The sequence below is a fragment of the Papio anubis genome, chromosome 13, assembly GCF_008728515.1.
Source record: "Papio anubis isolate 15944 chromosome 13, Panubis1.0, whole genome shotgun sequence".
In the NCBI taxonomy this organism is placed as follows: Eukaryota; Metazoa; Chordata; class Mammalia; order Primates; family Cercopithecidae; genus Papio; species Papio anubis.
In genome coordinates this window covers 4,170,619-4,292,514 of record NC_044988.1, presented here as the reverse complement: position 1 = coordinate 4,292,514, position 121,896 = coordinate 4,170,619, and the positions used below count along the sequence as shown (strand labels likewise).

The 121,896-nt window shown below is 49.3% G+C and overlaps 1 protein-coding gene across 1 annotated transcript; it reads left to right on the top strand.

Moving 5' to 3' along the window:
* Positions 1-19,406: 19,406 nt before the first annotated feature.
* PHF2 (PHD finger protein 2) lies at positions 19,407-61,946 on the top strand. The gene is made up of 20 exons (XM_031654035.1): positions 19,407-20,037; positions 29,125-29,285; positions 32,586-32,727; positions 36,482-36,668; positions 37,684-37,846; positions 39,148-39,235; positions 39,709-39,815; positions 41,303-41,394; positions 42,626-42,715; positions 43,301-43,669; positions 46,010-46,129; positions 46,619-46,737; positions 48,838-49,016; positions 49,142-49,212; positions 50,224-50,387; positions 55,974-56,251; positions 57,304-57,399; positions 58,056-58,165; positions 58,968-59,352; positions 59,956-61,946. The coding sequence occupies exons 2-20, from the start codon at positions 29,177-29,179 to the stop codon at positions 60,042-60,044; spliced, it is 2,958 nt and encodes a 985-aa protein (XP_031509895.1). The 5' UTR covers positions 19,407-20,037; positions 29,125-29,176; the 3' UTR covers positions 60,045-61,946.
* The last annotated feature ends 59,950 nt before the right edge of the window (positions 61,947-121,896 follow it).

Sequence of the window (121,896 nt, the reverse complement as noted above, 5' to 3'; positions counted from 1 at the left end):
ACGGGGTTTCACAGTGTTCATGAGGATGGTCTCGATCTCCTGACCTCGTAATCCGCCCACCTTGGCCTCCCAAAGTACTGGGATTACAGGTGTGAGCCACCGTGCCCGGCCTGTGTTTGAAATTTCTATTTTCTTTCTAGTTATTGGACTTTGGGCACTAAATTAGATTTAAACTTCTTTGGAGTTGACTCAGTTTGGGGAAGCTGGGGTCACAGTTGGCCCAGATGAACCCAGTAGCCAGCGTGGCCTCATCTGGTTGTGCAAGTGAGCTAATGCAGCTGTTGTACCTGTGCCACCTGAACACACAGCCCTCCACCCCTTTCTCACCACTGGGGCCCCCCAGGGGCAAGGTGAGTGCGGTGGACTGAACCACGTACACATGACACACTCATGGGCACACGCATAGACAGGCGCACAGACATGTACACACACACGCATACACATGGCAGTGTACATCTGCCTGCATACTCGTGCACACACAAACGGGCATACAGGCACACAGAGTGCACACATATACACATGCATGCGTGCACACACCTGCATGTGCATAGATGTGGACATAGAAACACACGCACATATGCACACTTACTTTGTTTTGGGTTTTCCACCAAAAAGAATTGTACCATACACATTCTTCTCAAACATGCTTTTCTTCACTTAACAATATATTTTTGATATCTTACCATGTCAGTATATAAAGATCTATTTTATTTTTAAAAATTGTAATAGTAACAGCATCCTGGTCACATAGCACTCTGTGCTTGCACACCTGTGTGTGTGTGTGTGTATGCCTGTGTTTGTGTCTGCATGTGTTTGTGTCTATATCTGTGTGTATTTCTGTGTGTGAGTGGTGTGTGTCTGCATGTGTGATGTGTATGGTGTGTGCATGTGCCTGTGTGTGGTGTTTGTGTGTCTCTGTGTTTGTGTGTCTGCACGTTTGTGTGTGCACATGTATGTTTGCATATGTGTTGTGTGTGCATGTGTGATGTGTGTGTGCCTGGATGTGTGGGGTGTGTGTGTGTGCCTGGAGGTGTGGTGTATGTGTACCTGCATGTCTGTGTAATGTGTGTTTATCTGTATGCGTGGTGTTTGTGTGTGTGTGTGTGGTGTGTGTGCACGTGTGTTGTGTGTTTGCATGTGTGGTGTATATGTCTGTGTGTCTGCATGTGTGTGTGGGTGTCTGCATGTCTGTTGTGTATTTGTGTGTGTCTGCGTGTGTGGTGTGTTTGTGTCTGTGTGTGATATGTGTGTGGTGTGTGTCTGCATGTGTATTTGTGTCTGTATGTGTGTGGTGTGTTTGCGTGTTTGGGGTATGTCTGTGTGTGATGTGTGTCTGCATGTGTGGTGTGTGTGCATGTGTGTGTCTGTGCATAGTGTGTTTGTGTATGTATGCCTGCATGTGTGTTATATCTGTGTGTGTGTGTTGTGTGTGTGTGGCATGTGTCCGCATGTGTGTTGTGTGTGTGTGGTGTGTGCATGTGGTATGTCTGCATGTGTGTGGTGTGTTTGTGTATGTGTGTCTGCATGTGTGGCGTGTGTGTTTGTATGTGTGCTAAGCCAGGTCCCAGGCCTCACTCTAGTGCTTGGTCACTTTCCTGTGGGTCTGAGTCCCCTTCCAGCTGCTCACAGGCAGCTGCCTGTCCTTCCCCACCGTGTGGTACACTGGGGATCTGCAGTCCTCGCTTGCCTGTGCAGAGGTGGGTCACCCCCAGGCCTCACTGGCTTAGGCGGGCGTTCTCCGCTTCTCCTTTGTAGCCCTGAGGCCTGGGTCTGTCCTTGGTCCTTGCCCTCACCTTACCCCTCAGCGTGCCTTTACGAGACCCCTGCCCAGCCATCTCCCAGCTCTTGGGAGGCCACAAGCTGCGACACAGTCCCTTGGGCCTGTGAGTGGGTGGAAACACCACTCTCGTTGTAGCCCCTCTCTTAGGGACCAGGCAACTTCATCCTCACTGACTGAGGAGGACTTGCTCAGAGGACCTGATCCGGCATCCTGGGCTGGCGTCCTGGGCTGGCACTTTGATCCGCTGACCTTGCCTGTACAAGACTGAGCATTCAAGTGTCCTCAGGGTGGAGTGTGGAGGCCAAGAAAGCGGTCGGGGGGGTGGTGGATGTGGGCCTTCGCTAGGCTGGTGCTCAGATGGCCCCCTCAGTGGCCCGTGCTCCACTCCTGCTGGTAGCCCCTGGTGGCCCGTGCTGCATGCCTGCTGGTGGTCCCCAGTGGCCTGTGCTCCACCGCTGCTGGTAGCCCCTGGTGGCCCGTGCTCCACGCCTGCTGGTGGCTCCCCATGCCCTGTGCTTTATGCCTGCTGTCCAGCCGTGGTGGGCCTGTTGCGGCCCCTGAAGTTTGCACTTTGGCCAACAAGCTTCTGTTGTAGCACGAAGGAGTGCAGCCCCTGGGGCATCTCAGGAGGTGCCGCTCTTAGCCAGGGTTAAAAAGGGAAAAGGGCTGGCCAACTTTGTCTTTTTGTTGATGTTCTGTTTAATACTAAGGTCCTGGGGTGACATTTGTGCCCCTGGTGGCCTCTGAGGTCTGTGTGTGGCCAGACACCGCCTCTCTCAGCTCCTGGGTTTTCTCCTGGTCTGGTCTGCCCTGAGTTATTGGAGAAGCAGAAGCCCTACCTAGCACAGCCTTAGAAGGCATCCCTGGGCTTCAGCTCCGCCAAATGCCCTGCTCTGCCTCGGATTCTGCAGTCCTGGCTCACCGGACCACAAGCGGCCTGTGGCCTACTCTTTCTGCAGATGTGGGTGGGCTCCCGGAACAGACCCGCAGGGCCCAGCCTGGGAGTGTGCGAGGCCGGGTGGCCAGCGGCCTGCAGGGGGCTCCAGCGCCTGTTCGCAGGAGGGAGAGTCCCACCTTCTGTCTTCTGAAAGGTCTGAGTCTGGGGCCTTGGTTCTGTGAGGACCGTCCTCACCCCCTCCCCCACATCTGGGTCCTCACGGAGCCTCTGTCTGTGTCCTGGGATGCATCCCCACGCTGGGGCAGGGGCAGCAGGTGAGGCACGAGGGCCTGTTTGCAGGATGCAGGTGGATGAGTGGGCCTGGCTGGGGGGTCCTTTGGGAGCTCAGCTCCTGTGAGCCAGCACTGTCCCCATGGGCGGCAACCTTTGAAGTCAACAAAATCTGGCTGGTTGCCTCTCAGGTGGCCCACGATGGGCTTCCGGCAGAGGGCAGAGTGGACACAGGCCGCAAGTACGTGTACATCTGGGAATTGCCCCTCTGCATTAGTGAGGGGATGAGGTTGGTTTTATGTTAATGAGAAAGAAGCATGTGCTTGTTTTCGTCTCTGAAATAATGAAGTCTGCTAACATGGCCTTGGGATGCCGTAACTGTTTTGGTGTTACCTAGTTTCCTTTAGATTCTCAGTGTCTTATGCTCCTTTCTTTAGTGCGAGGAAAATATTTTCCATTTTTCTGTAGTTATTCTCCTCTTATTTTTCATTTTGCCAACTTTCTGAGTAATTTCTTAGGGGGCATTTAGAGAGCTCTAATTCTGGTACAATAAAATTAATGCCCGGTGTCAGCAAACAGCCTCTCCTGTGAGGACAGGATGGCCCCCGATGGAGCTCACTATACTGGAGCTTGCACATCGGGGCCCTGGATCCTCATTAGGTGCTGTCTCCTCGGCGTATAGTGGCAGAGCCAGGCTGAAAGCCCTGAGACTTAGTTTCACCTGCCAAGTGGCCCCTGTCAGGGTTGGTGGCACAGGCGGTAGGGGTTGGAGCAGCGATGCAGATGTAGGGTCGGTGCCAGCAGGGGATCTGGCCTGGATCCCTGCGGAGGGTCCACTTCCTACAGCCTTGGTGGGGGAGGAGGGGCAGCCCAGTGGTCGCCCCACCCTGGTGGGCAGGCCTTGGATACAGCCCCTGCGTCTGGCCCAGGCACCTAGGTGGTGAGGGGGTGCTGAGGCCTTTGGTTCTCTGAGCTTCTTTTGGGCAGCAGAAGGACCCTCCCACCGTGACCACCTCTCTTTTCTCTCAGTCTCTCGGAATCTCCTGCACAAAGCAGTAAATGACTGACCAAGGCAACCGTCCTGGCCAAGGTGAGGCCTGTCCCCTGTGCCACCCAGTTCATGGGTGGGTGGGTGGCCCAGGGGTGGGTGGTGCTGGAAGGAGGAAGCCCGCAAGGGGCCTCTCCTTGTGTAAGTGAATTGGCTGTGCCAGGGAAGAGTGTCCAACAGTGGACACTGTCCCAGAGCTTGGAGCCACACAGTTAGGCACTGCATGTAGGGCGGGGCCAGGTGTGAGGACCGTATCCCCACCTGACCTTTGTGCCTCTGACTCCTGGTGCTGGCTGTACACGTTCTTGTGACCCCCAAGCCTCGGCCTCCCCACCTGTAAAGTGGGCTTGTGCTGCCTCTCCCCAGGATCCAGGATCCTGTGCCAACGTCCAGAGCCGAAGAACCTGATTCTTGGTGGGGAGGTGTATTTTAAGGACATATTGATCTCCATCCTTGTTTACTGACTGCAGCCCTAATTCCCATGTGGCCTTTGGACAGGGCAGTTCCCTCTGCACCCTTGGAGCCGAGGTCTGGAGAGCCCTTCAGCTACTTCTGCGGTGCGCCAACCCTTGGACTATTAAAAGGTTGTTGTTCACTAGGGATGTGCCCAACCATCTGGGGCATTTGGGGGCCTTTCCATGCACCAAGGTGGTCCAGGCTGTGGGTGCAGCTCCTGGCTGTGACTTGTCCTTCCTGTGCTGATTCACGGACTCACCATGGCTGTTGTCACCTTGTCCCTGCTACATCACAGGGAGGGGTGAGGCCTGGGATGCCAGAGGGATGGAGTTTGAGGAGACTGGGACTTCCTTACCCTCACAGGCACTGCTGGGGCCTCATACAGGCTTCGATTTGGGCTTCGGGTCCAGTCAGGGCCCAGCCAGTCTGTCCATATGCCAAGCCTGAGGTCACCCTGAGGTGTGTTTCTTAGCTTGGTTGGCAGAATAACAGCCCCTGCTGTCACCCATGTCCTAATCCTGCAACTTTAAGTTGCATGGCAAGAAGAGAGGAAGGGAAGCTGTGGATGGAGTTGGGACTGTGGATGGGGAGACTGTCCTGGATGACCTGGCGGCTGCAGCGTCGTCACAGTAGTCCTTAGGAGGGGAGGAGGGCGGGAGGAGGGTGGAGTCAGGGCAACATCTGTGAGAGCTCAGCTGGCCATCACTGGCTTTGAACGTGGAAGAGGCCAGGAGCCAGGGAGTGCAGGGGCCTCTAGGAACTGGAGGAGGTGGAAACAGATTCTCTCTAGAGCTTCCAGAGGGAGCTGCTCTTGCCCATGCCTTGATTTTAGCCCAGTGAGACCCATTTGGACTTCTGATCTCCAACCTGGAGAGCGAGTCCCTCAGGGGGCTCCTATCCAAAGGCCCTGTGAGGATCCTGGTATTTCCAACCTCTCACCCTAAGTCTTGTCCCCAGAACAGCCATGCTTCAGGGAGTGCTGGCCCTGCTAACTGAGCCCCGAGTCTACTCTGAGTTTGGTGGTCTGACCTCTGACCTTCTGCCTGAGGGTCAGCACAAACCCATAAAGGCCTGGCAGGCAGGTGTGTGTGATGGGCCATAAGTGTGCAAGGGCCCTGCTGGGATGGTGGCAGAACCAGGTCAGGGTGGTGTAGGCCATCCTGTGCCTTCGTCTGCTCCAGATGCTGCAGTGAGGGCACAGCCTGGAGCAGCCAAGGGCCAGGTGAGGGTGTGGACATGGGGCATGGGTGTGACTATGGATGTGTGCATGGACATGGAGCATGGATGTGGCTGTGGGTGTGGATATGGGGTCTTACGTGGATGTGGGGTCTGATACGCAGTGTGGATTCTGGGTCTAATTTCTGGGCTGCAAGAGCTCAACCAGCTCCCCTCCAGGGCAATGTATTATAACATGTGTCCTTGAAATGAGTAATGATGGTGCTGAAGGGACTGTTCTCAGCTCCCAGCTCATCTGGTCCCACAAAAGTCCTTGCATGTGGCTGAAACTCAGTGTCACTGATGAGAACCTGAGGTATACATGGCACTGTGGTCAGTGCATGTGACGTTTTCTAGCCCTGTCCTGCCCTCCTCTGTGCCGAGCTCTTCTTCACATGCCATAGTGCTGTGCCCTGGTCCCGTTCTTGGCTTTGGGCCTTTGCTTCTATTGGGCAGACACCCTTAGTATAAACTTCATGAAGGAAGAATATTAACACTTTGCCATATTTGATGTATTTTTCATAGCGTGCATTTTAAAGTTTGTTTTGGTGTTTTGGAGCATAATTTTCATCCATCAGTGTTCTTTCTGAGTTTCCTTTCCAATTTTTGTTTGTTTCTTTGTAAAGAAAGTCACTTTGCACCCTGAGAGCAGACAAATATTCCCTCACATTGTGCTTTAGATGGCTTTTCTTTTACACTTGACCCTTTGGAGTGCGTGGATTGACTTTAGCTTGTATTCTAAGAGAGTGAACTTTTTATTTTCAAAAACAATTTGCTAAGATCTTTTTCTGGGCTTCATGCTCTGTTCTCAGAACTCAGGACTGTGGTGGCTGTGGAAGAGAACACCCATCTAGGGCCCAAGACCCTGCTGGCCTTGCAGGGTTAGTCTGATACACTGGGAACTAGCAGTAACAGCTCACCCTGTCTAATGAGTATTCACTCTGGGCCAGGCCCACCCATCTCTTTACCCGGCTTCATTTGCATGTATAAATGCTCCAAGGCCAAGGGCTGTACTATCCTTAGTGAATGAATAAGGAGACTATTCTGTCTGTGGGCAGGCACTTAACCTCTCATACCTCAATTTCCCTATTGTGGTAAATAAGGCTAATAATAAGAATTCCCATTATTGCAGGGTTGTTGGAAAATAATGCTATTAGAATTCTTGACATGCTACCTGTCTCAGAGTGAGTGATCAGCCAGAGTTAGTGATAATGGGTTGGTGATGGTGGTCATGGTGATGGTGAAGGTCATGGTGATGATAATGTTGGTGAGGATGATGATGGTGATTGAGGTGATGATAATGATGGTGTGGCAATGTTGGTAATGAAGTAATCATAAAACAAATAAAAGAGTAAATGTCGTCTCACTATGCAAAGTAATAATAAGTAGTAAGTAAGTAGTCGTCGTTAAAGATAATAATATAATAAAAGAGTATAAGTAAATGCCGTCGTAATCGTAATGTAGTAAATAGTAATAATGCGTCGTTAAGAATAATAATAAAATATAGTAGCCATGTAATAAAGTAATATAGTAAATATAATGTCATCGTTAAAGAATAATAATAAAATGTAAATAAATAAATAAATTATCGTAATATAGTAAATAAGTAATGTCATCGTTAAGAATAATAATAATGTCGTGCTCGCCAATAATATTAAATGTCGCAATGCGTCGTAATGTCATCGTTAAGTAATAATAATATCGTATATAAGTAATAAATATTAAGTAAATTAAAAATATCGTAAATGTCATAAAATATGTCATGCATGTCATGTATTAATAAAATTAAAGTATGTCATTCTATAAATGTCGTAATGTCATGTCGTAAAATAAAATATAAATATGTCATCATTAAAATAATAAATATATATAAATAATAATAATTAAAAATAATAATATGTCTCTATAAATAATAAATATTAAATAAATAAAAAATGCGTAATAAATGCATGTAATAAATAATAAAAAGTAATGTCGATATATATTAAATGTCTTAATCATGTCGTAATGTCATCGTTAAAAGTAATAATATAAATGCTCATAAATATCATCAATAAATAAATAAAAATAAATAATAAATAAAATATCATCATCAGAAAATATAAAATAATAAATGTAATAAATAAATAAATAATAATAAATAATTAAAAGTAATAATATAATAAAATGCTCATAAATGTAATAAATATTAAAATAAATAAAAGTAAAACCATAATAATGAAAATAAATATAAATAATATTAAATAATATTAATATTAATAATAATAATAAATTAAAGTAATAATAATATCATCTCTATAAAAATATATACATGCATGTCGTAAAAATAATAATAAATAAATGCTTAATCTCATCATTAAAATATAATAATATAATAAATTCCTATATTAAAAATATCATGTCGTAAATGATGGAGATGGTGATGTTGTCACTCTTACGGGGCCAGGTTCGTTTTTCCTCTTTTATTGAGTTAAAATTCACATAGCATAATATTAATCATTTTAAAGTGAACAATTCAGTGGTACTTAGTAAATTCACAATGCTTTGCAACCATTGCCTCTATCTAGCTTCAAAATATTTTAATTGCCAAAGGAGACTCCGTACCCACTAAACAGTAACTCCTCATTCCTCTCTCCTCCCACCCTCTGGCACTACCAGTCAGCTTTCTGTCTCGTGGATATACCTATTATAAACATATTATCATTTCACATAAGTGGAATCATACAGCATTAGTCCTTATGTATCATGCTTCTTTCATTTAGTGTAATGCCTTCAAGATTCATCCACATTGTAGAGTGTATCAGGACCTCATTCCTTTTTAAGGCTGAATAATATTCCATTGTACATACAGATTAAATTTTGTTTATCCATTCATTGACGTTTATCCAAATGTCAGTGGACATTCGGGCAATTTCCACCTTTTGGTTGTTGTGAATAATACTGTTAGGAATATTTGTGTACAAGGATTTAGTTGAGTACCTATTCATTTCTTTTTTGTTGTTGTTTTTTTTTTTTTTGAGAGCCCAGTCTCACTGTGTCTCCAGGCTGGAGTGCAGTGGCTGGCGATCTCGGCTCACTGCAAGCTCGCCCCCGGGTTCCACGCCATTCTCCCGCCTCAGCCTCCCAGTAGCTGGGACTATAGAGCCAGCTACAGCCGGCTAGTTTTTGTATTTTAGTAGAGGCGGGGTTTCACCATGTTAGCCAGGATAGTCTCGATCTCCTGACCTTGTGATCCCACCCGCCTGAAGCCTCCCAAGTGCTGGGATTACAGGCGAGCCACGGCGCCCGGCCTTCATTTCTTTTTTGTTGTTGTTTTTTTTTTGGAGACAGAGTCACGCTTTATTGGCCAGGTTTGAGTGCAGTGGCACAAGCTTGGCTCACTGCCACCTCTACTTCCTGGGTTCAAGTGATTCTCATGCCTCAGCCTCCTGAGTAGCTAGGACCACAGGTGTGTGCCACCATGCCCAGCTAATTTTTGTATTTTTGATAGAGGCAGGGTTTCGCCATGTTGGTCAGGCTGGTCTCAAACTCCTAACTTCAAGTGATCTGCCCACCTTGGCCTCCCAAAGTGCTGGGATTACAGGCATGAGCCACAATACCTGGCCTGAGTACCTATTCTTAATTCTTTTGGGTATGTATCTGTCAGTGGAATTGCTGTGTCACATTGTAATTCTATGTTTAATTTTCTGAGGAAACATAAAATTTTTCTCCACAGTGCTTGCACCATTTACATTTACATTGATGTAGAGGTTATGATTTCTCCACATCCTCTCAACACTTTTAAAAATTGGCCAGGCACAATGACTCACGCCTGTAATCCCAGTACTTTGGTGGGCTGAGGTGGGTGGATCACCTGAGGTAAGGAGTTTGAGACCAGCCTGACCAACAAGGTGAAACCCCATCTCTACTCAAAATACAAAAATTAGCTGGGCGTGGTGGCAGGCACCTGTAGTCCCAGCTACTCAGGAGGCTGAGACAGGAGAACTGCTTGAACCTGGGAGGCAGAGGTTGCAGTGAGCTGAGATTGAGCCACTGCATTCCAACCTGGGCGACGGAGCAAGACTCCATCTCAAATAATAATAATAATAATAATAATAATAATAAAATGTAGCCATCCTACTGGGTGTGAAGTGTTATCTTACTGTAGTTTTGATTTTAATTTCCTTAATGACTGAGAATGTTGAGCTTCTTTTCATGTGCTTGTTGTCCATTTGCATATTTCTTTGAAGAAATGTCTGTTCAAGTCCTTTACCTGTTTATTAATCAGGTTGTTGAACTGTAATAGTTCTTTATATCTTGTGGATGCTGTACCCTTGTCTTATTTATGGTTTGCAAATATTTTCTCCTGTTCTGTCACTTGCCTTCTTACTCTGTTGGTAGTGTCCTTTAATGCAAAAGTTTTTTAATTTTGATGGAATCCAAATTGAATTTTTCTTTTGTTCATGCTTTTGAGGGTGTCTCACAGAATCTATTGTTGAATTCAGGGTCATGAAGATTTACTCCTATGTTTTAAGAGTTTTATAATTTTAGCTTATATTTAGGCTGTCAATCCATTTCTAGTTAATTTTTGTATGTGGTGTGAGGTAGGCATCCAACTTCATTCCATTGCATGTGGATGTCCACTTGCCTTAGCACCATATGTTGAAGAGATTATTCTTTCTCCATTGCATGGTCTAGGAACCCTTGTTAAAAATCAGTTGGGTGTTGATGTATGGGTTTATTTCTGAGGTCTTAGTTCTATTGCATTGATCTATATGTCTATCCTTACGCCAGTGCCACAGTGTTTTATCATAGCCTTGTAGTAAGTTTTAAATCAGGAAGGGTAAGTTTCCTTAGCTTTTCCATTTCTGTAAACAAAGTTGTTGGGATTTTGATAGGGATTGCATTGAATCTGTAGATTCCTTTAGGTAGTATTGCTGTCTTAACACTATTAAGTCTTACAGTTCATCAACATGGGATATATTTCCATTTATTGTATCCTTTAAAACCTCTTTCAACTGTGTACAAGTCTTGCGTTTCCTAGGTTAAATTTATTCCTATATGTTAATATTTTGTTATTTTTGATGCTATTATAATGGTAATTGCTTTCTTGATTTTATTTTCAGATTATTCATTGCTAGTGTATAGAAATCCAACTGGTTTTTGTGTGTTGTTTTTGCACCTTCAACTTCTGAATTTATTTATTAGCTATAGAAAGTTTTTCTGTCTATGGATTCCTTAGAGTTTTCTATATACAGGATTATGTCATATGCAAATAAAGATAATTTTATATCTTCCTTTCCAATTCAGACTCCTTTTATTTCAGGAATTTTTGTGTCCTAATTGCTCTGGCTAGAGCTTCCAGTACTGTGTTAAACAGAAGTGGCAACACAATGGGCATCCTATTTTGTTCCTCATCTTATGGGAAAAGCTTACAGCCTTTCACCATTGTATACAATGTTTGCTGTGGATTTTTCATCCATGGCTTTCATCATGTTGAAGAAGTTCCCGACTATTCCTAGTTTGTGGAGTGTTTTTATCATGAAAGGATTTTGTTAAGTGCTTTTTCTGTATCAATTGAGATGGTCACATAGGATTTTTCATCATTGTGTTAATATGGTATAATGTGTCTTGGGGAGGATGGGGAATTGGGGAAGGATTGGGAGAGATGGGAACATAGGAATGAGGCAGAGGGCTGTGCTGGCTCAGGAGAAGGAGCCCAGTGAGCCCTGCTTCTTCTTGTATTTTACCCACTTAATGAGATCTGTCCTCCTGGGTGAAGGAAAGAGAAGCACAACTTCTGCTGTCCCAGCCTCCAGGACAGAGCCCCAGGGTTGCATCTTTTTCTTCTTGCAGTCAGACGTGATGCTTCAGGGGTTGAAGCACCGATTTATTTTTATGTGCTGAACCATCCTTGCATTCCTGTGATAAATCCCACTTGGTCATGGTGCATTGTCCCCTTAATGTGCTCCTAGACTTTATTTGCTGGTATTCTGTTGAGGATTTTTACATCAAGAATCTGTTGAGGATTCTGTAGAGATACTGGTCTGTAGTTTTCTTTTCTTATAGTGTCTCTGTCTGGATTTGGACTCAGGGTAATGCTGACCTCATAGAATGAGTTAGGAAATGTTCCCCGCTCTTCTATTTTCTGAAAAAGTTTGAGAAGGATTGGTGTTATTCTTCTTTAAATATTTGATAGAATTCACTATTGGTGGTTCTGGGATTTTCTTTTTGGGGGAGGTTTTTTGATTCCTGATTTAATCTCTTTACTTGTTATAGGTCTGTTCAAATGTTCTGTTTCTTTTTGAGTTAGTTTTGGCAGTTTGTGTGCTTCTGAGCATTTCTCCATTTCATCCAGGTTATGTAATTTATTGACCTATAATTTTTCATAGTATTCTGTTATAATCCTTTTTTATTTCCTTAAGGTCAGCAGTGTCTTTATGTTCGTTTTTTTGTTTGTTTGTTTGCTGTGATTAAAAACAGTTTGCTTCATGCACATCTGTAGCTTCCATTCCAGGTAGCTTGCTGCCCAGACCCCCTTCTATAGTGACATTCTAGGGCTGCCTGGGGGGAATGTCCATTTTAAAAATTACTGGTCAGTTTTATCTACGTGCATTTGCTCACTAGAGGAAGATGTTGAAGTATTTTCCAGTTTGTTTGCTGCATTCTTCTTCTGGGAGTTGTCTGGATCTGTGCCCTGCCCATTATCCACTGTGTTCTTATTTAGTCTTGGAGCCTCTTTACATGCTACAGATGGCCATTCTCATGTCACCTTTTTTTTTTTTTTTTTTTGGAGACAGAGTCTCACTCTGTTGCCCAGGCTGGAGTGCAATGGTGCAATCTCAGCTCACTGCAACCTCCGCCTTCCGGGCTCAAACAATTCCCCCACCTCAGCTTCCCGAGTAGCTGGGATTACAGGTGTGTGTCACTATGCCCTGGCTAATTTTTTTTTGTATTTTTATTAGAGACGGGGTTTCACCATGTTGGCCAGGCTGATCTTGAACTCCTAACCTCAAGTGATCCACCCACCTTGGCCTCTTAAAGTGCTGGGATTACAGACATGAGCCACCACACCTGGCCTCATGTCACTTTTAACTAAAAAAAGTATCAGAATAAAACAAAGCATTTCCATTTTGCTGGGTTTGCTTCTGCAGAAGTTTATTGATATCTTAGGTTGTGTCCTTTGATACTCTTTGTCTTCATTCCTCAAATGGCTTAAAGCCTGTAGCCCTGCCATCTGCGTGGGAGGAGCGCTCTCTTGTTCTAAGTCTCCAAGCACGTTTGCAAGGGGTCTGGAGGAGCTCCAGGGAGGGAATGAGGAAAGAATAGTTCTGTGTCTGGAGTCCTGGGCATGTCCCAAGGCCAGGCTGCTAGGCCTGTGTCTGGGCCTCTTCGTGGCCCCCATGAGGATGAGCTGGATGGGTGGCTATGGTGTGGCCTGCAGGAGGGGGCTCCAAGCTGCCTCTGGTGTTTTCTGTCCTCTCAGGCTAACCCTGGTGAAGTGATGGGGACAGCCTGGCTCTGAAAACCCCTCTTCCTTCCCTGCCCCGCCGGTGATGGGGCATTGGTGGCCCTCACCCAGGCAGGCTTGCTGGATGGCCCATTCATTGGGTCCTCTTGGTGGGGCATATCTAGATGCTGTATCTAGGTCCAGGCTGCAGAGGCCTTTCCAGGAGGACATCTCTGCAGCTCTTTCCCTCCACCCTGCTTTCTCGATAGAACACTGTCCCTGCACAGCTGTGCTCCATCTGGCCCAGGTTCCCAGATGATGAGCAGGGATTCTCCCTAGAGCTTGGCAGATGGAAAGTGCTTGAGTGGGTGCTGAGTGCCTAGGTAATGGTCTGTTTCATGTCGTTTCAGCTGTGTTGGGGTGGAAGAGGAGGAGGTGCCTGACATCGACATACACCACTGCCCAAACTATGAGAAAACCCATGTGAAGTCCACCTGTAAGTACTGCAGCCCAAGCGGCCACCTCTTGCTGACGAGAGCAGCATCCACCCTGCCTGCGCTGTGTGGAGGGCGAGGTCTCCTGGCCCTGGGCCCTGGGTTGCTGGGGGCAAAACTCCCTGAGTAGTGTCTAGGCCTGGGGACCCTGCCAGCCTAGCTTACTGTCCCCTGTAGCCTCACTAGACCCACTGTAGCCCCTCCTGATCAGCTCCTGCTGGCAGAGGCAGCTGTGCCAAGACCCAAAGGGCTTTCTGAGGCCTGGGGAGAGGCCAGGCCAGCCTGAGTTAGGGGGACACGGACTTGGGGACCTGGATAAATGGTGATGCAGGGGTTTTCCAGGGGCCCCCAGCCTAGCCCTGCCCAGCCAGCCACTGCCACACGGCGGGCACAGCCTGTCTGTGTTTTCTGGGCATGTGCATTGTTGGTGGGCTCTGTCCTCCCCTCCTTTTTCAGCCCTGCCTCATGCCACCCACCTCCTCCTCTGCAGAGAATCTTGGAGGGCCTTTGCCTTTCGCACACAGCCTGCTGTTTGTGTGTCCTAAGGGCTGAGGCTCCGTTTTCTTCTTGGCCCTTTCAGGTGTGCTGGGTCCTGGGATGCAGGCTTGGCTCACACTGTTCAGGTTCATCCAGGTGAGCTGGAGGTTACATGAGCCTTGAGCTCCAAGCCTCAGCCCTGGTTGCAGACGGGGAGCTGTGTGGTGGTCTGCAAGGACTCGGGAGGGGTGTGGCCTGTAGACAGGACAGATGGTATGGATGTGGGTGTGTTTGTTTAATGTGGCGTCTTGTTTCCACGTCATTGGAGGGTCTTGGGTGCTCACAGAATCTGCAGGCTGGACATGGGCCCTGGCTGGGTCAGCTGATCACATCCCTGCTGACCTGAGCCCTGGACAAGTCTGTGGTATTTTGTTGTGGCAGCCTGAACAGAGTGTGACATACACACAGGCATGTGCACACACACATACACATGCACAAATAATGTAAGCATACACATACATGCACACGCACATGTGTACAGCCAGGCAGGGGCTGGGGGTCCCACCGCCTGCTACCTCAGCACTGTCTGCTAGTCTAGGGTGTCTCTCCCTGGGCAGTTGGCCATAGGAGACGGGAAGGGGAGCCTGCACTGATGTTTTAGTGCAATAGAGGGCAGGTTGGGACACCAGGCCTCTGCCCAAACTCCCCGCAGGCACAGGGGCAGGGTCTGGGTGAGGCAGGCACACAGGACTCCCATGGCAGGTGGGCTGTTTCTGAGGATGCCTGGGGACATTAGAGAAATCGAAACTGTGTGCTCACCAATGTGTAAAACCTGCCCAACCCCAGCACCACACCATTGCTCTACCCCAGCCCCAACTCATGCAGGAGCCCCCAAGCAAGGACCCCTTGAAACGTATGCTGACTATCAGGAGAAGGGGCTCCTGGCCCAGGGGTTTCCGACACTTTCTTTTCTACCAGTCTGAAAGCCTCTTCTCAAGTGATGCACATGTGTACAAACCACACAAGAGCAACGCCACCCCAGCACCCTCCTGAGCCCCCCACTCAGGGGACCTGAGAGGGTCCTGCCTCCCAGGAGAGCACGTCCTGGGGTGTCCTGGCTCCAACCCTGCTCTGCCCTGACACCTGCCCCCTAGGCCCCATGGGGCAGCCCCAGATTCCCACTGGAAGCTCAGCCCTGTTTGTGTCGTTCCTGTCGTAAAGACAGCCTGGCCCTGAGCTTTCCAGGTGGGCTCATTGAGGTGCCAGAAGCACGAAGATACCCCGCCGGGCTGATCCTTCCTGCTGTTTCTGACCAATAACCAGATGATAGGTTAATGAGCTTGCCATAGGCAGATGCATTCTGAGCATAAATGCAGCCAACTAGTGGGGACCAGGAGTAAGAAGGCAATTTAGGAATCCCGGAACCTCCCCGCAGGCAAACCATCGGCCTGTAAGTTCAGAAGAGCTGCTAGCTTCTCCTCATCCCCCTCTTGCATATTTGTTGAGGCTGTGCTGGGGATCGGGTCGAGACCTGAAACACATGGAGCCCCCGCCGTTGTCCAGCAATGGACAGGCTCAAAGTGTTCAGGCCTTGGGAGAGGCCAAAAAAGAGCAGCCCGGTCCTCAGAGTAGTGAGAGCCCCACCTGCCCCAGCCCCAGCATCACCAGCTGCGAGGCCAGGCCTCCAAGGCTCCCTCGACCCGGCCTCAGCTCACAGAACAGGGGTGCTGGGGCCCCTTCCACCTATTACCTGCATCCTCCCTCTGCCCCTGCTGATTCCACAGGACTCATCCCACAGGGCTCTGGGGGTCTGGTGCTTCAGCTTGCAACTGGGCCCCAGTTACTTAACTGGGCTTAAGTAATAGAAAATTGATTTCTTACAGTTCTGGAGGCTGGAAGTCCAAGATCAAGGTGCTGGCTGATTCAGTGTGTGGTGAGGGCCTGCTTCTGGTTCGTAGACAGTGACCTCTTGCCGTGTCCTCACATGGTGGAAGGAAGGAGGCAGCTCTCTGGGGTCTCTTTTATAAGGACACTAATCCCATTCAGGAGAACTTCGTCCTCATGACCTCATCACCTCCCAAAGGCCCCGCCTCCTAAAATCGTCACCTTAGGGGTCAAGATTTCAACAAATACATTTTGGTGGGACGGATGTTCAGTCCACGGCTGTGTGCATGTGTATATGTGTGTGCATGCACGTGTGTCTGCATGCACGTGTCTATGTGCTGAATGTGCTGTATAAATTCTGTGAAGCAGATTTTCAGTCATTATTGAGGGACGTGTGCTCCATCAGGGACAAAGGTACACGGTTCTAGCACCTTCCACCAGTGTGTATGCTCAGATTTGAAGTGAGTGTGCACTGTGCCCAGAGTCTGTCTATGATGCCTCAGTTGGTCTTTGCATTGACTCCAGGCACGCCTTGCACACCAAGGCACTTTAGGGACAAGAGGGCCCCTCTGTGTCCCTGGAGAAGCTCTAAGCCAGTGCTGGGAACCTCTGGAGGCCTTGAGCCTGCCTCCACCTGTCCTGCTCCTGCCACCCTGGCTTGCGAGTGGGGATGGGGGCTGCTGTGGGTTCCTGAGCGAGCTGTGCCTGAGGCCTGGTCCTCACAGTTTGCCCCCTCTTTTTGAAAGCCACAGTGGTGGGGATTGCAGGATCCCTCCCTGTTCTAGTATGTCCCTTGAGCTGATTTTGGCCATGGCCTGTGGGCAGGGACCATAGGCCCACAGGTTTACCTGACTGACGGATTGGGTACAGGGTGTCCCAGGGTGCCTGACCAGGAACTCGGGAAGGCATCCCTATCTGATGAGGAATGGTTAGAAGCGGGCCTGAATTGCAGCTCCTGACTTACACGCAGTCACTTATCTTATTGAACTGACTTTCCTCATCCTGTCCTGCCCCGTGGGCTTGGGGTGACTCTGCTCAGCGGCTGTCTCGGTGTGTTGTCACAGGGGCGCTGTCGTCATGCTCTGTATGTGGCTCTGGGACACAGTGCCCCATGCCAGCAGCAGGAGGGACAGTCGGCCTCCTTGCCCCTCCGTGTACCTTTACTGGTGACCTTGGCACGGCCCCACGTCTCTGGCCTCAGTTGCTTCATCCGTGACGTGTGGACCCCGCCCCACAAGAGAGGAGGTACACAGGTGTAGCCGGGGGCCCTTGGCCTCAGTGAGCGTCCTCGGACAGAAGTGTGATCGATGAAATAATGACCATGCAGACAGGTGATGGGGAGGATGCCCTCACCCTGCCGGCCGTGCTGGGCCCCTGTGGGCTTCCCTCCGTGGCACCCTGTCTCTGTGGGCTGCCTCCTCTTCCTTGATATCCTCAGCCAGCCCTGAGGCCTCTCCCAGCTGCAATGTCACTGCTGCCGCGTAACCACAGGGCTGCCTTGCACTCCTGCCTGGGCTGCCTCGCGCTCCTGCCTGAGCCGCCGCCGTCCTGGACCTTCATTGCAGCCCCTCCTTGGAGCCCTGCCCACACTCGGTACTCCTCACAGGTGGTGACCTAAGGGCAGGCAGGGAGCTCTGCTTGGTGCAGAAAGCTCAGCTCTGGAAGTTTCCTCCCTAGGTCCCACTTGGCTCCCCCATGGAGTAGATATAACTGCCTCCATTTCCACGAGGCCTTCCAAGGCAGGGAAGGCACTTGTGAACTCTGAAGCCCTTTGCTCCCTTGATACCCACACCTCCCCCGGTAGCAGCAGGCCCAGCAGGAAGGTGATGGTATTCACAGTCACCGAGGCTTAGGACTGTTGGGGGGTCAGGAGGGTCTGGGCTGACATTGGGGTGTCTTTTTTCCAACTCCTTTACGCTCTGGGCTGAACATCTCAGCACACACACTTCTAGGGCCAGCCTTGGCCCCCTTCCCATCTCAGCTCTTAAGAAGCAGGGGCTCCCAAGCATCTGACGCTTGGGTGACACCTGCTCCAGCACTCCCAGCCTTGCAGGGAGCCAAGCTACTCAGTGAGTGCTTGCAAACTGCAACAGGAGGGCAGGTTGGAGTTATCTGTGGCCCTGGCATTGCCTGACTCAGGCTGGCACCAAGAGGGCAGGAGCATGGGCTGAACTGAGCGTTCTCTGTTGATAGTTATAAAGGCAGATGCATCTACCTCTCCTTCCGAGTTGCTCTGAAGCTGAGCAGCCAGTGTGACAAGGATGGGAGACTTCATCTGCCTGCAGACACTCCCCCTGTGCCCACTGTGTGCTGGGCCCAGTACTGGTCACAGGGGGCACCCAGGGATGAGCCCAGGGTCTGTTAGGAGCACCAAGCCAGCCTGCGAGTGTGTTCTGCCCTTGGACAAGCAGCTACCACACCAGGTGGCTTTGCCCTGAGAAAACGCCCAGCGGAGTCTGGAGCAGACACTGCATGTGCCAACCTATATCCCACAGCCACCCCACAAGGCCTGTGTGAGCCTTTCTCTAGTAAAGATGAGGCACAGAGATGTCAAGTAATTTGCCCAAGGTTACACAGCTAGAAGAGGATTGGCCAAAACAGATTTGAACCCTTTTTGTTGCTCATCTGTGTCTGATGCTTCCTTCAGAAGTCCTGGCTTCTGGCCTTGACTCTGTCGGATTTTGCCAAGTTTCCATAGTGTCCATTTGAATTGTGGGCAGAGAGATTGAACACAATGCGAAGGTTCTTTGCAAATAAGAGGTCCCAGCCCCACCCAGCCCTGCTCCTTTGAGTTGGTAGCAGAGCCTGCTCAGAGGCAGGCATTGTCACTAGGTGGTTGTTAGTTCCGTTTGCCCCCACAGCCACCGAGACTCAGGAGAATGACACATGGCCTTTTAAGGCCCCCATCCCCTGCGCCCCCCACCTCACCTTTGTCTGTGAAGGAAGAGCACCGTACGGGCCCTGCCTGGCTCTGCTCTTGAATTCAGTCCCTTTCCTGCTCAAGGGTCAGCCTGTGTCAGACTCAGCCAAGCAGCCCCCAAGGAGGGCATCTCCATGCCCCGATGGGCCTCCCTTACCCCGGCTGCTCTTTTCTGCCTGGTTGAGTACAAGACTGGGAGCTAGGGACATAGCAGGGTGGAGAAGAAATTGCTTCCCTCCCTTCAGGGACTTGAAGTCCAGTAGGGGTATGTGTGCGTGCATAGGGCTTGCGGTTCGGTAGGGGTGTGTGCATGTGTATGTACGTGTGTGTGCATGCGTGTGTGTGCATGCATTGTTCCATGGGCGTGTAGTCCACTAGGGATGTGTGTACATGTGCTCACATGCACATGTAAGAAGTCCAGGGTGTGTATACCTTGTGCCCCGGGAGAAGGTGTGAACTGGGCAGTGTGAGGAAGTAGGTGGGGTGGACAGGTCCATGGTTGGCGGTGGGCAGGGGAGGGCTGGAGTGTGGCCAGCACAGAGGAGCAGGGATGTGCACCACCTGGAGAGGTGGGGAGGAGAGGGAACAAGATGGTGGGACCTGACCTGCCCCTGTCCGTGGCTGTGGCTATTGGGGTGATGGAGGTCCCAGTAGGGAGGTGACAGAGTCCAGCTGTGGAGGCCTTGGGATGGTGAGGCCGAACCGTGGCTGAGGACCTTTTCAGGAGTTGCCTCCCTGGTGGTCTCTGCAGACTCAGAGCCTGAATGAGGAGGGGTCCTGGGAGACCCCAGCTTCTGGGTCAGGGAATGGAGGACAGTGGTGCCATCCGTGGTGAGGTGTGGGATGGGAGAGGACACGAGGTCGAGGTGGGGAGTTGGCTCCTCTCTCTGTGTGTGGCAGGGTGGGGGTGTCATCAGCCTTGGGAGGTGAGCGTGAGCCCAGCAATGTTGGGAGTTGTTAGTAGGCTGGGTGCCAAAGTTCTTAGGGGAGGTTGTGGAGCCCTGCTGGGGCTGCGCTGTGTGATGGACCTTTCTTCCCGTCTCCTCTACAGTAAAGAAGAAGCGGACCTGGCACAAACACGGACCGGGGCAAGCGCCCGACGTCAAGCCTGTGCAGAACGGCAGCCAGCTCTTCATCAAGGAGCTGCGGAGCCGGACCTTTCCCAGGTGGGCTGGCCCTCCCTCTGTGCTCCACCTACAGCCAGGGGATGAGCATTCTCTCCGTCCCTCACCCTGCTATCCATCACTGGGAGCTCCCTCTGCTATGCTTGCTGGAAAGCAGGAAGCAGGGAGCCTGTCTCCTGGAGGCAGCATAGTCCGCACCAGCAACCCAGAGCTCCCTGCAAATGAGCCAAACTCTCCTCCCCTTGGTCAGCACTTCCCTGGGGGTGGGGAACAAGCATTGGCGACCCTTCTCCTGCTAGGTGGAAGGGACCTCTCTCCCAACCTGAGTATGCCCAGCACCTGCCAGGTACTCTCCTGAACCCTTGGCTCCCAGTCCTTCCTCAGCCCACACGCGTGCTCCCATGACCCAGGCAGGCGTCGTCCTCATGTCTCCTTCTCAGAGACCCCCAGTGCCCACACTCTTGTTCTGCATGAGGGCAGAGGACAGAATTCTGGCCACAGGGAGGACGCAGCTGGGAGCAGCTCCTGGTGAGAAAGGAGCTGTTTAGGGGAAGCACCTCCGAGCTGCCCTGCGGCCGTTCATGAGCTGGAGACAGTTTCTGTTTGTCACGCAGCCTTTATTTCTCCCTCACTTTTGAGGGATAATTCCGCTGGACACAGAATCCTAAGTTGGCGGGGTTTTTTTCTTTTGACATTTTAAATTCCAACTCCCTTCTTGCGTGTGTGATTTCTGGTGCAAAATCCAATGGAACTCTTGTTCTGACTCCTCTGGGCAAGGTGTTTTTCTCCTGGCTTCTTTATTTTTTCTTTTCTGACCTTTATTGAGGTAAAATACATATAATACAGTTCACCCATTTAAAATGTGCAGTTCAGCGGATTTTACCGTATTCACAGATACGTGCGCATCACTGATTTTGGGACATTTTCATCACCCCCAAAGTAAATCCCATTACCTTTATACATCATCCCTGTCTTCCCATCCCCCTTCCCAGCATGTCCTTAGCAACTACTAATCCACTTTCTTGTTTCTGTAGATTTGCTTCATATAAATGGAGCTCTACAACAAGACTGGCCTCTTTCATTTAGCAGAGTGCATTCAAGGGTCATCTGTGCCGTGGCATGTGTTAGCACCTCACTCCTTTTCTGGGGCTGAATGATATTTCATCATATAGATATTCCACATAGGTACTCTGTCTGTCCATTCATCAGGTGATGGTCATTTGCGTTGTTTCCACTTTTTGGCTACTATGAATAATTGTGCCATAAACATTTTTATATGAGTTTTTATGTGGACATATGCTTTTATTGTTTTAGGAGTGTAATTGCTGGGTCATATGGTAACTGTGTTTAACTGTTTGAAGAACTGTCAGACTGTTTTCCAAAGCAGCTTCCCCGTTTTATCTTCCCACCAGCAGGATATGAGGGTCTCCATTTCTTCACATCCTCACTAGAACTTGTTATTATCTGACTTAACTTGATTCTAGCCATGTGGGTGGGTGTGAACTGGTATCTTATTTTTTGATTTTCATTTCTCTAGTAATTAGTGATGTTGAGCATCTTTTCATGAACTTGTTGATCCTGGTATATCTTCCTTGGAAAAATGACTATTCAGGTCCTTTGCCCATTCTTATTTTTATTTTTTGCTTTTTAAAAAAATTATTGAGTTTAAAAGTTTCATATATAGTACATTGTAGATACAAGCCCATTACCTGATATATGATTTCAAAATACTGTCTCCTATTCTGTGGGTTGTCTTTTTACTTTCTTGATGGTGTCATTTGAAGTAGAAAAGTTCTTAATTTTGATAAAGTCCAATTAATCTATTTTTTGTTGTTGTGCTTTTGTTCTCATATCTGAGAATCCATTGCCAAATCCAAAGTCATGAAGATTTATTGATATATTTTCTTCTAAGAGTTTTGTAGTTTTAGCACATACAGTTTGTTCTTTGATACGTTTTGAGCTTATTTTTGTATACGGTGTGAGGTAAGGATTGAACTTCATTTTTTTTTGCATGCAGCTCTTCATTTGTTGTAGTACCATTGGTTGAAAACACTATTCTTTTGCTAGTAAACAGTCTTGGCACCCTTGTCGAACTCAATTGGCCATAGATGTGTTTGTTTCTGATATTAAATTCTATTCCACTGATCTACATATCTGCTTATGCCAGTACCACACAGTCTTAATTACTATAGTAATTTATAGTGAGTTTTGAAATCAGGAAGTACAAGTCTTCCAAGTTTGTTTTTCTTTTTCTTTTCTTTTTTTTTTTTTTTGAGATGGAATCTCACTCTGTCACCCAGGCTGGAGTACAGTGGCATGATCTAGGCTCACTGCAACCTCCACCTCCCAGGTTCAAGTGATTCATCTGCCTCAGCCACCTGAGTAGCTGGGACTACAGGCTTGCACTACCAAGCCTGGCTAATTTTTTGTGGTTTTAGTAGAGACGGGGTTTCACCATGTTGGCTGGGCTGGTCTCAAACTCCTGCCCACCTCGGCCTCCCAAAGTGCTGGGATTACAGGCGTGAGCCACCATGCCCGGCCAAGTTTGTTTTTCTTTTTCAAGTTTGTTTTGATCATTCTAGGTCCCTTTTATGTCATATGAATTTTAAGGTCAGCTTGTCAATTTTTACAAGGAAGTCAGCTGGGATTTTGAAAGCTATTGCTTTCAATCTGTAGATCACTCTGCAAGTATTTCAATCTTAACAATGTTAAAACTTCTAAGCTGTGAACATGGATACTTTTCCATTTATTTAGATCTTTTAAGTTTCTTTCAAGAATGATTTATAGTTTTCAAAGTATTTTACATTTCCTCTGTTAAATATATTCTGAAGTATTTTATTCTTTTTGGTGCTCTTGTAAATAGAATTGTTTTCTTAATTTTCAGATTGTTCATTGCTAGTGTATGGAAATACAATTGATTTTTATGTGTTGATCTTGTATCTTGCAACCTTGCTGAACTAGTTTATTAGTTCTAATAGTTTTTTTAGAGGGTTCCTTAGTATTTTCTATACACATATGATCATGTCATTTGCAAACTGAGATAGTATGACTTCTTCCTTTCCCATCTAGGTGACCTGTATTTATTTTTCTTGCCTAATTGCTGTGCCAAGAACCCCCAATATCACCTCGAATAGAAGTGGCAAGGTGAGGGTGGTCAGGGCCCCACTCAGTACTATCAGCATGCCACACCCAAGGGAGAGCTTCAGTTTCACTAGTCAGAGCTGGATGCAAGAAGGCAGCCCTCACCCCTTGGCACTACTTGCCACAGACTTAAACTCAGCAACAGTCAGCTGGGGCAGAATGAGAAGTGGAAGTCCTGCTTTTCCAAGAAGAAAGCTCTCTAGCTGGGAGCTGGTGGGGACGAAGCCTGTGTTCTTGGCTGCAGCACAGTGGAGTGTCCTCTCTGAGCTCTGAATGTGAATGGAGGGAGCAGTCTTGGTCCAAATGTCACAGACTCTTCTTACTGAGTTTTTGGAGATTTTCTTAAATAGATGTTTCTTCATTTGCTCTTTGGTCTTGGGACCATTTCCAGAGGCTCTGAATAATTGTTTTTTAAATAATTTTCACCAGTTCATTGTCATGCTGGAAGTTGACCTCGCTCATCTGACTTCTTTCAAGATATTTGCTTTGTCTTTTTTTTTTTTTTTTTTTTTTGCAGTTTGAATATGATATGCCTAGGTGCAGAATTTTTGGCATTTATCCTCCTTTATGTGGTCTAATATTTTTGGATCTTTGGTTTCATGTCTGCCATTAATTTTAGAAAATTCTCAGCCCTTATTACTTCAAATAAATATTTATTCTACTGCATTTTCTCTTCCTTTTTATATTCTCAGTATGCACATTACACTGTTTGTAATTCTTCTTCTACATTTCTTGGATATTCTACCCCTCCCCTTGACCCCCACCCACCTGCTTCTTTGTTCTGTTTGGAGTTCAGGCTGGAAGTTTTTATTGACGTAACTTCAGGCTTACTGGTTCTTTTCTTGGCAATGTCTAGTCTACTGATGAGCCCATCAAAGGCATCCTTCATTTTTGCTACTTTTATTATTATTTTTAAATTTGTAGCCTTTCCCTTTTGGCTGTGTCTTAGTTTCCATTTCTCTGTTTACATTACCCATCTGTTCTTACATGTTGTCAGCTTTTCCCATTAGTGTAGCTAACCTATTAATCCTGGTTATTTTAAATTTTCTGTCTGATAATTCAGAAATTTGTGCTATGTCTGAGTCTTGTTCTGATGCTTGCTTTGTCTCTTCAGACTATGGTTTTTCTTGCCATTTAGCAGGCTTTATAATTTCTTGTGAAAGCTGGACATGATGTATTGTGTAATAGGAATTGAGGTAATTAGGGTTTAGTGTGAAGTTTTATGTTAATCTGGGTAGGACCTGGGCTGTGTTAAATTTGCTCTAGCTCTAGGTGCCAGAGATGTCAGCTTCTTCTAGTTTCTTTGTTTTTCTCCCGGTTTCTTTGGGTTTTCCTAAGAATTTCATATTAAACAGAGTCTGTGTCTGCAGCTCTCTCAGTTATAGTCAGCTATTGTTATACTGATGTATGGTGGTAAGTTTTGGGGAGGGGAAGTGTTCTATAATTTCAGGATTAAATCTCAGTTTTATAGAGTCTGGGCTGTGATCATTAGGAGCATTTCTCAGCCTTTTTAATTTTTCTTTCCTTATCTGAGACAGGAAGGCTAGTGGGGGCTGGAGGTGACCAGTTGCCTTCCCCATGTCCAATAGAGTCTGATACAGGGGAGCAGACTTTTGTTGTGGAGAACACCACTCTGGGTGTATTTAAAAATAGTTCCTATTTCCATCCTCCTGCCGGATTAAGGAGTTTTTAACTCTTAAACTGATCTACACTTAACTTTTGGCAGTTTGTCAAAAGTTATCACTTAAGTGTTCCTACAGGTCACTGCCTCCAGCAGCTTCTGCTTCAGGTAAGGCGATCTCAGCTATGATTTTCTGTCTCCTCAGATTTTGGGTGGTTGGTTGTTTGTCCTATGAGCTCGATTCTCTGATGAATATAAGAAAAGTTGTTGATTTTCTGTTTTTTCAGCCTTTTTCTTGTGTGGAAAAGGGGAGTGACAACATCCAAGCTCTTCACATGTTGGAGTTGAAACCGGAAGTCCAGTTCCACATTATTTTAACCACCTTATATTCATTGGGTTATCTGTTGTTTTATTGTTGAATTGTAAGAATTCTTTACATAGTCTGGATACTTGTCCCTTACCGGGCACTTTGTCCCATTCTGTGTTGTCTTTGTACTTTCTTGACAGTGTCATTTGAAGCACAAAAGTTTTTAATTTTAACAAAGTCTAACTTACCTCTTTTTTCCCTTTTGTTGCTTGTGCTTTTGGTATCACTGCTAATAAATCATCGCCTAATCCAAGATCTTGAAGATTTATGCCTTTGTTTTCTTCTGTGAGTTTTATAGTTTAAGCTTTTATATTTAGGTCTTTGACTCATTTTGATTGAATTTTTGTATACTGTGTGAGGTAGAAAGAACTTTATTCTTTTGCATGTGGATATCAATTTTTCCTAGCAACATTTATTGAAAAGACTGGCCTCTCCCCATTGAACTGTCTTGGCACTCTCATTGAAAAGCAGTTGATTGTGGGTGTAAGGATTTATTTCTGGGCACTCAAGTGTATTCCATTGCTCTGTATATCTTTTCTTAGGACAGTACCACAGTCTTGACTGTAGGAGCTTCGTATTGAATTTTGAGGTTGGGAAGGGTCCTCCAACATTATTGTTCTTTTAAAAATCTGTTTTGGTCATCTGAGTGCTTTGCATTTTTATTCAGCATTCCAAGTTTAGTTTGTCAGTTTCTGCAAAGAAGTCAGTTGGGATTTTGATAGGGATTGTGTGGAATCTGTAGATTAGTTTTCCATTGTTTCTTGAATCCACACCTTTCTTCTAGGTTTGATTTCCTTCTTATAGAATTATGTCTTTTAGTTCTTTCAGCAAAGGCTTATGAAAAATATACTGTCTTGTCTGACAATGACTGTCTTTTTTCTTACTTGATTCTAATATTCTAAAATGGATCTAAAGTTCTAGAGTGAAAGCTATTTTTCTTTAATTCTTTGAAAGGTAATTTATTGTCTTTTGACATCTCTTGCTAATGAGATGTCTGTTGTTAGTCTAGTTGCTGTTTCTTTATATTGTTTGATGTACTTGGTACATGAGTGTATGGTACTGCCTCTAGATGTTCATTTGTTTTTGTTTATTCTGCTTAGAACTCAGTAAGCCCCTTTAATTTGGAGAGTCACATGTCACTTCTGAGAAATACGGTTTTCTCTTTAGTAGCATTTCTTCTGTATTCTCTATATCATTTAAAAAATTTTCTTCAAGTTTACTATTTTTTCAGCCATCTACTGTTTAGTGCATCCACTGAGTTTAAAAAATTTTGATCATCATATTTTTTATTTCTAAAATTTCTATAAATTTCCTTTTCAATGTTGCCTGGTCTTTTTTCTTTTTTAATACATCCCTGTGCCTTGCCGCATCCTCTTGTTTTCCTTCTGAATGTGTTCCAATATATTTATCTTCAAATCTCTTTTCAGTTGTTCTGTTATTCTCAGTTCTGGTGTCTCTTTGGACTGGTGCGTCTATTGACTGACCCTCTTGGTGGTTCACTTCCTTCTGTGGAGCATCACATTCCACTGGGACTAGTATGTCCTTGGCTGCTGTCCACCTACAAGATGGTTTGTGTTTGCCTTTTGCTAAGGTCTTATGGTTTTCACAGATTAGTTCCAGATCCAGTTTGGGGTTCCCAACCGATGGGTTTAGTGCGAGTTTGGAACTCTCACTGCTAGACAGGATCTTGGCATTGGGATTCATCAAGGGTCATTTTCTGCCTGTGGCCCAGGTGGATGGGAGGCCTTCCCTGTTGCTTTCAGAGCTTCGTTTGCATGGTTTGTATACCTCGAGTTTCTCACACGGTTGCCTGTACACATTCTTTCTTCTTCCTCACCGTCCAGTACCCCCTGGTTTATCTTTAACGCTATTCCCATGTGGTCAAAGCCAACGGACACTCTTCAGTTCTGATCTTAATTGCCCTCTTGACAAAATTAGGCACTGCAGCCCTCTCGATCCTTGAAGTCCTGTCCTTTGTTGGGAATGGGTTTCCTCCCACCTGCCCACTTTCTCTCCTGGTAACTGCCCTCCTTGAGGCATTTCTGGGGACTCAGCTCCACAAACTCTTTAGCTCTTCTGAGCTTGTGGCCTACCCAGCTGGCACGTCCCTGGACAATCTGACATGTGTCTTAGACCACATGTGTCCCCAGATCAGCTCTTGGACTGTCCCTGTCCCCTGCTCCTGCCCCTCTACCGTGGGCCCTCTGTAAATGGCCTCGCCTCTGCCCCTCTGCTCACAATAGTCTCCTGGCTGTCTGTATTTGCCTCTTCCTGTTCCCTCCCACTTTCTGAGCTATCACCAGACTTATTGATCTCCTGAACCCCCTTGGCCCTTTCCCTGTCCCTTAGTCTAGGCATGGTGCCCTGAGCCTCCTGATGCTCTGTGCCCCCACTTTGCCCTGCTGCAGGCCACTGTCCACACAGCAATGGACAACCCGCAGACTACACCGCTGCCCTACTTAGAATTCCAGAGGCTTGGCTGGGCACAGTGGCTAACGCCTGTAATCCCAGCACTTTGGGTGGCTGAGGTGGGTGGATCACCTGAGGTCAGGAGTTCGAGACCAACCTGACCAACATGGTGAAATCCCGTCTCTACTAAAAATACAAAATTAGCCAGGCATGGTGGCACATGCCTGTAATTCCAGCTACTCAGGAGGCTGAGGCAGGAGAATTGCTTAAAACCTAGGAGGCAGAGGTTGCGGTGAGCCAAGATCACGCCATTGCACTCCAGCCTGGGCAGCAAGAATGAAACTCCGTCTCAAAAAAAAAAAAAAAAAAAAGAATTCTGGCGACTCCCAGTGCTCTTGGTGTGCAAAGAATTCCTGCAGTTCCCAGTGCTTCTGGTGTGCAGTGGGAGCCCTCCAGCTGTGGCTCCTGTCATTCCCATACCTGCTGCTGTCTGTCCGCGTCAGAGACCTTGGGTGGTGCACTCCTCCCCTCGGCCCTGCCTTGCTGGGTGCTCTTGCCCCTGTTCCCTGCTGTCCTCCTCCCCAGCGCTGCTCACAGCTGTGCCCATCCCATAGAAGCATGTCCCCAGGGTCACCAAACAGAGGCTGTTCTAGCAGGCCCTGTGGACCACAGCTGCCCAGAGACCTCTCAGGGAGCAGGAGGCAGCCTGGGGCATGGACTGGGGCTGAGAGCTCTGGGTCCAGCTATATGACCCTGGGCAGACCATACTCCCCCTGGGCCTCATGTCCCTGGGAAGATTCCTAGGGTGTGTCAGTGCTCTGCCAAGGTCATTTGTCCTGTTTGCCTGTGGGCCCCTCTCATCTGCCTCTGGCCCTGTGGTGGTGGCCATGTCCAGTAGGGAGCAGGCCAGGACTGGATGCTCTCGTCCGGGTCCTTGGGGCTGACACTGCACATGCCGTTCATCCTTGCCAGCCAGGGGCCTCCTCCCAGCCCTGCACCTCTGCTGCTTCCCCTGGGGCAGGAATATGGGGACAGGCTAGGCAGGGCGAGAGAGAGACAGGAGACCTAGTTTTCACCCCGTGCTCTCTATATGGCTTTGTCCAAGGCCTTCCCAATATCAGAGCTGTCTTAGTGGCTCTTGTTCCTGAGCTGTGATTTGGTGGCCCTGCCGGGGAGAAGCAGGTGCTTCTGAGAAGGGGTGCATGGGAGGTGCAGTGGAGGAGCTGCCCCTATCCTCACCTATGGGTCAGCCTGGGTGCTGGTGGTGGGGGAGCGACCTTGCTTAGGCCCAGGCACCTCTTGCCTCTCTGTCTTGTTGGGAAGGACAGGCCCTTGTCACCTCTCGACTTTTCCATCTGACACGTGTGAGACCCCATGTCCCTGCTCCCCCAAACAGTGGGGTTCCGGAGTCATCTGCCCTGGCTGCCCTATGGTCCCACGTGTGACATCACGGCCAGGCCTCCTCCTGTGGCTGTGGGAGGTGGGTGGCCAGACCCAGGCTTGCCACTCCAGTGCCGAGGCCCTGTCCACACCTGTCCTGGTACAGGAGGCCTCGGGCCCGATGTGGCCTCTGACCTGTGCCTCCCTGCAGTGCTGAAGACGTGGTGGCCCGTGTGCCGGGCAGTCAGCTCACGCTGGGCTACATGGAGGAGCACGGCTTCACCGAGCCCATCCTCGTCCCTAAGAAAGATGGGCTGGGTCTGGCTGTGCCGGCCCCCACGTTCTATGTCAGCGACGTCGAGAACTACGTGGGTAAGTGCCATCCCCTTCCCAGTGCTCTGGGGCTGGAGCCGGGAGTGCTGGGGCACCCACCACTGTGCATGCTGTTTCCCCGCGCCCTGCCTGTGTCCCATGTGTGTCGTGAGCAGGGGAGCCTCAAGGCTCACCATACTCTGTTCCCGGTACTCTTAGATCAGACCCTGCGTCCCACTGAGATGACAAATGACCTGGCAGATCCCTTGCCCTCCCAGATACTCTGACTGCAAAGTGGGGGCTGGTCTGGGAGACCCTTTGATTCTGGCAGCTATGAATTGCATTACTGTGGGTGCCACTTGACACTGTCATGCCTGGGAGGCCCTGGTGGTGCGGGCCCATGTCGCCATCCTGGCTACCTGATTAGGGGCCTGGCCTTCCTCATCTGCACCATGACCTGCCCCCATAGCACCAGAATCTCCTCCTCGTCTGGATTCCATATGGGTTCTAGCCAGTGCCATTGCCATCAGCAGCGCCCACTTCATGTCCCCTCCAGAGCTACTGGGCTCAGGTGGGCACTTGTGGGTAGAGGAGGCACCTGTGGGGGTGCCGTTCAAGAGGCAGCGGCAGGGAGAGGCCAGCACACCTAGCAGTGTCCCTGACAGGTCAGCGGCCATACGGCCAAGCATGGAGGCCCACATGGTTGCAGGGCCTCAAGGTGCTCATGGGGGATGCCTGGATGGCCGGCCCGGGGAGGAACAACCCTGAACGGGCAAACATCCAGGACAGAAGATGGGCAGACAGGCACACTGGCCTCTCAGTGCCGGGGCTCCGAGACAACTGGCCCCACCGCTCTGAGCCTCACTCTCTTCCTGTGTGCACCCCTCGTGGGGTATGTGCTGGAGGTGAAATGAGGTCACCTTTACAAGTTTGTGGGCACATGGGGCACCCACCAGGAGGCCATCAAGTTCAATTTCAACAGGGGGCTAGGGCCCTGGATTTTCTTTAGAATCACATGGACACCCTGGGGCTACCGAGACTGGGCTCCCAAACTGGTGGTGAGGAGGAAGAGCGAGCACCGTGGTAGCTGTCAGACATCTCAGGAAGAAGGGCTAGAAAGTGCTCATCCTGGGACCTGGGGTGAGGATGTTGGGTGTCCATGCAGAGGGGCTGATTCTGTGGGGTTCTTACTGAGGAGGAGGGCAGGCTGGACATAGTTGGAGCCGTGGCACTAGCTCTGTGGCTGATCCTGCCCTGAGCCGGGATCCAGCGCCTGGTCTCGCCTGTGCTCGGCTTTCCCACGGGTTTACCTGAGAGCGGGCCGTGGCCATCTGGTGGGCTGTTTCTGTCTTGCTGCACAGTGCTGGTCAGGCAGCCTTGTGTACCCCCACTGTAATGTTCATGCTTGCCGGGCCAGTGCTCTTTCTCACCTTCCCAGACCCTGGCATGGTGCGTGCAGGATAACATCTAATACATAGTGAGGGCCTGCCCAGTGCCTGGCACTTTTCTAAGCTCTTCCCATGTAAGAGCTAATTTCCTCCCTTCCACAGCTCTGAGAGGTGGGTCCTGCCCTGCCACCAAGACCCTGGACTCACCTAATCATGCGGGTGGGGCCTGGTTTGTCCTCTGGCCCTGTTCCCTCCACAGCTGTCCCTGAAAAAGCAGGGAGGAGATGGTTCGTAGTTTGTATTGCTTCTATGTCTTTTTTTTTCCTCTTAATTTTTTTTTTTATGATGGAACTTTATAAACACACACAAAATTAGAGAAACAGTAAACCCTCATGCACCCAGCACCGGAAACAAAAACCACCAGCTTTCGGCTGATTTTCTGTCTCCCTACTTTTTTATTCTCTTGTAGTATTTTAAAAGGAATTCTGATCACGCATGGTAGCTCATGCCTGTAATCCCAGCACTTTAGGAGGCTGAGGTGGGTGGATTTCTTGAGGCCAGGAGTTCGAGACCAGCCTGGCCAACATGGCAAAACCCTGTCTCCACTAAAAATACAGAAATTAGCTGGGTTTGATGGTGGCACTGGTAGTCCCGGCTCCTCGGAAGGCTGAGACAGAAGAATCACTTGAATCTGGGAGGTGGAGGTTACAGTGAGCCAAGATCGTGCCACTGCACTCCAGCCTGGGAGGCAGAATGAGATTCCATCTCAAAAAAAGAAAAAAGAAAAATTCTTTTTACATACATCATTTTACCCATAAAAATTCTAGTACATAGCTCTAGCAGACAATTTAAAAAATATATAATCACCATTCCATCATCGCACTGGATTATATTAACAGTAATTCCTTGGTGCATGTAAGACCCAGTTTAATTCTTCCCAGTTGCCTCAAAAGTGCCTTTTTACATTTGGCTGTGGAATCCAAATGAGACCCTCACATTGCATTTGGTTTTTATATCCCTGAAGTCTCTTTTATTCTGACAGCCCCATTTCGTTTTATCCTGTTGGTTTGTTGGAGAAAAGGCCATGTTGGTCCTGCAGAATGTCCCACATCCAGGATTTGGTTGCCAGCGTCCCCAGTGGTATCACTAAGCAGGTCCCTCTGTCCCAGGTGTTTCCTATAAACTCGTGGCTAGAGGCTTGCTTGACTTGCCTTCAGGTTTTTGGCAGGACTCCCTCTGAGTGGGTGTGCTTCCATCCGTGGGGAGGCCTATCGTGCCTGACCACACTCTTGCAGTGATGCAGACAAGGCCAGTGGCCCCAGCACCCACCTCGTCTGTCCACACTAATCCCACGGCCTTGCAGTTTGTGGTCAGAGGAGCCATGGAGAACTATTGCAAAGGGCGACTGGCAATTCTGTCCTTCCTTCTCCCTCTATCAGTCATGAGTCTTTTGTAAAGAAAATTTCCACCTCATCTGGTTGTCCTGAACTTTTCCTTGTCAACTACAGAAAAGGCTTTTCCCTTTATTTATCAGTTTGCCAATTCTCAGAGTAATGAATAGGTGCCCTAGAAGTGCAGGGGTTTTGATAGCTTAATTTTTAAAATGTAGGTATGTCTCATGAATTACTTGGAACATACACTAAAATGTATTTGCCGTTCGTCTGAAATTCAGGCAGGCCAGGCGTCCTGTGTTTTTATTTGTTAATCTGGCCACCCTCGCTGAGGCCTGTGTCCTGGCTGCCTCACAGCATCACCAGGCCAGAGGAAGAGTGGTCAGGGTACTTTGTTGAGCCAGGGGAAAAGCAGGCAGGTGAAGCTGGACGTTGGCACCTAGAGCCTCTGCACCCAGCCCCTGGCAGCTCCTGCTGTGTGTGAGGGCAGCCAAGGGTGTGTGTCCATTCCACACATCCTGGCCTCAGGGAGGCTGTGCCACCTTCCCAGGGTGCTCAAGCTCCTCCCGCCACCTCCCCAGGGCCGGAGCGGAGTGTGGATGTGACAGACGTCACCAAGCAGAAGGACTGCAAGATGAAGCTGAAGGAGTTTGTGGACTATTATTACAGCACGAACCGCAAGCGGGTCCTCAACGTCACCAACCTCGAGTTCTCCGACACCCGGTGAGTGGTGCCACCTGGGGGTGTGGGGGCTGGGGTTGGGGCAGGGGCGCTGTGCTGTCCTTGGTGAGAAGCACAGGTCGAAGGTCTCAGAGTTGGAATACTGCACACGGCACGCACTGATTTTTCCTGTTTCTCTCTCTCTCTAAATTTTTTCATTTTTTTCCTTTTTTTTTTTTTTCTTTAAGGCTGGCCCACAGCTGTTTCTCTTTTTAAAGTATGAAGGTGACACATTGAGAACAATTCAAACAAAAAAAAGGAGCAGAAAGGCAAAGCATCCTCTGGTCTTGGCCCTGCCCGTCCCACTCCTCAGAGAGAACCGTTGGTAACGGTGTGTAGTTTTTTCCAGAATGCACACTCATGACACACTGAGACCTGTGACACACCCACTTCTGGACACACAACATTCACGCTTATTCATGGACACACCAATACTCGTGACGCCCACTCGTGGACACATTCATGACACTCACACTGACTCATGGACACTCCAATGCATGAGACATTCGTGACAGTCTGACCCTCACATTCGCTCATGGACATACTCATGACACGCTCACCCATAGATATGTCACGCACCCACAGTCACGACACCTCATCCCTACTCACAGACACCGATGCATGGTGCACTCACACTCACGGACACACTCGCCAACACTCGTGACACAGCACACCAACACTCATGGACGTACTCGTGACACATTCATAGACACGACACACTAGCGGACACATGGACACACGTGACACACACTCAGCACTCACCAACACAGGGTACACTCACACATGGACACATTCGCCAACACACTTCTGACACGTTCACAACACACCGGCATACTGCTCACATGACATGGACATGTGATACACACTCATGGACATTCACGGACACACTCCCGATACACAGACACTGACACACTCAAACACAATAAATAGACTCATGACACGCTTATGACATGCACTTCCTTGATGCACTGAGACACTGACTCACTGGCACACTCACACTCCTGACACCTGCACACACCCGTGTAGACGTCTACACTCACACATGAGATACTGCAGGGGCGGCTTCTGTGACCCGCCTCCCTGCTTTCCAGGCAAGGCGGGCCCCACACAGATGTGCCTTGGTTGGCCTGGTCCCGCTGAGTTCCTGGCGCGAGTTGTCGTCAGCCCTGCAATCACTGGCTAGGGCATCCTCTGTCAGGGCTGACCTACACCAGCCTGGCTTCCTGGTGGCAGAGCTGCTGGCCCTGCACTTTGTGGCTCTAACCTTGTTCTCCCCACGGGCTACCGGCTTGGGTGTGGTCGGTGCCTGCCCTGGATCCACCCGTCAGCCCTCTCCATCACATCGTCTCTGCTCTCCTGCTGGCCCCTGGGAATGATCCAGAACACTCAGTCACTGTAAGGCATGGGTGGCTAAGGATGGCTTCAGTCTTCATCATTTCCATCATGCCTGTTTCCTGAAAGCACATAACATGTGCAAAGGGGTAGGTAGGGAGAAACAAAAGTATTATCTAAAACCACACCAAGAACGAGAATACAAAACTATGCCAAGAGCCACAAAAAGGGAATATGGCTGTGCATGGTGGCTCATGCCTGTAATCCCAGGACTTTGGGAGGCTGAGGCAGGAGAGTCACTTGAGACCAGGAGTTTGCAACCAGCCTGGGCAACAAAGCAGGATCCTGTGTTTATTTTAAAAACTTAAAAAAAGAAAAAAAATGTAATGAGCTTTCAGTTTGGTTTGAGCTTCCTAACAGCAAAGGCAAAAAGGGAACTGGAGTGGGTTATGGTACCAGAGAAAGTGGTATGTATTGCTTTGGTACCAAACAACATAACTGATCGTGTTTCCATCAACTTAATTTACTGCCCTGCCTGGGTTGAGGGGTTCTCACAGAGAGATGTCTGGGTTATAGAGCTAGGGAGAGATGGTACTTTGGCATGTGGTTTTCTGTTGGGCCTTTCAGGGCCATCCCTTTGCCTCCTGTTTCCACATGCCCAGTCCATGAACCATTAGGGGGTTGTTTGCAACTGTTGTTGGGCACTGACCTACCAGAGCCTTCACATGGGCTTGGGTGGGGCCGTGGAGTGGGCTCTGCTTCCTCAGTAAGTCTGTCCCCAAGGATGTTGGTCAAGCAGGTAAGGTCAGGCCTGACCCCATGTGCTGTCTGGGGTAGCTCTTGGGGCCTGCTGCCTCAGGGGGGCCCACAGTGACCACTGTACCCCCAGACCAGAGAGATGCCTGCTGTGTGGCAGGTCTAGGGTGATGTGGCCACTGCTGGTCATTCAGACACACATCACATCTGGACTCTGCTCATGGTGACCTTGCGTGTCCATGGGGGCTTTGAGGACCACCCCCCGCCAACTCAGAGAAAGGTGTGGCCTGCACCTAAACAGGCCAAGCAAGGGGAAGAAGGACGTTTGAGCGTGTGGTGGGAGGCGGGGACAGCCTGGCCCCTGTGGTGTGTGGTGTTTGAAGGACATGGCTGGAGATGGGTCATGAGGGCCCTTGTGGCAGGGAACCCTCTCCTGTGGGCAGCAATGTGCCCAGACTGCTGAGGTTTCAGAGGTTGGCAGTGGGTGTGAACTCATGGGGGATGAAGAAGGGTGCTAGTTTGGAACGTGCTGGAGATTTAAAGGTGAGGTCTGTGACTGAAGCTGGTAGGATTGGGGTGGCGGGACTCTGCTTGTGATTTGTGACAGTCTTGTCCAGGGACAGCTTGTCCAGGTTGGTGTGGCCTTTGGGTAGAGACAGCAGCACTTGCAGATGGGCTGACAGAGACATGACAGGCCCTGTCTTTCTGGAGGCAAGAACTCCCAGATCTGGTTCTTAGTGGCACCTGAAATGTCACTGCACGGGTGCTGTTGAGCTTGACTTTTTTTTCTTTTTTTTGGAGACGGAGTCTCGCTCTGTTGCCTAGGCTGGAGGGCAGTGGGGTGATCTCAGCTCACCGTAACCTCCGCCTCCTGGGTTTAAACAGTTCTCCTGCCTCAGCCTCCGAAGTAGCTGGGATTACAGGCACACCAACATGCCCAGCTAGTTTTTGTATTTTTAGTAGAGACAGTGTCGTGTCTCGCCATGTTGGCCAGGCTGGTCTCGAACACCTGACTTCGTGGTCTGCCCACCTCTGCCTCCCAGAGTGCTCAGATTACAGACGTGAGCCACCGTGCCCGGCCTAATTTGACGTTTTTGATGAAACGTAACGCATTTTATCCAGGACAGTGACATTTCATTGAATCGAAGACTGCCTCTGCATCTCCCTATCTTCCCTGGATATGAGTTGGCTGGATTGGACAGTGACCTGACATGGCCAGGGTTCGTGGGCGCCCTGTCGTCAGCTCTGGAGAGCAGTGGCTGTTATCCAGGTGACGCCAGAGGCACCTGGGCTGAGTGTAAGAAATGATGTCTACGCTCCAGCCCAGTGCACCACAGCCACATGCATGTGGCCAGTCTGGAAAGACTTGCTTTCCAGTTCCCAGGAAAGGAGGTTCCCTCTTAGGGGTGGATGGTTTTGGGGCCTTCTCATCATCTTCTGAGGGTGGAGGCCAGCCTCAGACCCAGTCTCCTGCCAGGGCCACAGCCAGTGCCTGGGCTTGTTCCGCCCCCTGTGATCCTGTTTGCTCCTCTGTGAAATGGGAGCTGTGACACATGACCTGCAGGTGGTGAGAGAGTGTGGGACATGCCTCACAGAGCCTGTTTCCCTCTCCAGGGGACATCAGAAAGGGAGTCGCAGGTTCCCTCACCACCTTCTCTCCCACCCCCAGAATGTCCAGCTTCGTGGAGCCTCCTGACATTGTGAAGAAACTGTCCTGGGTAGAAAACTACTGGCCAGATGATGCATTGCTGGCCAAGCCCAAAGTGACCAAGTACTGCCTGATCTGCGTGAAGGACAGCTACACCGACTTCCACATCGACTCGGGAGGCGCCTCCGCCTGGTACCACGTGCTCAAGGTGAGCCACGCCCCTCGGGGCACCTCAGCCTTGCCATGGCCATGACCGATCTGCAAGATCGTCTGCAGTCCCCACAAGCCCTGACTGTGGCCAGGATGCCACCCCCCAGAGGGCCCTGGACCGTCCATCCCTGGGACAGGAGGCCTCTGGAGATGTGTCTGGGTGGAGGGGCAGGGGTGCATGTGGGAGCAGAGAATCGCATGAGCGTCTCCTTGTTCTAGTGGGATTCAGGCTCGTTAACAACTGGGTGAGGCCGCTGGGTGGCCGTGCACTTAGAGGAGAAAGGGGGTGTTGCCGAGACATCCTGGAGGAGGGGTCAGCCATAGCCAGGGCCCCGCACGGGAGCCAGTGGGCAGGATGGGGGCATCTGAGGGGGCAGGGAAGGCTAGGCTGAGAGAGGGAAGCCAGAAGAAAAATGAGACATAAATAGCAACAGGAACAAAGGAAACCCTAAGTTACGGGCTCCCCCAGTTGCTAACTGACCTTCTGCAGACCAGTGGAGCTGGACCTGGAGCTGGGCGGGTGCCTGTGCTCGTCCCACCTCTGGGAGGCCTTGAGCAAATCACTGGGGCATCCTCGGAACCTGCCTTGGTCCCATTGCAGTAGGACGGGGTCTCGCTGCTCCCTCCTGGGGCCTGCCGTAACACTGCCTGGGACACGGTGGCATCATTTGACCCAGCCTGGGATCCAAGTGGCTCTCAAGAGTGGAGCTACCTGGAATGCTTTTGATACCCAGTTACAGCTTTATTTGCAACCTGGGTACCCACACCATTTGTAGTGCCTCAAAACAATGTAATGTGGGATTATGGGCTTTAGCTCTTGACTGTGCTGGGGGCCCAGATACCCAGAACCTTCCTAACACCCAAACTTCTGAATTGCAAAGCACCTGTGCCCTCAGTATTGCAGGCAGGAGTCGTGGACCTGGGCAGGGTACTTTTCACTTTAGGACCTGTCACTTGCACCCCTACCCCCGCATCCTGGCATGGGCGGCTCTGCCAACAGGCTCTCTTGGCAGGGGGAGAAGACCTTCTATCTCATCAGGCCGGCCTCGGCCAACATCTCCCTGTATGAGCGCTGGCGGTCTGCCTCTAACCACAGCGAGATGTTCTTTGCCGACCAGGTCGACAAATGCTACAAGTGCATCGTCAAGCAGGGCCAGACCCTCTTCATCCCGTCAGGTGAGTGCGGGCAGCTTTGGGGACCGTGTCCTAGGGATTGCCGGGCCTCATCAAGCTTAGTGCCCTGTCCCTTGGGCCGTGTCCCCACCACGGGGTCTCTCAGCGTCCCTGGTGTGCCTGCTCCCTTGTCCGGAACTTACCGCCACCCCAGCCCAGTCCCTGCAGAGGGCCCAGCCACGGGGCTTGTTTTGTCTGGTCAGCATGAGCACTCCTCACCACCGAGGCCACCTTGGAGCTGCACAGCCAGTCAGCCGCCTTCACATCCTGGCTGGGCTCACTGTGACCGAGCCCACAACTGGAGACCCAGCTCAGAGAGCCTTGTGCGGGGACAGCAGCCACGCCATCAGAGTCAGTGAGGGAGGAGCGCACTATAGCTGCTAATTAAGGCAATAGTAGGGGACATTTTGAGCCTGTGCTGAGGGAGAAAGCCCATCATGAGCCACTGTGTGCCCCTAGATGATGGTAGAACAAATCCCAGACATCCTGCTGTTTCACTTAAATATTCCACTATTTCTGAAGGACTTCCTTTCCTTCTAGAGTAACATAGCTGCAATACTGTTCTCACACCTCGAAAAATGAATAATTAACAGCAATTCCGCAGTATCATCAAATAGCCAATTGGTGTTCAGGTTTTTAAATCGTTTTATAGATTTTTTTTTTTCATTTTAAATAAGTATCAAACTGAAGCCCTCATATTTTAATGATTTATAAGCCTCAGAATCTTCTGTAATCTCTGGGTCCCTCCTCCCTCCGTTGGCTTTCTCACAGTCACAGCTATTTAGGAAAGAGTTGTGGATTTCCCAGGGTCTGGCCCAGGCTCTGTCTCTGAGGATAACCTGGGGACCAGTCCCAGCTCTGGGGGCGATGCAGCTGCCCTGGGCTTGTCTCCTGCTCCTGAGCATGACTGGGAGGCCGGGTAGCTGGACAGAGGCTGGAGCTTCCTCCCTCTGTCTGAGTACTGCCCCTTGAAGTGGCCTGAGTGAGTCCCCTCAGCTCTGGGCCTTGGTTTCTCTGTGCGGGGCTGGACTGACTAGTCTGTGCCGCCTCAGACACAGCCTCTCCCCCGACCCCCTTCCATGGAGGCTGGGGTTGGACCAGGGCCAGAGAGCTTCTCCCAGGGAGGCCCCAGGCTGCTGGTGAAGCTGCAGAGGCAGACAGGGCACCAAGGTATAGGCAGGCAGGAGCTGGATCCTGGGCTGGGGAAGGCCTGTGCTGGTCTCCACCGCTCCCTGATCTGGAGCCATGAGAAGCCCATTCATGGTAGCAAGGTGGGGCACCAGCCACTCCCCTCTCTCTCCCAGGCTGGATCTATGCCACGCTCACCCCTGTGGACTGCCTGGCCTTCGCGGGACATTTCCTCCACAGCCTGAGCGTGGAGATGCAGATGAGGTAGTGCCTGCCGCGCCGTCTGCCCTCAGGCTCCGCAGGGCAGTGTCCTCCCTCTAGCTGGGTCGGTGCTGGACGCCTTGGGCTGAGTCCTGCCACAGCCCGCCTGTGGGTGGCCTGGACATGACCATCAGCCTCTGTGGGCCTCTTCGTGATGTGGAGGGAAGGAGGAGGTGGGCTCTGGGGCCGTGCAGGCCGGCTCCCCGAGGGACCTGGCTGCTGGATGGTTGTAGTTGCCCTTGGTGGGGTTGGGGTTGGGGTTGCTTAAAAGGCTGCTGCCTTCTCTTCTTGGGCACTGACAGAGCTCTCATGGGCCCCAAGGCCTGCAGCCACCAGGGCAGTTGTCCCCTGGTCCTCTGCAGCTATGCAAGGCCCAGTGGGGAGGCCTGAGCTGGTGTGTCTTGGGCCTGGATTGATGCCCAGTGTCACCTGCTTGATGGTCAGTGCATTGAGAACTGCTCTTTGGTGGCTTCCAGAGCATATGAAGTGGAAAGGAGGTTGAAACTGGGCAGCCTGACTCAGTTTCCCAACTTTGAAACTGCCTGCTGGTACATGGGGAAGCACCTGCTGGAGGCATTCAGAGGTACTGGTCACTCCGGGGTGGGTGTCCAAGCCTGGGGCTCTTGGCTGTCGGGATAGCCAGAGCTGGGTCAGGGCTGGCTGACTGGGTGTGAGTGCCGCCTTCCTGTGGCCTGAGCAAGGCCCTTTGGGACTCAGCCCCCTGGGGCTCAGTTTCCCCATCTGTATAATGCAGGACTGGATTGAACGGCCTGGGCCTCTCTTTCTGATTGGACTGTCCCTTGTTTTAGAAAACACTGGGCTGTGGGTTGAGAGGGGCGAGTGTGCGTGGCCTTGGTGCAGGTATCAATCACACCTGCTCCACCCTCCACATTGGGAAGCTGGAGCCCTTGCTCTGTCACTAGCTGAGGAGTGGGTGTGAGTGAGCTCTGGGTCCCCTTAGGATCCCTCAGGGGCGTGGCAGCTGGACCGTGAGGCAGGCTTGTGGCTCGGTCCTGGCCCTCTGTGGATGCACTGTGGCATCCTTGGGCTGCCCCTTTCTTTCCCAGGTCCTGCCTGGCCATACCATCAGAGATGAGAGCAGGTGGCTCCTGGCAGCCGCCACCCTGTTCAGGCCTCCAGACTGCCCAGCAGCATGAGGGAGCCTACAGGAGAGTTTGCATTTATGTGTGACTTCCTTTCTCAGTGTGCCCTTCACCAAAAGTTGCTCTTAGCTTTTCTTTTTTGGTTCTGATAGCAACCAAGAGTTCTTTTATGCAGAACCCTTTGCACTCTGGCCCTAGTTTGAGAAGGTAAAATGGTCCTTAGTTGTGGCTGGCCAGGTTTCAGTAAGATTTTCCCATTGCTCCCCAAATGTGGAGCCCTGAGCTTGACTCCTGCAGAAGGAAGTGCCCAAGATGGGAGTCTAGCCCTGCCCTCAGGGGACTCGTGCCAGGGAGGCAGGGATCAGGGCAGCATCCGGGAAGCCACCCCACAGGGCCAGCCTGACTACTGGCCAGCTAGGCCACTGTGGCCATATCCTCTCTGCCTGGGCCTCCCTCTCTGAGTGGACGACAGTACAGTTGGCCCCCAGGACTGAGAGGACCCAGGGAGCTGCCATGGTCCTGGTGAGTCGGAGCCCTGGAGCCCTGGAGCCCTCTCCAGTGGGAAGAGGGAGGGAGGCCCACGGCAGGAGCACACCTCCCAGCTGAACTGTGGTTGGTCCCTCCACTGTGCTAAGGGGCGTCATGAGATGGGAAGAGGTGCTTGGGGATGCCTTGTGTGGGCCCTGCAGAGTGAGGAGAGCCAGGCAGCCTGTGTTAGGGGCCTGGAGGGTGAGACAGTGGGAGGATGGTGGGAGGGCCAGTCTTTCCTCAAGCAGGGGAGGCCACCAGGAGGATGGGCACCCCCAGGTTCCAAGAGGAACTGTTGGCAGTTGAGCTGGTGGCCGTGGGTGGAGGGAGACCTCTGGAAGGCTGGACCTGGCATCCTCCGGTCTGGCTGTATGGCTGGGCACGAAGGCACCTGTGGGCAACGGACATCCACCCATCTCACCCAGTGTCTCCTTCCCAGGCTCTCACAAATCAGGGAAGCAGCTGCCCCCTCATCTAGTCCAAGGAGCTAAAATTCTCAATGGTGCTTTCCGATCGTGGACAAAGAAGCAGGTAGGAATCATGTCACAAATGCCTAGGGCAGGAGAGCAGTGATAGGTGGGAGGACCTCCCTGGAGACCAAGCAACAATGTCCAGGACTTGTCCTGCTTCACTGAGATCCAGCCTGGGAAGGATGGTGGTGCTCCTCTGCCTGGCTTGGCCCAGGGTGTGCCTTTGCCCCAGACACCCCTGCTGTCCACTGATTGGGCCACCTGAGGGCTGGGGGAGGACAGATGTAGATGCCGAGCCCCCTCCCTCAGGGGCTCACAGCTTGGTCACAAGTTGGTGGGAGGAGGGTGAGCAGGTGCCAGTGCCTCCTGGGAGGAAGGTGGGTCTGCGGGTGGAGGACAGATGGCTCATGGTGGGATGACACTGAGCACAGAAAGGCCTGGAACCTGGTGGGGGCAGGGAAGGACTGGGGGAGTGGCTGGCTCCAGGACAGGGAGTGCTGGGGACACCCTGTCAGCTCCTCCTGGCTGGCCCTGGCATTAGCTCAGAAGCTAAGCTGCCTGATAGCGGGTGCAGCACCCCAGCCACCTTGCTCTGTGACGCGGGCAGCCCCTCCCTGTGACTCTTCCCGATGTGCGTGCCCCCACAGAAGCCACTTCCTGTGTTCCTTAGCATCTTCCCTTGGTTTTGGCTACAGAAGGGAGCGGAAGGCCTGACTCAGCCTTGGGCACCCTCTGGGACAGTGTTTCCTGCTGGGACTCTCATTGTGCAGAGGCACTGTGGCCGCTCCTGAGAGGAGGACCCTCTCCCAGGCCAGAGAAAGCCAGTGGAGATTTACAGAGAAGGCTGCAGGGAATACTGTGTGCAGCCTGCCTCTCTCCTGGATGGGCCACCCAGGAGAGGCAGCCAGTGCACTCCCAGGGCCATCCTGCAGCCGCCACCTCCCTCAGGTCTCAAGGCCCAGGGCAGTCCAGGGCGGCCCTCCCAGCTCATCTCAGCCAGGTGACCAGGTGGAGTGGCCTCTGACCAGGAAGAAGGGATGGGACCCATGTCCACTCCATGGCTGGCTGGTGGTGGCCTCAGGCAAGCTTGTCCTCTCGGTACTCGGTTTGTCCCCCTATTGATGGGGACTCACAGCAGAGACCTCTTGCCAGGGCAGAGTTTGGCTGGGAAACCCCTCGCCTCATGCTGATCAGAGTGGCTCGACAGTCAGGCGACAGCCTGCAAGAATGCAGGGGTAGGTCAGGGCCACGGGACGTGTCTGATGCTGACCCTGGGCCCGGTTGTCCTGCAGGCTTTGGCAGAGCATGAGGACGAGCTCCCGGAACACTTCAAACCTTCACAGCTCATCAAAGACCTGGCCAAAGAGATCCGGCTCAGTGAGGTGGGGCCATGTCCAGGTGCTGGGCTGAATCCCCGGGGATGGGGGAGGGCCGGCCTGTCTTTCTCTGGGCCCAGGGGCCAACCTGACAGACAGCTGCCAGCTCCAGGAAGGCCAGTGCCCCAGACAGTCCTCCCTGCACTTTCCTGGGCGAGCTTGCCTTTGTGAGGGCTCAGGGTCCCAGGTCTCTGGCTGGGTCTGTGTTCTGGTGTGAGTGTGTAGGGACTGAGAGATGGCACCGGCCTCTCTGAATCTCCCATGGGGAGGGCACTCTGTGGGAGGAGCCCCTGACTTAGCCCCTCAAGTCCCAGCTTGTGTGATCCTGGATGAGCCCTCAGCTGCTGTGCTGGGGTAGAACAGAAGAGCCTTGGGGAGAGCAAGTGACTGATGGCATGTGACGGGTGTGTCACACAACAGCGTGGGTTGGGTGTGAGTGTGTCACATGATGGTGTGGGGCAGCTGAGGCTTTCTGGACTGACAGCTCCCTACCAGCCTGGCAGTGAGGGTCTCCAGCGTCCTGGTGTGTGGACCCTCCTGGGCCACAGTTTGGCAGAAGCAGCACGTGACCCTTTCCTTTCTGTATCCCAGAATGCCTCCAAAGCCGTCCGACCGGAAGTGAATACTGTCGCTTCGTCAGATGAGGTGTGTGACGGGGACCGGGAGAAGGAGGAGCCTCCGTCTCCCATTGAGGCCACCCCGCCTCAATCCCTCCTGGAGAAAGTGTCCAAAAAAAAGACTCCCAAAACTGTGAAGATGCCCAAGCCGTCCAAAATCCCCAAGCCCCCAAAGCCCCCTAAGCCCCCAAGGCCCCCCAAAACGCTGAAGCTCAAAGATGGAGGCAAGAAGAAAGGGAAGAAGTCCCGGGAGTCAGCCTCGCCCACCATCCCCAACCTGGACCTGCTCGAAGCCCACACCAAGGAGGCACTGACCAAGATGGAGCCGCCCAAGAAGGGCAAGGTAGGCCCCCCTCACCCTGACTCCCCACCTCAGCACCAGGGGTGCTGCAGCATCTCTTGGGGGAATGGCCCATGGAGATAGCTAGGGCCCATTGTCCTTGTTCCCCGGGGGCACCTGGGAAGATGTGGGGGTCTGGGCTCTTGCTGTGGGCTCAGTTTGCCCAGAAGATGCACTTCCCTGCCTGGTCCTGACGCAGTCCTGCCGCATCCAGGTCCAGACCCCCCCGAGTGGACAGGCTGTGCCAGCAAGCCACAGAGCAGTGGGCCTGGAGAGGGGCCCTCATTGAGGAAGGCAACACAATGTGTGTGTGCTGTGGCAGAGGTGGCACCCAAGAGGGCCACCTGGTGGAGGAGGCATGGTGGTTTTCCAGGAAGGGATGTCTAGTTTAGGTTTCCTAGCCAGATGAGTAGTTGCCATGGGACAAAGAAGCCCTGGGTCCTCCCTGGGGCCAAAGCATTGAGGTTAAAACCTGAAGGTAGATGAGGTGTCTGTGCAGAAACAGCAGGGAGAATGCCATTGGAGGGGAGGGGGTTTAGGGGTGAGGACAGGACCAGGGTTGCCCTGATAGTCTAGCCCCTGTGAACAGTGAGAGAGATGGGCCCAGCCCTGAAGACCTACTCTGACTAGAAGATCTTAGGTCTGGGCTTCAGGGACCATAAACCCCTGAGATCAAGCACCATTGAGTGTGAGCTTCTGCCAGGAGGAGGTTGTTACCCACTTCCTGGGGGCCAGGACACTTCAGGGCCAGTATCACAGGGGTGTAGTGGGACACTTTTGTGTTCTCTTTAACAGGGCAAGCATGAATGAATGCATGAGCAGATGAGTGGATGGCTAAATGGCTGGATGGATGAATGGATGAATGAATGAATAGATGTACGAATGGATGGATGAATGGATGAACAGATGGATGAATGAATGAATGAATCGATGAATGACTGGATAGATGGATGGATGGTTGAATGGTTTAATGAATGGATGAATAGATGAATGTATAGATGGCAACATGAATGAATTGATGGATGGGTAGATCGATGGATGAATAAATGAATGGATGGATGGGTGAATGGGTAGATGAATGGATGGATGGAAGAACAAATAAATGAATGGGTGGGTACATGAATGGATGATGAATGAATGGGTAGATGAACGAATGGATGAATGAATGGATGGATGGATGTATTAATGAAGGGATGGATGGATGAGTGGGTAGATGGATGAGTGCATAAGATGGATGGGTAGATGAATGGATCCTTGGGTGGATAGATGAAAGAATAGACGGATGGTTGGGGTGGGTGGATGGATGGGTTGATGAATAAATGGATGGATGGATGGATGAACAATAGATGGATGGAATGGATGGGTAGATGGATGGATGAATAAATAGATGAATAGACGAATGAAAAAATGGATGGATGGATAAATGAATGGATAGATGAATGGATGGAAAGGTGGATGAACAAACAGATGGGTGGATAAATGAATGGATGGATGGGTGGATGATGAATGAATCAACAAATGGTGAGTGGATGAATGGTTGGGTGGATGGATGGGTGGATAAATGGATGGATGAACAAATGGGTGGGTGGATGAATAAATTGATGGATGGATGGATAGATAGAGGAATGGATGGATGGATAGATGGATGGATGAATGAATGGGTGAGCAAATACATGTATGGATAGATGAACAAATGGATGGATGGATAGGTGGGTGAATGGACCGATGGATGGATAAATGAATGGATGGGTAGATGGATGAATGGGTGGATGATTGAGTAAGTGGATGGGTGGATGAATGAATGAATGAACAAATGGATGAATGGATGAGTAGATGGGTAGATGGATAAATAAATGGATGAGTGGATGGGTAGATGGATAAATAAATGTATGAGTGGATGAATGAATGGGTGGGTAGATGAATGGGATAAACGGATGGATGGAGGGATGGATGAGTGCATAAGATGGATGGGTAGATGAATGAATGAACGAATGGGTGAGTGGATGGATGGGTAGATGAATGAATGGGATGAATGAATGGATGAACGGGTGGGCAGATGAATGAACAGATGGATGGAAGAGTAGCTGGATGAACAAATGCATGGTGAATGGGTGGGTGGATGAATGAATGAATGAATGAATGAATGGATGGATGGATGGGTGGATGAATGGATGCATGGATGGGTAGATGGATAGGTGGGGTGAATGGATGCATGGATGGGTAGATGGATGGAGACTTGAACTGCAAGCACATGGACCAGAAAGAGACAGGGAATCTGTGACTCAAGGGAGCCCCACCGGCCCTCTGTGTCTGCCTCTGGGTCACAGCAGCCCTTTTTTCTAGGCCACAAAGAGTGTCCTGAGTGTGCCCAACAAAGACGTGGTTCACATGCAGAATGATGTGGAGAGGCTGGAAATTCGAGAGCAAACCAAGAGCAAGTCAGAGGCCAAGTGGAAATACAAGGTGAGACATGCACGTGTGCATGCGTGCGTGTGCGTGTGTCAGCTCGGTGAATGTGAGCAGAGATGAATCTGTGAGGCCCTATGTATGTGAAGGAATGTGCAGACGTGTCTGCTTGTCCTGAGTAGGTAGTACCATGGGGTGTGGTTATGTGGGTCTGAGGTGCGTGTGACCACCCATGGACTGCCTTCCTCTGAGTTCGTTGGGATGCAAGAGGTTGAATGTGTCACCGTGTATGTTAACAGTGTTTCCCTTCACTGTCCACACTCTGGTTTTCATTCCCACTCCCTGGGGGCCAGGCAGCATCGAGGCACTGAGTCCATGGGGTGCAGGCCCCTGAGCACCCCACAGCGGCCTGGGTGGCCACCAGAGCTATGGGTGACTTTCCTTAGGCGTGTTCCCAGCAGCTGCCTCTTCCCACTGACACTAGTCGGGGTCCTGACCCCCCACTTCTGTGTGGGGCTCAGAGACGGCCCTCGTCTTGCTTTTCAGAACAGCAAACCCGACTCCTTACTGAAGATGGAAGAGGAGCAGAAGCTAGAGAAGTCACCTCTAGCTGGGAACAAAGACAACAAGTTCTCTTTTTCCTTCTCCAACAAGAAACTCCTCAGGTATGTGAGTGCCTGGATGGGAGGGGTGACCTCACACGTGCCCCACATCACACACACCATACATACTGCATCACACACACTGCTTTATACCACACACACACCATGCATGCAGTCTGCATCTCACACACACACACCACACACTGCATCACACACAACCACACACGCTGCACATCACGTACCCCATACACACACAGCCTTTGCCTGACACACCTCTGGGGACCCCTCTCCCTCTGAGCTGCTGACCTCACTGACTGCAGCCCCTGTTCCTGGCACGTCTTCTTCAGACCTAGACACCAGCAGAACCACGTCCCTGCCTCCCACCACGCTCCACCTGCAGGGTGGGTGTGAGGAAGCAGACATGCCTGGGTGGGGCTGGGCTGGAGGATGCAGCCAGCCTGCAGTGAGGGATGGGCCCCCGAGTCAGGGAGGGAGGCTGTGGGACTCCATGAATGTTAGATGTGTGGCTCTCGTGAGCTGGTGCTGAGGACGTGCGTGGGGAACAGGGTCCTGGCTCTCAGAGCCAGTGGGGAGGGCCTGGTGTGAACCCAACGTGGGACCCTGGGTGCTGAGAGCGTGACCCATCTGGGAGTCAGGAGGGCCTCCTGGAGATGGCCCTGAGCAGAGATTAGGGGGTGTGTTTGGGTGGTGTGGTCATGCTGGATGAGCCTCGGGGTGAGGTGAGGGTGCTGAGGGCTGTGAGCGCAGTGGCAACCTCGAGAGCCTCACGGTTCCAGTGGCAACGCTTGGGCCTGTGTGTGTTCCCAGTGCATGGGGCATGTCACCTGCTGAGGCCCCACGCCTGGCTGGAGTCAGACAGGTTCCAGCAGGAGGGGCGGCCACTTTTCTGCAGCAGCCACAGATTGACTTGGCCGGGTTGTAGTTTCCTCATTGAAGAGATGGGAGGAGAACGCCTCTTTCTGGGTGGTGGAGAAAGGGAGCAGTGCCCAGGCGGAGTCTTGTGAGGGCCAGGGAGCTCAGGGCAACAGGTGAGGCCATTCAGCCAAGGGGCGGGTCTGCAGGGTCCTGTGGCTGCCCAGCTTCGTTGCGCTGGGCATGTCGCTTGCTTTATCTGAAGTTAAAGGTTCAGGGGAAGCTATTAGATGGCATTCACTCTGTGATGGTGCTGGGGAGTTGAGGGTGGAGATGAGAAAGAGCGGTTCCTGGGAAGCTATTAGATGGCATTCACTCTGTGATGGTGCTGGGGAGTTGAGGGTGGAGATGAGAAAGAGCGGTGTGACTCTAGCCCGTGGACACTTGTGTGTTCTGTGGCCCAGCCCGTGAGGCAGCGGGCGCCACCCCTTCACTTAGGGCACTGGAAGCAGCCTCGCCTGGCACTCTGTCCAGGTGTCTGCACTTCCATCTGCTCGGGATTGGCGCTGTGTCTGTTTGAAGTTCCGGACTTTTCTGCCTCAGCCTATTGTCCCTGCTGCCATAGAGAGAGAAACCTGTCCTCAAACCCCTGGGAGGGCCAAGGCCGGAGCTGCTTGCAGGCCAAGCTCTGAAGTAGTCCTACTTCGCCCCGGCAGGGAGACAAATTACACACTATTTCTTAGACCGTTACATCTATCCTGTATCCCTGGCGCGGAGTTTATTTTTCCAACATAGCTATGGAGAAAAAACCAGGAAAGTTGGATCCTATTCTGATTAAAGACCGATTCAGCATGTGCCAGGATTCCCAGGCAGGCTGGAGGCAGGGCTTAAGCTTGTCCAGTGGCCCTGGGACAGTTGGGGGTCACTGTCTTGAGCATCTAAACTGCCTGGGGAAGGGCTCTCTCTGCCTGAATGTGGTGCTGGGGGAGGCACAGCATTGTGTAGGAGGCCATGGGGGTGGGGTGTCCTTTCCTGTGGGCAGGTAGCTTCCCACCGTGGGGACTGAGGGTCCAGCCTGGCCTCCTGTCTGCAGAGGCTTGGGCCCTCTGCCCTCCTCCCATCTCAACTCACCTGAGGCTTCTTCGAATGGAAATTCAAATGGTGGCGACACCACCTGCCTCCTGGAGGCCGTGCTGCCATGGCTCTGGCAGGGGACCCCTTGGGAGGTCCCGCCGGTCCACTGGCCTTGGGGCTGTGTGGATGCTGCTGACCCACTCGCTTCTGCTCTAGCTCCAAGGCTCTCAGGCCCCCGACGAGCCCTGGTGTGTTCGGGGCCTTGCAGAACTTCAAGGAGGACAAGCCCAAGCCCGTGCGGGATGAGTATGAGTACGTGTCGGACGACGGCGAGCTCAAGATCGACGAGTTTCCCATCAGGAGGAAGAAAAACACCCCGAAAAGGGACTTGTCCTGTGAGTTGGGAGGGGGTATTGGGGGAGGGGTGTGCGAGAGGCCTGTCCCTCCCCTGAGAGGTCTTCCCGGGGTGGCTGGCTCCCTGCAAGCCTGCCCGCTGGACTCCCATCCGCTGTGTTTTCAGTCCTGTTGGATAAGAAGGCTGTGCTGCCCACGCCTGTCACGAAGCCAAAGCTGGACTCAGCAGTGTACAAGGTGAGCTACCTTCCAGGCCCGCCTTGGTCTCAGGGGTCATCTCTGGACAGTCCCCAAGGCCATAGTTTGAGTAACTCCAGGGTGGTCTCTGAGGGTGTTTCTGCATGAGATGGCGAACGGGCCCCTTACCCTCACCCCACCCTTTCATGAGTGTTCTAAGGTCATGTCCAACTCTAAGACACAGTGGTCATCTCTGCCTGGGCTTGCGAGGGGTGTGTCCCCACTGGGCCCCCTGCCGGGGGAGGTTATCAGGATCTAGTGTATTAACTGCTTTCCTCCAGCCTGAGGTCCCTCTGGGGCTGCAGGCCCTGCCCCCGCCGCCTCTTCTTCCAACCACGGCGGCATCTCTTTACATGTGTTACACACTGGGGCTCTCTCGTGTAAGGGTTCCTTTGAACCAGAGTTCCTCTGTGAGTACAGTGCACAGTTTGGTCCTTTGTGGTTCTGAGAGAGCTCTGGCACCCGCGTCTGACCTGTGTGTCTGTGTGTCAGCCATCCAGCCCTGTCAGCTCCAGGGGCCGCTGTCTGACCCCAGCAGTGTTCATTAGAAGGGCAGTGGCTCTTTAAAAACGTTAAAAAACTGGCCGGGCGCGGTGGCTCACACCTGTAATCCCAGCACTTTGGGAGGCCAAGGCAGGCAGATCACGAGGTCAGGAGATCGAGACCATCCTGGCTAACACAGTGAAACCCCGTCTCTACTAAAAATACAAAAAATTAGCCGGGCGTGGTGGCGGGCACCTGTAGTCCCAGCTACTTGGGAGGCTGAGGCAGGAGAAGGGTGTGAACCTGGGAGGCAGAGCTTGCAGTGAGCCGAGATCGCGCCACTGCACTCCAGCCTGGGCGACAGAGCGAGACTCCATCTCAAAATAAATAATAAATAAATAAATAAAATAAATGAAAACGTTAAAAAACCTAGTTTAGTCCCTGAGGGGAAAAAGTATCCCCCTCCCAACTCCCAGGCCGCTTCGGTGACCAGACCCTCCCCTGACCGAAGCCCTGTCCCTCACACAGCAGAGTGACGACTCCTCGGACGAGGGTTCGCTGCACATCGATACAGACACCAAGCCTGGCCGCAATGCCAGAGTCAAGAAGGAGAGCGGGAGCTCGGCGGCCGGCATCTTGGACCTGCTGCAGGCCAGTGAGGAGGTCGGCGCCCTGGAGTACAACCCCAGCAGGTGGGCCCCACCACCCGGCAGCACCCAAGAGCGGGGACCAGGCAGGCCCAGGGCTGGCCCTCGGCCACGGTGGTGGGAGCCTGTGAGTTAGACGCACAGCTGGAGCCAGTGCTGAGCCGCCCCTGTGCCTGGGCAGAAGGGCAGACCTCAGGGTACAGATGCTGGACTGGTTGGTCCCACTAGGGCTTTGCTTTCAATCAAGGGCTTCTTTTTCTTTTTATTTTTTGGGTAAATTCTCTCAGAGCCACAGGTTTTCAATTTTATGTGCCGAGACTGTTGTATTTTTCACGTGGAAATCTTACGGGAATTTCCATATGTACTACAGACAGGTAACCCAGGGGGCAGAGCTGTAACCCCTCCATGGTGCCCCTGAGCCCATGCAGAGGGCTGCAGCTGCCACAGGGGAGCACAGCCCTCCCGGTCCTCATGACAGCTGCAGATTCCCATTGCACAGATGGGGAAACCGAGGCTCTGAGGGCTTATACTTGGACATGGCCACACTGCTAGGAAGCCGCAGAGGCAGACCCAGAATCTCCATCTGCCTGATTGCAGAACCTGAACTTGGGGGTCCTGGGGGGTTGACTAGTGCTGGGCAGTGATATCTGGGTGTGTGCGGCTGGTCCCTTGTCCAGCAATGACTTGGACTGAGGAAGATGGACCCCGTACTTGGGTCCCGCTTGGTTCCCAAGATCTGCCTGAGACTCTGGTTTCCAGAATCGATGGGCAACCCAGGGCCGTCCTGCTAACTGCTCAACACAACCTCAGGCTTGTTCAGTGGCAGGTGGAGGCCGCAGGGCAGGCCTGCTTTTAGACAGATGGCGGGGCTTGGTCAAGGTGGATTAAGGGCTTGATTGAAAAGAGCTTTTGCTAAATCAGTTGGCCGTATTTTATTTCACATATTATTGTTTTACATGCAATATTATGTTCATGTAATATTGATCAGAAAGCCAGCTGTAAGATGCTTTTTTTAATGGGAGTGAAGCATGACGGGAGGCTTCCATAGCGCCTTAGGGGACAGATTTCCTGCTTGGCACTAGGTGGTTCCTGTCCATGTTAAGCCTCTTGCTGCAGAGATGTGCTTGTGGCTGGGGGTGAAGCTTGGCTGTGAGCTCCTCCTCCTCCCTATCGGAGGCTCTGGTGCTCCACACAGCTTGTTGGGGAATGCCTGTCTTCTGGGAAGAAGTATGCACTAGCCGACACCTCAGTGACTGGCCTTAGGGGTGGGAGAGGCCCCTAAACACTCTAGGCCCCTCCCAAGGTCCACGGAGAGGCCGGGGGGCCCTGAGGGTGGGGGGTGTCTGATGCCACCCAAGATGAGGGCAGACAGGGCCAAGAGCCCGTGGGCCACCAGGTGCTTTGTCATGGGCACCTGGGGCTTGGAGGGGGCATGGAGATGGGGACAGAGGTGGGGAGGGGTTTGTGCTTGAGTCTGTGAGGAGGCGCTGTGTCCCGGGCTCCCGGCTGTGAATCTGAGCCCGGGAGGGAGTGGGGCAACCCATCCGTGGACACACTGATCACAAAAGACCCAGAGCTTCCCCGCCCCGCACGACTAGCCCACGCCTAAGGGTGGTGTGCACGTGCACATGTGTCTGCCAGGGGCCACCGAGGCCACCAGCCCCCCTCAGCCCGCTGCAGGCAGTTCCTCTCCCAAAGTCTCCCATTTGGAGCGTAGGTCAGTTTTTGATGGTCCATTTGCTCTGTTTTAAGTATCGGCTGCTTGGAAAAAACTGCTGAAGAAAATGGAGGAAAATATGTTAATTTATCGTGGATAGTTTGCTCAGTGTTTACTGCTGAGGGAAAAGGAGAGGATTTGAGTATGATAATTGGTGGATTAAAAGTATTATTTTCCATGCTGACTAGTTAGACGTTACTCATTGATTCACCAGCAACCCTGCAGGCCCTGGGCATGCAGCCCTCACCCTCTTGGGTTGCCCAGATGGCATGGCATGCACCCTCATAGTGGGTGTCCCTGGCCACCCCCCGTTCCCCTGTGGCTGGGTGCAGGCCCCCACCCTCCAGTCTGTCTTGGCCTTGCAGGCCAGTTGAGGTGTCGGGGCAGGGCCTGCCAGAGGCTGCAGGGCAAGCTGCATGCTCTGGCTGGCTCCTGAGCTGGGACTGGGAGAGCCTGTTCCTGTGGAGATGTCAGTGAGGGCAGAAGTGACCGCGCTGTCTTAGGCAGGCCTTCAGCGCTGCAGCTTGTGTAGCAGGGGCAGTGTGGTCCTGGCCCTGTCGGGGCAGCTCCCGGCAGTGCCTTCTGAGGAGCGCTCGAGGCTGACCATACTTGATTTCCGCATTGTTGTGCCTTTCAAACCTCAGTCCTGTTCAGTTCCTGTGAAACCCGAAATGCAGCACAGCCTAGTGTGTCTCAGACAGGGCCTGGGAGGTGGCATTGGTGAAGGCTGCAGCGAGGGCGCCTCCCCCGGCACTGGGCATCCCCCCGAGTCTGCTGGACCCTCAGAGAGCAGTGAGTTCGGGCCTCAGCGCTGTCCAGCATGGGCAGCTTTTGTCCACGTTGCCTCACCAGCCCTGGGACTCCCTCTGTGTCTGGGCTCCCAGGGGCAGCTTCCTCTCCCTGTCCCGCTGCAGCAGAGCCTCAGTCTCAGGAGCCCTCTTGCTTCTGAACTGGGACTTGTCCTGTGGGGGCCACTGCCCCTGGTGCCTCAGTCTCCGTGTCTGGTAACAGAGGTGGGCACAGGCATGCAGAGCTGTGTGGCCCGCCTGCCACTGCGTTGGCTTCTTCTTTCCTGTCTCACATGTGGGCTATCTCTGGCAAGGGGTTCCGGGTATACAGGCCCCCATTCAGTCCCTGGGTGTGCTCACAGCCACAGGCTTGCCAGCCCCTCTCATTGGAATGGCTTTACTGAAAGTGCCTCCAGTGCTTCTGGGAGCTGGTGGAGAGGGCATGGGCAGTGCGAGAGACAGTGATGCTGATGCAGGAGTCCTGGAGGGGCAGGTCCAGGGAGCAGAGGGAGAGGATGGTAGGTACCCCGTGTGCCTCAGGTATGGGCCCAGGAGTGGCTAGATGCAGTGACAGGTGTGGCTGGGCCTCCCCTGTAAGGTGGGGTGGGCTGGGTGCCAGGTTTGGGCCACAGGGAAGTGGGCAGGGGTGAGGACTAGAAAGGGATGTTGCAGGGTGTACCTGCTGGGCTGGACCACGTGAGTGGTGGGGAAGTCTGGGGCACCTGTCCTGGCTACACACAGCATCTGGAGCCCAGGGCGGGCCCCTGTCTCAGAGTTTCTGGGTGGGGCCTGGGCCTCGACATGTGAAAAGCTGCCCAGGTGGTTCTGGTGCACAGACAGGCGAGAGTCCTGGCTGCAGGGAGTTGTGGGCTGGGGTGGGGCAAGGCCCCGTGAAGAGGCCAGGGCTGGATCCCATGAGAGGGCCTGGCAGGGAGGTCCCCAAGGAGCCCAGGACTTGGCCTTGGGGATCTTTGCTGTCCAGCAGCACCAAGAGCCTGGTTCTGTGGGATGACAGTGGTCACCCCATCTCACCACTCTATGAATCTAGACAGACTGATCACAGACCCGGTGTCTCAGAAGCTTCGGGAAGGAGGGGAGCCAGTGTAGACAGGAGGAGGTGTGTGCACAGGCATGGGGCAGAGGATGAGGATGCGAATGAGAGACAGGCGGGGCATTATGGGAGGGGGCCACCTGAAGCTGAGGGCTGTGGGGTGTGGGGGCAGGGCAAAGGGAAAGTCTGGGAGTCTGGAGCCTGCCAGAGGCTGGTGAACTTGGGCTGAGCTGAGGTGCAGCTATGCCTGTTCAGGTGCAGATGCAGCTGCAGGTCTGTGTGCAGGTGGGGGTGCAGGGTGGGGGTAGGTGCAGGTATAGATGCAGGTGGGGTGCAGGCTGGGGGTAGGTGCAGGTGGGGGTGCAGGGTAGGGGTAGGTACAGGTGTAGTGCAGGTGTGGGTGTAGGGGTAGGTGCAGGTGTAGATGCAGGTGGGGTGCAGGTGTGGGGGTAGGTACAGGTGTAGATGCGGGTGTGGGTATGGGGGTAGGTACAGGTGTAGATGCAGGTGGGGGTGCAGGTGTAGATGGGGGTGCAGGTGTAGATGGGGGTGCAGGTGTGGGGGTAGGTGCGGGTGTAGATGGGGGTGCAGGTGTGGGGGTAGGTGCAGGTGTAGATGCAGGTGTGGGTGCAGGTATGGGGGTTGGTACAGGTGTAAATGCAGGTGGGGCTGCAGGTGTGGGGGTTGGTACAGGTGTAGATGGGGCTGCAGGTGTGGGGGTTGGTACAGGTGTAGATGCAGGTGGGGCTGCAGGTGTGGGGGTTGGTACAGGTGTAGATGGGGCTGCAGGTGTGGGGGTTACAGGTGTAGATGGGGCTGCAGGTGTGGGGGTTGGTACAGGTGTAGATGCAGGTGGGGCTGCAGGTGTGGGGGTTGGTACAGGTGTAGATGGGGCTGCAGGTGTGGGGGTTGGTACAGGTGTAGATGGGGGGTGCAGGTGTGGGGGTAGGTGCAGGTGTAGATGCAGGTGTGGGTGCAGGTATGGGGGTAGGTACAGGTGTAGATGCAGGTGGGGCTGCAGGTGTGGGGGTTGGTACAGGTGTAGATGGGGCTGCAGGTGTGGGGGTTGGTACAGGTGTAGATGGGGCTGCAGGTGTGGGGGTTGGTACAGGTGTAGATGCAGGTGGGCTGCAGGTGTGGGGGTTGGTACAGGTGTGGATGGGGCTGCAGGTGTGGGGGTTGGTACAGGTGTAGATGGGGTGCAGGTATGGGGGTAGGTACAGGTGTAGATGCAGGTGCGGGGTGGAGATAGGCACAGGTGTGGATGTAGGTGTAGTGGGGGTAGGTACAGGTGTAGATGCAGGTGGGGGGTGGGGGTAGGTACAGGTGTAGATACAGTTGCAGGGGTGGAGGTAGGCACAGGTGTAGATGCAAGTGCAGGGGTGAAGGGGTAGGTACAGGTGTAGATGCAGGTATGGGTATAGGTGTAGGTACAGGTGTGGATGCATGTACGGGTGTAGGTGTAGGCACAGGTGTAGATGCAGGTGCAGGTGTGAGGGTAGGTAGAGGTGTAGATGCAGGTGTGGGTGCAGGTGTGGGTGTGGAGAGGAGTGTGGGTCACTGGGGAGAGCGTGTGCCATGGGAGGCAGTGGGCTGCACTGCCCCATCTCAGGGTGACATCTGGGAGGGTTCCCTACAGAATGGGGTAAGGAATCCTCAGGGCTAGTTCTGCAGTTGGGAGAGAGGCATAGCGTGGACCGAGGGGGTACACAGAGTGGCTGGGGGGCAGGAGGGAGGTCACTGGGTCGGCTGGCTTTAAGGTGGGAGAGACCAGTGTGTGACCATGTGAGGGTCTGGACCCCCCTTCCCATCTGCTGTCTTCCCAAGTCTCCTGCCCATCTCTCTCCCCAGGCCTCCAGCCTTCTCTGTGGTGTATGGGTGGATGAACAGAGCTGGATGGGGGCAGTGGCTGGCCTCTTCCAAGGGAGAAGTCATCAGCTCACTGCCACCCTCTACTCCACGCCCTCTGCCTGCCACCTGGGCCAGGAGTTTGTGCAGGCCATAGACTGTTGTCTAAGTGCCTGGGCTGCAGGCCAAGAGCGCTGGGCTGAGTGCCTGTCTCTCTGTGCCCGTAGCCAGCCCCCGGCCTCCCCCAGCACGCAGGAAGCCATTCAGGGAATGCTGTCCATGGCCAACCTGCAGGCCTCCGACTCCTGCCTGCAGACCACGTGGGGCGCCGGCCAGGCCAAGGGGAGCTCGCTGGCTGCCCATGGTGCCCGGAAGAATGGGGGTGGCAGTGGCAAGAGTGCAGGCAAACGACTGCTGAAGAGGGCTGCCAAGAACAGTGTGGACCTGGATGACTACGAGGAAGAGCAGGACCACCTGGATGCCTGCTTCAAGGACTCAGACTACGGTGAGTGTCACTCCTGCATGGGGCAGGGCCCACGCTCAGCCCTAGAAGGCCTGGCTGAGAGTGGAGACAGTAGCAGAAACATGCAGCTCTCCAAGTTACAGCCGGCCTCAGCTCAGCAAAACCCTCGGCCTCTGACTGCTGTCCTGGGAGACCCTCCTGTGAGCGAGACTGGCCCTGGCCCACATCTGGTGGACAGACGTGGGCTTCATGGTGGGGCCTACTCTCCTCTGACAAACAGAATGACAGCACAGTGAACTCCTGTTTTCTGGGCTCTGTGGGGGTGTGTGGTGCCGGGCGCCATCTTGCCTCCTCCTGAGCCTTGGGTCCTGGGCGTTCCTCAACAGGCCTCGCAAGTTGAAGGACCACAACCTGCAGTGAGTGCAGGGTGGCACTTGGCTTGTGAGGGTCACAGGGTCACTGCGTCACCGTGTTGGGGCAGCTCCCCACCAGCCACAGGTCGTGCCCTGCAGGGTCCCCTCCACCAAGACCTGTCGGGCAGGGCGGGGCTGTCAGAGCCCACCCTCCATGGACGTTAGACGTTTTCCCTTTTCATAGCATCAGAAACTTTTCACCAAACAGAACGTTTCCTGGAGCCTCAAAGTGTTCCTCTTGCAGGAGCGGAGATGCCCTAGTCTGATTGTGGGGTCCCATCCTTCCCTGGTCCCCCAGTCTCTGCTGCAGCTTCCTCCAGGTGGGGCCTCTGGGGATCTCAAGCTCCGTGAACAGATGTACGGAGGGCAGCCCTTAGAGGCCAGGAGCTTGCAGGCACCGGGGCTAGGCTGGGCAGATGAGGCTGGTCAGGTAAATGCAGATGCCCTCTTGTCTGGGCGAGTCCCTGCCCCTCTGGATAATTTCTGGGGCACCTATGCCCATGCCTGGGGTGTCCTCATCATGGGCAGTTTCCATCACAGCCAACAGTGACAGTGTGGCAGGCCTTAGCATAGGCCCTGGGGTCGCTGGTGAGGAAGGTCTGCAGCCACCTGTACTCCCCCGCCCCTCTGTGGCCCCACCCTGCACTCAGCCGCCCCCGCCTTCCCTCTGCCTCCCTCTAGTTTACCCCTCACTGGAGTCAGACGAAGACAACCCCATCTTCAAGTCCCGGTCAAAGAAAAGGAAAGGCTCAGATGATGCTCCCTACAGCCCAACAGGTAGTGCTGGGACAGGGGTGGGGGGTCCACCCGACACCCAGTGTGGAAGCCGTGACTTTGTCTGTGGTCCCTCCAGCCCCTGAGAATGTGGGCTCAGCTCTGCACCTGTCCTGTCCCAACAGCTGGGCGGCCCGGCCCGCTGGGGATGGTCGGCTACTTGCAGGAGTGCTGTGGGCTTCACTTCTGCTTTGCTTCTGGGGGCCTGGGAGCCCAGATGTGCTCTACACAGCCCCCACTCAAAAGCCCTCACTCCTCTGGCTGGCTTCTCTCTGGTTTCTCCCTCAATGGGAAGCTCTGTGAGGGTCACCTTTGTACCGGGGGCACCCCCTTGATGGTGGCTGAGGGACACCTGCTGGGGCACCAGTGGGGTGAGGCCTTGTCCTCCTTCCACGTTACCCTCACCCGCCTGCCCAGCCTCTCTGATGTTGCTGGGCCTCCTGGGCTCTGTGCCATGCAGACCCCACTGTAGTATCTTCCTCCTGGGGTGGAGCAGCTGGCCCTGCCCTATTGTGAGGCGGCTTCACAGCCAGGAAGCCCGGTGCTCAGGCCTGCCTGGCCAGGGGAAAGGCTGTGGTGGGGGCAGGGTAGCCCCACACCAGGAGGGGTGGACAGGCCGCGGCCTACCGCTTGAGAGGGCTGGCCCTTTTCTTCCACAGCAAGGGTCGGCCCATCAGTACCAAGACAGGACAGGCCTGTGCGTGAGGGTACACGGGTGGCTTCCATCGAGACCGGGCTGGCGGCTGCTGCAGCTAAGCTGTCCCAGCAGGTGAGGAGGGGCGAGGGAGAGGGACACAGGGCAGCCAGGTCCCTGCTACGCCCACCTGGGCTCAGGTTCCCCAAGGTACCTATTTCTCCACCCCATGCACAGACCCCCTGAACCAGGGGCAGTCACAGGCTTGACGACATTTGATTAGAGAGTGCCCTGTTCCTCCAGGCCCTAAATTCCCCGCGTGGGGTCCGGGGAGCTAGGAATTGACGGCTGGGGCCCTGACGCTGGACAGCCCCATCCGTGCCGAGGCTGGGCTGCTCTCTGGTGCAACAGCGGCGTGGAGGGAGTGCCCCTTTCCCTCCCCCCATCACACGGGTGGTTTTGAATTGTCCTCAGGTGGGAAATGAGGTGTTCTGTCTCTACATGCTCCTAAAAGTTCATCGCCCACCTTCAGCTCGTCCCAGCTCAGAAATGGAGGCTCCTGGAGCCTCACGTACCCTCCAGACCAGGCCCGACCTCATCTGGGTGCCCAAGGAATTTATTACGATCAAAGTAATATTCCTCCAAAACTGGGAGATGTATATGGCCGCTGCGTGGGGTGATGGGGTAGGAGTGCCATCCTACAGGCTCAACTGCTAGGTTAACTCACACTGACGGGGAGGCCAGGCAACTGCTGTGGGTGCTGGCACCCTGTCCCCTTGCGTCCTGTGCCCCCGGTGGCCCAGAGTCAGGCCTCAGGCTCCTACTGCCCAGCCCTGCTGTGCTTAAGGGCCCCTGGCAAGGCCATGCTGGGAGCTCCCTGCTCTGTTGGCCCAAGTGGGCCGTGCGTCTGAGTCTGCCCTGCATGTTTTGTTCAAAGGAGGAGCAGAAAAGCAGGAAAAAAAAGAGTGCCAAGAGGAAGCTGACTCCTAACACCACCTCCCCTTCCACCTCCACCTCCATCTCTGCTGGCACCACCTCCACTTCCACCACGCCGGCCTCCACCACCCCTGCCTCCACCACCCCTGCCTCCACCACCCCGGCCTCCACCAGCACAGCCAGCAGCCAGGCCTCGCAGGAGGGCAGCTCGCCAGAGCCCCCGCCTGAGTCTCATAGCAGCAGCCTGGCCGACCATGAGTACACAGCCGCTGGCGCCTTCACCGGGGCCCAGGCGGGCCGCGCCTCCCAGCCCATGGCCCCTGGGGTCTTTCTCACACAGAGGCGGCCCTCCGCGTCGTCTCCAAACAACAACACCGCTGCCAAAGGTACCGTGCCTGCTGGAGGGAGCCTGCAGCCCCGCTGCCCTGCCTGCCCCCTTGCGCAGTCCCAGACGTGCAGACTCGGCCTGTGGTAGAGGGCAGCACATCGGGAGGGGCTCCTGTGCCTCAGGTCGCAGGGTGCTGTGGTCCAAGTTAGTTGCGTCTTCGTGTGAGCGTGTCCTACGGCACAGGACATGTGTGCTTTCATCCTTCTCCTCAGTGGGCGTGCTCAGCCCCTGATCTGCCTGCACCCCAGCTGTGGAGACTGAGTGACGCAGCACGGGGTGCTGGCAGTGGCTCCTGGCCTTGTTACTGGGGGTGGGGCCCAGGCATCCTCGCATCCTTCTCGTAATGCCATCCCCAAGTCCATGCCCATCCTACCTGCCAGGGCCCCTTGAGGACACGGCCTCTGAGGTGGAGGCTTTGCCGGTGATCCCGGACTCCTGAGGGGTGCTGAGCTCGGAGCTGGGGCCTCATAGGCCCATTTTACAGATGTGGGACTGCAGGCTGCCCCTTGGTGTTAGCGGGACCCTCCCCTGCAGTGGCATGCCGCGCTCCTTGCCATCTAGCTCACCTTCCTTTTTTGTGTCCCCTCCCCGACTCCCCTAGGAAAACGTACAAAAAAGGGCATGGCGACCGCCAAGCAGAGGCTTGGGAAAATTTTGAAAATTCATCGGAACGGGAAACTGCTCCTTTAAGGTTTGGAAAGCCAGGATCCTTCTGCTCCGCTCAGGACCCCCGGAGCCCCGCGAAAACAAAACACCTGCCTCCCAGGAGGGTGCTGAGCTGCCCCACCAGGGAGGGCCTTGCCTCTTCCCGGCTGCCATCACCCCAATGAGCGTCTGTCCCTTCAGCCGGCAGAGCAAGCCCAGTGCGGCCCCTCGATTTGAAAATGGACGTCTTTTCTCAAGTTGCTAAGAGTGACCTGTCCCAGAAAAGCGGCCCTGCAAGTTTGAGGACCGTTCATTCCACTTTAAGGACAGCCTCCAGGCTCCCCTGAGCGTGGGTGTGATTGCAGGGCCTCTGCAGCTCTGCTGAGAGCATGAGTCCTTCAAGGAAGGCAGAGTGAGCCAGTGCTCACCAGCCCCAGAGTCGGAGCTGGCCACAGGCTGGCAGCCTCCTGGGGCTTAAAAAAAAGGCAAAGAACACAGAAAGAGGAGGCGCAAGTGGGATGTTTATGTCCCCCCTTCTCTTCCTGAGTGATTCTCAGCCAAGTCCAGACTGTGCTCGGTGGGCGAGGAAGGGTCTGCCCCGAGCTCCCTGGTTGGCAGGTGGCAGCAGGATGGTAGGTGTCCAGCCTGAATGCCCAGGAGCATTTCTCGGGGGCAGCTAAGACTGGCAGCTGGGTTGGTGTGTTAGCAGGCAGGGGAGCCATTGTGGGGTCCCCAGGAAAGGGCAAGGGCTCAGCCATATCTTGGGGTCTGGGAGACCCAGGCTAAGCCATGTGGCAGGGACCATCTTGCCCTGCTGGCCACACTCTGGAGAAGCACTTCTCAGCCAAGGCGCCCCTGCCCTGGGACTGGCGGGGCAGGGGCAGTGGCCAGGCGGCCCGAGGACTTACGGTCGGCACTTCTCTGTTCTCCCGTGTCAGCGTGTGGTGTCGCCTGCATGGGTCGTACCTGGACGGTGTGTCCACCATCGACACGGAGGGGCTGGATTTGTTTCTCAGGCAATCCTGTATTTTAATTTTAGATGTATTTCCTGAAGCATATTTTTCATAGAATGTAGCGTGTAAATAGCTTTTTAAATAACTTCTTTTTTATAAGAGTAAAAGTATCTTTAGGAATTTCTATAGAGTTCTTCATTAACATTTATACGAGTTTTTTGCTGAGTCAGATGGACAGTTGGGTTCTGATGCTTTTTCCTTCTCCTTTCCTTTTATTATTATTATTATTTTTTCTTTTAAGAACTAAGGTATTGCCTGAAAAACAAGTGATGTCTGTGCAGCCTTACACTCTCTTTACAGAAGCGAATAGTACACAAAAGATCTATTCCAGACACATTTTGAAGATGAATCTTCAACTTTAATACCAGCTCTTTGTTTTCCTTCTTGTATGATGAGGGGATTGGGGGATACAGTTATTTTACTAGCACCTTGTGAAGTGTTTCCGTGTTTTGTGATGCTGTAATTTATTAATGTTTGTAGCTTTTTATATTTGTACATTTCTTATGAGCTTTGTTTATATACCCATTACCTGGATGTTTTGTCCACGGGGAGAGGCAGCTTGGTGGAGGCCTTATCCACTCCCACTTGTCCTGTTTGGAGGGACGCAGTCCCCAGGGCCCGAGGCTGGGAGAGGGGGAGTCTCGTGGGGCCCCAGGCTTATTCAGAACCGGTGTTTTTAAAGTTTCCTTTACCCTGCCCTTGTTGAACATTTATATAATCTAACCTGGACATCAAGCTGTTCTCTCTCTCTCTCTTTTATTTTTAATTTTATTATTATTATTTTGGCAACATGTACATTTCTAACAAAGTTTATCGTGGCTATTAAAGTGTTTTATTTCCCAATTCATATTACTCTTGTATCGAGTCCATGAGGTCTAAGGCAACTTAGATCAAAGTTTTAAAAAAGTAAAAATATTTCAGGTTTTGTACAGAACCATGTCTGTGTCATTTCTGCCTTGACTGTAGTTGTTCACCCTGGCAGCGAGGGCAGTGGGGGGACGCCGGCCACCTGTGTTGCTCATGGAAAGCCTCAGGTTGCCCCGCCTGAGGGGCACACACAGCACCCCAAGCTGGCTGGCAGGAGTGGGCAGAAGAGACCCTCGGTGGCTGCAGGGGTGGCAGCAGCCTTTGAGACTCTGGCTTTGCCAGTCCCAGCCCTGAGGATGTCCTCGGGAAGCCTCTGGAACCTTCTTTTGGACTCATGGATATGGGGTTTGGCTGGGTCCAGCAGGCACACACGTGTGCACCCCAGCACGGATGCACACCCAGAGGTATTCAGTGCCCTGCCGAGCTCCAGCCTAAGTTTCATGTGATTACAGCGAACTACCAGGAGCAGCCCTTGCCTGACAGAGGAACTCAAATGGTGCGAGCCCAGGGAGGGTGCTGAGCGCAGGGGTGGGGTCGCTGGTGCGTGGCAGGCAGGGCTGCTGGGACATGGGTGAGGCCCGGGTCAGTCTGTGGGGGGTGGTGCATGCGTGGGGCGCTGGTGACAATGTTGACCACCGATAAACAGGCCATTTGGCATTTATTGAAGAAACGTGAATAACCTCGGGCCATTTGGGCAGTGCAGACGTTGACAATACGGGGGTGTGATGATGGCTGGACTGGCCCAAGCCTCCACACATGGGGTCTTGCCCTGGCATGGGAGCTGGGAGTGAGATAAGCTGGGGACAGGAGTTTGGCCTGGGTCACCCAAGGTCTCTCAGCTTGCAGCTCGCTGAGCAGGGTCGGCCTTGGCTGCCGACACCCTGAGGAAGTGGGAAGCTGGTTCCCCAGTAAACCCTGAGCAGAGGGCCCTGCCGTGCCGGGCGTCCGACCCACCCCTGCGAGATTCCAGGGGGTTTTGTCAACCTGCAGGTTTGTGGTCATTCACTCCGTGCAGTTTGTCATGTGACACCGGAAACTAACCCAAGGCTGCCCGTGGGCAAGTCCTTTCTTGCTCTGAGCTTGCTTTCCTCCAGTCCCTGCTGGGGGCTCGGGGGGGTGCTCCCACCATGCACGGTGGTCGAGCCCCCAGAAGGAACCCGTCCAGGACCTGGGGACTGCAGGATGGGGTGGGGTCCCATTGCTGTCCCCAGGTGGTGCCTGGGACCCACGCTGGGGCTGCCCAGGCTGCCAGGCATTTTGGATGCCCCTGGGCTGTGGGTACTCCCACAGCCTGAGCCACTCCGCGGAACCCCACAAGAGCTGGGTGTCCTCTGCACACCCCTAGGCTACCTGGGAAGCTGGCCTGTCCTTGCCAGGTCCAGTCAGAGACTGTCCTGTGGTTCCCCCAGGAGTCCCCACACCTTCAGCCGCACAGCCACTGGGATAAAGTGTGCAGCACCCTCCAGGTCCAGGCTCTGAAGCTCCAACCACCCTCAGGCTGGCCGGCCCCCTGGGCCCAGCAGCTGGATCTAGGTGGAGATGTCTGGGTGCTAGTTGGGTCCATCCCCACCAAGCACTGCTGTTAGGACTCACATGAGCTGAGCACCCTGGGCCCTGGAAGGGGCTTCTGCGGCTGCCCAGCATCTCCTGGAGCCCAGGCTCCTCCCTGTGCTGCACTCAGGCCGGCCCGGTGTCTGGAGCCCAGCCCCCATTGAGTGCCAGGCAACCTGTGAGCCAGGTGTCATGCAAGGATCCTGCCCAGGTGTGTGGCACACAGACCTGGTCATGCATCTCTGGGTGTGCTCCTGAAACCAGGAGGCCAGGGGCCCATGTGTCCCCAAGCGTGCCCCTAGCTGTGGCTCTTCCCCTAACTTTGGTGTCGGTGCTGACTGCCCTGTGACAGTGAAGTCGGGAGGGTGAGGTCTGGAAGGGAGCTGCCCACCAGCAGCGGACTTTGTGGGTTACGCCTCTGAGATTCGGGCCTGTCTGTCCTCTGTCCCTGCAGCCTGCCCGGCTTGGCCTGAGCAAGGTCAGCACGCAGTACAGTGAACACACACAAGCAAACTGCCCCCAGTCCTGCCCTCCAACGCTCGCTGGATTCCAGTTGTTTACTGAGCGGCTGCTGTGTGTCCGGCACTGTGTGGAGAACCTGCCCCAGCCTTCACCATGACTGACAACCTGGGGCAGGCATTGTCACCAGCCAGTTCTGCCCAGGAGTCCACCGAGGCTTGGAGGAGGCGCTCGCTACTCACCGTGGAGCGGGACCCACACCTGCCACCTGGACCACAGGACCACAGGACCACAGGACCACAGGACAGCGTGTGGGGAAGACATGCCTCCAGGTGGGAAGGGCAGGTCTGCAGGGGCCCCTGGAGCTGACCCGTGGGAAGTGGTGTTTCTAGCAACATGAGCAGAGGCGGAGGCAGGCAGCCATGCCCTGGGGCTGTCAGACATGGGCCCTGTGGGCTGAACAGAAAGGAGAGTCTGCAGTGGCTCAGAGCAGGGCCCTGGGGCTACCCTCACAGTGGAGGGATGTGGCAGGCCCTTGGGGGGCCGGGCAGTTTGGGAGCAGGTGGAGTGGGCTCTCCAGGACTACAGCCTGCTGTTGGTGGGCCAGAGGCAAGGGACTCTCCCTTGCCCCTGCCAGGTGCCCATCATCTCCATGCCTGGTGGGGAGCTCAGAAAATCGGCCAGCTCAGTCTATTCTGCAGGGCCCTGCCTGTGTATGTGCCCAAGTCCTTTGACCCCGGCTGGACCCAGAGCCAGTCCCTGAACCTGCAGTTGGCAAAACAGGGTTCAATTTGCGAACCTTTGGGGCCATACCCAGAATAACCACCGGGGGGCAGGGCAGGGCCGGGAACAAGGAGGACAATTGGGTAAGGTTATTTAGTGCCTGGGGATGGGGAGGGTGCTGGGACTTAAGGGCTAATGGCAGGCGTGATGGTAACTACAGGCCAAAAAAAAAAAAAAAAAATTACAAGCATGCTGTGAGTGCTGGGAAGGCGACAGTAAAAATCAGCTTAGTCATTGATGCACCTGTGCTGTGTTACCTTGTTCATGCTTCACAGTCTCCCCCTGAGGGAGATCTTCTGAATGTCTCTATTTTACTGATGAAGAAACTGAGGCACAGAGTCTCTCAGCTGCTAGAGCAGGAATTTAAGTCCAAGCAGGTCAGCTCCAGAGCCTTTGGTCTTATAAGCGAAACCTGCAGAGAGAAGTTCTGCAGTCAGCAGCCAGGAGGCAGCTTGCAAGGTCCGCGAAAGGAGGGCTGTGGGTGTGGGCCAAGGGGTGGTGCAGGAGCAAAGGCCCTGAGGTGGATGGCTGCAGCCAGGGCCTGAGCCAGTGGAAGGGCAGGGCGGAGCTTGGAGCTCATCTAAGGGGCACCGGCGCTGTCCCCACGGCTCTCTCTCTAAGGGCTGCAAAGAGGCCCACCCCTTTTCCCTAGATAGGCGGGTCTCCTTCCCCTGCCTGCCCCAGCCTAGCCTGAGCTCTGTGCCCGTCCCAGCCTCTGCACAGCCCTGGGCAAGGAGCCCGATTTGTGGATGGTGACACTGAGGCAGGTCTTGTCGGGAACATATGGCAGCCAAGGGTCTCTGTCCTCCTTGTTCACAGTATCAAGAGGCTGGAGGGTGGTGCGGAAGGAAGAGTTGGGAGGGCTCACAGTCCAGGGTTAAAAAAGAGAGAGATGTTGCTGATTTTAAAATCCAAGCTGTGTTCCAGCCCTCATGAAAGCAGTCTCCTTAATAACAATTCCCAGTGGTGACGGTGACATAAACACTCAGACAGAAGGTCTCAGACATCAGGGTTCAATACCGCTGGTCTTGTCCAGTGACTCTGTGGCCAGTGTGGTCACAGTTCCTGAGCACCTACTGTATGCTATGCAGGGCACTACAAGCTTTCCCCCGGCTGGCTGACCACTTAGCACGCTCCCTAATCCCCGGCGCACAGAGGGAACAGGGCTGGGTCATGGGCTGGGCAGGCTTAGACAGTCTGGCCTGGGGAGCCTTTGAGCAGAGCCTTGAAAGCCTGAGAGAAGAGTGTGAGCAGAGGGGACAGCCTGTGCCAAGGCCCTCGGGCAGGAGCCAGCTTGCTGAGGAAGAGCCAGGAGGCAGTGAGGTGAGGAGAGGGCGCTGAGAGCCAGCAGGGCCAGGGTTAGAGGGAGGCTTCATCCCCTCAAGCCCTTGGCAGGTCCTTGCCTTGGGGGACAGCCTCAGCCTCCTTGTCTCCAGAGTGGGGGTGATGGCGCTGACCCCACATAGAGTTGCTCCAGGGCCCACTCCTCTGTGAGTGCCCCCCACTTCCCAACAGCCCCTTGAAGGGCACTCTTACACCCTTCTGCAAGCCTGCTCAGAGGGTCTTGCTCACTGTGTGACCTCGGGCAGGTCACTTTCCTTCTCTGGGCCTCTTTTTCCCTCTGCCTTCCTGACAGCAAGGCTGCCTCCACCTGGAGGGGCAGGGGAGGTCTCACTGGAGCTGAGGCAGGGGAGAGGTGTCCCCACCCAGGCTTTGACTTCTGCCCTCGAGGCCTTATCAAGAGCGGTGATGGCCTGCAGAGCTGCCGTGGGCCTGGCCCGAGAGCTTCCGCGGGTGGACCTGGCACCCAAGCGCAGCAGGAGGTGCAGGGGAGGCGGTGTCCTGGACCTCAAGGCATGTGTGCTGGGCGGGCCTGTACCGATGCTTAAACACTTACTCATTTCCAGTTTTTGGTTCTTTCTCATATTTTGGAGTAAAAAAAAATTTTTTTTGGCTGCAACTTAAAGTTTTTTTCTGCAGAGCCCTGTGGCCAGAGGAGCTGGCTGTGGTGACTGGGGTGCCAGGCGGGGTGCCCTCAGGGGCCCAGTGGGCTGTGGATGCCTGATGGATGCCCCCTGGCAAGCCCCAGCCGCCCCGTTGAGCCACCCATTGCCCTTGAAGCCTGTTCCAGGCCGAGTCCCACTGCTGCCTCATCCAAACAACCCCAGCGATGCCACCTCGGTAGAAAAATGATGCTGTTCCATTAACATCTGACACGGATTTGCAGGCCCAAACATTCGAGCGAGCTGTAAACACCCGGCGCTGGCTGGGCCCTCGCCCGGCCTCCAAGTAGGATCCTTGTCATTAATCGTCCTCCCGCCGGCCCGGCTGGGCCCTGGGCCCCACTGTCCAGTCAGTGCTATTCCAAAATCGGAATCCTCGTCATCCCTGCAAACTGCACTTGCCAAACAATAGATGCGCCGGCTTCGCAGGCAGGAGCAGAAAAAGAGGGTGCACCCCACTTCTCATGCTGATGGGGGGGGTGGAGGTCCTGGCGCTGCCCTTGCCCACTGTGTGACCTGGGTCCTTGACTTCCTGCCTGTAAAACACAGCAATACCCCTGGCCTCCTGAAGGGCTTGTGAGAATAAGAATCAGGGGCCTGGTGTGCCATGATTCCACCTGCCTGGTGTGCTCTTGGGGACAAGTCTCTCAGGCTGCCTGGTCGGGATGAGTGGGCTGCCCAACGGGCTGGCAGCTCCACGGAGCCCTCTTGTCCGCACAGCCTGGCTGGGAGCGGCCCACTGCAGTGCTGTGTGATTGCTGCTCACTGTGGCTGATTTAATAGGTGTGTGAGGCCACCTCCGCGTTGTTACCTGTGTCTTTTTACCCAGAGGAGGAAGGATTTTGTCCATGTGTTGTCTAGCATCAGGAGTACCCCGTGGGTACACCAATATGAAGTGTTATCTGCTTGTCACAGGGAAATCTTACATAAATGCGCAGTGACCCACACATTTGGTAGAGGAAGCTCTGGTCTACGACATGCCCAGAAGTACATTTGTATTTCCTTCCTTCCTTCTTGGGCTCCTTTCTCTTAGCGTTTAGGAAAACTACATGTCTTCGCCTCCAGGGGGCCATCGGCAGCTCTGCTCTGCTCCCTGGGCTGGCGGGGCCCCCAGGGGGACGATCATCTTACCTTCCGGTGCCATCAGGATTACAGAGGTAAGCCACCTTAGCTCAGTGCCCGGCTCCTAGGGCGACCCACACGATGTTTACTGGATTATTATCATTGCTCAAAAAAGCCATTTATTTCACCTTTAAATCTGGGGAAGAAGACAGTCCTGTTTCCTTATTATTTACTTTTTAAACCACGCAGCTCTGCTCCACTGGGATGTATTGTAATTCGCTGCAGAGCACTGGGATCGCCCGGATATATTCCCCACTGGTATCCAAGTATTTGTGGCATATAAATACACAGAAATTAGTTTCCCGGTGTAAAAGTTTAATCAATGTCTGGACTCTGCTCCTCCAGGGTTTCCACGTGCAATGCTGGAACATGTTCCCAGTCTACCACATCCTTCTTGTCCTCCTCGGATTGATGAGCTGCAAACCCATGAAGCAAACCTGAAGGCTGTTGATGACCTCAGTCTGCATCCACTCTCCCTGCTCAGGGAGGAGGGGTGCGCTCTCCTGGTCAAACCCTCCCTCTTTCCCCAACTCAATGCAGACACTCTCTGGGCTTAGCTCCCACTTTACTCTGGGGCAGGGCATGGGGGGAGGGCATGCAATCTCCCAGGACCCCCTACACCAGCCCTGCCCTGTCTAGGTCTCCTGATTCCCTTCTTTATTGCCCCAAATTCAGCTTTGAGACACCATTTCCTCTGGTCACTTACCAGCTCAACCACCATCTGTGGCTCCCCACTAACTGTTACGGGATCCTGACATTCTGTGTCCTCCATTCTCTTGTACTGCAACTCTCACAGCCCCAGCAGGGCATCCTTTGGGCAGTCATCAGGCCTCCCCAGGCCCATTTCACCCCTGGGAGTGGTCTCCGTTTGGCCCATGTTGGCTGGTGCTGGGGCCAGAGTGGTGAGCCAGCTGTGATCCTCCCGTTGGGGAGCCCCAGCTCCTGGGCAGGTGAGGGCCTCAGTGGTGAGTGGGTAGCAATGTGAACAGAATGGCCAGGGACCCTGGAGGAGAAAAGGACTGGAGACCAAGGTGAGGAGGGGCACACAGGGAATTTTAGGAAAGGAAGTGCCAGAATGGAGTCTGACAAGAAGAGACTGTGATCCCAGGTGGGAAATGAGGGTGTCAGAGGAAGGGGCTCCAGGCAGGGGTACCCATGAGTGCACAGCAGGGGCCAGAGTGACAGCAGGGAAGGACAGGGGCAGGTCTGGTGGCTGGTCAGGCTGCTGGAGAAGTGCGATGTGTATGGGCTTTGCAGGGTCCTGGGGCAGGTGGGGGTGGGGGGAGGAGCTGCACTGAGCTTGGCCCTGCAGATGCGGATTAAGACACACAGTGTATCCAAGTGGCCCTTCTGGAGTCTGGGGTTATCGCTGTTTCCTCCTCTGAGACCCCAGTGATTCATGGCCTGAGAGTGCACAGGCAGGCAGTCAGGGGCATAGTCAGGCAGCAGAGGGGTGGGTCTGGCCACTTCTACCACAGTGGGCTTGGCTGGCCTAACCAGGCAGGCCAGGGGCTCATGGAAGCCCAGATGGCAGAGGGCAAGGCTTTGGATTGCCCAGCCACAGCCCATGCCAGACAAGTGGCCGCTGGCCCTCCATCCCATACTCCTCTGAGGGTGCCCATGTCTTCCTGGGTGCTTGGCCCAAACTTGGCTAGACTCTGTGAATTGGAAGCTGCCTTCCTGGGCCAGCCTTAGGGGTGAGGCCTGGAGAAACGATTTCCCCTCTAGCCTCAATCTTAGCTCTGGTTCTGAGGCCATAAACCAAACCAGAGAGAAGTAGGAACGCAGCTCTGGGGCTGTCAGCTATTGTCTATGGCCCCCATCCCCTGGCAGTACGGTAGGCACCTGAGGCCAAGTGACACCAAGTGGGTATTCTCATGACCCATCCAAAAACAACCATACTTAGGCTTGTGGGAGAGACAGATCCTCCCCTACTAGGAAGCCCTGTGGAAGTCCAGGTAATGAGAGCATTGAGATTTGAGCAAGATGCTTCAGGGTGGATTACTGAGTTAGAAACTCCTTGCGAAGCGGAAGTGGGAACAGATGGTAAGGGTTGAGGGACCAAGAGGAAGGGAGGTGGTTAATAAGTCCTGAGCTGGGGCCAAGGCCAGAGTCATGAAGAGGACAGCATAGATTTAAGAGCCACCTGTCTTCCTGTAAATCCTGGGAAGCTTGGAGAAAATGCCTAGCTAAGAGAAATGAAACCAACTGAGGAACAGACCTCCCATTCCCCAGAGCAGGACCATCCAATAGAGCACTCTGCCATGACAGAAATGTTCATATCGTGCAATCGAGCATTGAAATGTGACTAGTGTGACTGAGTTACGAATTTAAGTTTTTTTCTCTTTTTTCAAAATTGAGTGGATCTGTGGAACAAAATTTTAAATTTTATTTAATTTTAAATTAATCACGTGAAAAATCAAAGAAATAGAAAAGCAAAAGAGAAAATCAATGAAATAAAAAATTGGTTCTTTGAAAAGATCAATAATAGTGATAAACCTCTAGCTAGAAAAATTAAGAAAAAAAATGAAGAAGGCACAAGTTACTATTATTACAAACAGAAGAGTGGCCATTGCTACAGATCCTGCAGGCATTAAAAGAATAAGTGAGTATTAGGACCAAGTTTATACAAATAAGTTTGACAAATTAGATGGAAAAATTCCTTGAAAAGCACAAGTAACCAAAACTGATGCAAAAAGAAATAGAAAATCTGATTAGCTATCTGAATATTAAAATTGAATTCATAATTAAATGTCTTCCAACATTTTATAAAGATATGATATATAAAGTCTTTCAGAAAATACAGGATTAGGCAAAACCTCTCATTTTATAAGGCCAGCATTACCCTGATATCAAAACTATAGACATTAAAAATAAATTACAAAGAAAACTATACACTTATATTTCTTGTATGCAGTCACAGATTCTCCACAAAATATTAGAAAACTAAATCCAACAATATATACAAAGGATAATACATCATGTTGAAGTGATGTTTATCTCAAATCTGTCAATGTAACCAGACTTAGAGAATAAAGAAGGAAACTATATGACTAAAAATCACTCGATAAAACTGAGTACCCATTCAAGACAAAAGTTTCCAGAAGTGTAGAACTAGAAGGGAATGTCCTCAGCCTGATAAAGGGCATCAATGCATACTTTATGGTGAGGAGACTGAACAGTTACCCCCAAGAACAGAATTGAAGTAAGAATATCCACTCTTAGCACTTCTATTCAGCTTTGTAGTTAGCCAATGTAATAAGGCAAGAAAAATAAATTAACACATTTTAGATGGCACTCACAGATGGCATTATTATATTTGTAGAAATTCCTCAGGAATCTACTAAAGAGCTACTAGAACTCTTTTGAGCAAAGACCTGGAGCATGAATCAGTTTTGTGTATAATGGCCAAAGGAGGAGACAAAGAGAAAAAGTGGTAAGACTGGAAAGATTGGCAAAAGCCGGTTTATCAAGGTTACAGAATACAAGATCAATACTAAAAAGTCAATTGTATTTCTATATGCTAGCAATGAACAAGTGGAAAATGGAATTATAAAGCAATACTTTTTACAGTAGCATAATAAAGATGAAATATTTCAGGATGAATTTAACAAAAATATTTGCAAAGCCTATACCCTAAAAACTACAAAAACTGTTGAGAGAAACTAAAGAAGGCTTTAAATGAAGAGATTAAGTGTGTTTATGAATTGAAAGAGTCACTATTTTTAAGATTTTATTTTCCCCAAACCAATCTATTCATTTATTGTAATTTCAATCTTGGCAATATTTTTGATAGAAATGGAAATAAATTGACATAGAAATACAAAGGACCTAGAACATCCAAAACAAATAAGTTTCAAAAAGAACAAATGGGGAGGACTACACTGGTTGATGTCAAGAGTCAATATAAAGTTATAAAGACTTCTTATTAGCTGGGTAAACAAAACAGTGTAGTAGATAAAGAAAAATGGAACTGAATGGAATATTCAGAAATTAATTCACGTGCATATGGTTAATTGAGTTTTAACAAAGGTATGAAGGCATCTCAATATGGAAAAGGAATGTCTGTTCAACAAATGGTGCTGGAAAACTAGACATCTGCCTAGGGGCAAAAAAGTGAGCCTTGACTCTTAACTCATACCATACACAAAAATTAAGGCCAAAGGGATTCAAGACCTAAACTTAAATGTTAAAGCAATACATTTTCTAGAAGAAAATATAGGAGAAATCTTAATAAACTTGTATAGGCAAAGCCTTCTTAGACTGAACACAAAAAGAACAAAACATAATATTAAAAAATTGACAAATTGGACTTCAAAATAAATTTTTTTGTAAGTTTCTAATAAAAAAATTAAAAGGTAAGTCATAAGAAAGCTGTAAACCTACAGATAGAGGAAGGTAAATGAATTTCAAATAGGATAAACCTAAAGAAATCCACATCAACCAAGACACATTACATTTAAACTTATGAAAATTACAAAGACAATATCTTTTTTATGAAAGTCTGAGAAATGGCACATTTCCTACAAAGGAGCACCAATTCAAATAGCAGCAGATTCCTCATCTGAAACCATGGAGTTCAGAAGGAAGTGGTGCAACAATTTTCAAGTGAAAGGAAAGAACTGTCAACCCCAAATCCTATATGTAGTGAAACTATCTTTCATGAATGAAGAAGAAATAAAGACACTCTCAGATGATCAAACACTAAGATAACTTTTTACTAATAAATCCACTCTTAAAAAAATAGCAAAGAAGAAAATAATAGCAAGAATACTGGGACCTTTAGAAAAGAAAGAACAACAACAGAATAGATAAAAAGACAAAATAGAAGTAAATGAAATAGTTAAAAATAGAAGTAAATTCTTCAAAAGAGTTCTTTAATCACATTTTGTGGTTGAAACAAAAGTAATAGTACCCTCAGATGTGGCGTTCAATGTATGTAGAGGAGATAATTAGGAACATTATATTTTGAAAGTTGAGACTATAAACGAAGTGGAAGTGGAAGTAAGATTTTTAGACATTACTCAGATTGGTAAAACATCTGCGCCACTAGATTGCAATAAATAATGTATGTACATGGTAATATCTAGAACAATCACTAAGCATACTATACAGAGCTGTATTATTAAAAATCACTAAAACTAAATCAGAATGGAACTCTCAAAAATGTTTAAGTAATGCATGGAAAGGCAAAGAAAGAAATAGAGGCATAAAAAGCCAAAAGGAACAAATAGAAAATAACAATAAAGTAACAGACTTAAGCTCTAACATGTCAGTAATTGCTATAAATGTAAATGGTCTAAATACATCAATTAAAAGGCAGAGACTGGCAGTGTGAATAAAACATGCTTCAACTAAAGACTCTGTCTTCAAAAGACTCACTTCAAACATAATTATATAGATAAGTGAAAGCAAAAGAATGAAAAGAGAGATATACATTGCAAGCATTAATTTAAGAGAAAAGAATAAGTGACTAAAATTATATCACATAAAGTAGAATTTAGAAAACAGATAATATCTGGGAACAAAGAGGGACATAATGATAGAAGCATCATTTCATCAGGAAGATAGAGCAATCCTAATATTCATGCATGAAACAACAGGGCTTCAAAGTACATGAAGCAAAAATTGATAAAGCTGAAAGGGGAAAGAGAGAAATCTACAATTATGGTTAAGACGTAAACACTCAACTCTTAGCAACTGAAAGAACAATCCACTGAACAACAGAAGAATGCACATTCTTTTCAAATAGCCATGACATTTACCAAGATAGACTTGGGCCATAAAACAAACCTTAACAAATTTTAAAATGTGGAAATCATACAAGGAATGTTCTCTGACAATTCCAGTTTAATCAATAGTCAGTGATTTAATCAATGATCACTTAGAAATCAATAGGACACACACAAAAGGAACATCTCCAAACACTTGGAAAGTAAACAACACATTTCTAAATAATCCATGGGGCAAAAAGAAGGTCTCAAAGAAAAATAAATAAAAAATATAACTGAGTAAAAATTAAAATGCATATCGGCTGGGTGCTATGGCTCACGCCTATAATCCCAGCACTTTGGGAGGCCGAGGCAGGTGGATCATGAGGGCAAGATTTTGAGACCATCCTGACCAACATAGTGAAACCCTGTCTCTACTAAAAATACAAAAATTAGCTGGGTGTAGTGGTGCATGCCTGTAATCCCAGCTACTCGGGAGACTGGGGCAGGAGAATTGCTTGAACCTGGGAGGTGGAGGTTGCAGTGAGCCGAGATTGCACCACTGCATTCCAGCCTGGGCGACAGGGAGAGACTCTGTCTCAAAAAAAAAAAAAAAAAAAAAAAGGATATCAAAATTTGTGGTATATGGCAAAAGCCATGCTGAGAGGGAAATTTATAGCATTAAATGCTTATATTAAAATAGGGAAAGTTCTCAAAACCATAATCTGTATTTGTAATGGACTAAATGCTTGTGTCTCTTTAAAATTTATGTGTTGAATTCCTAACTCTCAATGTGATGATATTAGGAGATGTGATCATTGTGAGGTGATTAGTTCAGGAGGGTGGGACCCTCGTGAATGTGACTAGTGCCCTTATGAAAGGAAACAGAGAGTTCTTTTGCCGCTTTCCATCATGTGAGGATACAATGAGTACCTGGCAGTCTGTGAATCAGGAAGTGGGACCTCACAGACACTGAACCTGCCAGCACCTTGATCTTAGGCTTCCCAGCCTCCAGAGCTGTGAGAAATAAATGTTTCTTGTTTCAGCTACTCTGCCTATGGTATTTTTGTTATAGAAGCCTGAACAGACTAAGACAACATTCATACCTCAAGAAATCAGAAAAAGAAAGGCAAAATATCTCCAAAGCAATCTGAAGGAAGGAGATAATATAGGTAAGAGCATAAATTGGTGCAACTGGAAACAGAAAAACAATATATAAAATTAATTTTAAAAATTATTAAAGTTGATAATCTTCTAAAAAAAACCCTAAGATAAACAGAGAAAAGACCTGAATCACCAACAGCAGGAAGACCCAAATCACCAATACCAAGAGGGAATATCCTAAGAGACTCTGTAACCATTTAACATGTAATACGGGAATACTGTAAACAGCTCTATGCTCACAAATTTGATAACTTGGAAGAAATGGACCAATTTCTCAAATACCACAAGTAACCAAAATTCAATCAAGATGAATAAGACAAACTGAATAGTCTTATTGCCATTAAATAAATTGAATCGATAATTTTAAAGCTTCAAAAAAAGAAATCTTCAGGCCAAGATGGCTCACTGGAAAACTCTAGCAAGCACTTAATAAATAATTAGCACCATTCCTACATAATTTATTTCAGAAAATGAAAGAGGAAGAAACACTTTCTAATTTATTCTATGAGGCCACCATTATCCTGATACCAAAACCAGAGAGAGACATTACAAGAAAAGAAAATGACAGACCAGTATTTCTCATGAACTTAGATTTAAAATGTCCTCAACAAAATACAAGCAAATAAAATCCAGCAGTATAAAACAAATTACACTATGATCAAGTAGGATTTATTCCAGGAATATAAGGCTGGTCCATTATTTAAAAATCAACAATACAATCTACCATATCAACAGGTTAAAGAAGAAAAATATAATTATATCAATTGATGCAGAAAAAGCTTTTGACAAAATCCAATAACAATTAATGAAAAGCAAAACTTAAGCAAACTAGGAGCAGAGAGGAACTCCCTCAATTTGCTAAAATAAAATCTACTAAAACCCTATGGCTAACACCATACTTACTGGTGAAAGACTGAATGTTTTCCCTCTGAGTTGGGGAACAAGGAAAAGATGTTTGCATCACCACTGTTATTTCGCACAGTACTGGATGTTCTAGCTACTGTGATGAGGCAAGGAGGAAAAAAAAGCACACAGATTGTAGAGGAAGAAATGAAACTGTTCCCACTGCAGATGACATGATTGTTTATGTAGAAAATCCAAAGGAGTCTATAAAACAAAACAAAACAAAACAAAACTCTTAGAAGTAGTGAGTTCAGCAAGGTTGAAGGACAAAAGATCACTATACAAAAGTCGATTGTGTTTCTATATACTAACAATGAACATCTGGACACTGAAACTTAAAACTACAATATCATTTTTACTCACTCCAAAGAAAATTAAATACTTAGGTATAAGCATAACAAAGCATATACAGGGTCCGAAACACTGACAATTACAAAATGTTGATAAAAAGAAATCAAAGAAGACCTAAACAAATGGAGAGTCATACCATGTTCATGAACTGGCATACTCAACGTGGTAGTCAGTTCTTTCCAAACTGATCTATAGGTTTAATGCAATTCATATCAAAATCCAGAAGGCGTTTGGTAGACATAGAGACACTTATTGCAAAATATATATGGAAAAGCACAAGACTTAGAGTAATGTTTGTGTTCTCTCAAATTCATATGTTGACATCTTAACCCCCAGCACAAGACTTAGAGTAATGTTTGTGTTCTCTCAAATTCATATGTTGACATCTTAACCCCCAGTACCTCAGAACATGACCTTATTTGGAGACAGGGTCTTTACGGAGGTATTCAAATTAAATTAAGGTTATTAGGGTGGGCCATAATTTAATATGTCTGGTGTCCTTATAACAAGGGGAAACTTGGAGACAGACACACACACAGGAAGAACACCAAGGAAAGATGAAGACCACCATCTATAAGCCAAAGAGAGAGGCCTGGAACAGATTCTCCCTCAGCCCTTTGAAGGAACCAATCCTGCTGGCACCCTGATCTCAGACATTCATCCTCTAGAAAAGTGAGACAGTACATTTCTGTTGTTTAAGCCACTGAGTTTGTGGTACTTTGCTATTGCAGTCCTAGCCAACTATCCATAATATAATTAGCTAAAACAGTTTGATCAAAGAGGAATAAAGTGAGAGGAATCACTGTACTTGAAGGTTTACTCCACAGTTACAGTGATGAAGACAGCATGGTGCTGTTGGAGGGATGGACACAGATCAATGGAACAGAACAGGGATCCCAGAAAGAGACCCACACAAGTACAGCCAACTGGTTTTTGACAACGGTACAAAAGCAATATGGTGGAGAAAGAACAGCTTTTCCAATAAATGATGTCGGAGCAATTACACATTCACAGACAAAACAATGAGCCTTGACCTAAGCCTCACACCTTATAAAAATATTTACTCAAAATGGCTCATAGTTTTAAGTGTAAAATGTCAAACTAAATGACTTAGATGAAAATATAGAATAAAATCTTTACAATTAGACTAATAAAAATGTTCTTAGACTTGATACCAAAATAACAATCCAAAAAAGAAAAATTAATAAAAAATAAATACTTTTGCTCCTCTGTGAAAGACCCATTAAGAGGATAAAAAGAGAAGCTACAGCCCGTGAGAAAATGTCTGCAAGCCACATATCCGACAAACGCCTAGGATCGAAAACCCCTCAACACCTAACAGTGGAAACAATCTCATCAGAAAACTGGCAAAATGCTTGAGCAGACTTTTTCCGAAGGTGATATGCAGATGGCAAATGAGCAAGCGAAAAAATGCTCATCACTAGCCATTTGGAAAATGCACATTAGACCCACAATGGGATATTATTACACACCTATCAGAACAGCTAGAATAGAAAATAGTGACCACACCAAATGAGGTTAGGATGCAGATAAAGCGGATCACTCACCCATTCCTGGTGCAGTCATTCTGGAAAGTACTTTGGCAGTTCCTTTTAAGCCTATAAATGGATTTACTAGAGGACCAAGAAATCGAATTTATCTGAAAGAAATGTATCCCAGAGATAAACCCTTAGGCATTAATCCCTGAGAAATGAACAATTACTTTCATATCAGCTTTCATTGTAATAGCCGAAATCTTGAAACAGCCCAGATGACCTTCAACAAGTGAATATTGAAATGCATTGAGGTACATCCACACCATGGGTGCAGATTGGTGATAAAAAGGAATGAGTATTGATGCACCAGAAATGTGGATTAATCCAGGGAACTATGCTGAGCAACAAAAAAGCTAGTTTCAAAAGGACATAGACTGCGTGATTCCTTTCATATAATATTCATTAAGTAACACAATTATAGAGATGGAGAACAAATGAGAGGTAGACCAGGGTTAGAGCTGTGGATAATAGGAGTGGGATGAGGGAGTCTTTGGAGATGGCATAGTTAAAGATCCTGATTCTGATGATGGTTACATAAAGCTACACATGATAAGACTGCATAGAGCTATACTCTCTCTCACACACACACACACACACACATTAGTGCATGCATAATGGGAGAAATCTGAATAGGTTCCATGGATTCTACCAATGTCAGTTTCCTTGCTTTGATATCATACTCTTGTTATGTAATATATTTTCATTGGGCAAGGTTGGGTGAAGGGTGTATAGGACGTCCCCATACATTTTACTTTTTGCAAATTGTTTTGAGTCTACAATTATTTCAAAATTAAAAATTTAAAAAGGTGCCACAGTTTGGAGGAAAAAAATCTAAATGGAATATATTGTCAGAAATACATGAAGAACTCTTAAAGCTCAATAGAAGACAAAAAACACAATAAAAATGGGGCAAAATATTTGAAACCCTTCAAAATGAGGATATTCAAATGGCCAATAATCACATGACAAGGTGCTTGGCATTATTCACCGTGGAAATGCACATTAAAACTGTGATGAGGTACCACTCACTACATTTCCACTAGAATGACTAAAATGAAAGTGATTGACCGTGTGTTGAAGAAAATATGAAGCCACTGGAACTCTCACACAGGAGGCAGCAGTATAAAATGCCCCCCACTGGGCGAAACATTTTGGTAGTTGCTTATCAAGTTAAACACATACTTACCATAAGCACCATCCAAGGTTATGGCCACACAGGACCTGGCCATAGCAGCTTTATGTTCCTTTAACTGGAAACAGCCCCCAAATCAAGCAACAAGTGAATGGATAAACAAACTCGGATGCATTCATACAATGGAATACTACTCAGCAATGAAAAGGACTGAACTGCTGATATGCACAACCACAGGGATGAATTTCAAAATCATTATGCTGAACCAAAGAAGCCCACCTAAAATAGTACCTGTGGTATGATTCCATTTATATAAAACTCTTGAACAAGTGAAGTTTGCCTAATGGTAACAAAGGCAATTACTGGCTGCCTGGGGCCAGGGCAGGTGATGGGGTGGGGATTAAGTACCAAGGGATATGAAGGAACTCTTCTAGGGTGGGTGTGTGCTATAGCTTCACTGTGGCGAGAATCAAAACACATCGAACTGAATGCTGGAAGTGGGTGGATTCCATGGCATTTAGATCATACTTCAATAAAGTTGATTTTCAAATGCCCTTTTCTAAGGCTAAAGTTCAGTCTGGTTAATCACCCCCAACATCCCAGCTTGGGAGCTTGGCACGGCCGGTGCCTTTCTCTTCCCAGACAGAGACTTACATGTAAATGCACTCTTCCTCTACTTTGCTTCCTTCAGGCAGTAAGCATAATCCTGGCCAGGCATGGTGGCTCACGCCTGTAATCCCAGCACTTTGGGAGGCCGGGGCGGGTGGATCGCCTGAGGTTAGGCGTTCCCCAGACCAGCCTGACCAACATGGTGAAACCCCATGAAACCCTGTCTCTATTAAAAATGCGAAACTTAGCCAGGCATGGTGGTGCATGCCTATAATCCCAGCTACTCAGGAGGCTGAGGCAGGAGAATCTCCTGAACCCGGGAGGCAGAGGTTGCCGTGAGCCAAGATCATGCCATTGTACTCCAGCCTGGGCAACGAGCAAAACTCCTTCTCGGGGGAAAAAAAACAAAAAACATAACCCCGCAGAGGCTGACCTGTGCCCCTCTTTGCCCGGGGCTGTTGTCCATCCAGAAGGCCCTTCCCTTCACTCTTGGGCTGTCGAATACTACTTCTCTCTTCCAGTCTGTTGCAGGCATTTCCTTCTGCAGGAAGCTTTTCCAGGGTCCCAGGCTTAGTCGGGCCTTTGTGGGTCCTTCGAGTCCCTGTGGTGCCACAGTCCTGACCTGCTGTTTTGTCTTTCCAGAAACCCTGGCTCCCTTCTGCCCTAGAAATTCCTCCAGGGCAGGGACCTCCACCCACAGGGCTGGCACAGAGCCCCTGAGGCCCGGCCCTTAGGCCCCCCTGTTCAGTGCCTGTCCTAAAACTGCCAGGGCTTCTGCTGCATTTGGGGAAGGAAACCCACATCCAGTCTCAGAGCGGAGGGCCCTACCTGTGTTTGGAAATCCAAGCCTGACAGGTGGGGTGGGCCTCGCTCTCAGGGGTTCAGAGCTGATTGGTTAAAAGGTTTTATAAAAGCGTGCTAAATAGACCGTGCAATTGTGAGAGTGAGTTCTTCTCTGGTGGAAATTACCCAGCCATTTGGTTTTTATTTTTGCAAACGTGGCTCCGCCCTTTTGAACACTCACTTGATACGCCTTCGCTGCCGTGTAAACACCAGGCTTACGGGTAATTGCAACAGAACACTGTCTTGCTTTGGGAGCCTCCACAGGGCGTCCCCTCCCCGACTACTGCGGGTAAACATGACTTGGCCTTGGAGCCCCGCGGCACCCACCCCCAAGGCTTCAAGGTCTAAAACGTGCCAGTTGGGTGCCCACCCCACAAGACAAAGGCTGGGGCTTGTGGAAGGGGCTTTCTCCGTGGGGAAAGGGAGCATGCAGCTTCCTCAGGCCTCAGCCTTGGTGTCTTGTCTCCCATGTTCGCTGAGTAAGGGATGTCCTTACTCATCCTTCAGCTCTGGCGTCCCAACTTGAGTCCCCAGGGACAGAAGAGCTCCGGAATGGTCTCCAGGCCACCCCCTCCTGCCCACCCCAGGGGGGCCTGCTCCTCCTTGCCACACCTGGAGGCCTCAGCTCCAAGGACTCTCATGCCTACCATGCGCAGTTCCACCCTGTCCCCCTCGCGGGTGGCCTTTACCTGGGAATTGACATGAGTGTTCCTATTTGGTGCTCAGACTCCTAAAACAACTCAACTCTCCCTCAGGGAGGACCTTCCCTTGCTTCCATGAGCTTCGGGTGGGGGGCTGCACACGGCTGTGGGGGGCATCTGAATGACTCCGCCTCCATGCAGGCACACAGGCCCATGGAAGCCAGGGGTGGGGGCACTTGCAGGCCCTGGGTTCAGCTTCAGCCCAAGCCCGGAAGCCTCTGTTCTCCTGCCCAGGGCTGCCTCCCCTGCCACACCTCAGCCACAGACCCTCACTCCTCCCAGGCATCTGTTCCTCCCTGGCTGAGCTCTCACCAGAGGGACGTTCTGCACACAGAACCACTGAAGCCTCTTGGCTAGACCTTGCAGCCTCGTGTGGTCCTATCAAGCTGCAGGGAAAACGGAGCAGCGAGCTGGGAGGGGGAGGCCTCCAGGGGAGGTCTGAGCCTCCCTCCTGTGCAGCTAAGGAGGAGCCTGGCTCAGCATCAGGTCAGGTGTGGAGGGAGGGAGGAAGAGTGAATACTGCAGTCACAAGGTCTCCTAGAGCCTCAGTACCCTCATCTGTAAAAAGATGTGGGGCTGAACTTCAACTTCTTGAACTTGCAAGGCTGCAGTGGGCGTTAGGCAGGGTGACATGTGTGAAACTCATAACTCTGGCTGGATACAGGATGGACGGGTGTAATTGCCAGAATTATGGGCACCAGATGACCTCTGAGCTAACAGCCCTCTGCCCAGCTGGGGCCCAGTCTTTCAGGTCAGCCCTGGTGGTGGGTGCCTTCTATACCTCTGGAAAGGCCACAGAGTGGGAGGCTACTGGGGAACATGTTCCTGCCCCAGCAACACCAGTCTGAGCTTCCCCAGACCCTGGCCCCTGAACTCAGTGACTGATCAGCTTGGTTCCTGATGAGCTCTTGCCCTAATTGCTACTTTGCCCCCTCTGAACTCTAGTGTTCTGGAATTTTCTGCCAGCCTAAAGGGCAGGCATTGGAGAGTATCCTTGACCCCACTGTGGGGATACTTCCTGATCTTGTTCTTATAAATGCTGCTGAGAGCTAAAGGCAAGCCGACTGGTGGCACGCTGAGGAGATGAGCTGATGTCTCAGCCTTTCAGTAAATGCGGGTGCAGTGATCCTTGGCGTCCCTCTTGGCCACTGGATCCATCATTTATGTCACTGGAGTGTCCCGAGGGCCCTAAAGGCAGCAGAATGGAACCCTTGTCTCTTGAAACAAATGAGGACATGGGGTCCTAGCAAGGTGAACCCACCAGAAGCAGACCCTGAGACAAGCCTTTGAGTACACTAGTTTGTCTGGGAGGGAAGCCCCGGAAATAGCAGCAGTGGGTGAGGAAGCGGGGCCAGGGCAGAAATGAAACCTCGGTTCCCCCACCACTCCTGTCAGCGGCTGGTTGAGGGCTGCTCCCAAGGGACACCTGTATCCTGGCACCTCCCCCATACCTGGCATTGGCAGAAGGCTCTCTGGTGACTGGACAAAGCCCTCCAGCCAGGAGTCCCACCTGCCAGGTTGGACGTAGACCCAGAGCTGGAAGTGGTGAGTTCTGAGGGGTGGGTGGGCAGTTGTGGTGTCTGCGTCAGGACACAGGTCAGTGAGCCTGTATCTCGAGGACATAGGAATCTTGCTCCTTGTCACATCTGCATACCCGGCACTTGGCTTGGCCCTGAGAGGGCATCCCTCCATTCCAAGTGGAACCTGCCTTGGAAGATGCAAACAGCTGGAGACTCCTGGAATCATCTGGAAGCTTCTTTGCTCATTTATCTGGCTGGGGAGTGGGATGACTCACACGGCTTGGGCTTCCTCACAGCATGGTGGCTTCTATGAGAGGCTGCAGGGCTTTGTGGGCAGCGGTGCTGTGAACCTATTGGAAGCTGGGCCCTAAAGCAGGAAACATTACAGAGCCATTTCCTCTCACTCTGTCAGTCAGTGAGGTCACAAGCCCCGGGACATTCCAAAGTAGGGACATGGAACCCACTTCTTGATGGGAGAGATGTCAGAGAATTTGCAGCCAAGTTTAGCATCAGCACAAACAGCAGTAGTGATAATGACTGTTCACTGAGCTGGGTGCTGGGTCTTGCCCAGCCCCTCCTGCCCACCCATGACACTCTGTGAGGTGGATGTTACCACCCTCAGGGTACCCCAAGAGGAGTCAGGCCAGCAGTGTGGGCAAGATTTGGCCTCCAGGGTTTTCCTCCCAGGCTCCAGAGCCTGCTTCCCTTTTGTTTTGTTTTATTTTATTTTTACAGAGACAGGGGTCTTGCTATGTTGCCCAGGCTGGTCTCAAACTCCTGGCCTCAAGCAATCCTCCTGCTTTGACCTTGCAAAGTGCTTGGATGATAGGCGTGAGCCACCCCACCTAGCCTCCCTTTCCCATTTGTAAATCACTGCACACCATTGTTGCATGAAGGCCTTCATTCTGTCATCAAATATTTCTTTTTTTTTTTTTTCTTTTGAGATGGAGTCTTGCTCTGTTGCCAGGCTGGAGTGCAATGGCATGATCTCGGCTTACTGCAACCTCCACCTCCCGGGTTCAAGCAATTCCCCTGCCTCAGCCTCCCAAGTAGCTGGGACTACAGGCGTGTGCCACCATGCCTGGCTAATTTTTTGTATTTTAGTAGAGATGGGGTTTCAACATGTTGGCCAGGATGGTCTCGATCTCCTGACTGCGTGATCCACCTGCCTCAGCCTCCCAAAGTGCTGGGATTACAGGTGTGAGCCACAGCGCCGGCCCAAATGTTTCTTGAGTGTCAGTCATGGCCGCCAAGCTGGATGAGGCCCTTGTTTCCTGGAGCTCATGGATGGGGCTTGAGAGGCAAGAAACTGACAAGGACATGCCAGTCCCAGGAGGGTTGGGGTTAGGGGTGCAGTGAGGAGTAGGACAAGGACTAGTGATCTGAGACCTCAGTACAGAGAAGGCCTGAGGTATGCACAGACCCGGGGGAAGGGCCCTCCAGGCACTGGATACAGTACATGCTAAGGACCTGGGTGAAACTGAGCCAGGTGGGTCTGAGAGCTGACAGCAGAGACTTGGGAGGTTGGGGAGGGGGTGTGAGTGGAGAGGTCACCTGGAGTCGTCCTTAGGGCCTTGCAGGTGGAGGGGAGGAAATGGGAGGGATGAGTAAAGGAAGGACTCACCAAGGCCACCCCAAACCCTGTTCTGTCCCCTCCCTCTCCACTCCCAGGCCACGTGCTTGGATCTATAAGGAGGACTTGGCCCCCATGAAGACCTGGACGTCACTGCCAAGGCCAACCCTCTGTCCCCCTACCCCCATCCTCTCCTTGGTCTCAGTCAACAGGCGGCAGATCAAACGGCCCCCTAGGGCCTGGCCTTGCCCATCAGGGAAACATCACACTGCTCTGGAATGAGGTGATTTCGAGCAGCCGATGCAAGGAAATGGGTATTTATGTAACGGTGGGCATGGTTTTTATTTTCCCTAATTTTCAGATTACTTTCGATTAGGCCTCTTTGGAGTAGAAAAGGCTTGAAGTGAAATCGATCCTGCCTAAATCATTATGGCCCGCCCAGCCCCAGGCCGCCTCTGCAGACAATTACCCCAGACCCTTGGGTTAGGGGGCAAACTCCAGGCGGGGGATACTTCCTCAGAGCTCACCCAGCCGAGTGGCCAGGGCCCTGCTGGATGGGGCCTTTTGTGCTCGTGTGGCACACAACGGTCATTGATTCGGTTCCTCCGGCCAGGGGGCGGGGGAGGGAGCTGAGGAGAGCAGTTCCCACAACATCTGGACTCTATCTCTTCTTCCCACTCCCAGTCAGGACTGGGAGGGGGTGGGGAGAGGGAAAAGAGAAAATGCCCAGGCCAAATTCAAATGCTTTCATAAATTTTGCACTAGAAATGTTTTGACATGAATATTTTTGTCAGTCTCCAGCGTTTGCCCAAAGAAACTCAACTCCACACAACAGCTCGAATATATTCTCTGGTTGACTCTGGAGCCGCTTGCTGCAAGGCAGGCAAGCTGGGCCCAGGCACCTGTGAGGAACGCCTGGGGCAGGCAGGGGCACTGGAGACCCCAGTGACGTCTGGGGAAGGCCCAGGTGTGGCACCCCGCAGCCAGGGGGCATCCTTCCAAGGTCCACCCAAGCGGGTACTGCCCGGGCTCTAGACGAGTGCTGGGTGGCTGGAAGCTAGACCCAGAGAGATGGAGGGAAGGAGTGGATACCTCGAGAGGAAACCCCACACATGTTAGTAGTGGTTTTCTTCTGGGAAGCTGGAAAAAACCGTCTCTTTTGGTTTTCTTTTTTTCTTGACTATATTTTTTCCACTTTTCTATAATGAGTATGAATTACTAAAAAGCTATTAAAACTATATCTCTTCCTAACAAAAATGAAGCATAAAATTACCACACGACCCCCAGTTCCAATTCTGGGTATATACCCACAAGAATTGAAAGTAGGGGTTAGGCGCGGTGGCTCACGCATATAATCCCAGCACTTTGGGAGGCCAAGGTGGGTGGATTACTTGAGGTCAGGAGTTCAAGACCAGCCTGGCTAAAATGGGAAAACCCCATCTCTACTAAAAATACAAAAATTAGCCAGGCGTGGTGGTACACACCTGTCATCCCAACTACTTGGGAGGCTGAGGCATGAGAATAGCTTTAACCTAGGAGGCAGAGGTTCCAGTGAGCCAAGATTGCACCACTGCACTGCAGCCTGGGTAACAGGGCGAGACTCCATCTCAAAAAAAAAAAAAAGAAAGAAAGAAAGTAAGGACTCTAAGGACTCTAGGAGATATTTGGCATTGTTTGTCCTACTGACAGGTTAGGCAGAGGTGATGCGTCCATCCTGGGAGGAGTGTCTGACTGCAAGGGGGAGGCCCTTCAGAACCCTTCAGAGCTCTCGCTCTTTGCTGAGGATGCATTTGAGATGAGGGCTGCTGTTAGAGCCAGTGTTGAATCAGACCCTTCCCTATAAATCCTACCCCTCCATAAGTCACATGGGACATAAATTGCAGTGAATGACTAGAATGATCAGAGACCCCTGCAGACTTTGTGGGACATAGGATAACATCTCTGTTGCTTTAAGCCACTGAGAAGTGGGGATTGTTTGTGACTGCAGCAAGACCAAGACAATCCTGAGTGGTGCAGACGTTTCATAGAATGGATTTTCTAGAAAAATTTAGATCTGACCACAAGAGGCCCATGCTCCCTCATGGAAACAAGTGGCTGAGCTGAGTGGTAGCTTTATTTGGGGTCAGGGGATCTCCACTTTGCCTCAGTCTTCACCCAGCCCATTCACTCACTTAGGCTCACTCTGGCTCATGTCCACACCACATTTGCTGCTCTGACTTGGCTTCCCCTGCAGGAGGGCCACATGAGGTCACTGTCGGAGCCTCCCCACTGCTAAGAACCCCTGCAACCAGGAGAGGCTCTGAAACTCAGCCCCCGCGAAGGGCCTGAAGATTGTGCCCACCCAGGGATGTCTCTCGCCAACACTTAGCATTGAGCGTGGTGGGTAGTAGGTGTTTGAAACACTTTCAGGACTAACAAACTCTTAAACTGAAGAAATGACACTCCACAGTGGGACTCCAGTTGGAGGCAGGAGGCAGGTGCTGTCTCCACACGGAAGTCTGACCATACTCACAACCATCTGCTCACTTCTGTTTGCCAGACCTGGAACACTTTATTCTAGGGGCTCAGAAAAGGTGGTAGGCACCTGGAGTAAGAGGACAGTGAGGCTCAGAGAGGGGAGGTGACCTGATCAAGGTCACGCAGACACCAAGGGCAGAATGTGAAGGGCCTGAAGCCAAGGCTCACATTCACTCACAGGATCTCCTTCACGAGGCCTCCCAGAGGAACCCAAGGATCTCCTGATTCTCCTGCTCTCCTCAAAGGTCATCAGGCTTCCCAAGGTCTTCAGAGAAAGACCTTAGTCTTCCTTCTTTCCTGGAAACAAACAAACAAACAAACAATCACCATTGAATGCTGCGGGTCCTGTTCAGATACAAGTCCCACACCTTCCTTTGAGTGCTTTGAGTGTAAGTGACCTTACTCCCTTACAACTCAGGTTATTCCCAGAGCTATTCCACTCAAAAAGTAGATTTTCCCCTTGTGAAATGCTAGGATTTATCTGGAAATAGAATGAGTATTTTCCCTTCACTTGTAGAATTAAGATGGAAAATTGGAGAAACGTTCTCCCTCCTTCTTCCTTGAGTATTAAAATAACATCTGTTTGCTTCAAAAGTGAATATACCTAGCCTGAGAGGACTATTTACATGGAACCTGTGTTGGGAAAGGCAAAAATTCAATTGCTTGGTGCAGTTAGGTCAACATGGCTGCCAGGCGAGCCAGGACGTTGAGCTTCCTGCTTCCTACCTCCCTCCTTCCCTTTCTCCCTCCTTCATTTCTTCCCTTTTTTGATTATTTTTTAAATGTGACAAAGTATGCATCACATAAAACGTATCATTTTAGTCATTTTAAAGTGTAGTTTAGTGGCATTAAGCACGTTCACAGTGCTCCACAACCATTGCCACCCTCCATCTCCAGAACGTTCACCAGCCCGAACTGAAACTCTATACCCACCAAGCAGTCACTCCCTGATCTTGCCTTTGCCAGCCCCTGATACCCAGTATACCCTGATACTCTCTTATTTCTGAATTTGTCTATTCTAGGCACTTCATGTCAGTAGAATCATACAATATGTATCCTTTCATGTCTGGCTTATTTCACTTAACATTGTGTCTTCAAGGTTTATCGTGCTATAGCATGTGTCAGAATTTCATTCCTTTTTTACAACTGAATAGTATTCCACTATATATCTACACTACATTTTATTTATCCATTCATCTGTTGGTGGACACTTGGGTTACTTCCAGCTTTTAGATATTGTGAATAATGGTGCTGTGAATATTGGTGTATAAATATCTGCTTGAGTAGCTGTTTTCAATTCTTTTGGGAATATATCTAGAAGTGGAATTGCTAGGACATATGGTAATTCTATATTTATCTTTTTGAGGAACTACCATACTGCTTTCTACAGTGGTTGCATCATTTTACATTCCCATGAGCAATGCACAAGGGTTCCAATTTCCCCACATCCTGGCCAACACTTGCTATTTTCCATTCCTTTCATAACAGCCATCCTAATGGGTATGAATTGCTATTTTATTGTGGTTTTAGTTGGCAGTTCCCTAGTAATTAATGATATTGTGCATCTTTTGATGAGTATATTGGCCACCTATACATTCTTTGGATAAAATATCTTTTCAATCCTTTGCCCATTTTTGAATTTGATTGTTTGATTTTTATTAAGTGGTAGGAGTTTTTGTTTGTTTGTTTGTTTGTTTGTTTTTTAAGAGATAAGATCTCACTCTGTCACCCAAGCTGGAGAGCAGTGGTGCCATCATGGGTCACTGCAGCCTCGACCTCCCGGGCTCAAGGGATATTCCTGTCTCAGCCTCCCCAGTAGCTGGGACTACAGGTGTGCACCACCACATCTGGCTAATTAAAAAAAATTTTTTTGACAGAGATGAAGTCTTGCTATTTTGACTAGGCAGATTTTGAACTCCTGGCCTCAAGTGATCCTCCCACCTATGCCTCCCAAAAGCATGAATCACTGCACCCAGCCCAGGATTTCTTTTATATATATATATATATATATATTTATAAGAAATGTATATTTTTATAAATAAATATAAATATATTATATATATTTATGTAATATATTATATATTTATAAGAAATATATATATATTTGTTGTTGGTAGTGGTGTTTTGTTTTGAGATGGAGTCTCTCTCTGTCACCCAGGCTGGAGTGCAATGGCACGATCTTGGCTCACTGCAATCTCCACCTCCCTGGCTCAAGCGATTCTTCTGCCTCAGCTTCCCGAGTAACTAGGACTACAGGTGCATGTCACCACACCTGGCTAATTTTTGTTTTTTTAAGTAGGGATGGGAGTTCCGCCACATTGGCCAGGCTGGTCTGTAACTCCTGACCTCAAGTGATCCACCTGCCTCAGTCTTTCAAAGTGTTGGGATTACAGGTGTGAGCCACCACACCCAGCCTCCTTATATATTTTGGATATTAATCCCTTATTAGATACATGATTTCCAAATGTTTTCTCCCATTTACATGGGTTGTCTTTTTATTATTCTCTTGATAGTGCCCTTTTATGCACAAAAGTTTACTTTTTTTTCTTTTTTTTTTTGAGACAGAATCTCTTGCTCTGTTGGCCCAGACCGGAGTGCAGAGGCACAATCTTGACTGACTGCAACCTCTGTCCCTGGGTTAAAGCAATTCTCATGCCTCAGGCTCCCAAGTAGCTGAGACTACAGACACCTGCCACCATGCCTGGCTAATTTTTTGTATTTTTAGCAGAGATGGGGTTTTGCCATGTTGGTAAGGCTGGTGTCGAATTCCTACCTCAAGTGATCCACCCACCTGGGCCTCCCAAAGTGTTGGGATTACAGGCGTGAGCCACCATGCCCAGCCCTTTAAATTTTTATGTAGTCTATTTTTTATTTTGTTGCTTGTGCTTTTGCTGTTATACTTTAAAAAATCATTATCAAATCCAGTAACACAAAGATACTCCCTATATTTCCTTCTAAGAGTTTTATGGTTTGAGCAAGAGTTTGTGTGTTTGATCCACTCTGAGTTAATTTTTGTATTCAGTGTAAAATAAGGGTCCAACTTCATTCTTACATGAAGACATCCAGTTGGAAACCCAACACCATTTGTTGAAAATACCATCCATTTCCCACTGAATGTTCTTGGCACCTCTGTGGAAAATCATTTGGCTATATATACAAGAGTTTATTTCTGGGTTCTCTATTTTATTTCATTGATCAATATGTCTGTCTTTATACTACACCACACTGTTTTGATTACTGTAGCTTTGTAGTAAGTTTTGAAATTAGAAAAAGTGAATTCTCCAACTTAATTTTTTTCAAGATTGTTTTGTTTATTTGGGTTCCCTTAACATTCTATGTGAATTTTAGGATAGGTTTTTCTATTTCTACAAAAATGCCATAGGAATTGCATTGAATCTGTGAACTGTTTGGTAATATAGCCATCTTAACATCCCTATGAACTTAAAGACGTTTCTATGAATATGAAATGTCTTTCCATTTATGTCTTTATTTTCTTTCAGCAATGTTTTATAGTTTTCAGGATACTGGTTTATCATGTTCTTCATTAAATTTATTCTTAAGTATTTTATTCTTTTTGATGTCATTATAAACATAATTATTTTCTTAATTTCCTTTTCATTGTTACTACATAGAAATGCAATTAATTTTAGGGATGCTGATTTTATACCCTGCAACTTTGTTGAATTGTTTGTTAGCTCTGGTAGTTTTTTGGTTTTTATTTTTTATTTTTTGGTGTGCAATCTTGAGCATTTCTACATATAAGATCATATCACCTTGTTTTTTTTTAAATCTTAGATTTAGGGGGTTCATGTTCAGGTTTGTCACATGGTATATTGTGTGGGCTGAGGCTTGGGCTTCTAAAGATCCTGTCACCCAGCTAGCAAACATATCACTTAATAGGTAGTTTTTCAACCCTCGTCCCTATCTTTTTCTCCACCCTTTTGGAATCCCTAGTGTTTATTGGTCCTGTCTTTGTGCCTATGTATACCCAATGTTTAGCTCCCACTTACAAATGAGAACATGTGGTATTTGTTTTTCTGTTTCTTCATGAATTAGCTTAGGATAACGGCCTCCAGCTGTATCCATATTGCTGCAAAAGATATTATTTTGTTCTTTTTCATGGCTGTATATGTGATGCAAGACAGGAAAGCTCCCAAAGCGGGGCTTAGCTCACAAGGGTTCTTGGCTTCACCCAAGAAAGAAGTCAAGAGTAAGCCAGTCATAGGGTAGAAGAAAACAGCTTTATCAAAGTGTTTGAGCAGTGTTTGAGCTCTGGTGGTATTATAGCTCCATGACTTCTCCTGCAGAGCAGGGCTACCCCAGAGGCAGTGTGCTGACAGTAGCAGCTCAGGGCAGTTTTGCAGTTGTATTTATACCTACTTTTAATTACACATAGCTTAAGGAGAAGTTTATGCAGAAATTGCTAGGAAAAGAGTGGTAATTTTTGAGTCATTGCCATGGAAAGGGGCAGTAACTCCTAGGTGTTGTCACGGAAAGGTGAACTGACATGGCACACTGGTGGGTGTGTCTATGGAAAGTTGCTTCCACCCTGGCCCTGTTTTAGCTAGTCTTCAACTTGGTCCAGTGTCTGATCCCCACCTCTGGAGTCAAGTCCCGCCTCCTACCTCAATATATACTACATTTTCTTTATCCAGTTCACCATTGATGGGCACCTGGGTTGATTCCATGCCTTTGCTATTGTGCTATTTATTGTGCTACAATAAATATATGAGTGAGGGTGTCCTTTTGGTAGAACAATTTATTTTTGTTTGGGTATATACCCAGTAATGGGGTTGCTCGGTTGAATGGTAATTCTATTTTTAGTTCTTTGAGAAATCGCCAAACTTTTTTCCTCAGGGACTGAACTAATTTGCATTTCCACCAACAATGTGTATACAGTCCCCTTTCTCTGCAACCTTACTAACATCTGTTATTTTCTGACTTTTTAATTATAGCCTTCCTGACTGGTATGAGATGGTATCGCCTTGCAGTTTTGATTTGCATCTTTGTGATGATGAGTGATGTTGAGCGTTTTTTCATGTTTATTGGCCACTTGTATGTCTTCTTTTGGGAAGTATTTGTTAATGTGCTTTGACCACCTTTTAATGGAGTTATTTTTTTCTTGTTGATCTGTTTAAATTCCTTATATATTCTGGATATTAGTTCTTTGTCGGATGCATAGTTAGCAAACATTTTCTTTGTCAGATGCATAGTGTGCAAATATTTTCTCCCAGGCCCTAGGTTGTTTCTTTACTCTGTTGGTAGTTTCTTTTGCTGTCCAGAATCTCTTTAGGTTCTAACTGTCCATTTCTGTTTCTGTTGCATTTGCTTTTGAGGATTGAGTCATAAATTCCTCACCTATGCTAATGTCTAGAAGGGTGTTTCCTAGGTTTTCTTCTAGGATTTTTATAGTTTGAGGCCTCACATTTAAGTCTTTAATCTATCCTGGTTAATTTTTGTATATGGTGAGAGGTAGGAGTTCAGTTTAATTCTTCTGCATATGGCTAGCTAGTTTTCCCAGCACCATTTATTGAATAGGATATCCTTTACCCATTGTTTATTTTTGTTGGCTTTGTCAAAGATCAGTTGGTTGTAGGTGTACAGATTTATTTCAGGGGTCTGTATTCTGTTCCATTGGCCTATGTGTCTATTTTTGTTCCAGTAACGTGGTGTTTTGGTTACTGTAGACTTATCGTACAGTTTGAAGTTGGGTAATGTGATGCCTCCAGGTTTATTCTTTTTGCTCAGGATTGCCTTGGCTATTTGGGCTTGTTTTTGGTTCCATGTGAATTTTAATTTTCTTCTAATTCTGTGAAAAATGGCATTAGTAATTTGATAGGAATAGCACTGAATCTATATATTGCTTTGTGCAGTATGGATGTTTTAATGATATTGATTCTTTCAATCTATGAGCATGGAATATTTTTCTATTTGTGTTGTCTATGATCATGTCATCTTTGAACAAAGATAATTCATTTCTTCATTTTTAATTTGGACGCCTTTCATTTCTTTTTCTTGCCTAATTGCTCTGGCTAGGACTTCCAATACGATGGTGAATAGAAGTGGCAAAAGTAGGCAAAGTCTTGCTTCTGATGTTAGGGGAAAAGCTTTCAGTCTTTCATCATTGAGTATGATGTTAGTTATGGGATTTTCATATATGACCCTTATTATTTTGAGGAAGTTCCATTCTATTCATAATTTATTGAGTGTTTTTTAATCATAAAAGAGTATTGGATTTTCCTGCAATAATTCAGATGATTATGTGTTTTTTTTCCTTCATTCTATTAATATGATGTGTTTGCTTGTTTGATTTTTATATGTTTAACCACTCTTGCATTCCTGGGGTTAATTCCAGTTGTTCATGGTAATAATTATTTTACAATGCTGATGAATTTGGTTTGCTAGTATTTTTGTTGAGGGTTTTTATATCTGTATTTATGGGTGATATTGTTCTGTAGTTTTCTTGTACCGTCTTTGTCTGGCATTGGTATTGGATAATGCTAGCTCCACAGAATGAGTTAGGAACTATTTCCTCCTCTTCAATATCTTGGAAGAGCTTGAGAAGAATTAGTGTTAATTCTTCTTTCAATATTTGGTAGAATTCAACAGTAAGCCACCTGGACCTGGGTTTTTATTTGTTGCCAGGTTTTGAATTACTGATTCAATCTCCTTACTCGTTAGAGGTCTATTCAGATCCTTCATTTCTTCATGATTCAGTTTGGGTACATTGCGTGTTTCTAGAAACTTGTTCATTATTTCTAGGTTATCCAATGTGTTGGTGTGCAATTGCTCATAGTATTTTCTTATAATCTTTTTATTTGTGTAAAATCAGTAGCATTGTTTTCATTTTCATCTTTGAATTCAGTAATTTGTGTCTTAACTCTTATTTTCTTTGTCAGTCTAGTTAGAAGTTTGTCAGTTTTGTTGATCTTTTCAGGGAACCAATTTTTTGGCTTCATTGATTTTCAATATTGTTTTTCTACTGTCTATCTTATTTATCTCAGTACAATTTTTTTCCATCTGCTAGCTTGAATTTTAATTTGCTCTTCTTTTCTAGTTTCTTAAGGTGTACAGTTAGGCTATTTATTTGACATCTTTTTAAAGAAACATATGTGTTTACTGCGTACTGTTTTCTCTTAGCATTACTTTCTCTGTGCCCTCTAAGTTTTGGTAGGTTGTGTTTTCATTTACATTCATCTTAAAGTATTTTCTCATTTTCCTTGTTATTTCTTGTTTAATCCATTGATTTGTTTACAAGTGTGTTGTTCAGTTTTCATATATTTGTGGACTTTTCAGTTTTTTCTTTTTGAGACACAGTCTCACTCTGTCACCCAGGCTGGAGTGCATGGTGCGATCTCAGCTCACTGCAACCTCCGCCTCCAGGGTTCAAGTCATTCTCCTGCCTCAGCCTCCTGAGTAGCTGAGACTACAGGCATGCACCACCATGCCCAGCTAATTTTTGTATTTTTTAGTAGAGATGGGGTTTCGCTATGTTGGCCAGGTTTGTCTTGAACTCCTGACCTCAGGTGATCCGCCTGTCTTGGCTTCCCAAATTGCTGCGATTATAGATGTGAGCCACCTCACATGGCCTTAGTTTTCTTTTTGTTAATAATTTATAGTTTCATTCCTTGTGATCAGAAAAGACACTTTGTATGACTTCAATTTTTTAAAAAAGTATTAATATTTGTTTTGTGGCCCAACATGTTCTATCCTGGAGAATATTTCACGTGTACTTGAAAAGAACCTGTATTCTGCTGTTGTTGGGTGGACTGTTCTGTATATGGCCTTTAGGTCTAATTGGTTTTTGTGTTGTTCAAGTCCTCTGTTTTTTATTGGCTTTCTGTCTGGTTGTCCTATCCATTATTGAAAGTCAGGTATTGAAATCTTCAACTACTATTGTAGAGTTGTCTGTTTCTGCCTTTAATTCTGTTAATGTTTCTTTGTATATTTAGGTGCTTGGTTGTTTGGTGCATATATGTTCATAATTGTTATGCATTCTTGATGAATGACCCTTTTATCAATATATAATGACTCTCTTTACTTCTTCTAATTGCTTTGACCTAAAGTCTATTCGTGTGATATTAGTAGAGCTATTCCAGCTGTCTTTTGGTTACTATTAGCATGGAATATTTTTTCATCTTATTAATTTTTATCTATTTTGTCTTTTGAGACACTGTCTTGCTGTGTTGCCCAGGCTGGAGTGCAGTGGCATGACCTCAGCTCACTGCAACCTCTGTCTCCTGGGTTCAAGTGATTTTTGTGACTCTGCCTCCCAAGTAGCTGGGATTACAGGTGTGCACCACAATGCTCGGCTAATTTTTGTATTTTTAGTAAAGACAGGGTTTCACCATGTTGGCCAGGTTGGTCTTGAACTCCTGGCCTCAAGTGATCCACCCACCTTGGGCTCCCAAAGTACTGGGATTACAGGTGTGATCCACCATGCCTGGCCTCTATTTTTTCTTTAGATCTAAAGTGAGATTCTTATAGATGGTGTATAGTTGAATCATTTTTTTATTCATTCTGTCAATCTACCTTTTGATTGGAGAATTTAATTTATTTGCATTTAAATAATTACTAATGTGGAAAGACTTACTGTTGTCATTTTGTTCTTTGTTTTCTGTGTATCTTACAGCTTTTCGTTTCTCAAAAGAATATAGCTTTTTATTCTCTGTATAATCCTATACAGACATACCTCATATTATTGCACTTTATTTTATTGCATTGCTCTCATTACTACGTTCTTTAGTGTTTTGTTGACTTTAAAAAAAAATAGTGCAGTGTTTTGATTCCCTTTTCATTTCCTTTTGTGTATAGACATTTTCTTTGTGATTAATATGAGCCTTGCATTTAATATTCCAAAGTTATCAATTCAAATTGACACCAACTTAACTTCCATAGTATACAAATCAGTGCTTCTACACAGCATTGTCTGCCCTTTTAGGTTATTGTTGCCACAGATTACATGTTTGTACATCGTGTGCTCAGTAATATAGATTTGACTTTCAAATCACATAGAAAATAAAGAGTGGAGTTATAAACCAAATTTCAAATATTATTGGCTTTTACATTTTCTCACGTATTTGCCTTTATTGGAGATCTTTATTTCTTTATGCAGGTTCAGGTGATATTTGAGATCATTTCTTTTCAGCCTAATGACTCCCTTTAGCATTTCTTTCAGGGCAAGTGTAGTAGGAAGAAACTCTCTCAGCTTGTGTTTACTTGGGAATGTCTTAATTTTGCCCTCATTTATAAGGATAATTTTCCTGATACAGAATTCTTAGTTGAAAGGTTTTTTTGTTTTTGTTTTGTTTTTTACTCAGCACTTTAAATATTTCATTCCCACTGCCTTCTGGCCTCTGAGGTTTCTGATGAGTAATCAGCTGATAATCTTATAATGGATTTCTTGTCATATGTGACGTGTTGCTCCTCTCTTGCTGCTTTGAACATTTTCCCTTTGTCTTTAGTTTTTAATACTTTAATTATAATGTGTCTTCGTATGGACATCTTTGAGTTTTCCTACTTGGAATCCCCACAAGGCATATGTTGTTATGCTCAACAATGTCTCACAGCTCCCTTAGGCTCTATCCCCTTTTTTCATTGCTTTTTCCTTCTGTTCCTCAGATTCAATAGTTTTAATTGCTCTTTCTTCAAGTTCACTATTTTTTTTTGTTCTGCCTGCCCAAATCTGCTATTAAATCCTCTAGTAAGTTTTTCAAATTTCAGTTATTTTACTATCCAGAATTTTTGTTTGGCTCCTTTTTATAATTTCTCTTTATTTATATTCTCATTTTGTTCTTATATCTGTTCCCTGATTTCCTTCAACCCTTTGTACCTATTTTGCTTTAGCTGTTTGAGCATTTTTAAGAGTTATTTAAAAATCTTTGTCTAATAAGTTGAATTTGACTACTATAATATAGTAAATTTTAAGTCAGTTTCTTTCTCTTCTCTAGGGTTTCCTGTTGCTCGTTTGATGATCCCAGATGGAGTTGACAGACTGCCTGCTACCACCTCAACACCAAGACATGCTGCACCAGAGAGGGAGTGAGACAAGAATAGGTTAAAACAAAACTTTCTTACTATCAATATTTTGAAGATTATTTCCTTATTGGGCATTAGCTTGATTGCTCTAAACACTTGACTACTTTCCAGACTTTGGACAAATTTTGTTCTGATAGTTGCTGCTTGATGTTTTTTGAGGTGAGGGAAGAATGTTACTATGGAGGAAAAGGAGGTTGGTTCTTCCTGGTTCACCATTTTGTTGATCACACTCTTGAGCATTCTTTCATGAAAACCCTCTGATTGAGAGATGATGTGGTGCCTGGAAAGGGACTCTCTGAGCCACACCTGGGTACCAGAGTCAGACAAGCCTTGTGTATAGCAAGTGCACTTGGTCACCATGGGAACTCTAGGGGGCGGGTGTTGTGGCCCTTCATTGAGGGCAAGTTTAACTGATGCCTGTGCTTGCTAGGAGGGATCTCTTGAAGATATAAGGATGAGCATGGGAAGCAATACTGTGTGCAATTAGTAATATCTGCCCAGGAATGGGATGTGGGGGGGCACATGTATTGCATATTTGTCATCTGTGTTCCGTGACTGACTTTGATCCTTTTACATGTGGGGAAATTGAAACTCAGAGAGATCCACACAACTGATCCATTGCAGAGCTGGGCCTTGGACCCAGAACCCAGTACCCAATAATCCTGTACAGAAATACCTCATATTATTGCACTTTGTTTTACTGCATTGCACAGATATTGCATTTTTAACAAATTAATGATTTATGGCAACCCTGCATTGAGCAAGTCTATTGGCACAATTTTTCCAACAGCGTGTATTCATTTTATGCCTCAGTGTCAGAATTTTTTTTAGCAATAAAGTATTTTAAAATTAAGATATGTAATTGTTTTTAGACCATATACGATTGTACTCTTAGTATACTATAGTATAGTGTAAACATAACTTTTACATGCCCTGGGGAAAAAAAAATGTGTGTGACTTGCTTTATTTTGATATTTGCTTTATTGTTGTGATCTGGAACCAAACCTGTAATAGCTCCATGGTATGCCTGTATTCTGAATACCTATTGCTGCATAGCAAACCACCCCAAAGCTCTGTGGTTCCAAACAATAACAATCTTATTATTTTCAAAGATTTAATGGGTAAGAAACTGGAACAGGGCACAGTGGGAACAACTTATCTCTGTTCTACAATATCTGGTACTTCTGCCGGGTCTTGTGTGACTTCAACAGTTGGGACCTAGGATTGCTGAGCATGATGGTCCACTTAAAGATAGCATTCTTGCTCTTTCTAAGGGACTGGGATGGCTGAGGAACAGGCCAGCTTGGACTGTCGACTGGAGTGACTCCACGTGGCTTTCTGTATGGCTTGGGCTTCCTCACAGCATGGCAGCCCAGAGCAGTGGGACTTCTTGGCGCTCCAAAGGTGGGTGTTCCAGTGAACAAGGTAAAAGCTGCATGGCCTTTTGTGCCTTGGCCTTGGAAGTCACACAATTCTGTTCCTTGACTCTTTCCTTGGTCAAAACAGCCATAGCCTACCAGATTCAAAAAGGGCAAGCAGACCCACTCTTGATGGAGCAGTGTTAAATAGCTCGCAGTCACATTTAAAAACTGCCGCATCTGTCTTTGAATCTGTATTCTTTGTACTGACACTGGCTTCCTGAAGGGCCTATCCAGCTGCCAGAGAAGAAAGCATGCAGTGACCTCTACTTCTGAGCTTTGGGGGGCACCAGGAGGGTGGGGCAAGGATAGGAGCTCCTCTGCCATATTTGGACAACACCCTTCTGAATGATGTCATGGACCTGGTAGCCTTGAGCTGGTGGTTAGGAAGCACCTCTGAGCAAACCATGACTGCAGGGGGAAGAAGGAGTTGGAACTTATTAAGCACCTACTGCATGCCAAACACCTATATCCAGCCCTGGTTACAGGTGTTGGTTATTCCACATACAGTAGGTGCTTAGGAGGGTGGTCGGCTGGGTAATGGGAACAGAACAGAGCCTGGGATATAGGGTATAGGGCTTATTATTGGTATTATCACTTCATGTTTCCCAGAGAGGCCTCTGTGTGTCACTGCCCCCGTCAATGAGTTCTGAAGAGAGAAAACAGAGGCCATGGTTCAGTCAGTATGGGGAGCACTGTGTTACCAACACCCCACTGCGTGTTAAGGTCAGGCGCCACATCTTGTAGTCAGTTGCTTTGACGAGTGGCTCCAGCTTTCTCTAGCTGCTCTCTGGGCCTCAGTTTCCCTGCCTGCTGGCCAACAGAGGGCCCTGCCAACTCTGGCTGCCTATGACCAGGGTGGCTCCAGAGGGTGCTGCTGGGAAGGGTGCCAACCCTGCCTCTCTGCAGGCGAAACTGGGCATGCCACTCACCTCTCTGGGCCTCAGTTTCTTCCTCTGAGCATTGAGGGAATTTGGGGGTTTCCATGTTCCTTCCAGTCAGAAACCAGATGTTGCCTTGTCCCCCAACCTTAGGCCTCAGGAACAGTGCTGGGTGTTCATTTTGGAGGTTTTCTGTCTCTGTCTTTCCCAGTGAGGTTTGCTGGGAGATCTAAGAATAGAATCCAGCCAGGCTGTAGTGGCGGCCAGCTGGAACCTGATACAGTCACATATGAGAACTGGTAGGCCTGCATGCCGACCCCCGATGGACCAGAACGGGATAGAGGCCAGAATATGGCCGTGCTCATTGTCCTCACTCCTACCCTGCTGCCCTGAGCCCAGCCCAGTCCTCCTGCTCCATCTGATTGAAAATCAGGGTATGTAGGGTGATGGTTTGGGCTGCAGCCAGGACAAAACGAGAAGTGTCTGTGCCTGCTGTGGCCTCTGAGCTCTGGAGTCAAATGTGAACTGTGGAAGAGGCTGCCTGGAGTGGCAGAAACCCTACCCCGGAATGGGGAGCTGGCTCAGCTACGGGCTCACTGTGTGAGCCTCAGCAACTTGACGTCCCTTTCTGGTTTCAGTCAGTGGCACCACGCCTCATGGTGCCGTCTATATTCTGGTTCCGATTCAGTGGAGGGGAGACTCTGGGCCCCCTCCTTGAGTGCCTCATCTATCTGTCTGTCTATCTGTCTGTCTATCTATCTATCTATCTATCTATCAATCAATCAATCTATCATCTGTCTGTCTTATCTATGATCTATCAGTCATCTATCTTATCTATGATCTATGTATCATCTACTTATCATTGATCTGTCATCTAGCTAGCTATCATTTATCTTAACTCTGTTAAAATTTATTTATTTTTGTCATCTATCTAAATCTGTCTTCATCATCATCTTTTATCTATCAAAATCTATCAAAATTTATATATTACTTATCATCTATTATCTATCATCCACTTATCAATCAAAATCTGTCACCTATCTATCCACTTATCATCTGTTTCTATCTGTCCACCTATCATATATCACCTATCTAGCTCTCTATTATCTATATCTATCCATCCACCTGTCATCTGTCTCTCTATTATCTATCTCTATCTAGCTATCTATCCACCTATCATCTATGTATCACCTATCTATATCTCTATTCTATCTATCTATCTATCTATCTATCTATCTATCTATCTATCTATCTATCTAATTATGACTCACACCAGTACTCTAAGTCACCAGGTCAAGGATGGAGTCTGGATCTGCTTGCTTTGTTTGTTCCCTCTCAGGTGACTTGCTGTCCAAGCCAAGTGGAGAAGAGCAATGCAGTTCTTAGTGGTTTCTGCCTCTGGCTAAGCCAAGATTTCTCTCTTAAAAAAGAGAGAGGCACAGACCTCATTCACAGGAAGAGCTCCTGTCCGCAGTGTGTGGTTTTCAAATGCCAAGCAGCTGGCCTGGATGAGCCTAGATTCCTCCTGTGGTTGTCTCTGTTTTCTTGTTTCCTGACCACATGGCTCTGGCTGGAGGGTCAGGACACCAGAACTGAGGCTCAGGCCTGGGCTCCCTGATCTGGGGTTCCATCTCTAAGCAGGAACACTCCACTCCCTGTTCCACCCTGCAGTTGGTTGTGGGTGCTGCTTACATGTTTCCTGACACCGTGGCCTTTGCGTTACTGTGCATTTACCCCTCCATCCCTACCACCTGGGGATACCTCCCCAGGGCCATTCTCTCTGCCTATCACTGTCACATCTGTGAAGCTGTTCCTAGTCCCCAGTGTGCAGCAAGTGGGGGAGGGTTCATAGGCAGGGTTTATGGATGACCGATGTTGTGGATGACAGTGTGTGTGTGTGTGCGCACACGTGTGCATGCACGTGTAGGGTGCGTGTGTGTGCATGTGCATGGTGTGTGTGCTCACAAATATGCATTGTTCCGGGTCATGGGCACAGAACTCCATCATATTCTCACAGGAGTCTAGGACCCCCAGAATATTAGATTCCATCCCTATCATAGATTCTATCCCTATCAGGGCTCAGAGATTCATTCCTTGACCCCTCCTCCTCAGGACTCACAGTGTGGCTAGCTTTAACTCCTACAGTGGTCACAACACTGTTCTCAATTTGTTTTCTTTAATGGATCTGAGATGTTAGAGACCTAGGGCAAGTGATAAGTTCTTACCCATCATTGTCTCCTTGGCGGATCCAAGTGACAGCCTCAGCCTCACTGTTTAAGCAGGCACTGGACTCCAGTGGGTCATTTGCGAAACAGTTCTGGGTCAAATGGCCTCAGGTGTGACTGGATACAGGTGTCCCAGTGATCTTACCAGGATCCTGAGTCCCGCTCAATTTCTGGGCTCCACTTAACTATTTTTGACTCTAATATCAGACAGGCCTGCCCTAGTGGTCACAGGCAGCCATGAGCAGTTCTGGCAAAACCCTTCCCTGACTCCAGCCCTGCACAGAGCTGCAAGACTATGCTAACCTCCCCAGTGAATCAGGGCCTCTTCTGAGCCCTGTGGGGGTAAGGGCGGGGAGCACACCATGTTGATTGGCTAGGTCCGGTCACATGTTTCCCATCGGTGGTAGGGCCTTAACCCTGCTCCATAGACCAAGTGGGAAGGAGGGAGGAGGAACATTCCCCAAGTGCCAGTCAAAGACGTGGATGCAAGAAGCAGGAGTGAATGTGGGGAGGCCAAGACCAAATGTTCCCAACAACCAACAACCACAGTTGATGAAGGATGTGTTGATGAACGCACAGTATCCAGTTATGATGGTTAATTTGATGTGTCAACTTGTCTGAGTCACAGGATGCCCAGCTAGCTGGTTACACACGATGTCTGGGTGTGTCTGTGAGGGCCTTTCTGGATGAAATCAGCACTTGAATTGGTGGACTGAGCAAAGCACGTGGCCCTCCCCAGTGTGGTGGATCTCATTCAATCCCTCTAGGGTCCAAATAGAGTAAAAAGGCAGAGGAAGCGGGGATCTGCCCCTTTTCTTCCTGCCTGCCTGTTCGTGCTGTGACTTTAGTGTTCTGACCGTAAACTGGGACCTACACTCTTAGCTCCCCGGCTTCTCAGGTGTCTGGACTCAAACTGGAATTACAGCACCGCTTTCCTGGGTCTTGAGCTTGCAGACACCACACTGCGGGACTTCAACCCCTCCATAAACACACAAGCCAATGCTTCATAACGCATCGCAAATGCCTTCTTTTATATATATGTACACATATATACACACACACGAGAAAGAGAGAGGACATAGATATTGGAGACAGATATGTATATAGATCAGTGTGTGTGTGTGTGTGTGTGTGTGTGTGTGTGTGTGTGTGTGTAATTAGCCATCAGGGAAATGCAAATGAAAACCACAATACCGGCCAGGAGTGGTTTAGAGGTGTAATCCCAGCACTTTGGGAGGCCAAAGCAGGCAGATCGCTTGAGCCCAGGAATTCAAGACCAGCCTGGGCAACATAGTGAGACCCCCATCTCTACAAAAATTACAAAAAATTAGCTAGGCATGTTGGCATGTGCCTGTAATTCCAGCTACTTGGGAGGCTGAGGTGGGAAGATCACCTGAGCCTGGGAGGTTGAGGCTGCAGTGAGCCAAAATCGTGCTACTGAACTCCAGCCCGGGTGACAGACTGAGGCCCTGTCTCAAAAAACCCTCCAAAGCAAAACAAAAACAAAAACAAAAGCAAAACAAACAAACAAACAAACAAAAAAAACAGCCCACAATACCACACTATATATATGGTGTGGAGAGAGAGAGGTATATTCTCTTGGCTCTGTTTCTCTGAAGAACCCTAACACTCCAGTGCCTCTCACAGATTACTTCTAGTCATCACACGAAAACAAGTAATAGGCAAGAAAACAGGGGATATGTTACCTCCTTTTCACAGACGGTGAATGTGACTTGTAGGGAGCACATCTTACCCAAGGAGGCAGTTACCCAGAGAGGACTGGAACCCAGTTCTTTGCGACTCAACACTAAGGGGTTTTCACTGCGCCACAGCTCACCCCATGCTTGTTGAATGAAAAATGCACAAATGGAAACAAGCCATAGCCAGCGCTGGGGCCCGACGGGCATGATGGAGATGCATGAGCTGTCTGTTCCCAGGGTGAGTAAGGCCAGAGGTCAATTTCTTGCAGTTTCCGGGGAGAGATCTTTTCCCCCAACTCCCTGACATTTTTCTTGGTGGCAACTTCCCAGCTTCCCTGGCTATTCTCTTCCCAAGGTGACATTCCAGAATGCCAGCACCTCAGCAGACAATATTCTGAGGGATCAGGGCTTTTTGCAGAATAATCCTGGCTGGTGACCGGGACAAACCTCGGTTTGTGGCTGCAGGGAAGCTGGTAGTGCAGGGGCTGCCCAGGTGGGGTGCAACGCGGGCCCCAGACCGTCCCTCTCCATTCCACCACAGCAGCTTCTTCCCCTTGAGAAGGGTTCCTGGCCACTTCCTCCACTAGAGGAGATCTGTGAGCAGACCCAGGCGGAGCCAAGAACTTCCTAATGGTTCAAGTACCTGTAGGTCCAAGTGCCTTCCCATGAGGAATGGAGCCTTGGCGGGCAAAGCCTCCTTTTCAGCCCAGATCCCCTCAAAGTCCATTTGTCCCGGGTTTAGGAGTAAGGCACGCGTTTTCAAAGGAGGTTCAGCTGCCTTCCTGGAGCTGACTTGGTAACAGGCAGCTTTTTGAGACGAGGTCATAATTTTCTAGTTGGACTCCATTGGTTCTGGGGTCAGGGACTGGTTCTTTGGAGGGGAGCCCCAGGTGGCTGAGACAAAGACAAAGGTTTCCAGAGTTGGGTGTGGTCCCCTGCTCCAGCAGTGTGGGCTCTGCTGTGGTGAGTGGGAAACATCATTTTGTTACATCGTTGATTATTTTAAATTACATTTTCCCTCTAGAGTTAAGTGTAAATTCACATGCAGTTGTAATAAATGATACAGAGAGATCCTTGTACCTTTTTACCCTGCTTCTTCCGATGGTAACATCTTGAAAAGCAACTGCAGTACGGTGTCACAGCCAGGATACTGACATTGACACAGCCCAGACACGGAACAGTTTCATCATCCCAAGGATCCCTCATGTTAAACTTTCATAGTCACATCCACTTCCTTCCTTCTCACCCTGTCCCTGACCCTGGCAACAACTAATTTGTTCTCCATTTCAATAATTTTGTCACTTCTAGACTATCATAGACATGGATTTATATAGCATATAACCTTTCCTGCTTGGCTTTTTTTCCCTGACTCAGCATAATTGTTTAGAGATTCATCCACAATTTTGTGTACATAATTTCTTTTCTTTTGGTTGCTGAGGGGTGCCCCATGGTATGAACATACCACAGGTTAGCTCTACCCACTGAAGACTATCTGAGCTGTTTCCAGCTTTCAGCTATTACAAATAAAGCTGATATGCCTGTAATCCCAGCACTTTGGGAGGCCCAGGCGGGCAGATCATGAGGTCAGGAGATCAGGACCATCTTGGCCAACATCGTGAAACCCCATCTCTACTAAAATACAAAAAAAAAAAAAAAAAAAAAAAATTAGCTGGGCATGGTGATGTGCGCCTGTAGTCCTAGCTACTCGGGAGACTGAGGCAGGGGAATCGTCTGAACCCCGGAGGCAGAGATTGCAGTGAGCTGGGATCCGGCCACTGCACTCCAGCCTGGGTGACAGAGCGAGACCCCGTCTCAAAAAAAAAAAAAAAAAAAAAAATTAAAAATTAAATGTTTTTTTAAAAAAAGCTGATATGAGCATTCACGTCCAGGTTTCTGTGTGAGTCTCCATTTCTAGGATAAATGGACAAGAGTATAACTGCTAGGTCTTTTAGTACTTCTATTTTTAAGTTTACAAGGAATTGCCAAAGTATTTTCCAGAGTGGCTGTACCATTTTAAATTCTCACCAGGAAAGTATGAGTGCCCCTGTTTCTTCATATCCTTGCCAGCATTTGGAGTTGCCGCTATTTTTTATTTTAGCCATTCTGATGGGTGTGTAGATATCACTCCATTGTGGTTTTAATTTGCATTTCGACATTGAACATCTTTTCATGTTCTTGTTTGCTAACGGATTATCCTCAGTGACATGGCTGTTCATGTATTTTTTTTCCCCCCATTTTCTAATTGGTTTGTTGGGATTTTTGTTTTTGGTTGAGTATTGAGAGTTCTTTCTATCTTTGAGGTACTGTTCTTTTTTTATATGTGGTTTATAAATATTTTCTTACAGTTATTGACTTGCCTTTTCATCCTCTTAATAGAGTTTGACAGAGCAAAAGATTTTGACTTGATGGGGTCCAATTTATCAATTAGGCTCTTATGAATCAGTTTTTGTTGTCAAGTATAAGTACCCTTGGCCTCGCCTAGATCACAAACATTTCCCCCTATTTTAAAAAAAGTGTTTCTTTTAGTTTTATGTTTTACATTTGGTTCGGCAATCCATTAGAGCCAATGTTTGTAAAAGGTATGAGGTTTAGGTTCAGGTTCCTTGTTTTGTCTATGGATGTGCAATTGCTCCAGCACCATTTGTTGAAAAAGTTATTCATCCTCCATTGAATTGTTTTTGCACCTTTATAAAAAAACTGATTGAGCATGCTCATGTGGGCGTCTTTGTGGGACCTCTGTTCTGTTCCACGGATCTGTGTGTCCATCCCTCCACCAGTACCACACGGTCTTTGTCACTATAGCTGTGGAGTAAGCCTTAAGGCTGAGTGTGAAGATTCCCCATACTTTATTCCTCATCTTTGTCTACAGTGCTTTAGCTACCCATGGCTCTGTGCTTTTCCATATACATTTTAAAGTAACTTTGTCTGTGTCTACCAAAAACCATGTTGAGATTTTTGTAAGGATTGCATCAAACTTATAGATCAGTTTGGGAGAACTGACATCTTTACCATGTTGAGTCTTCCAATTTGTGAACACAGTATGGCTCTCCATTTATTTAGGTCTTTAATTTTTTTATCAACATTTTGTAACTATAAACATTTCAAGTTCTGTACATGCTACATTTCACCTAAGTATTCTGTTTTCTCTGGAGTGAGTGTAAATTTTATTGTTTTTAATTTCAATTTTCACAGGTTCATTGCTAGAAATGCAATAGATTTTTGTATGTTGCTCTGGTATCCTGCAACCTTGCTGAACTCATTTGTTAGTTCTAGAAATTTTTTTTGTAGATTCCTTTAGCTTTTCTATACAAATAACCATGTCACCTACATGTAGGGATAGTTTCGTGTCTTCCTTTACAACCCAAGTGCTTTTTCCCCAGTCTTATTGCCATGACTAGAACTTCACTATATGTGGAGTAAGAGTAGTGGGAGTGGACATTGTTTCCCTTTTCCCAAAATCAGAGGGCAGGCATTCAGTCTTTCACCATTTAAGTAAGATGTTAAATGTAGATTTTTTTGTACATACTCTTTATGAAGTTGTGAGAGTTCCCCCTCTATTCCTAATTTGCTGAAGTCTGTTTCATGAATGGGTGTTGAATTTTGTCAAATGCCTTTTCTGTGTCAATTGATACAATCATTTTGTACAATGATTTTTCTCCTTTAACCTGCTGATATGGTGAATTACATTGATTGATTTTAAAATATTGAACCAACCTTGCATTCACGGAATAGATCCCACTTGGTTACAGTGTATAATTTTTTTGTTTCACATTGCTGGGTTTGATTTGTTTATATTTTGTTGAGGATTTTTGCCTCTGATTTCATGAGAGATATTGGTCTGTAGTTGTGTTTTTTGGTACTGTATTTGTTGTTTGGTCTTGGTATCAGGGTAATACTGGCTTCAGTATTCATCTTTTCAGATCATTCCACATCTAACACATCTCATTGTTGATGAATGGGGATTATATTATGAAACTCTTGATTCTATTTAATCTTCTTTTTTTTTCTTCTTTTAATCTGCAAGTCCCCTGTCTCCATATAATACAAGGGGCAAGTGGGTGTGGATGTTTAGCTTTCCCTTTGGCCCTGATAATACCTTCTTGGCTGAAGTGTGGTACCAACTCAAATCACTGCACTGTCTCTTAATGGAGATACAAGATCACCCTCCTGCTGGGCCCCACTGATACCAGGGAGGGGAAGAGGAGGACTGGCTCACAGTTTTGTTGCTGCAGGGAGGGATGCAAACTCAGTTCCTCACTGGGCCTCACTGACACCAGGGGCCCTGACTTATATTGCTTTGCTCAGTCTTATTGATGCTGGAGGTGACGGAGGCTTAGGTCGTCACTGGATCACACTACCACCACTGGCAGGAGAATTGGGGTGCCACCTGCTTCTGCTGGGCAGAGGATGGAAGATGAACAGCCCACTCAATACCATCCAGAGTAATACTAAGCAGAGAATGGAAGGTTGACTTCCTTATCAGACCTGCTGAAACCACAAGGGTGAGGTGGGTACAGGTTTCCCTTCATCTTTGGCTGGAGTAGGGTGGGTATTGCCAGTTTTCTGCTATTAGGCTACCTGTCTTCATTTTTTGGCTAGGGGGAATAGACTTTAAAGATTTTTATATTCTTTTATTGTGGCAAAATACACATAACATAAAATTTATCATTAGTTACATTTAGTGTATTTACAATGTTGTACAACTGTCATCAATATACATTTTTTTTTGAGGCAGAGTCTTGCTCTGTTGCCCAGGCTGGAGTGCAGTGCCATGATCTTGGTTCACTGCAACCTCCACCTCCTGAGTTTGAGCAGTTCTCCTGCCTCAGCCTCCTGAGTAGCTGGGATTACAGGCGCCCATTACCACACCCAGCTAATTTTTGTGTTTTTAATAGAGACAGGGTTTCACCATGTTGACCAGGCTGGTCTCAAACTCCTGACCTCAGGTGATTTGCCTGCCTTGGCCTCCCAAAGTGCTGGGATTACAGGCGTGAGCCACTACGCCTGGCCTACCAATACTAATTTCTATAACATTTGCACCTTTAAAAGGAAACCCTGTCCCCTTTAAGCAGTCACTCCCTGTTCTCCCCTGTCCCTAGCAACACTAGTTGCCCCCCATCTCTGTTGTATGATTCCATTATGTGAAATGTCCAGAATAGGCTCTACTGTGGCTTTTTGTGTCTTACGTCTTTCACTTAGCATGATATTTTTGAGGTTCATCAGTGTTGTGGTATATATCAATACTTTGTTCATTTTTATGGTTGGATAACACTCCATTGCCTGCATAACCACATTTTTTTAAATCCATTCATCCGTTGATGGACATTTGGGATGTTCCCACTTCTTGGGAAGCATTCATAGCACATCCTTCTGAATGTTCTGCTACGAATATCCATCTACAAGTTTTTGTTGAACACCATTTTTAATTCTTTTGGGAATATATCCAGAAGTAAAATTGCTCAGTCGTAGGGTAATTCTACTTTTAAATTTCGAGGAACTGCCACACTGTTTTTTCACATCAGCTGTACCATTCATTTTACATTCTAGCAGCAATATATGAGAGTTCCAGTTTCTCCACATCCTCACTGACATTTATTACTTTCTGTTTCTTTTTCTTAATTTTAGCCATACTAGTGGATGTGCAGTAGTATTTCTTCATTGTTTGGATTTGCATTTTCCTTATGACCAATGGTGTCAGCCATGTTTATGTGCTTGTTGGCCATTTGAATATCTTCTTCAGACATGCCTATTCAAGTCTTTTCCTCCATTCTATAATTGAGTTGTCTTTTTGCTGTTCAATGGTAAGAGTTTTTTAAAATTTAAAACTTTAAAAAAATTGTAAGACGGGATCTTGCTACATTGCTCAGGCTGGTCTCAAACTCCTCTGCTCAAGTCATTCTCCCACCTCAGTCTTCTGAGTAGCTGGGATTACAGGCATGTGTCACCCTGCCCAGCAACAATTCTTGATTTATTATGGACACTAGACTCTTATCAGATATTGGTCTTGCAAATATTTTCTTCCATTCTGGGGATTGTCTTTTCACTTTCTTGATAGAGTAATTTGGTGCATAAAGGTATTTAATTTTAATGAAATCCAGTTTACCTATTTTTTCTTTTGTTTCTTGTGTGGAATAGGCCTTTTTCTTTTTCTGACTGCTGGTGGCCCTCTGAGATTGATATCATGAGTATTCTCATTACACAGGTGACAACTGACGGCCAGGGAGTCTGAGTGATTTGCCTGTAGGTAGTGGAGCTGGGTTGGAGGCCAGGCAGCCTTTCTGCAGAGCTCTGCTGTCTTTCAGACAAGCAGGTACTGAAGGCTTCACTGTTGGTCTCCAATGCTGTGAAATGATGGGATATAGCACAGTGACATTCTTTGTATGAAAACCAACTACCTCACTTTTAAGAAACCAATTAGTGCTATCGGAAAACTCAGATAATTCATAGCCATACTATAACTACCATGCCATATAAAAGTCTAAGCCTAGAATTTCACAGAGGTTACCTTCCCACTAAAATTGAAGATGCCAAAAGGCAAGTGATGCAGAAAGACTTTCTCAGAGTTAGACTTGCAGTGTGGCTAAGCCACCTAATTTCATCTGAGTCAAATTCCAAACAGGTTGGAGAATTAAGCCATTGATATGTTAATCAAAGCTGACTTAGAACAAAAAAACAAAACAAAACATGGAAACTTTTAAAATTTCAAATATGATTTATTTTCTTTTTAAAAACAGGTATTTCTTTTCCATGATTCAAAATTCAATAGGTAGAAAAGCGTGCATGGGAAAATCCCTTCCCTCCCTATTTAGTCCCAGCCACCCCATCCCACCTATTTCCTGCACATCCTTCCAGGTTTTCTCTATGCACAAACATTTTATCCATATATGCTTCCATTTTAAACAAATACTGTCTAGGTGTACAGATGTTGTGCCTTGCGATTTTTTAACTTGCTACTCTGTCTTGGAGATTAGTCCTCATAAGGATATACAGAGCTTCCTTGTTCCTTCTGATGGCTTGGCCTCATCCTCTCTCCCCGTTCCCTTCCCACTGGATCTTTGGAAGTCAGAGCTGAGGGCAGAAGCCCCAGCAGCATTGTCATTACCTAGCTCTGAGTCCAAATCTTCCCCAGTCCCCACAGCACACTTGTCTTGCTGATGCCCCTCAGGAACCTCTGCAGAAGCCAGGAGAGCTCCTGAGACACAAGGGGCCCTCCTGTGCCTTTTGGGATGGAGCTGGACCCAGCAGGGAGAGGGAAAGGAGAGAGTTAGAGGAGGCAATGTCCATTCAGACCCAGCAGAGGAAAAATAGCTTCCTCCTGCCCATGCGGGCCTCACTCCTGGCTGTGAGCTCACCATAGGGTTTCCAGGCCTGCCACCTCCCACAGCCGCAGGGCATGCCACCTTCTGCAACCCCAGGAGGGAGGAACTACTCCTGCACCCAGCAGGTGAGGAGATGGGCTCAAGGGAGAACAGGACCTGGCCACGCTTTCAAGCTGGCTTGTGACCATGAGGGGGTTCAATCCCTGCCTCCAGCCCCTGTAAAAATGGCTGAATGTTTTTGTTTCTCTTGGGAGAACACACACCCAGTTTCCCTGCAGAGCCTAAGCTCTGGGGCCAGACAGCCCTCCCTTGAGTCCTGGCCTGCCCTGGGCAGTGGTGCGGCCCTGGGCACTCTCCTTCAGCTCCGTATCTGCACCTGGGAAGTACCTGGCAGCGGGGAGACTGTGCAGGTCCAGGATGTGAAGGGGTCTAGGTAGTACCCAGCTGTGTGAGGAGGAGATCCCGCTGACCAGGTGCTGAGTGCTCTGGCTCCTCCATTACTGGAACAAAGCCCTCCTCCCTCCAGCCAAAGGCGCCCCTGCCCCCCGGGACTTTCTAAAGGGCACAGAGCTCCCTGACTTGCCCCTTCCCAGAATTCTGGCTGTCCTGCTGCACCTATCTGATAATTTGGCACAGGTGCACAATCCCAGGTGCCCTCAAGTGGGTCTGCCTCCTCTGACTCTGCCTGGCTCTTGGCTCTGTGAGCACGGAGCTGGGGTGCTGTCAGACACAGTTGCAGCTGCCAGGTTCCAAGGCATGCTGGAACCTGGACGTGTGGGGAGGCAGAAGGCTAGGAAACAGCCCCTCTGAGGAGCCTTCTATAACCCACCCCTGACCTCGGAGCGGAAGCACGGAGGTGGAACAGGATGACAAGACTGTCTGCCCCTTGGTCTGAGACCACAATGTGTCTGGTGGATGAAGGGACAGGGCAATGGTAGCTGTTTCTGCTGCCTACCCTCCATCCTGCCATCTTCTGTTTTTCTTTGGAGGCTCACAGGTCTCCTTCTCTCCTGGTCCAGGTGGTTTAGGTGGCGCTGACACTCTGGCCTAGTCCTTGGTCAGCACATATGGCATTGCCCTGGCTGTCATAATGGCCTCAGAGCCATCTGACATACAGCCCGATCAGAATTTGGCAAAGTGGGTAGAAATGCACCACAGGCTCTGCGCAGTTTACGAGGCCCTCACAAGGCAGGTTAAAAAAAGTAAAAGATTAGAAAAGGTAATACCATGCAAATACTAATTTTTTAAAAGTAGAAATGTTTATATAAATATCAGATAAAGTAGACTTCAGAGCTAAGAAAATTACTAGAGACAAAGGGGGACATTATATCATGAGAAAAAGCTCAATCCACCGGGAAGACATAATGGTCCTAACTAAACAACAGAGCCTCGAACTGCACAAGGAAAAACTGGGAGAGCTGAAAGGAGGAACAGCCAAATCCACAGTTATAGTCGGTTCTGCGCACGTGACCTCAGCCGTCCAGTCAGAGAGAGCCTGGGGTGTGGGAGGCTGCCGGGTGGGGCGGGAGACTGGCGTCCGTGACCCTGCAGAGGCGCCCGCACGGGGGATGCGGCTCCAGGACGAAGAGGGAGGGTGATCATCACATACTGTCCGAGTCTGCAGCCAGCGTCTCTGCCTTTTCCCCCAGGGCCTTTGCACATCCCCACTGGTGCCAGGCAAGGTTCCAGCCACTGGAGCACACGCTCACCGAGAACACAGGCTGCGAGTGACATCTCTGACCCTCGGCTGCTTCTTCTGTAGACTCCACCACTGTCTCGGGGCATAATGGTGAGAGCTACGCGAGACAACTGATGTAAGACCTACTACCTTGCCTGTCACAAAGTTGGTGCTCAATACGTGCAAACTCCTTGTCTCTAGGCGCAGAAAAAGAGACTGTGTCCTGGAAATGAAGAGGTGGAGGGAGGCCGCTGGTGTGTGCAGGAGCCTCCAGACCAGCCGACATTCAACAGCCCACCCTGCTCCTAGCCCCAACGGGCTGAATGAGAGGCGTCAGAACCACAAATCCCCAGCTTCGTTTCAGTGGCCCTCAAGTGCTCTATCTGAAAGTTCTCATGGCAGAATCTCAGCTAAAGGCAGAGAAGACCCAATCTTCTCCACACATTAGTATTAGGTTTGACTATCATGAACAGAAAATCCAAAGTTACAGTAGCTTAAGAGAGATCAAAATTTATTTCTCTTTCATATAAAAGATGCAGAGGTAGGAATGAAGGACCCTGGTCCTTCTGTCTTTCTGCTCAGCCTTCATCAATCCACTGCTTCCATCCTGTGGTCAAAGATGGCTGCTTGAGCACCAGCCATCACAGCTGCCATTCCAGCAACTGGGAAGTAGTGCAAGTGGCAAAGAAGGGCTCACCATCTTCTATTTACATCACTTCTATGAAGTCGCATGTGGAATTTCTGCTGTGATGACATTGGCTATACCTACCTGCACAGGAGGCTGGGAAATAGAGACTGCTCATGCATCCCCCCATATGATTATGAGTAAGCATGCATGGAAGAATGGGCCATAGGGATATAACCATTCTCTCCTTCTCTTGCAGCCAGGGTGAGCACTGACCCCTTTCAGCCTCTGTGTATATTTCCCTGTCATCACACCTGAGCCATGATCAAATCTATTCTTGTTCTGACTGGGTCTCTACCATCCTCAGGGGATCAAAAGAAGGTGTCCTGAGCCCCAGATGGCCCAGACAGTGCCGCAGGGCCCAGGTCAGCAGGGGATAGCTGTGGTAATTAGTGGGGGATTCTCAGGGAGAAGGGTTCACATCTCAGCTGCCCCAGTCTCTCTCCAGAGCTGCCCTGTGAGACAGATGCCCTTCCTTAGGGACCACACTCACTTCTGAAGCCCCCACTCTGCACTGACAGCTATCTGTGAGGTCGTGTTGGTGCAGTGGGAAAAGCCCAAGACTTGGAGCTAGAAAGACATGGGTTTGAATTCCAGCTCTGCCGCCTACTTGCCGTGTGACCTTTTGAGGGGGTGAGGGTGGTCCTACCAGCTCTGCAGCCTCCGCTTCTTCATCTGTAAAGTGGGGAAAGGATTGTTGACAATGGAGGAGTGTTACGAGTAGCATCTGGACAGCACATCCACCTACTCCTCATGCATTTATGGAGCACCTCTTGTATGCCAGCATGTGTTTGTCTCCAGGGATAGGAGCCAGCAGGTGGCCAACCAGATAGAACTCCCTTGACTCTGGCCTAAAAAAGGCAGTGGAAACAACCCCCAGTGGAGGTGTGTTACCAAGGAGCCCCGGATGCCCCAGGAGCCTGCCTAGGGCACCAGGAAGCCTGGGGTCAGGGCATGCCTCCTAGAGGAAGCTGCAGTCACTGAGGCCTGAAGTCTGAATGGAGTCCCTTAGGCATTGCATAGGCCCCCAGGTTCCCACCTCCCGTTACTCACAGCCTTGTGGTCCCTTCTACATGGACCAGGGTTGTGTGTGATCAATGTGTTTGAGTCTCCTAGGGCTGCCATGACAAAGTACCACAAACTGGGTGGCTTAAAACCACAAGAAGTTATTTGCTTACAGTTCTGGGGCCAGGCCAGGATCAGGGTGTTGTTCAGGTTGGTTCCTTCTAGGTGCTCTGACAGAGAATCCTTTCCATGTTTCTCTCCCAGCTGTCAGTAATCCTTGGCATTCCTTTGCTCCTAGAGGCATCACTCCAGTCTCTGCCTCCATCCTCACACAGCCCTCTCTCTGTGTCCTCTGGGTAGCTGTGTCCTCATGCAGCCTTTCTGTAAGAATGCCACTTACTGAATTTGGGACCCAGCCTAATCCAATATGACCTCATCTTAACTAATTACATTCTCCAAATATACTATTTTCAAATAAATTCATATTCTGAGTTTTTGGGTACACCTGCATTTTGATGGGTATTTTCTTTTTTTTTTTTTTTAATTTTTGAGATAAGGTCTCATTCTGTCACCCAGGCTAGAGTGCAATGGTGAGATTACAGCTCACTGCAGCCTCAACCTCCTGGGTTCAAGTGATCCTCCCACCTCAGTCTCCCTAGTAGCTAGGACTACAGGCATGTACCATCATACCCAGCTGATTTCTAATTTTTTTGTAGAGACAGGATTTTTCCATGTTGCCCAGTCTGGTCTTGAACCCCTGGACTCAAGCAGCCCACCCACCATGGCCTCCCAAAGTTCTGGGATTACAGGCATGAGCCACTGCACTCAGCCTTGATGGATGTTTTCAAACCAATACACAACAGCATATGGCAGATGTGATGGCATATCACTTCCAAAATTAGGTTATAAAAGACTGTGAGCCTTCCATCTTGCCTCTGTTTCTCAGATCACTCACCCTAGGGGAGTTTAGTCTCCATGTTGTAAGCCCTCTCAGAAGCTTATAGAGAGGTCCACATGGTGAGGAGCTGAGGCCTCCAGCCAACAGCCATGGGAGTGAGTCCAAGCTCTGATCCAAGTCACAAGGATCAGAAGCAGATCCTCTGGTCTCAGTCAGGCCTTCAGATGAGACCACAGCCCTCGCTGACAGCTTAACTGCATCCTCACAATAGACCTAAGCCAGAGCCACCCAGCAAAGTTGCTCGTGCCTTCCAGATTCACAGGAACTGTGCAGTTATAAGTGTTTGTTGTTCTCAGTTGCTAGGTTTTAGGGTAATGTGTTATGCAGCCATAGTGAGACAGCACAGATGAGGGGAGGGAGGGAGGACGCTCCAGGCACAGGGAAGAGCCTGAGCAAGACCTTGCACACAGTTGAGTCTGAGAAGCTAGTGGGAATATGCCTGGAGGTGGGGCCAGAGTGGTCGGCCCTGGCCTGGAGGCTTTCTGACCAGGCCCAGCATCCAGCACATCCTCCATAAACAAAGCTGATGGCTGACATTTCTACGATGGGCTGCAGATGGTGCCTGTCCTCTAGCCTCCTGCACATTTTAGGGGAAATATCTGCCTTGACCACAGCATGGGGGTGTCCGTATTGCCCCTCCCTGTGCTGCCTTTTGTTTATGTCATGTTTTGTTATTTCTGGGTTCCCCGTTTACAGTCACCAGATGTTGGCTGCTTTTAACCCTGTTGGCTGGCACTAGTAGAGTTCTAAGGAAAAGGCGCTGCCCAGTGTTGCAGAGAGTTATAAATGAGTCCATTAAGGGAGGTGGATTTGCTAAAAGGTTGCCTTCGCTCCACCTGGTCCAAAGCATCGCTTGCATGATCGATGATTCCAGAGCCTTCAGACACGTCTTAAACTTCAGTGCATTTTTAATGCCTTAAAAGTTTCCAATTAAAGTCAAATGGCTCTTGGCAAAGCCCAAGACATTTTTACTAACTAAAATAAATACCTAAGCAGCCTCCAAAGTTTATTACTTCACGCGGGTGAGGATAAGCAGTTAGGAGGTTGGGGTTAGGAACGTGCTAGGAATGGGAGGCCCAGGGAACCCATGAAAGTCTCCCAGAAAACAGTGCTGGGGTGGGGCTTTTTGAAAAGCACACTTCCGCTTTTCATCTTCATCAGCCAGGAGTGAGGCAGGGGCTGATGAGGTGAGGGTCACAAGGAAGGTGTTGGACTGAGGTCAGGAGGCTGCAGCCAGCTCCAGCTTTGCCATGTGCACTTTCTGAGCCTGTTTCTGCACTGAGTTCCTGGTGAGGTTTAACTGAGCAGGTGTGTGAGGTCTCTAGAAGATGTCTGCCACAGAGAGTCCCCAGGGTTGCCAAGGGTCAGGGCTATCACCCCTTCTGCAGGTGACCCCTTCATCTGATGGCCCCCAGCACTCGGAATGGCCAGATGCCTTCTCTCCTCTGCTTCCTCCTCACCCCTCTCGTTTGCGTACCTGTCAGGGAGCATAAATTCCCAGGACACACACAGGTCTGATTTCAACAGCTTGCTGGTGTCTTGGAGAAGGAGCAGCTCTGAAGAGCTCAGTGTCTCATTATGAGAAGAGAAGCCCTTGCTTTACAGTATTTAGTACCTAGAAGGTTCAACTAGACTCCTGGACAAAAGGGAGGGCCCTTCCTTCTCTCCCAGCCTGAGGTGTTAGCCTTTCCTGGGAACCTCTCTTCCTCCCTGAAGGATCTGCCTTTCCCCTGCTCATTGACACTAGGAAGGCCACCCCCTTCCAGGGACCAAGAGTCCTACCCAAGAGGCAAGCAGGGCTAATGGGCTCCGGGCAGGGGTGTTCAGGAGGTTCCTTCAGGGAGCTGGCCTGGAAGGTGGAGGGGAGGGCAGCTTGGGCAGGGCCTGGCCCCACTGGGTGGGAAAGGCCGGTTCCTGGGGTAGCTGGCACTCCAGGCACATGGTCAGCACGCGTAGCTTGATCTGAGAGTGGGAAGACACACCATCCCCCATGACTTTCTCTGTGTGCCTCCTCCTCTGAGAACTCGAGCATCAATGGGTCAAGACCCATGTAGGTGGACACTGCATGGAAAGGACCCAGTTTGCAAGCTGGGGATTTTGGACAAGTTGCATGAACTCTTTGAGCTCAGAATCCTGAACAATGCCAAAGTAGTGGTAACAGATGAGAAAGAAGTATCTGCAGCAGGGCTGGGCAGGTTGGGGTGGCTGCACTTGGCAGGTCAGGTCCTGGGGGCAGTAGTTGGCCTGAGACCTCCATTCTCAGCAACCCAAGGCCAGCGAGCCTCCCGATTCAGACTGAGGACACACCCGGTCTCCCGCCCTCTGTGAGTCATTCAAGTCCTCTGGGCTGGGCTACGGGGTCCTGTGAGGCCTGAGAAGACCCTGGCATGGGGAGGGCAGCCTAGCCAACCTTTCTGACTGCTGCCTGCCCGGCAAGGTCCCATCTACACTCAGCAGGCTCAGAAGAGAGGGTGGTGTGACCACACTCTGCAGATGGCAATTCTGGGGCACCAAGAGGGCATGGTTTCTCCAAGGTCCCAGGTCCAGGGAAGGGCCGAACTGGGGATTGAGACCAGCTGTGACACCACCCAGGCCACCTCTGCTGTGCTGGGTCTGCCCTCTGACCGCCCAGAAGCTGGGGTGAACTCCAGCAGGCAGAGGTGGGCAGCACGGTGCCCGGCTCAGGCCAGCCCAGGCAACAACTGCTTCACAGAGCCAGAGTGCTGGACTTACATGAGAGCCCAAGGATTGCTGGGCTGTCCCAGGGTACGGTGCTGGCTCTGACCACGGGGTTGCTGGGAGCTCTTCCGAGAGAGCAGCTGCTGACCACCTCCCGTGCTCACCTTGCCAGGCCCATGTGATACTCTGAGGTGCCCGGCCCCTCGTACACCCTCCCCCTGAGCTCTCACAGGTGTGAGAACCCCTGCAGACCCCTGGTCCTCACGTCCACGTCCCCCGCTAACTCCTGTTTCTGGGCCCTCCTCTGCCTGTGCCTCCTCACCCTGCGGGAGGAGCCCGGGTCCCTGTGGGGGTCATGGGGCCACATCCTGCAGCCAGTTCCAAGGCTTGCCCATTGCCCAGCCCAGCCACGATGCCCACAGCCTCACTCCAGGTTCAGCATGTCCCTTAGAAGCAAGGGATCATCCACTGCAGATGGGTTTTGAGGGGCCTGTGACCCGATGGTGACAGCTGTGGCTCCTTGGTGCCAGGCAAGAAGCACAGAGGATCTGACTTTTTGAGTCATCAGTATTGCTCTGTTCAGCCAATGTCCTTGGCATCCTAGGTGGGGGAACTTCTCCAAGGTCTTGGAGCTTAAGGATGCTGCCCCTGCCAGGGGACAAGGACAGCACAGCCTCCACTTTGACCCTCCAGCCTGACATTCCCAAACTCCGTCACCCACTCTGTCCTGTGTGTGTGTGTATGTGTGTCCGTGTGTGTGTGTGTGTGTGTGTCCGTGTGTGTGTGTGTGTGTGTGTCCGTGTGTGTGTGTGTCCATGTGTGTGTGTGTGTGTCCGTGTGTGTGTGTGTCCGTGTGTGTGTGTGTGTGAGCCCCTGAGACAAAGACACACTCCAAGCCTCTGGGGTTGTTGCTCAGGTTCCAACTCTGTCCCGCCATGGGTTGCTGTCATTTGCTTAGACTCAGCTTCCTTCAGCAAGACGGGGTAGCTAGAAGCATCACTATAAGCAGACAGTGGGGAAACTGGGGCTCGGGGCTTGGGGCTCAGGGCTTTCCTGGGTCCAGGCTACAGGGAGGTGGCTCCATCTGGCTGGAGCTGTGGGAGTCATAAAGAATGAAGTTGTGGCTCCAGAGAAAGACTGTGCCATGGGATTTTAGGAAAAGAACAACCACGAATGTTAATCTCGTTTCCTCACCAAAGAATCCTTGATGGGATCAGCCAATAGGGTCATTCCATGGAGTGCACTGACTATTTCAAGGGGGCAGGGGTCTCACCCTACTTCTTTAAAAAAATTCTCCTATTTTTTAAACCTCCTTTTCTGGTTTTTCTTTGTTTTGAATTATAAATTGCTCAATTGCCCTTTTCTCTTGTTACTCTGGTGTTTGTAACTAATATTCTGACAATTCTGGAAAATCCAAGAAACAGAACTAGGAGTCCAAGGGTGCCAAGGTGGGCAAGGGTATGAGCAACATAGGCTCCTGCCCCATGACTGGGTATGTGACTTGGCCCTGGCACTTGGAAACCAGTGTGACATCAGCTAGCAGAGCTAACAGATGCCTGCCCTAAACCCAGCAATTCTACTCCTGGGTGAGTCTCCACACATATGTACCCAGAGACAGGCACAAAAATGCTCCCAGGAACTTTGTTCAGAGTAGCAAAGGAGTGAGGTAGCCCTTGGCAGTATAGTGGACAAATTGTGTGAATTCATACAACAAAAACAACACATTGAGGACAAATTAGTTACAGCAACGTACTTAGCCATGTGTGAATCTTAAGAACATGATGTTGAGTGAAGAGGCCAGTGACAAAAAGTATATATCATATGGTTCCATTTTTATCAAGTCTGAAAGTATGCAAAATTACACACTACAGCATTTAGGGATGCAGACACCCACGGTGAGATGAAATCTGAACAAACAAGGCAATTGTTAACACAAAATTAGGGTGGTTGTTACCTCTAGATTGAAGGGATGCCCACGGGCATTTCTATTTCTTAAGCCAAGTGATGGGGCATAGATGGGCATTTCTTGGTATTCTTTACCCCTTATATGTGTGTTATACATCACCATTCCTATGACTTCACTATTATTGAAAATAAGTAAGGAGTTTATTATTTTACTTCCCTTCATGTGCTAACAGCCCAGGCACCTGCCCTGAGACACACAGCCCGGTTCACCCTCCTCCCTGCCTGCTGGCCTCACTCTCTCTTTTTCCTGCAGATCCTGGCCAGACAGGATGGCTTTGCTTTTCCTCTAGGGTCTAGCCAGAGGCCTCTCTACTGTAGCCATAGGGAAGACTCCCCGATCTCGTCCTCCACATCTGCTCTCAGATTGAACAAGGGATTCGTGATAAAACATTTTGATTTAATATTCCCAGTGTGTCCTCCCTGTCCCATCAGTTCATTCTGGATGTTCTGTCCTCTCTCTACCCCTCCCAATACACTGGGAAAATGCTTCCGGAGGCTCCCAGTCAACAGTGGGGACGTTCTGATCCAGAATGCAGATGCTTCACTTGGTGTCCTTGGCCTGGTCTTGCCAAACATCCAGCCTCTGTCCCTGGGCGTGGTCAGCTTCTCCGTCCTTGGGGTCCAGACTCCTCTTCCTGAGGCTCATCACCACCAGGACAGGCTGTGGAGCTGCTCTGCAGTCAGGACACAGGCCCATGGGGGCGTCCCATGGCACTGGGTTTGTGGCTGTGATTGGCCAGAAACACAGGGGCTCAGTCCCCCGAGTGATGGGCACCCCATTTTTTTCATCACTGGGTGTTATGAGTTGAATAGCACCCAATCATGAGTTGAATGAATGCCCCGCCAAAGTTATACTGAAGTACTGACCCCCAGGACCTCAGGATGTGACCTTATTTGGAAATAAGACTGTTGTACAGGTAATTTGTTAAGAAGCCATACTAAAGCAGAGTGGGTCCTAATCCAACATGACATGGTCTTACAGGAGGAGAGACACAGACACAGGCCCACAGAGGAGAAGGCCGTGTGACCACCGAGGCAGAGGTGACGTGCTTCAGCCACAAACCAAGGAACTCCAAGATTGCAGGTCACCACCAGAAGCTGGAAGAGGCGTGAAGGATCTTCCCCTGGAGCCTTCAGAGTGAGTGCGGCCCTGCTGACACCTTAATTTCAGATTTGCAGGCTCCAGAACTGTGAGAATAAATTCCTAATTTTTTAAGCCACCAAGTTTGTGGTGGTTTGTGACGGCAGCTCAGGAAACGAACACGCTGGATATCTCATCACCAAATAAAGCTAAAACCACCTGAAATTCCATCACCCAGAGGAAATTGCAGCTTCTGACAGCCGCGCCTCCCGAGTGGTTCCTGTGCATAGCCACTGCACTGATTTATAGCGCCGAGGTGTGCGTCTCGGACTGCTCTGAAACCTGCTTGCAGATATATGGTAGGTATTTACACGTGGATCTACAGCATGGATTCAAATGAGTGCAGCATTGCATGCATGGAAAGAACAGGCTTTAACAAAGCTGCTGTTGGTGTATACTAAGGTTATTTCTTTGCTCCCTCCCTCTCCCTTTCACCCTCTCTTATATCCTCTCTCTCTCTTTCCCCCTACACACTCCTGCTCTCTCTCTCTCAAATCTCCCTGACTCTGTAAAGAAATGAGAAAACACAGACCTTTCTGATCACCAGTGTTTTTAAATGCCTGTGTATTAATGACTGCTGAGTATGTGCGTTGACGAGTGGAAGGCAATCTTTCTTGTCTTAAATGAGAAAAAGTTATAGGAAAAATGGGCTTTGTGTTGTCAGACATTAGCCTGAGCAGACGCCCTCTGAGCGCCCGACTCTAGGGGCTTCCTGAAACCAATTGCATTTTTCCTGAAGGAGTGTGTTTAACGTCAGCACCCTGAGGAGCTTGGCCGAGAAGAGCCCTGAAGGCCAAATATTTACACAGCCAACCCCGGAGCCCCATGGAAATGACCTCATGAACGTTGTTTCTAATTCATAAGACATGGTGATGAATAGTGAATAGGAGCCACAGCCTCTCTAATCCTCACTCCAACACTCAGGGAATGGGTTCCTGGGTGGGGAGTGAGTTGGGGATGGCAGGAGAAAAAGACTTAGGTGTCCTGCAGGAGTGGGTTTCAATCTTGGCTCCAACTTCCTTGTTGTGTGACTTTAGATAGGTCATTGCAGCTTTCTGAGCCTCATTTCCTTCTATAAAGTGTGGATGAAAAGGATGCCGACTCCCAGATTTATGGAGAAGATGGAATGGAATGATGAATGGAGCAGCTTCTAGGCAAACAGCAAACCAATAGGAGGTGTCACGAATGCTCTCTTTGCCCTTGAATTTGGCAACCCCCGGTTAGAGAGCTGCTGATTTGTGACTGTCCTCTGGCCCACCATCCAGTCTCTGCCTGTATCCTCAGCCTACATCCAACTGGACAAATACTGCATTTTCCTTGTCCCTTTGGTTGAATATCACTGAGGAGCATATTCTACATTGGTTCACAGGGATCTCCAGTGGGATTAAGCTCCAGTTGCCTACAGTGGTATGTTTCTTAAAAAGGTAACTTCTACTTCTCTGCCTGCTCTTCCCTGTTTCATGACCCTACTCCCCTTCTGATGTTTCCTGGAATTATGCCTCAAATAAACTACTTGCACTTGTAGTGCTTGTCCACAGTTTGGCTTATGGAAAAGCCCAAAAGGATGTGTCTTCTTCATCTCCAAATCAACCAAACTTCAGTTCCCATGGCCTGCAACAACTGTCTCCCTGTTCTCAGCAAAGTGTACCCCATTCTTCCAATTACTCAAACCCAAACTCTGGAAATATCTTTGATCCCTTTCTTCATTGACTTCACATCTGATCCATCACCAATATTCTCTTGCCTCTAACTTCAAAACTTATCCAGAGTCTCTGCATAACATATTCATATTGCTGAAAAGCAATTGTAACAGGAAATATCTAAGAG

What these genes read in the sequence shown, in the direction of transcription:
- PHF2 (XM_031654035.1), top strand. Translation starts at nt 29,177, where the DNA reads ATGGAGGAGCACGGCTTCACCGAGCCCATCCTCGTCCCTAAGAAAGAT. An exon ending in CCTGGTACCACGTGCTCAAG is followed by an intron (nt 36,669 to 37,683) that starts GTGAGCCACGCC and finishes CTCTCTTGGCAG; the next exon opens with GGGGAGAAGACCTTCTATCT. An exon ending in AAGAGATCCGGCTCAGTGAG is followed by an intron (nt 42,716 to 43,300) that starts GTGGGGCCATGT and finishes TCTGTATCCCAG; the next exon opens with AATGCCTCCAAAGCCGTCCG.